Raw genomic sequence first — 144,179 nt, 5'->3', positions numbered from 1 at the left:
CAATACACACCTCTTTAATCTGTGCTTAACCCTCTCTCCACTCACATTGTCTGTACCTTTAAGACTTGATGACCTGTAAAAACTCGCATTCCAGCCATTATATTGTAAATTGAGTTTGTATCTTTATATGCCCTGTTTGTGAACTGAAATCCCACTCACCTGATGAAGGAGCAGTGCTCCGAAAGCTAGTGGCTTTTGCTACCAAATAAATCTGTTGGACTTTAACCTGATGTTGTGAGACTTCTTACTATGGGAGGAAACCAGAGCACCCAGAAAAAATCCACGCAGACACAGGGAGAACGTGCAAACTCCACACAGATAGTCACCTGAGGCCGGAATTGAACCCGGGTCCCTGCCGCTGTGAGGCAGCAGTGCTAACCACTGTGCCGCCCATCACTATATTTATTTTACAGTCTCTGTAATATAATCCATCTATTCACAAATGTACTACAAACCAAGAGCATCTTTCTATCACTGTTATTGTACAGCCTGCACGTTGATAGCTTTTGTTTTAATCCTTCTCAGACAAGGACCACTCCCTGTCTGTGATTGTGGTCAAGATGGATTATGGATTTTATTCAAAGATTTGACATATCAATAACTCAGTTGGAAAATGGTCACCTGATGTCTTGCACGTTCTCAGAAATGGCCCACAGCAAAACTTGCTTTCGGTGCAAAGAGAATGCTTTCCCATTTTAAAAGAATTGATTAGAATTAAACAATTGAATTGCACAAGCAAAACACTTCCAGAGAGAGTTTTGCTCTGGAATGAGCTCTGCTGTAGAAATTCAATCACACCCCGTTTATTCCTTCGTAAAATAAAGACAAGTATAGTCCAGCTCCTATGGCCCCTGCAAATGTCATCTAAGATTTCTCTATATCCTAGGATTTGGCTATTTAGAGGGATTAGGTTGAGTGTGCCTAAACGTTAAGTAGCTCCTGTCCTTCATCCGAAACAACTTTGTCAGATTTCCAGGAGATAGAATGATGATATCGAACGCGTGTGACATATCCAAAAAGATATGAATAAATAAAGAATTAACAATAGTGTAGAGTCTCATTCAAGGATAAATATGTTCATATCAATCTGCTTTATACGTTGAAAAATAGAGAATATATTTACTCATCCCATGTTCCCAGCAGGGAGCCATCTTCAAGAGGATCATGTGTCAAAATAGGCCCATACTTCTGTAGCACACATGATCTTTCAAGTGTGGGTCCACACTGTGAGCAGCACAGATCAATGAATTTTTCTTATATTTTCTTCAGGGAATAAATAGTATGCTTTCTTTAGGGATGCTCAAGTTAAATCATCTGTTTAAAATAAACTCTGCTGGAAAAGTGCAGATCTAACTTGTACAACAATGGCTGCAATTTTACCGTTGAGCTCATAAAAGTGTGTGTGTGTTGCGTGTGTGTTGCGTGTGTGTGTTGTGTGATGTGTTGTGTTGTGTGTGCGTTGTGTGTGTGTGCGTTGTGTGTGCGTGTTGTGTGTGTGTGTTGTGTTGTGTGTGTGTGTGCGTTGTGTGTGTGTGTGTTTTCTGGGGTGGCGGGGGGGTGTTTGTTCTGTAAGACTGCTTTGACTCTGTGACTTTAATCATAGAATCCTAAAGTGCAGAAAGATGCCATTCGGCCCATCAAGTCTGCACCAACCACAATCCCACCCAGGCCCTATCCACATATCCCTACATATTTACCCACTAACCCCTCTAACCTATGCATCCCGGGACACTAAGGGGCAATTTAGAATGGCCAATCAACCTAGCCTGCACATCTTTGGACTGTGGGAGGAAACCGGAGCACCCGGAGGAAACCCACGCAGACACGAGGAGAATGTGCAAACTCCACACAGACAGCGATCCGAGCCGGGATTTGAACCCAGGTCCCTGGAGCTGTGAAGCAGCAGTGCTAACCACTGTGCTACCGTGCCGCCCAATCTTAATCTTATGTTCTTAAGGTATTTTTTTCATTTTAATAATTTTTTTAATTTTTAAAACCATAAAGATATTACTGGAGTTCTATGTTTTTGGGGGTAGTCGCTTCCTTCTTGTTTTCAGAATACAAAAAAGGAGTTTATGATCAGTAATATCAACAGTAACAGTAACATATCACTCAACAGTAACATCAACTTCATAACAATCTCTAAGGTGTAATTGTTTGGTCTCCCTCCATCAGCGATAAACTATTCTTTCTTAAGGTTTTGTCCCCTTATAGCTACAAAGTCTGAACGTCGGTGAATTAAGAAACTGCTGTACATACAATTCAATGTCATATCACTTCTTATAAATCAATTCCAAAATTGACAGCAAGTCTGAAGATGTTCATGATTGAAGAATAAAGGAGAGAGTGGATTTGGTAGTAGGAATAGTGGGAAGGGAAGGTGTGGAAGTATTGGAGGTGAGAGCTCTTGGATTATGATAAATGAAGAAGAGTTCCAGAATCTTGGAAAGACTGGGGGTATTGTGAGTCCGGGAGTATGATAAGGTATGGAAGCATTGGTGAAGGGGATTGCTTGTTAATTCCAATTAATGTATGGTGAGGAAGAATGAGTCTGAAGCTAGCTGCATCTTAAAACAGATTTATTTCACAGGCAGCAAAGTACAAAGAACAAAAAAAAAATGAAGAAAACTACAGCACAGGAACAGGCCCTTCGGCCCTCCAAGCCTGTGCCAATCATGATGCCCTAACTAAACTAAAAAAACCTTCTGCCCTCACTCAGTCCATAAGACTCTATTCCATCCCTATTCATGTACCCATCTAGATGCCTCTTCAATGTTGCTAATATGTCTGCTTCCACCACCTCCTCAGGCAGCACGTTTAAGGCACCTGCCACTCTCTGTGTGAAAAACTTCTCCCGCACATCTCCCTTAAACTTTCCCCCTCTCATCTTGAATCTGTGCCCCCTTGTAATTGATAAGTAGTCACTGACCCTTCCAGTTCCTCCAAGACACCCAGAGCGAACTAGTTTATATACTCTTGCAATGATTCCCTAATCCTTCTGCAACTGTAAGCGTGCATTTTATTGCAGCATTATTCAGCAGTAACATTGCTGGTGTGGTTCGAATGGTTCTTGCAACATTGGCACTGGATGGGGAGTTGGGGAGTCCAGCGCTATATATCTCTGTGCAGGTGGTGATTCTAGAAATTACCATATACTGCTCAAAGTATTTATTAAGACGTTTGGCAGCAGGGATGAAAGTGCTACCTATGCTAGAGAATTAGCCGGGGGCAACTCAGTGGGAGGTAAGTATAATGATGGATACATTTAAGCTGATGGGGAATTTTGACAGAAAAGTATGTGAAACACAATTGACAGATCGTTAAAAATAGTGTTACAGAAAGTAAGTGAGACATTTATAAGAAATGTGAGTGAGGCACATGCACTTCATATGAGATGGATACTTAAATACAGTGGGATGCCAAAGGCCCGAACCATCATTGTAGCAAGCAAGTTATTGGTGTTAAATTATCTAACATTGCATTTCAAAGTCATTTACAGTAAACATCATAGAATCAAAGAATCATACAGCGCAGAAGAGACCATTCAACATATTGAGTCTGCACCAACACATTAGAAAAACCTGAACTTCCACCTATTCCCACTTGCCAGCACCTGGGCCATAGCCCTGAATGTTATGACATGCCAAGTGCTCATCCAGATACTTCTTAAAGGATGTGAGGCAACCCGCCTCTACCACCCTCCCAGGCAGTGCATTCCAGCCCATCACCACCCTCTGGATAAAAAAGCTTTTCCTCACATCCCCCCTGAACCTCCTGCCCCTCACCTTGAACCTATGTCTCCTCGTGACTGATCCTTCAACTTAGAGGAATAGCTGCTCCTTATCCACTCTGTCCATGTCCCTCATAATCTTGTACACTTTGATCAGGTCGTCCCTCAGTCTTCTCTACTCCAACGTTAGGTGTCCAGATCACCAACAACCTGTTCCAATCCCTCCATGATGACACTATGGTTAAGAAAGTCCACCAATGCCTCTACTTTCTCAGAAGACTAAGGAAATTTAGCATGTCCACTAACAACTCTCACCAACTTTTACAGATGCAGCATAGAAAGCATTCACAGCTTGGTATGGCTCCTGCTCTGTCCAAGACTGCAAGAAACTACAAACGGTCATGAACAAAGCCTAGTCTATCACTCAAACCAGCCTCCCACCCACTGATCCCATCTACACTTCCTGCTGCCTCGGAAAAACTGCCAGAATAATTAAGGAACCCAGGCACCTGTGGTGAACCATAGATGGTTACCACTATGGGTACTGAACCATAGATGGTTATCACTATGGGTACTGAACCATAGATGGTTATCACTATGGGTACTTGTACATATGTTACCCTTGTTACTGTTGGGGTTAGTGTTGGGGTGTTCCACCTGTTAGCATTGTTCTGTGGTACACTCCGGTTGGCTCCGCCTTCCTATAGGAGTATAAAGGTCACTGCACTTCCTAGTGACCCTTTAGTCTGGGATTGTATTGTTAAGCAGTATGCTCTATTCTTGTTGCGAATAAAAGCCTTTATTCCTGGGTACAATCTAGCCTCCCAACTGGATTAATCGCGCATCAATTTTATTCGCAACAAATTTTGTTCTGAAAAAAAAAATGGAGCAGATACTGAAACCCGATCGGCTAACCTTAGATCCGCGTGCCGCTGGAGCGCGAACACTTTCGACCATTGGTTGAAGTGTTTCCAGGATTATATCGACGCCTCAACAGCAGTCCAAAACGACACCGACAGATTGCGGGTCCTCCACGCAAGGGTAAGCGACACTGTGTATGCAACAATCCATGATTCCCAAGACTACAAAGAGGCCATCGAATTACTCAAGAAGCTGTACCATAAACCGCCAAACGAGATTCATGCTCGTCACCTACTAGCCACTCAACGGCAGCAGCCCGGTGAAACGACGGGACAGTACCTGCGCGAACTTCAGCAGAGAGCCAGAGCCTGCAATTGCAAGCCAGTGTCGGCTACTCAATACACTAACGATCTGATCTGAGATGCGTTCGTGGCGGGAATCGGCTCATCCTATATTCGCCTGCGGCTGCTAGAGAAAGGTAACTTGGACCTAGCTAAGACGGTAGAATTGGCTGATGCGATGGAAATGGCCTCCAGAAGTCTTGAAACTTACCCCACCGACCACGTGGGAACATCGTGACAAGTACAGCCACCGACTCAACTCTACACGGCGGCTCCTAGGAACTGCGCGATCGTGCTTTCAACCTCGGACCTGACGGCTGCGGCAGCTCCAGGAGGCCCACGGTGCTATTTCTGTGGATTGGCGAAGCACCCTCGCCAGAGATGTCCGGCCAGGACGGTATTTTGCTCCGCTTGTGGAAAGAAAGGGCACTATGCTAAAGTGTGCCGAGCGAAGCCCCCTTCGAAGTCAAGCAGTGCTGCGTGTGACTCCCCAGGATCTGTCTCCTTGTCTCCAGCTTCGTCGATGTCTTCAACCACGTGCGATTCACGGGCGCCGCCATTCCTGATGACGTCGACGCAAGACACGTGCGACCTGCGGGTGCCGCCACTTTCAACGCCATCGACCACGTGCGATCCATGAGCGCAGCCATTTTGGTCGACACCGGCCGCAGACGACCAGCAGGGGTCCTCATCGTCGACCATCTCAGCTGCCTGCAGTTGCACTCGGGATCCAACAGTGGCGTCAATCATCCTGGACCAGGCCAAGCCTCACAGACGTGACAAGTCCATGATGGACATAGAGGTAAACGGACGCCTGATACATTGTCTGTTTGACAGCGGGAGCATGGAGAGTTTCATTCATCCGGATACCGTGAAATGGTGCGCTCTCCGAGTACAAACTGTCAGGCAGACAATCTCTATGGCGTCGAGGTCCCGATCTGTTACCGTTCTTGGGAGCTGCATGGTAACTCGTTCATGAGAACTTCAGGCTCCTCGTGTTACCGCAACTTTGCGCTCCGGTACTCCTGGGGCTGGACTTTATGGTCCACCTGAGGAGTGTGACCCTGCAGTACGATGGGCCACTCCCTCCACTTTCAGTGGGAGAACAGCAGCCTCCAAATTGCCCAGCGCGCTCCACGTGCAGTCTCTCGACACTCAAAATTACCCCGCCTTCTTTATTTGAAAATCTCGTGCCAGGTTGCAAGCCCATCACAACTAAGAGCAGGCGTTACAGCGCTGAGGATCGGATCTTTATTCGATCTGAGGTTCAGCGGCTCCTCAGGGAAGGGATCATTCAACCTAGCACTAGCCCATGGAGAGCACAAGTCGTGGTGGTCAAGACTGGAGACAAGCCCCGGATGGTCATAGACTATAGTCAGACCATTAATAGGTACACGCAGCTGGACGCGTACCCTCTCCCGCGCATATCTGACATGGTCAACCAGATTGCGCAGTACCGGGTGTTCTCCACTATCGGCTTGAAGTCAGCCTACCACCAGCTCCCCATTCGCCCAGAGGACCGAAAATACACGGCCCTTGAGGCGGATGGCCGTCTCTACCACTTCTTAAGGGTCCCTTTTGGCGTCACTAATGGGGTCTCGGTCTTCCAGCGTGAGATGGACCGAATGGTGGACCAAAATGGGCTACGGGCTACCTTCCCGTACCTGGACAACGTCACTATCTGCGGCCATGACCAGCAGGACCACGACGCCAACCTCCTGAAGTTTTTACGCACTGCGTCTCGCCTGAATCTGACCTATAACAGGGAGAAGTGTGTATTCAGCAAGCACCGCCTAGCAATCCTCGGATACATGGTGGAAAACGGGGTCATCGGCCCCGATCCAGACCGTATGCGTCCCCTCCTTGAACTTCCCCTACCCACTAGCATCAAAGCACTGAGAAGATGCTTAGGCTTCTTCTCGTATTATGCACAGTGGGTTCCCAATTACGCGGACAAAGCCCGTCCGCTCATAAAATCTACCTCTTTTCCCCTGGCAGCAGAGGCTCGCTTAGCCTTTGAAGGGATAAAATCTGACATCGCGAAAGCCATGGTGCACGCTGTCGATGAGTCCATCCCCTTCCAGGTGGAGAGTGATGCATCTGATTTCGCCCTGGCCGCCACACTTAACCAGGCGGGCAGGCCCGTCGGCTTTTTCTCTCGCACCCTCCAAGGCCCTGAAATTCGACACTCCTCTGTGGAAAAAGAGGCTCAGGCCATTGTGGAGGCCGTACGGCATTGGCGCAATTATTTGGCTGGAAAACGATTTACCCTGCTCACGGACCAGCAGTCCGTGGCATTCATGTTCAACAACACGTTAAGGAGTAAAATCAAGAATGATAAAATCTTGAGGTGGAGAATCGAACTCTCCACCTACAACTATGATATCATGTACCGTCCGGGGAAGCTCAATGAGCCCTCAGATGCCCTGTCGCGTGGAACATGTGCCAGTGTGCAGGAGGACCGGCTACAGGCCCTCCACAATGATCCCTGCCATCCGGGGTTCACTCGGCTCTTCCATTTTGTAAAGGCCCGGAATCTGCCCTACTCCATAGAGGATGTCAGGTCGATGACTCGAAGCTGCCAGGTATGTGCTGAATGCAAGCCGCACTTCTACCGACCTGACAGGACACACCTCATTAAGGCCACTCGCCCTTTTGAACGACTGAGTGTTGATTTCAAGGGGGCCTTCCTTCGACAGATCGGAATGGGTATTTCCTCAACGTGGTTGACGAGAACTCCCGATTCCCTTTTGCCATTCCCTGTTCTGACATGTCCGCTGCCACGGTCATCAAAGGCCTGCAGAGTCTTTTTACCCTGTTCGGCTACCCCAGTTACATCCACAGTGATAGGGGTTCGTCGTTTATGAGCGACGACTTGAGGCAATACCTGCTCTCTAAAGGAATTGCCTCAAGTAGGACTACGAGTTACAACCCCAGGGGTAACGGGCAGGTCGAAAGAGAAAACACTACAGTCTGGAAGGCTGTCTTACTGGCGTTAAGGTCTAGGGGTCTTCCAGTCTCCCGTTGGCAAGAGGTACTTTCTGATGCGCTCCATTCAATCCGGTCCCTCCTGTGTACGGCAACCAACGCTACCCCACATGAGCGGATGTTTACCTTCCCTAGGAAGTCTTCCTCTGGGACCTCACTGCCGTCTTGGTTAACGTACTCAGGACCTGTCCTCCTGCGGCGGCATGTTAGGACCCGCAAGTCCGACCCTTTGGTTGAACAGGTCCATCTCCTCCATGCCAACCCTCAATATGCCTATGTAGCATATCCTGATGGGCGAGAGGACACGGTCTCTATCCGAGATCTGGCGCCTGCAGGGGACCTGGAAACCCCCATCGCTCCCGCACCCCTGGTTAGGGTTCCTTTGCCCATTCTCTCCCCTCCTGACACGGCGCGGGCAGTATCGGGACCTCCACTTCATCCTCTTTCTCCCGTGTACAGCTTGCCTGAGTCCAGGAGATTGTCGCCACCTCGAGGTCCACCCGTGCGTGAGGAACTGGAGGAGTCACTGGACACCACCTTGGAGAGAGGGACACCACGGTCACCAGAACCGGCACTACCGCCAGTGCTGCGGAGGTCGCAGAGACGGTGCGGACCTCCGATACGACTGAACTTGTGAATATATGGACAGTTCGTCCTGTTTCTTTTGCCCCACCGGCCTTTGTTTTTAAAGGAGGGGTGAATGTGGTGAACCATAGATGGTTACCACTATGGGTACTGAACCATAGATGGTTATCACTATGGGTACTTGTACATATGTTACTCATGTTACTGTTGGGGTTAGGGTTGGGGTGTTCCACCTGTTAGCATTGTTCTGTGGTACACTCCGGTTGGCTCTGCCTTCCAATAGGTGTATAAAGGTCACTGAACTTCCTAGTGACCCTTTAGTCTGGGATTGTATTGTTAAGCAGTATGCTCTATTCTTGTTGCGAATAAAAGCCTTTATTCCCGGGTACGATCCAGCCTCCCGAGTGGATTAATCGCACCACCATGGGCATTCTCTCATCCACCTTCTTCTGTTGGGAAAAAGATACAAAAGTCTGAGGACGAGTACCTCCAATGGCCAGAACATTCATAAAGATCAGAAATGTCAACAGCAATGACTAAAATGCATAATTTCAACTGACACACCACTGGGGAGCCTGTTATTACTGGGCCTCTACTATGCCAATAACAACTTTGTAGTCAATGCATGTTTCAGGTATATAGTTACTGTTAAAAGTCCTTTAAGTAAATCAAACAGAACAATTACTGCCATATAACAACAGAGTGTCAGATAGATAATGTATTATTCGGGAAATGTAATATCAACCAGTCATAAAAAGCTTTTTACAGCAATAAGGTTAAGTAACTCCTGAATTACAGAGACATCTTCAAACAGACTTTTAATATTGTATTTCCCCCCTCCCCGATAAAGTTATTGCTGGCAAAATGCCATTCAACACTTGTTTTATTTCTTTTTTGACTTTGAAGTGCACTTTGGCCATGTGGAAGTGGAGTGTTTATATGTCTACTCATCATACGATGTCAACAATGGATATTTTTAGAACTTTACATCAATTGAATTTGCATTGCAGTTAAATGGCTTCATTGACATTGTATTTAAATTCTAAAAATATCCCTACATGGCACAGCACAAAAGTATTTTGTTCATAAACCTCGCTGATGTTGCTCCAACAGAAACTTTGCCTTATGTTTTAAAAGTTATAAAGCTTATTTATCTTTGTCACAAGTAAGCTTACATTAACACTGCAGTGAAGTTACTATGAAAATCCCCTAGTTGCCACACTCTGGCGCCTGTTCGGGTTCACTGAGGGAGAATTTAGCATGGCCAATGCACCTAACCAGCATATCTTTTGGACAGTGGGAGGAAACTGGAGCACCCGGAGGAAACCTACGCAGACACGGGGAGAATGTGCAGACTCTGCACAGACAGTGACCCAAGCCAGGAATCGAACCCGGGTCCCTGACGCTGTGAGGCAGCAGTGCTAACCACTGTGCCACCGTGCCACCCATAATGTCTTGTCCAAAGTATCTTTTATTTGTACACAAATAAATATCCCCTCCTGATGGGAGTAAAATGGCCAGAAGTTGGAATCAGGAAAGGGCACATTAAGATGTGTTTCCCTGTGCTCTGTGAGATAGTGACCAAACTTATAATATTTTAGACATACTTTCATCATTTTTCTGTCTCTCAATGAACATCTTTTGTTTGTAAGTGTGAGGGCGTGTATTATTGCTTGCAAAAGTTTGAGAAATTCCTGGAGCCTGATCTCAGAAGGGCGCTGTGGCGGCAGGCCATTGTTATGGTGAAATTAAAGTGATGGACACAAAATGGTTACCTGGCACACAAAATGGACTCTGGGAAGGGACATTAAGAGGCACAGACAGTTACACAGAGTTAAAACCTGCAGTATCTGAATTCCTGCAGGAAACTGGTCAGAGCTTGAATCACTTTAGATAAGAGCAGACCCAGAACAATGAGTTTGATAATCAGGTCAGCCACTGATGGGGACATAAATGCATAAATGTAACAAGATCAGCCACTGAATGTATATATCGAAACCAGTCATTGATAGAGGACATAACTGCATAAATGTATCCATTCTACGTACAATGATATGTTAACTGTCCATGTCCGTACCTGTTTGCTTGTAACGATGTGTTAACTGTCGATGTCCGTATCTGCCTACTCAACTTGTGACGATGTGTCAACGGCTAATGTCCGTACTGCCTATTGTCTAAAAGGTATAAAGATGGTCAACTACCATTGTGTAGTTGAGAAGGTAGCTGCCAAGTACTGCGGAGTACCAGTGCTTTCTCCCAAAGCTTTGTCCGAAATAAAACTGTTTTGTTGAACCTCCAAGTCTGACTCCAAAGTGGTAAATTTCCCACAACACCGTGAAGCCCTGGGGTTACTCGTGCTAGCGGAGAAAGGATTCTCATGGATAAGGAGGCCTGTCGAAGCATGGAGCAGTTTATGGACGCAGTGGAATCGCTATGAAGTGATATTTGTGGAAAAACCGATGCGCCGGCCACAAGCCTCCGCTTGGAGATAGTCCCTATCATTTGAAGTCCTCCATAAAAACAATCTCAGGAAAACCACTTGAAGGATTTTTAGTGCTCAGCAATGCTCTGTGGTGACACCACGGAAGACCTGCACATTACAGTAAATCAGCTCTTGGCCAAAGTCAAATCATTGAAAGGGAAATGTGAAGATCTGGAGGGGCATCAGAGGCACGGTAACATTTGTCTACGTGGTGTGGATGAGGGGGTGGAGGGCCCTCGCCCTGTGGAGTTTGCTGGGCAGTTATTGCAGGAAATGCTAAAACTGGAGGGCAGTCCTCATTTGGACTGTCCACAAGTCACTGCGGGTGAGACTTCAGGATGGCAAGGATCCACAACCCTCCGTTATATGGGTTCACTACTATCATGTTCACAACCAGAATCATAGAATCATAGAACCCCTATATGGAGGAGGCCATTCGGCCCATCGAGTCTGCACCAACCACAATCCCACCCAGGCACTATTCCGTTAGCCCCAACTATTTACCCTGCTAATCCCTTGACACTTGGGTCAACTTAGCATGGCCAATCAACCTAACCCGCACACCTTTGGACTGTGGGAGAAAACCGGAGCACCTGGAGGAAATCCACGTAGACACGGGGAGAATGTGCAAACTCCACACAGACAGTGACCCGAGGCCGGAATTGAACTCGAGTCGCTGGCGCTGTGAGGCAGCAGTGCTAACCACTGTGTCACCGTGCCATGAATCTCCACCAGGCTGGGAAAGGTGCTTCCCTACTCTACTGGGACAAGATACTGTCCTTATTTCCTGACTTCACCCCCACTGTAGCGAAAAAAAGAGCTGCCTTTGACAGTGTGAAGCATCTGCTGAACTCCTGCCCGCAATCAAGTTTGACCTCCTGACTGACTGAGAAACACACCACCAACTGGAGCCAAGCACTGATTTGAAGACCCATCTGCCACTGCAACTTTCATCAACCGTGTAATAAAGTTGGATGTCATTTTGAAGATTTGAAGTAACAGGATGTTACCTGAAGAAAGATGCATTTATCTTCATTGTGTGCACTCGCTATGTAGGTTAGAATTTCATTAAGCTGTAGTAAGTGTTAGTATTCCTTTTTCTGTTTGACTTGTTATTGTCACTCAACCTCTGTTAACAAAGAGACTTAATACATCAACTATGTTTCATGAGGAGTGTTATTTAGAAGTTAAGAAGAGTTGGGACTATATGCAGCTTGTTTAGGGAGTTGCTCTGGGAGTTGGGGTCTGTTTTTACTGTTTCTGTTGTCTCTCTTTTTCGTTTTGTCATGTTTGGCCTTCTACTGTTTAATACAATTTGTTTGGGCATTATAACATTGCTTAGCATATGCCACATTATCTTTACAAAATCTACCCATGATAATGGCTAAAGTTATGTTGTTCTCTAAAAAAAATGACGCAATCTAAAAAGTCACAACAGCCTGGGGGATGTGCTCTTATGTTTGCCAGCTGGAATGTTAAGGCGTTGAATCAGTTTATTAAGCATAACAAATGCCAAAATCTTGCTGCTGTTTAAGCCGGCAGGATTTTATAGTCCCGCCAATGGTGCACCCCCACCGCGGGTTTGCTAGCGGCGACGAGTGCGTTCAATGGAAAACCCTGTTGACAACGGCGAGATGGCATGGGCGGCATGGTGGCACAGTGGTTAGCACTCCTGGCCAAAGTCCTACTGCATCTTTAACATCTGGGTGTACAAGTTGTTCTCCTCCAGGAAACCCACCTTAGAGTCTCGGATCACTTCAGACTTTGCAAAGGTGGGTGGCCCAAACTTCTTCATTCAACTTTTCACAGCAAAATAAAGGGCGCGTCAAGTCCTTACCTTTTGTAGCTTCAAATGTTATGACTGATTCGAATGGCTGATATGCTATTGCTCAGGGTAGGATATATAACACTCCCTTATTTCTGCTGGTGTACCTGCCCCTAATTGGGACAATGAAAATTTATTTTGCTCAGTTTTATCATCCCTGCCAGATATGGGCTCACATTTACTTACTTATTTTAGGGGGTGACTTTAATTGCTGGCTGAATTCCACACTTGACCGTTTCTCTACTAAAATCAGCACGCTTTTGAAATCTGGTGAGATGATTAAATCGTTCCTTCAGGAGTACACAGTCGCAGACGCATGGTGTTTCTTCAATCCAACTGGCAGGAGTACTCCATCTTCGCTGCTGTTCATCATACATACACACATATTGATTATTTTTTATTTGATAATAAACTTCTTCTGGCTGTCTGCTCCTGTTCATACAATGCCATAATTATTTCTGATCACACTCCTCTAAAAGCAGATTTACTCCTTTGTGACAGGGCTGAATCACATTCCCACTGGTGATTTAATAAATGTATGCTTTCAGATGAAGACTTAGTTAACTTTTTGTTGGCCCAGATAGGTGCTTTTATAGCTATTAACAGTACTCCTAATATCTCTGCCTCTGTTCTATGAGAGTCCTTGAAGGCTTACTTAAGAGGGCAGATCATACCCCAAGCTGCCTATGAAAGAAAACAAAGGAGTAAAAAAATTATCTGAACTATCAGAACGTATTATTCATTTGGACAACATATGTGCCACTAATCCATCTCCGGCCGTATACAAGGAGCAGCTCTTATCACGTGCTGACTTTGATACCTTGTCTATACATCAAGTGGAGGAGATGTTACTTAAATCATGACATGGACATTATGAATATGGTGACAAGGCAAGTAAATTATTGGCCCACCAATTCGTCCTTGACCCATCTAATTACACAGATCCAAACCCCTCCAGGCATATCAGTTGATCCTCAGCAGATAAACAATCATTTTAATGAATATTATGCTACCTTGCATAAATCCGAACATCTTACTGCCACAACAACCTTTGAGAATTATTTTTGAATATTGAATGTCTCCACCATTGATCCCGACTCAATGAGTTCATTTCACCATAGATTAAATTACTAAAGCAGCTAGGACCATGCAATGTGGAAAATGTCGAGATAGATATCCTATTGAGTTTTCTCAAAGAAATTTTCAGATAAGCTGAACACTCTACTATTTAATACATTTAATGAGTCATTTGAATCACAATGTCTCCCTCAAACCCTAAAACAGGCCTCAATTTTGTTGATCTTAAGACAGTAAAAAGATCCCCTTGCAAGTCCCTTGGGCAGCACGGTGGCATTGTGGTTAGCACTGCTGCCTCACAGCATCAGGGACCCGGCTTCGATTCCGGCCTTGGGCGACTGTCTGTGTGGAGTTTGCTCATCTCCCAGTGTCCGTGTGTGTTTCCTCCGGGTGCTCCTGTTTCCTCCCACAGTCCAAAGATGCACAGGTTAGGTTAATTGGCCATGCTAAATTGCTCCTTAGTATCCCAAGATGTGTTGGTTAGGAAGATTAGTGAGCAAAAAGTGGGAATTCGGCACTACTTAGTGTCAGGGGGACTAGCTAGGGTAAATGCATGGAGTTATGGGGGTGGGGTCTGGGTGGGATTGTGGTTGGTGCAGACTCGCTGAGCTGAATGGCCTCCTTCTGCACTGTAGGATTCTATGATTCTACTACGGGAATAGGGCCTGGGTGGGATGTTCTGTTGGAAAGTCAGTGCAGTCTCGATGAGCTGAGTTGCCTCCTTCTGCATTGTGTGGATTCTATAATAAGTAGTTCTTTTAAAGATCTAGATGTTGATGATGCATTTGCATCATTTCAACAGATTATGGACAAATTTTTTCTCCCCAAGACCCACTTTTGCAAGTATGCAACTTTGTGTGTAAAATGATCCCTCAATTCTCCACACGTTCCTCATACTCCCCTACTGATGCATTTTTGACTTTGGCCCCAACTATGAACACAAGGAATAGAAGCAGGAGTAGGCCTCCAGATCCTTCAAACCTGTCCCACCATTCAATACGATCATAGCCTCAGTTAATTTTCTGTATCATTTCCCCATAGCCCTCTATACCTCAATCTATCAGACATTTATCCACCTCCATTTTGAATACTTCTAATGATCAGACTGGGAATAGAGGGATACAAACGGATGGTCTAGTTAGGAACACATGATCGGTGCAGGCTTGGAGGGCCGGAGGGCCTGTTCGTGTGTTGTATTGCTCTTTGTCCTTGATTCAGCCTCCACCAGCCTTTGGGGCAGAGAGTTCCATAGATTCACTGCCCTCTCTGCGAGAAGAAATTTCTAAGCACCTTAGTTTTAAATGACCAGCCCTTTATCTTGTAGCCATGTCCCTTTGTTCAAGACTCTCCCACGAGTGAAAACATCTCACCATCTATCCTGTCAAGTCACCTCAGGATCTTATATGTTTGAATAAGGTCACCCCTCACTTTTCTAAACTCCAAGGAATATAGACCCAGGCTGCTTAGTCTCTCTTGATAGGACATCTTATCCCAGGAATTAGTCTGATGAATCTCCTTTGGACTGCCTCCGATGTTAATATATCCTTTTTAATGTAAGGGTAGCAAAACTGTATGCAGTATTCCAGTTGAGGCCTCACCAACACTGTGTATTGCAACAAAACCTCCCTATTTTTAAACTCCAACCGCTTTGCAATAAAGGCCAAGATGCTATTTTCCTTCTTAACTACTTGTTGGACCTGCCTGCTAGCTTTTTGTGATTCATGCTCTAAAACACCAAATCCCTTTGTATTTCACTCACATCTTTCCATTTAGATAATAATCTGCCTTCGATTACTTCTACCCGAGTGCATGACCTCACACTTCCCCACATTAAACTCCATTTTCCAAGATTTTGCCCAGTCACCCAAACTATCTACATCCCTTTGGAGAATCACAATATCTCCATCACAACACGCCTTTCCACCTACCTTCGTATCATCGGCAAATTTGGAAATCTTACATTCTGTTCCTTTGTTCAGGTTATTCATGATGTGGAGATGCCGGCGTTGGACTGAGGTAGGCACAGTAAAAAGTCTCACAATACCAACAGGTTTATTTGATTGCATCTTTCCACTCTGAAAAGGGTCCATTTATTCAAACTCTCTGTTTTCCATGTGACAGCCAGTTTTCAATCCATGCGAACACATTTCCTCCAGTTCCGTGGGCTTTTACTTAATGCACCAGCCTCTTATGTGGCACCTTGTCAAATGCCTTTTGGAAATCTAAATACACTACATCTAAAGATTCCCCTCTATCTACTCTCCTTGTTCCATCCTCAAAGAATTTGAGCAAATTTATCAAACGTGATTTACCTTTCATAAACCATGTTGACTAAGTTTGATTATATTCAGCTTTCCTAAATGATTAGCTATTTCCTCTTTGATTATTGACTCCAGCGTTTTGCCAATGATAGATGTTAAATTAACTGGCCTGTAGTTCCCTGCCCTCTGTCTTTCTCCCTTTTTGAACAAGGGAATCACATTGGCTGTTTTCCAACATTCTGGTACCCTCCAGGAATTTAGCAAGTTATAGAACAAAGAACAAAGAACAAAGAAAATTAACGCACAGCAACAGGCCCTTCAGCCCTCCAAGCCTGCACCGACCATGCTGCCCGACTTATCTAAAACCCCCTACCTTTCTGGGGACCATATCCCTCTATTCCCATCCTATTCATGTATTTGTCAAGACGCCCCTTAAAAGTCACTATCGTATCCGCTTCCACTACCTCCCCCGGCAGCGAATTCCAGGCACCCACCATCCTCTGTGTAAAAAATCTGCCTCGCACATCTTTAAACCTTGCCCCTCGTACCTTAAACCTGTGCCCCCTAGTAATTGACTCTTCCACCCTGGAAAAAAGCTTCTGACTATCCACTCTGTCCATGCCTCTCATAATCTTGTAGACTTCTATCAGGTCGCCCCTCAACCTCTGTTGTTCCAGTGAGAACAAATCAAGTTTCTCCAACCTCTCCTCATAACTAATGCCCTCCATACCAGGCAACATACTGGTAAATCTTTTCTGTAACCTCTCCAAAGTCTCCACATCCTTCTGTATGTTATGTTACGTTATGTTATGAAAAATTTCAACCAATTGGACCAATATCTCTGCAGCCACTTCCACTAAAAACCTAGCGTGCAGTTCATCGGGTCCTGGTGACATATCCACCTTTAGCCCCTTGAGATTCTCTAATACTTGTGATTGGGATTTTTGTAAGTTCTACCACATCATTTGAAATCAACCCATCTGATATCTTAGGTATATTTGCAATGTCTTCCACAGTGAAGACTGATGCAAAAGATTTATTTAGCATATCTGCCATTTCTTTGTTTGCTGTTATCAATTCACCAGCCTTGTTCAGTAGAGGTCCCACATTTTCCTTAGCTGCCCGCTTCCTATTTATATATTCATAAAAACCTTTACTGTTTGTTTTTATGCCACATGCAAGTTTTGTCTCAAAATTAATTTTCTCCCTTAGAACATAGAACATAGAAAAGCTACAGCACAAACAGGCCCTTCGGCCCACAAGTTGCGCCAAACATGTCCCTACCTACTAGGCTTACCTATAACCCTCTATCTTACTAACTTCCATGAACTTATCCAAAAGTCTCTTAAAAGACCCTATCGAATCCGCCTCCACCACCACTACCGGCAGCCGATTCCACGCACCCACCACCCTCTGAGTGAAAAACTTACCCCTAACATCTCCTCTGTACCTACTCCCCAGCACCCTAAACCTGTGACCTCTTGTGGCAACCATTTCAGCCCTGGGTAAAAGCCTCTGAGAATCCACTCTATCAATACCCATCAACATCTTCTACACCTCTATCAGGTCACCTCTCATCCTTCGCCTCTCCAAGGAGAAAAGACCTAGCTCTCTCAACCTATCCTCATAAGGCATGCCACCTAATCCAGCCAACATCCTTCTTCCGAGCTTCTTCGTATTTTGCTGCTGGATCCTAAAATCTTCCCGGTCCCTTGGTCTACCACTATCTCTTGCCACTTCGTATATCCTGCTTTTCAATTTAACATTATCAATGATTTCTTTAGTTAACAATGGATTTTCCTCTTCCTCGTGGAATCCCTCTTTTTGTTTGGGGTAAACTCCTTCTAAGCATTCTGAATATCTGCCACTGCTCATCTACTGACCTGTATCTCAGCTTGTTTACCAAGTTTACCTTAGCCAACTGCTCCCTCATACCATTATAATTGCCCTCATTTAAGTTGAAGAGACTGGTTATGGACCTATGGCTTTCACCCTCAGACTGCATCTGGAATTTTATCATATTGTGCTCACGAACCACCTAGGGAATCCTTATCAACAAGATCCCTTATTAATCCTTCTTCATTACACAAAACCAAAGCTAAAGTAGCCCATTCCCAGATTGGTTCCGTAATGTGCTGCTCCAAGAAGCAATCGCTGATACATTCCACAAACCCTTGCCGGTTTGGCTTGTCCAATCAATACGCAGATTAAAATCTTCCTTGGTAGCTGCAGTTCCCATCAAACATGCCCTTGATATTTCCCCATTTTATTGATATTCCCCGTGTCTGCCTGTGTTTTCTTCAGGTGCTCCAGTTTCTTCCCACAGTCCGAAAGACGTGCTGGTTAGGTGCATTGGCCATGCAAAATTTTCCCTCAGTGTACCCGAACAGGTGCTGGAGTGTGGTGACTAGGGGATTTTCACAGTAACTTCATTGCAGTATTAATATAAGCCTACTTGTGACACTAATAAATAAGCTTTAAAAAAAATTATGCTCTGACTTCTGAGCCACATGTTGTCTGTCAATCAACCTAATCAAGCCCTACTCTGAAAAGCCCCAGGGAAAAACACTAAAATAACAGAAAAGCAATGGCCCAGGTTTAAAGAAACATTTCAGCAATGAAGATCAATTATGCTTCTGCAGTATTAACATGTCAGCTGCCAGTTATAGACAAAGCAGTACAAATAATAGATCTGACTGCTAAAAAAATCCTGCACAAGAAACATGACACAAATACATTTCTTAAAGGCACAGTATCATCATAAAAGTTACATCCAGAAAGGAAAATGTCAGTATTTTGTCCATTTGATCAGAGCTGAAATGCTACAGCGATCGCTTCTAAGTGGGAGACTGCAGAAAGAAGGGTCAGCCTAGGCATAGTTGGATGTCACAGCTGGATGCAAGCAAGCCACAGTCAATGTGTGAGGATTGTGCAGACATACAAGCGTGATATACCATGATGACAGATCTCCTGGTAGGAGTAACTACAAGCAGCAGCGTCAGCAATTATGGGAAGGTCTGAAATTATTCCAATATATTTCTGGCTATCATAGTATAGTTTTTATGCATTCTGTGCATAGACACATAAGGACTAAAAGTCATGCAGGTTAAATTGTTCATTCCTTGATTCTGTACATCTGGCTTTATTGTATCCTTACTATTTATGTGTTTGCATGAAGGCTGCAGATCCCTAATGTAGGCAAGGTATATGATTAGAGAGCATTTTCAAAGCAACAGTGAAATATCGAATCCTGCAGTGGAAGGAGGCCATTTGGCCCATCGAGTCTGCACCGACCACAATCCCACCCAGGCCCCACCCCCATAACCCCATGCACCTACCCTAGCTAGTCCCCCTGACATTAAGGGGCAATTTAGCATGGCCAATCCACCTAACCCGCACACCTTTAGACCGTGGGAGGAAACCAGAGCACCCGGAGGAAACCCACACAGACACAGGGAGAATGTGCGAACTCCACATAGACAGTGACCCAAGCCGGGAATCGAACCCTGGCACCATGAGGCAGCAGTGCTAACCACTGTGCCACCGTATCTTGTTTCTAATTCAAGAATAATTACCAATATACCTTTGGTGAGCATTTTTCCAGATTTGGGGCAGGGCTGAAGGACAGTCCTAATTGGACGCTATGAGTGGCACGGTGGCACAGTCGTTAGCATTGCTGCCTCATACCAGGGACCCAGGTTCAATTCCAGCCTTGGGTGAATGTCTGTGTGGGGTTTTCACTTTCTCCCTGTGTCTGCGTGGGTTTCCTCTGGGTACTCTGGTTTCCTCCCACATTCCAAAGATGTGCAGGTTAGGTGGATTGGCCATGCTAATAGTGTCCCAAGGTGTGTAGGTTAGGTGGATCAGTTACAGTAAATGAGCGAGGTTACGGGGATAGGGTGGGGGCTGGGCCTGGCTAAGATGCTCTTTTGAAGAGCCAGTGCAGACTTGAAGGGACGAATGGCCTCCTTCTGCACTGTAAGGATTTTATGGTTCTATGCCAGCAATTGAAGGACTGAAATTCTCAGAGTTTCTACTTTGCTGAACAAAACGGATATATTTGACTATGTTAAGCAAGGTAATTTTGTTAAACCACTATTTTAAGGGTGCCACATTGCTGAGCAAGTAAATACGGCTGCAATTCTCCCATTGCGACCCGCAACTTTGCTGGCGGGACGTGGTGGGAGATGCGGATCTCCGGCCTTGTACCGGGATTTGCGCATGCGCCGGAAACACATCTCCCAGAGCCGGTGAACAGTTGCCAGTCAGACCACACTGGAAACCGGCGGTAAGGCAAGTAAGTCATTTGAATCTGTTTTAAATGTATTTTAAGTATGTTTTCATCCTATTTATCGGGAATTTCCTGTCCCGATCGAATCTCCCACCCCGCCAGGAGCACTTCATTCCATCGGGGTCTAGACTAGCTCTCCACGTTCGGGGAATTAGCAGGAGAGCCCGCCGGAATGAAGGGAGGGCACTCAGGGCCCCCCAGGGTGCTGGGTGGGGGGGGAGATGCTGCCCCCTGGGCATGGGCACCCTGGCAATGCCAGCCTGTGCCCCCGGCACTGCCCAAGGGGGCACCTTGGCACTGCCCATTGAGCATCCGGCAGTGCCAAGGGGGTGGGGCTTATTGTGGGCAGGGCCTAGGGACAATCGGTGGGAGGTGGGGGTCCCGCTGCCACTCTGCAGACAGGATCAGTCTGGGATGGAGGAAGGGCAGCGATTGGGGCGGGCTGGGGGGGGGGGGGGAGTGTGGTCTGCCGGGGAGGGCCTGCCTCCGGGGGGGATCTGACCCCGGGGGGGAATCAGCGGGGGGTGGGGTCTGCCGGGGTGAGCAGGTTGGGGGGACCACCATTGCTGGAGGGGGGGTGGGCTGTAGATCGGGACAGGGGGAGGGTCAAGGCTGGCCCGGAAATTGCTGTGGGGGCCGCGATCGAGCCATTGGGGGGGGTGGGGGAGGCTGGAGGGGCAGCACTGCGGGGGTCCTGGGCTGGCCAGCGATTGAGCCAGTGACTGATCTTAAATTCGAATATATATATATCTATATATTGGAGTCATTTTTTATGTTGTATCTCAGTCAACTATTTTACTGTCAGATACATAACCACAGACCCCACCCCCCAGAGGCAGGACCTCCCCGGCAGACCATCCACAACGCCCCCCCCCCACCCCCCCCCCAGCCCACCCCAATCGCTGCCCTCCCTCCATCCCAGACCGATCCCAATGCAGAGTGGCAGCGATTAAGCTGGCCAGCAAATGGGGGGTCTGACAGATCGGGACCACTGTGCATGCGCAGAGTTCCAGAACTGTCAGACTCCGACGTGAATAGCCCCCCTCCCCCCCCCCCCCCCCCCGCCCCCCGTGTTTTTAATGAGATTCATGACTGGTACCTCTGCAGTATATAGAGTGTGGAGATTCAGGTGAGAAACTGAACTGACAAAACAGTCGGACCTAGAACAGTTTTCCCGTCAATTCAGCGCTTTTGGGAGAATCACGGCCTACATTTCCAATGTGATACTTAATTCAAAGGACCAGAACGTCCAAGGTTCAATCCTTGATTTGTATTGAGTTTAGCTGTTCTTATGAGTTTTCAGTTTATGTATAACTGGAGACAATACATTGTTAAGTACCCTTGGTGAGCAAAAGTGGAACTTTTAACCTACCGTCCTCAAGCTCTCTTTTCTAAATTGAGCAGCTTTCTCATTCTAGTTGCAATGCTTTCCCTTCAGGCCAATAAGTTGTCACATTCTTTCTCTGCCATTTAGGTTCAAAATTTCTTAAAAGACAGTGCGGAAAATGCTCAACAGGTCCGGCAGCATCTGCGGAGAAACGTATTATCTTATATCCTGTCTGTTTTTTTTAATAAACTAATTGATAGCGATAGATTCCTATGGTTAGTCAACAACTCCATTGCACCTACCAGAATGGTAGAAGGCGAACTAGGTGAATGCTGGTCTTCTTTCATCTCGCAATTCCTATGAGGCATGTGCAGTGCACTATAATTAGTTGCGTTACAGGAGTCAAAAGTCTGTAGGATTCCCTCAAACTAATCACTAACCAGTGAGCCCTGCTGGAAAATTATGTGTATAAGTTTCAACTAAAGACAGGATTAGGTTCCACTGTAATTACCTATTAGTTGAAAACCTTGGCAATACTCATTGCCCAGGTTCATGAACAAAGAACAGTCACATGCACAAGAAAAGGTGGGAGAATTTAAATAAGAGATGTATCACGGCTAATTGAGCTTTGTTCTCTAATCACTATGCTGAGGGTTTTAGTGCTGGGGAGTTTATTTATCAAGGAAAGCGCACACAAAGTGATTTAACTGATCTTAAATTCGATTATATTATATTCCGCAACATGCCATAGTCAATTTTTTATGTTGTATCTCAGCCAACTATTTTACTTTCAGGTACGTAACCACATCACACCATTGAAATATTTCATAACTGACTCTGGTGTATTGGTATATTTGAACCTGGCCAGAAACTACAAGTTAAAGGGGTGAATTTTAACTTTCGGATGCACGTGGGTTTGGGAGTGTGTGGGAAGGTTTAAAAGCAAAAACTGGCTCCAACCTGCCAACTTTCACACTTAAATTCAGTGCATTGGGCTGTGTGCAAGCAAGCCCCCTGCGAGAAGCGAGTCATCAATTTCAATTTGTTAATTGCTTACTTAGAGTGATAGTCATGATGTGGAGATGCCGGCGTTGGACTGGGGTGGGCACAGTAAGAAGTCTCACAACACCAGGTTAAAGTCCAACAGGTTTATTTGGAATCACAAGCTTTCAGAGCGCTGCTCCTTCCTCAGGTGATGAAGGAGCAACGCTCGAAAGCTCGTGATTCCAAATAAACCTGTTGGACCTGGTGTTGTGAGACTTCTTAGAGTGATGTTAACGCGGCTTTTGGAATGTAACTGTAGGTCCATGAGCTTCTCCCTGGAACTCACCAGTCCCTTTCACCATTATCCCTCTCATGATCCACCCACACGTCTCTGCTTGCAATGAGTTGGAGAGCACATTTCTGTAGATCAGCAGGATTTCATGAATCTTATTTAAGCTGAGCTGGATTTAATGGCCTGGTCCATTGGCTGGAGAGCACTCTCTTCTCGTGAAGTATAAATTGTTGTTCCCCTACACCTTTGTGAATTGACCTGATGAGTACAAGACAAAAAGCTTTGACAACATGTCTTCTTTTTTTAACAATATTCAAGTTCTGCACTACCAATTGAGAGGGCCAAATACATGACAGTGAAATATGCCAATAAATACTGAAACCTCACAACTGATGTCTGGTCTATTTGAAAAGTTTTTTTTTCACAGTACTTTTGCAGAGAAGTTGTTTGCATGACTTCAGAGGTGGCTTTTGCAAAATTTGGATGTTTATATGTCTGATTTTCACTTGAGCTGTGATCTATCAGACCAGAATGCTGACTACTGCTGCTTTACTTTGGACCTCAGATAAAGACCAAGATGACCAACAGCATCAATAACACTAGCAGCACCAGCCTGCGCCTTGCAGTTTTTTACTTCACAGGAAAGAGGGGATGAACAGAGAGCTGCAGCTCACACGAGGCCATACACACAACATAAGGTCTGCACAAAGAAGATAAGCTTCTTCTACATGCTGAAGTGTCAGTGTCTCAGGAAGCTCAGGATCTCACATCAGGTGGGTGTAACAAGACCTGCTCCCAAGTAGGTTCGGCAGCCTCACTTTATCAGTGACTGCCAAAGTCAACTTCATTCTCTGCTTCTTTGGCTCTGGCTCCATCCAGGGCTCTGCTGGAGACCTTTGCAGGATTTTGCTGGTAGCAGGTCCACAAATATATCAGATAGGTGATGGTTTACTTGCTAGGGGAGGTAATTATGTCATATTTCCCACTGATGGTGCTAGTCAGGCTGATTCCCACACTTTGCAACGACCAATCTTTACTCTTCCTCTTTCTCGCACTTCCAGTGCTGCACCAGCTGGGGCTCCAGCAGATGTAGAAGCAGGTTGCTCAGTTATCCTGTTCTTACTGCTGAGATGCTCTTGACTAGTATTCTCTGGGTTTTGGAGGCTCTGAGACCTCTTGCAGAGATAGCTTCAGCTGCATCAATGCAGGGGCAGACTTTGTCATTGAGATACACGGCAACACGTCAAGCACCAACTGAGTTACGGGGCAATGGTTGAGAATCGGTTGGACATTGAGTCTCTGTCCCTTTCACCATTATCCCTCTCATGACCCACCCACACTTCCCTGCTAGCAATGAGTTGGAGAGCACATTTCTGTAGATCAACAGGGTTTCATGAATCTTATTTGAGGTGGGCTGGATTTAATGGTCTGGTCCACTGGCTGGAGAGCACTCTCTTCTCGTGAAGTATAAATTGTTGTTCCCCTACACCTTTGTGAATTGACCTGATGAGTACAAGACAAAAAGCTTCGACGACATGTCTTTTTTTTTTAGCAATACTCAAGTTCTGCACTACCAAACAAGCGTTTGGATATGGCTGTATTCGTACTGGAATTTTATAAAGTCCAACCCCATTCCAGCACTTAACTCAATCTAGGCCGAGGCCATTCCCAGGAACACCAGTTTAATTTAATCCCAGTCCCATACCCTCCTGCCATCCGGGTCCTCAGAACCTTCAGGACCAGGATCCTGCCCCCAAGAGCTGCCAGCAGCTAGCTCTTGAAGTACCAAGAATCTTCTGGAGCATTGTGTTATGGTTCAGGTCGGAAAGTCCAAAGTGTTTTATGGAGCCCGCCTGGATCATAAGTTTTGCACCTTGGATTTGGCTAGGATAAGCCTGATATGTTTCACCTCAGGTATGATTCAAATTACCCACGAGGGAGCTTTTATCAAACAAAGTTTATTTAAGAATATAGTTAACAAGTGTAGCAAGTATATCGGCAATAACTGTTATCAATTACAAACAAAACAACCACAATAATGTATAATCCTTAACAAATATACCAAAGATGTTCCAATCAAACCAATCCCATAAACAAAACCCTTCCACAGGTTTAACACAGCAAAGACTAATGCTCACGTGATACTAGAACTGAGTCCTTTGGATGAATGCTGCAGTTCTTTTGAAACACTCAGAACCGTTTGAAGTCAGAACAACTTCCCAGAACATCAGGAAGAGACTCCGGTCAAGCCACCAACAGCAGATTTTCTGATCCAGGAAGGCAAGAAGCCTTGCTTTCAGCTAACCAGCAGAGCTTCCAGAGGTAGTAGTAGAGGCGGGTACAATTTTGTCTCTTAAAAAGCATTTAGACAGTTACATGGGTAAAATGGGTATAAAGGGATATGGGCCAAATGCGGGCAATTGGGATTAGCTTAGGGGTTAAGGTGGCTTGGACAAGTTAGGCCGAAGGGTCTGTTTCCATGCTGTAAACCTCTATTACTTCCAAAACCCAGGGAGAGAGAGAGAGAGAGAGAGACTGCTTTCAGTCTGTTGTCCACTCCCCTCTAAGCTAAACACTGCTGCCAGCCAAAAACAGAAAATGAAAACTTGAATTCCCCAGGAAGGAAAAAAACCTGACCAGAACCCATGACCTTCCTCTTAACAATGCAGGGCCATAAACAACCCAAAGTAAAAATAAACAGACCCGATTTAAACGACTGAAGGAGCAATAAAGGACTCCGACAGATAGCCCGGCAAAAATGAGAGCTGAGAGCTACAGAGAACATGATTTTAAAACAAACTCTTAAAGGTACATTACCATCACAATTGGCACTGCTGGAATTACAATATGCCCAGAGAAAGAGCAGCCATTGAGGCCACAGAGGACAGGTAGGGTGGGGCTGCATCGCTGGAGCCAGTCAGGCAGGCTGAGTTTTGGTTTGGAGGGTAAGCGGGGTGGAAGGGAGTCGCTGCAGGCGCAGCCCTTGTTGCTGAAGGGCCCTCCAGTGGGCACAGCCACCCAAGCAGGGGACCCCACTGCCCCCACTGCAGTGTCCCCACACACCCACCAAGCCAACAGGAAGTTGGCCATGGTAGAATACCAGCAACCACTTAAGGGCCTCAGTTGGCCTCGGGGTGAGAAGGCCGACCTCAATCTTCCCTGCTCCAGACTTAATCAGGGGAAGTCAGGAAGGTGATAGACTATCCACCTCCTCACCCAATTAAGTGACACCTCCACTCCTGGGTTAAGGGGACATTAAATTTCACTCATTTTGTACAAGCCACTGGTCTGCATGCGTTGATTAATTGCCAGGCTTGAGGATCCATACTCTTTCCACGGATGAAGATTGCAAAGATATGCAAATTGACATCACTCATACTTAGAATGCCGCTTCAGAACTTTCCTCGGCACTTCCCGAGATTCAGTGTCCAAATACTGCTGCAGAGCTTTAAGTGTCATGCATCCTCTGACACAGGCTCTCCACTGTTGTTCCTGTCACCTCCATCTGCTCCAGCTATCTCACAATATTTAAGTCGTCAAATGAAAACTCAATTATCTTCCTTACCACTCTCACTGAACCGTGAATCCTTGGGTTGGGATAAGCCCTGTGTACTGTGATTGTGCACTCTCAGAATGACTGATCTCTGAGGAGTTATTGTCATCTTCCTCCTCCTCCTGTACCACCTCCTGGATGCTTGAACGCTCTGTGGGTGGTTAAAGACGTGAACGAGAATGTTCTAAGTGATCATTAAACACATGAATGCATTTCACTCACTGTTGACATGAATTCCACATGGGTGAGTGCTGCACACCATGTGGTTTTCTGTTCTTTCATTCTGCTATCAAGCAGCTGGGGGATCTCCCATCTCCCCATGGTAGCGGCCTGGTGGCATAGTGTTTTTTTTAATTCACCTATGGGACATGGGCATCGTTGGCTGGCCAACATTGACTGTCCATCCCTAATTGCCCTGGGAAAAACAGTTAAGATATTGCTGTGACTCTGGAATCACATGTAGACCAGACCAGGTAAGGACAGCCTCCCCTAAAGGACATTAGTGAACCTGATGGGTTTTTCTCACAATCGACAATGGTTTCATGATCATCATTAGATTCCTATTTCCAGATATATTTTATTGAATTCAAATTCCACCATCTACCATGGCAGGATTTGAACCCAGGTCCCCAAAAGATTAGCTGAGTTTCTGGATTAATAGTCCAGCAATAATATCACTAGGCCATCAGTTCCCCTAATGGTTAGCACTGCTGCCTCACAGCACCAGGGACCTGGGTTCGTTCCCAGCTTGGGTTACTGCCTGTGCGCGTTCTCCCCGTGACTGCGTGGGTTTCCTCCGGGTGCTCCAGTTTGCTCCCACAGTACGAAAGACGTGCTGGTTAGGTGCATTGGCCATGCTAAATTCTCCCTCAGTGTACCCAAACAGGTGCCAGAGTGTGGCAACTCTGGGATTTTCATAGTAACTTCATTGTAGTGTTAATGTAAGCCTACATGTGACAGTAATAAATAAACTTTAAACCATCTCCATTCGCCAAGCATGCTGAGATTTCACTGATGTTCAGCATCTCCTCCTCTTCAGCTATCTGTTACAGGATAACGGTAGAGTATCTGGTTCTCTGCCTTTCCCTCATGTTTTGTGCTCTCTTCTCCTGCAAGGAGGGAAAGAAGAAACCTTTGAACAAGAGTAAAGACATGTTGAATAACTGGAGTGTGGAAGTTGAGTGTGACTATGAGGTAGCGACATGAAATTGCATGAAGGTGAGAGTATTGGTGATGGATGGACAGGTGAGGATGTGAAGAAGTGCAGAGACAGAGAAGGATGGGTGTACCTGCAAGGTAGGTTTGCATGAGGAATGATGCCCTGGAATAGATTTGACAAGGTAGAGTGAGGGGGATGGGGATGATGCATACATCAGGATATAGTCACATTTGCCACAGTGCTCACCTTTCCTGCCCTGGTTAGTTCAGTGAAAGGGTCTGGCTAGCTCAGTTGGCTAGATGGATGGTGTGGTTCTGAATAATGTCAGCAGTGCAAGTGTTGATTCCTGTTCTGGCTGAACTTGGGACCTGCATCCTCATTCTATCCCTGTGACTGGAAGGCAAAGGCAAAGCACAAAAATGGCCAAGAAAATGGCTCAGGGTGAGGCATTAGCAGGCAATGAGCCAAGGATTCACCTTGGGTCACTAAACCATGGCCATAATTCTCTGGCCGTTCACGCCCCACCGCCGCTGCAAGCGAGGGTGGAGAATTTGGTGCTCAACCAAGTCTCCATTCACTGCAGCAGGGCCAGAAAATCCCACCGCTAAGAACGGCAGGAGAATTCAGCTCCATGTTTGCCATTGAATCCAGGCTCATGGCACTTCACTCCCACTGTTGACCTCCAGCCATGACTTCTTGGTTTCAATGACAGGCACCCCACCTCCCCCACCATTCATAGGGTGCAGCATCACCCTGCAGATCTTTACAGACCCCAGTAACACACCCAGGGAGGTGTAAGTAAAACAAGGTGCAACCTTAGGAGTGTGTGCACTCCACGCTATCAGTTCTTAGCTTTTTGCTCCCAACTCCAAAATCCATCAAATTTTACATTTGCAAATGAGTTGAAATCGATTCATATGAGTTGGAGTCATATCCGCTCAAGCTAGTTGGTCAGGAGATCTGGAAATTTGTAAATATACTGTTTGGATTAAAAGGTCAATTATTTAAGCAGTTTCCCATTTGTTATTGGATTCCCTGCTTCCAAAGTTTTGGCCATGTAAAATCCCATCCTGTTTGATCCCATGGATAGAGTAAGAAGCAACATAAAGACATAAAAAGATGTTTATAAAAAGCAAAGGTTTGCAGCGTAAATTTCCACTCAGTTCAATTTATGAATTATTGGCATGTCATGAAAATACCCGTACTTCAAGATTTGCAACTAGTGCACATTGTTTAAAATATAAGATTCCATATATTGGTGTAAAGAATTATCTGATGCAGTTTATGGTCAATTTGGAATCACTGCTGGACTAAAATATTCCAGCATGATTCCAGTCCTCAAACTGACTCCTAAAATCATTATTTTTTATTCTTCGATGGAATGTGAGTGTTGTTGGCTGGGTCAGCATTTGTTGCCCATCCATAATTGCCCTTCAACTGAATGGCTTGCTCAGCCATTTCAGAAGGCATTTAAGAGTCACATGTAGGCCAGACCAGTTAAGATCTGGAGTCACATGTAGGCCAGACCAGTTAAGGATGGCAGATTTCCTTCCTTAAAGGACATTAGTGAACCAGGTGGGTTCTTATAACAATCAACATTGGTTTCATGGTCATCATTAGACTTTTTGATCCCAAATTTCTATTGATTTCAAATTTTACCATCTGCCATGGTGGGATTCGAACCCTGAGTATTACCCTGGGTATCTGGATTACTAGTCCATCAGCAATACCACTATGCCACTGCCTACCCTTAGGAGGCGGACATTTTTTTAAATCAAAAAACTGCAGAATAATTATGTCGAAGAGATTATTCCAGGGCTGAAGAACTGGAAATCAGTATATTTGTTGATGCTTCTGTTAGTGACTGTGACACAATATCCCTTCCCCTTTTCTTCCCATGTCTGCAATATTCAACACAATTAACCATTGCACCTTCCTCCACCATTTCTCCTCCATGGTTCATTGCAGTAGGACTGTTCTGACCTTTATTACATCTTTAACTAGTCCCAACACGGCCAGTCTATCATCAACAATGGTTTCTATTATACGGAGATTCTATGGTCAAAGTATCACAATGCCATATGAAGAAGAGGAAAGGAGTTCCCATGGTTTACTGGCTTTAATTTATTTTTAGAATTATAGAACCCCAGCAGTGCAGAGGGAGGCCATTTGGCCCATCAAGCCTGCACCGACAACAATCCCACCTAGACCCTAGCCTTGTAACCCCACATATTTACCCTGCTTATCCCCCTGACGTTAAGGGGCAATTTTGCATGGCCAATCAATCTAACCTGCACATTTTTGGACTGTGGAAGGAAACCGGAACACCCGAAGGAAACTCACGCAGACACAGGGAGAATATGCAAACTCCACACAGACAGACAGTCACACAAGTCCGGAACTGAACCAGGTCCTTGCAGCTGTGAGGCAGCAGTGCTAACCACTGTGCCACCGTACTGCCCCAAATAAGAAAATGGCTAATAAGAATGGCTAATATTTACCCATCAAATAACACCTAAAGAAGATGATCTGGTAATTAATTTAATGGCTCTGTTATGATCCCAACTGATGCTACTACTGGACAAGTCAGATTCCAGAGTGGAACCTGGCTTGATAGAACAGAACTTTTTTTTTTGTTTTTAGATGTGGATGAACAGAGTCACAGGACTGCCAATGAACATTTAACCAAAGAAGAGATATTTATTGAACAAGATAAGATGAACAATAATACACTACTCCTTCACCCCAGCTACACCTTTATAGATATATACAGATTTGTAAGGATAACACAGGTGACAAAATATATTATACTCTAATGTTCTCAGTACACAGTCCATGTAAACCAATAGGCAAACTGTGGTCAGTCACACCACACTCTGAAACCAAGTGATAGATGCCACCCAAAACAACTGTTTGGATTTCTTGTCAGATCCCCCCCAGATGCTTGTCACACTGTGAGTCACCTGGTCTCACTGGAACTTTGTCTTTCATGCAAAGGTTTCCAAACTCCACTTTCGAAGAACACACTTTAGAACCTTCAACCACACAAGGGTTTCACCCGGATACCTTTACCAAGGATCCACATCCAGGATTTCGTCTCCTTTTGGCATTCCTTTGCCCTGGATGACTATGTGCATTCAAGCTTCCACACAATCTCTCACGTATCCAACCACACCAACAGAACATCACTACTTCACAGGCTGCATTATGGCGTTATCAACTTTTTGATCACACCAGATATCTAGCTTCTCACAAGGCCAACTTTAAATCTGGTTTTTGAAGTTGTCTCTCCAATTCAGAGTCCTTTCTCTGCAACTTGCTTTAACTTCACTGAATAGGACCTTGCTCCTTTGTCTTCACAGTCCACCTGGAACATTCCTCTGTCCTATTCCCTAGTTTCTGGAACTTCTTGTTCTTTAGCTTATTAATATCCTTCCTGTAATTAGGTGACCACGCAGACACGGAGAGAACATGCAAACTCCACACAGACAGTGACCCAAGCTGGGAATCAAACCCAGGTCCCTGGAGTTGTGAGGCAGCAGTGCTAACCACTGTGCCACTGTGACACCCAAATAAGTAAGGTGAATATTTGAAGCTCCAACACAGATACCTGCAGGACATCATTAGTCATATGCTGCCAATTGCAGTACCTGCCCATTACCCCTACTCTCTATCTGCTGTTACTCAACAATTTCCTATCCTGGTCAATAATTTGCTTTACATTTCAGGGGCGAGATTCTCCAACCTCCCAGCCACGTGATTCCCGCTGACGGGAGGTGGCACGTGGTTTGCAAGCGGCGGGATTCTCTGGTCCCAGATGTGTTGTATATATATTGTGACAAAGGTAAACATTCCTTCAAAGTCCTTCTCACTCTGTCTGCAGCCTTTGACACAAATGACCACTCCATCCTCCTCCAGAGCATCCCCACTGTCGTCCAACTGGATGGGACTCCTCTCACCTGGATCAGTTCTCATTTATCAAATAATATCCAGAGTATGACTTGCAATGACCTCTCTTCCTGCTCCCACACCAAAACCTCTGGTGTCACCCAAGGATTTATCCTTGGCCACTTCCTAGTTCTTATCCAGATGCTTAATCCCCAGCAACATCATCCAAAAGCACAGCACTAATTTTCACATCTACGCTGACAACAGCCAGCTCTATCCCATGACCACTTCTCTCAACTCCTCCACTGTTGAGAACTTGTCAAACTGATAATCTGGTATCCAATACTGGATTCACAAAATTTTCTTCCAATTAAGTATTGGGAAGACTGAAGCCATTGTTTATAGTTTTCACACCAAACTGCATTCCTTAGCTAGGGATGTGGAGATGCCGGCGTTGGACTGGGGTAAGCACAGTAAGAAGTCTCACAGCACCAGGTTAAAGTCCAATAGGTTTATTTGGTAGCATGAGTTTTCGGACCGCTGCTCCTTCATCAGGTGAGTGGAGAGTTGGGTTCACAAACAGGCATATATAGACACAGATTCAATTGCAATATAATGGTTGGAATGGTGTACCATTATCTTGCAATTGAGTCTGTGTCTATATATGCCCTGTTTGTGAACCCAACTCTCCACTCACCTGATGAAGGGGGAGCGCTGCGAAAGCTCATGCTAACAAATATACCTATTGGGCTTTAACCTGGTGTTGTGAGACTTCTTACTTAGCTACGGACTCCATCCTGCTCCCTCACAGCAGTGAGAATAAGCCAGTCTGTTTGGAAACTTCGTATCATACTCGACTCTGCGAAGAGCTTCCAACCTCAAATTTGTGTCATCATTAAGACGGCCACCTCCATTACACCGCCAGACCTCACCTCTGTTTCAATTCATTTGCTGATGAAACCCCCTGTTCATACCTTTGTTATCTTTAGACTAGCTTATTGAAATGCTTTATCAGCTGGTCTTCTCCATTCTACCCTCAATAAACTAGAGGTCACCCAAAACTGTTGCCCATGTCTTAAATTTCATCAAGTCCCATTCACCTGTTGCTTATATGCTCACTGCCCTGCATTAGCTCTCTGTCAAGTGATGTCTTGATTTTAAAATTCTCATCCTTGTTTCCAAATCCTTTTATGACCTTGCCATTCCCAACTCTGTAATTTCTTCCAGCCCCACAACCATCCAAGATATCCCTACTTATCTAATTCTGGCCTCTTGAGCATCCCTGATTTAAATCATTCCACAATTGGTGGCCATGCCATCAGTTGCCAAGACTCTAAGCTCTGGAATTCCTTCCCTACACCACTCTGTCCCGACCTCACTTTCTTCCTATATGATACTCCTTAAAACCAACTTCTTTGACCGAGCTTTTGGTTGGGGCGACATGGTGGCACAGTGGTTAGTACTGCTGCCTCACAATGCCAGGGACCCGGGTTCAATTCTGGCCTTGCGTGACTGCGCGGAGTTTGCACATTCTCCCCGTGTCTGTGTGGGTTTCCTCCGGGTGCTCCGGTTTCTTCCCACACTCCAAAGACGTGCTGGTTAGGTTGATTGGCCATGCTAAATTGTCCCTTAGTGTCCTAAGATGTGTAGCTTAAGGGGATTTGCGGGTTATAATACTTGAGGTTACGGGGAACAAGTCTGGGGAGGATTGCCCCTTAGGTGTCAGGGTGATTACGTGGGGCTACAAGGATAGGGCCTGGGTGGGATTGTTGTTGGTGCAGACTCGATGGGCCGAATAGCCTCCTTCTGCACTGTAGGGAGTCTATGATTCAATCTGATCTAATGAGGGGGATTTAGTGCATGCAACAGGAGTCTCACCCGCATCTGAAGCTCGCCAAATCTGACAATTTAGCACTCCCTCAGTGCTGCACTAGACTGAGAACCAAGTTTTATGTGCTTAAGTCTCTGGAATGGAACTTGAACACAACCTTCTAACTCAGAAGCAAAAGTACTACTAACTGAGCCACGCTGACACCAGCAAGACACAGAGTGGTTGCTGTAAAAGGAAGACTTACATTCCTATTGCACCTTTCCCAACCCCAGGCTGTCTGAGGACCAGAGGACTTTGCAGCCAAATAATGTACTGCAAAAGTACAGTTGTAAAGCTAAAGTTTATCTATTAGTCACATGAATGTCACATTAACACTGCAATGAAGTTACTGTGAAATTCCCCTAGTCGCCACATTCCGGCACCTGTTCAGGTCAATGTACTTAACCAGCACATCTTTCAGACTGTGGGAGGAAACTGCAGCACCCAAAGGAAACCCATGCAGACATGGGGAGAATGTACAAACTCCACGCAGACAGTGACCCAAACCAGGAATCGAACCCAGGTCCCTGATGCTGTGAGGCAACCGTGCTAATCACTGTGACGCCCACCAATTGTGGCACAAGAATGTGAGTCCTGTTAAAGTTTGGTTGATCTGGAAGTGAGAGAATAAAGAGAGGGAGTAACAGAAGAGAAAAGAAAAACAAAGGAAAAAACGAGGAGAAAAAAGAACGAGAAGTTAAAAGGGAGAAAGAGAGAAAGGAGAAAATTAGAAAAACAGAAAAAATGGAGAAAGAAAATGAGATGAAAAGAAAGAGAAAGGGGAAATGAGAAGGAAAAAGGAGAGGGAGAAAGGAGAAAACAAGAAAAAGAGAGAAAGAAAGAGAAAGGAGGCAATGAGAAGAAAAAGGGAGAAAAAGAAAAGGGGATAAAGGGGAAATTAGAAGAAAAAATGGAAAGAAAGGAGAAAATGAGTAGAAAAAGAAAAAAGGAGAAAGGAGACAATGAGAAAAAAACGGGAGAAAGACAGACAGAAGGACAAGGGATGTCTCTGTACAGCAATGAGGAAGGAGTGACTTGCTACCAGTGGAGTGGGTCCCTTTAAACGCAATAAAGGCTACTATAGCGCCCCAGTGACACCAGCGCCCGCCCCGCCGGCCGCAGTCAATGTTCTGCACTCCTGCTGACCGCCAGCAGCGGCGCTGGTCAGCACCACCCCTGGTTAACATCCGGGACCTGGCGCTCGGATCTCCCAGGCAGAGACAGAAACAATATGGCGGAGGTGAGGCGGCGCCAGAGCTGGTTTTACTCCGATGTGATTTAATGACTGCGCCGCGTTTTTTTTTCACTGGCTTCCCGAGCGGCCGGCGGTTGAGGCGCAGCGATCGAGGTCTTGAGGCGCCGGGGTTGGTGAATTTGGAGTCGGCGGGTAGCAGGCATTAACGGCGAGTGGTTTTGATTTTGTTTGGGGGGGGGGGGGGTTTCGCAGCGCCTGTCCCGGCCCCGGCTCACTGACAGCTCCCGGAGCGCAGTGCGCCTGCGCGCTCAGCCTACTCTCTGTTTGTAAACTTGCTGCCACATTGCCCCAGAGGAGCTCAGTGAGCAACTATAGGAATGAGCCTTCAGGCTGTCCATTCAACCTGCTGCATATCTGCACTCCATCATTGATATTGCAAAGCTGCACTCCATATCTCTAAGATATACATATATATGCATTTATAGATGTACATATACATGCGTACATATACACGTGTGTGTGTATATATATGTATACACATGCATATATGTATGAACACATACATATATGTACATGCATACATATACACGTGAATATACATGCTTATGTATGCACATATGTGCATGTATATATGCACATATATGCATATATGTACATGCATACATATACACATGTATATACATGCTTATGTATGCACATATATATGCACGTATATATGCACACATGCATATATGCACATGCATACATATACACGTGTATATACATGCTTATGTATGGATATATATGCACACGCATATATGCACATGTATATATGCACACATACACATATCTGTATGAATATACATGCACACATATGCTATGCATGCAGACATATGCATATAGACATGCACGCATGCATATATATGCATGCCTATATATGCGTGCGTTTATATCTGTGTGCCTGCATGTATATATGTATGTGCGTGTGGTATATATGCGTATATGTGAAAGAAATCTGCTGTACATTCACACCACATGTCTTAATTTGATTGCACATCCTTGTAAATTGAGAATTTCTTACTGAGGATCTTTCACCTAGTTTCTGATCAAATATACAGTATTATTTACCTTTCAATCCTTCCCCCTTGTGCAGATGCAGAATGTGACCCAATATGTGCTCTTGTTTGGTATTGCAATGTTGAGATTTCTGTTTTTTTGCAAAATCCGCTTGCGACAAGAGAATAATAGTTTTAGTTCTGAAATAGAACTGTTCAGCCTCTTTTCCCCCTCCCCTGGGCTCCCGATCCGTTTATGTGTAAACTGACAGTCTTATCCCGTACAATTCTCGCTCAGTCGGGTTGGCAGAAGTTGAAGGGTTGGGTCGCCTTTTTCAAATAAAATAGTATGTTGAACGTTTTCTCAGAACTTCAAAAAGAGTTCTTTCCAGTTTTTTTGAAAACCAGGCCAGAGTTGTGGGTTTGCGACTGGGCATGGTGATTTGGTGCTTTATTGCTGAGTTGCACTTACTTACCTGTGCTGTAACTCGCATGCAATGCCAGCCATGCCCTGCAGTATTGTGCGAGGCTGTTGCTTACTTACACAGGACATTATTCCATCACAATTGTGTGCAGTTTTAAAACTGTGATCGGCTAAATGACGTGCTGTGGGGAAGATGGCAAGGCTGGCTCAACCGAATGGAGGAGTGCGTCAAAACAGCTGAGATCCACCTCGATTGTTGTCGCGTTTAAAAAACTCCTTTTTTGAATAGGCGTTGGGACCGGGAGGCTCAGCAGAAGCTGGGAAGGTGCGACCGAAGGGCAAGCCTTAGTGTGAAGAGGGTAAATAGTTTTGCACTGCAAAGTAAGGATGGGGGATTCTCTCCACTAATCTTAATTCGCAAAGTAGTAACAAGCCGCCCCCTCACCCAATCTCGATTTGTTCTTCCCCAAAGGGCTAGACACATTCATATATTTCCAAAGAGAAAAGTTTCTTCTCTGGAATCATGGAATGGGATGTTGCCCACAAGCCCAACCAGTTTGTGTTAATAGGTAAAAGAAGCGCCAAAAACAATGTTGTGGCATAACCACTGTTAGAGTACCTTTTTTCAGTATACTGTCAACAATTCAATATGCTTTTCAAAAATACAAATTGCCCATACCTGCAAGGTGAATGATCCTTGAATAATAGATGCAAAAAAAACCCGAAACAAATTCTCAGCAATGAAGAGTGTGTACATCTATGCCAAAGAACAAAAAAGCTGCGAATTTCTTGAGAGAGACCTTTTTAGCCAGTTTCATACCAAATATTGGACAGCCATATATTTGGTATTCTCTTTCTCTCTCTCTCTCTTATTGTACATGTACAGAATGTAGCCCAGTGGCTAATCCATCTTACACTGATGTTCAGAGGAGAACTGGAGCTGCCCATATTCACAGGTGTCTTTGAAAAATATAGATTGGATTCAGAATGAAGGGAAACGTAATCAACACGATTGTTATCACGCATCAAATGCAAGAAAAATTCAGATAACGGTCTGGAATTCTGCTTAGTTGTTTGATGAAGTTGGCAGATCTTGATTGCAGAAACCGTTGTCCAAGTTTGGATGTCTGGAAAAGGTTGTGCAAATTTTGTTCAACCACAGGACTGTGATTGAGAGATTGTGTGTAGAAGGTGCCCTTTGCAAACCATTTAACATCTTCGAAAGATTAAACTTGGTTGTGTTCTTATGCAGAGCCTCTTTGGTCTTGGCAGCAATGTTTAGTGTCACAGCAATTGGAATATAGTCACACTCATCAAGTTTGATACATCTGGAAAACTCTTCAATTTGAACAGACGGTGTGGTTTGGCTACGGCCATGGTGTTGGCTGATAATTGGGCTTAAAGCATGTGTGGAGATGCCGGCGTTGGACTGGGGTAAACACAGTAAGAGTTTTAACAACACCAGGTTAAAGTCCAACAGGCTTATTTGGTAGCCAATGCCATTAGCTTTCGGAGCGCTGCTCTCGCTGCTCGGGAGCAGCGCTCTGAAAGCTAATGGCATTTGCTACCAAATAAACCTGTTGGACTTTAACCTGGTGTTGTTAAAACTCTTACTGTGTTTAAAGCATGTGCCCAGTAATACTGATTTTTCATACACAATTGTAACAGACGAAGAATAATGGCCATAACCATAAATCTAAAGAAAGGAACCTGCACCCATTAAACACTATGTTAAGCCATCAATATAATGATGGTGGACTGAATATGGAACCCTGGGAAGTTTTTCATTGAACACTGCTCTTACAGATCACAAAGCATTTTCAGCTCCTGGACTTTTTCTGGTTTGGCAGACTGAAAGGAGCGAGGCTGGGACCAGCTTTGTATATTATAACGCTGTTAAGCAGCTAGGATCTCAGCTTCTTTCTACCTGGTAATACTAAAGCTCCATCAAGTTCAGCCTTGCCACCTTGACCCATTGTGTATAGCAAATGAGATGACATTGCCAATTGTGCAGTGCTGAAATGTAGAAAATCACTAGCATAAAGCCCATTTTAGTAAAACCAAAGCTGTACTAGGCAAAGACATTTTGTTTGAATTAATTATCATAGACTTCCCAAGCATGTACGGTGCAGTTACTTGAAACAAGGCAAGTGTGCTTCCTCTACCAACTTCATGAAGCTGTGGTTCATGCTCCTGGGATGCCAACCAAGTTGGTGTTCAGCACGACATGCAAAATTAGCAACTTTTGAAATGGAACAAGGATAACCACGTCAACAACAATGTGAGCAATAATCAAATGACCAAAGTGAACCTTCTGTATGCATGTGCATTGGGAAGCTCTGTTGCTTCACAGATTGGATTAAGCAGTGTTAGAGAATGACTGACTCTTGACAGCCAGCTGTGAACTACCAACCACAGTTCCTGGAAGTAAGTGGAACTTATCTTGGGATTGTATCCCTTTATTAATTTTCACTCTGGGCCAGTTGGTACTGCAGCAGTCCTGAGTTCTGTACAGATTGCCAATCCATTTTTGATTGAGAGTATCATCTGAACTGATAGTGCAATACTTTTGGATCTGATGCTCTGTCTGTTAAGTAGACAATAATTCCAGGGACCATCTGAAGAGGACCAGGAAGTTCTCTATGTTTTAGCTAACATTTGTTTAAGAAAGCAACCAAACCGATCATCATGTACTGTGATGTTGCATGTGCAAATTGGCTTCCATTCTTAAGTGATTTCGCTGGAGAAACAATAATTTATTGGTTGTAAAACACCTTGGGATGTTTTGATGTGATGGATAGATAGATCTGCACAACCTTCCTTCCTCCTTCACCCACCACTTTTCACCTTTTGTTTCCTCGTTCTGTTTATTTGGTGTTCTATTTTCTTGTTATTGGTCCTGTTTTCCTTGATGATTGATTGCATTTTATAAAGAAATACTATTGAAAGGGAACAAAGATAAAACGAATCGGCCAGCATAAATTGTCACTCATCTAATAAATTCTGCTAATATTTGTTATTTTCAGTTGGATTCATTATCATACTTTCATTCAAGGTCCAAATGATGACTGATCATGTCTGCAATTTTTTATTTTCCATATACCTGATCACTAATGTAACAGAGCTCTGTTTGTGTGGGCATCAGACTGGTTAGCAGAGGACCACTCAAACTATCACTGCTGCAATATCTTCCTCACTTTGCCTGATTTTTAAGTTTTCTCCTCAACATTACTAGGTCTTCTGCCATAGTATGTGTATCTTTGATGACTTTTGATGCTCAGGATATAGTGCTCTTCTGATGGTAGTCTTCTGTGAGTTCTCCTTGCACTGAGGTAGAACAGAGTGAAGCACATTTTCCCTTTTTTTATATTTAATCGTGTGCACAGTTACATCCTTGTGTGCAAAACCAGTGTCTAAGAACATATTAAAGTAACAAATTGTATGGTGTTACTTGCTTGACATTAATTTTGCACAAGTAACGATGCATGCAACTAAATTACTATATGACTAATATGGTATTTATCATTAGTTCTGCACATCTTTCCAATATCCAGACTAGGGTGCCTGTGTTAATCGACTATTGCGTCCTCTATCAAGGCGTTGTATCATGAGATAGAATTAACAACCTATTCCAGGCAATGCTCTGCCATTGCATGTAAAAAGAAATCTTCAGTGACAACTGAGATACCTTGATTTGGTGCAAGCAAATAGGTTCTTGCATCAGCCTCTCTTCTTGCAGTCGTATGCTTGATGTATTTTTAGTAATCCACAGTTTTATTTCTAAAATTTAATTTGCTGTTTTTTTGTTTGTTTCACCTCCTTTGAAGTATAAAGATACTTGTTTCCCATTTATTAGGCTGTTGTAGCATGTTTTATTAAGGTTTCATTAATGATGGGCAATACCGTAATTGGAATTTCAAATTTCCTCAGTCAACCTTGGATTGGTGTCCTAATCATGCTTTACTTCTTTCTGGCAAATGATCTAAACAACACATTGAACCAGCGGCAGTCCTCCTACTCTCAGTAAAGATGATTGGGGAATCATAGAATTATAGAATCCCTACAGTGCAGAAGAAGGCCATTCGGCCCAACGAGCCTGCACCGACCACAATCCCACCCAGGGCCCAATTCCCTAACCCCACATATTTACCTTGCTAATCCCCCTGACACTAAGGGGCAATTTAGCATGGCCAGTCAACCTAACCCGCACATATTTGGACTGTGGGAGGAAACCTTGGCACCCAGAAGAAACACACGCAGACACGAGGAGAATGTGCAAACTCCACACAGACAGTCACCCGAGGCTGGAATTGAACCCGGGTCCCTGACGCTGTGAGGCAGCAGCGCTAGCCACTGTGCCACCGTGCCGCCCATCTTAACCGTGCCTAAGTACAGTAATGCAATCATCTGAAAGCAGAACCCGGAGAGGAAGGTGCTGTTGTGTGTGATGGGCAATGGAAGTCATTTGGAGAAGAATATTGCTTGGATGTGGGTGATCCTGGCTTGTTAATCCAACCCCAGTTAACCTGAGGAGGTTGTGGTGAGCCTTCTTGAACCACTGCCTTCCTTGTGTTCCTTTAATAGCATTAGGTAAGCAGCTCCAGGATTCTGATGCAGCAGCAATGAAGGAATGGCAGTACATTGCCAAAGAGCATGTGTGTGAATTGGAGTGGAACTTGTATTTTGTCTGATCATTGTAGAATTAGTTTGATCTATAAAATATACAAATGCAGACTGTCACACTTCGAAGCTAATTTAGCTGTGCATGTATTTTGATAACATTATATAATAAAAAGTGGTTCCTTATTTTCTGCCTGTTAAATATGGGATTATTTTAAGGTAATTTTTGCAATTAATTTGGAAACATGTCAGTCATGCTGAATTTGGTTTGTTAGGACTACTTTATCATACCCAGCCAACTTTATGGACCAGTGTGTTTGGACAGATGAACACAATGGCCACTTCCAATTAATTTATGTAAAACATGATTTTGTAATTGCTGAAATTTTCTCCTTGAAACTATCCTCCTTAATGGTGCACGGATCAGATTAGCACTTTGATTAAAGGCATGCTTCAGTCATTTTATAGTTTTTCCTCAAAAAAAAGCAAAGGGTCTGTTAATATGTTTAGATTCCTCTGCCATAGAGAAATGTTAGCTCACATCCAATGGCATGCTGCATTATTTGTAAAGATAGTGTTAAACTATCATGGAATCTAAGGCGGAATCTAAGCACCAAAGGAGGGCATTTGGCCCATTGTCAGCGTGCTAACTCTTCTTAACCGTGCAAATTTTTCCTTTTAAAATACATGTCCTGTTTTTTTTTTTGGGTTACTACTGAAAGAGGGGGTAGCCTGTGCTGTAGCAGCCTGTGCTCAAATATTCAAGCAAGTGGGTTGTATCCTTAGTAGGTTTTTTTATTGGGAAGACAAAATAAATTTTGGCTTGTTTCAGGAACTCATGAACATGGCGATAGCTTGCCTCATGTTGGATACCTAACTGACATTAAGACAAAAGGCGTACCTTGGCTCAACATTTGCCAATCATTTTAAACTTGAGGGGTTCTTGACCAGTTCTGTTTTCGGAACAAATCTCAACAGGAACCAATTTTCTGACTGAGAGTGGTGTTCCTAATTGTCTAATGACAGACCATAGAACTGAAAACTGCAGATCATATGCACCATAGGATCTTTTTGCTTGATGTCAGTGGATGTCTTTTCAGCCACAAAATGCTGGTTATTTGAGATCTATGTGGAACAATCACTCTGCAAAGGTAGAACCTATCCCTGCTGGACAGCTATGGGGTAAGTACTTCTCTTTACAGTTTCCTTCCCTCTAATTTGCTCTTTATGTGGCAGTATTTCATTCCCTGCCGATAGCTATACAAAGAAAACTCCAAAGTCACAGCATGCTGCACGCTCCAGCATTTGAACTTCATTTTGTACGATAATTGTGTATAAATTATTTCAATCTTGCTCAAATGAATCATGTTAATGATGAGTAACATGGGTAAATACACCACTTTTGAAAGTAGGTATGCAGTAAATACACCGCCAGATATGTGTTCATCTATGGGGTTGGTTACAGTTGTTTAAGATGCATGTTTAGCCCTACTTCATCAGACTTACAGTTACAGACATACCGACTTATTAGTCCTGATATTCCACGTGGACCTTTGGGCATCCAGGGAATGCGGAGTTTATCTTTAAGTCTTTACAAAATTGGAATAAAACACCACCAAACTCATTACTTCTCAATAGTTACTACAATACTTGATTTAAAGTTTACTTATTAGTCACAAGTAGTCTTACATTAACACTGCAATGAAGTTACTGTGAAAATCCCCTAGTCACCACACTCCGGTGCCTGTTCAGATGCACTGAGGAAGAATTTGGCATGGCCAGTTCACTTAACCTACGCATCTTTGGACTGTTCTCTAACATATTTAAAAACTTGTTATTTGCAGTTACTTTTGGCATGTGTAGTACAGTTATGTCTGTTGTAGTACAGGGATATTGAAGGGAGTTGTAAACAGGACCAATGGTGTGGCTTATTGAGCATCTCATAACCAGTTTATGTTATTTGATTGAAAGAAAATGATGGGCCACTGCAGATTTAAATAGCCTGTTCTCTGATTGAAATTAATTTGATATTAATGTTGGTTTGCACTTTCCTTTGTGCATGAACTGTCACAAATACAATCACATATGTATGATATGCAAGTTGTTGTTTATGAGTGGCATTAAGTGGCAAACTATTTCAATCCATTGAGATATGTAGGGCTCGCCTTCAGCAGCAGCTCATAGTCATCTTGCTGCATCCTGATGCACTGTGTAACCAAGTAACTAAATGCCGTTTTTCTCTCTCTGTGATTTCAAATATTAAAACAGAAACATTTTGTTTGCTCACTGTGAAAATGCGCTGGTATTTTAACAATGATTTGCATTTGTACAGCACCGTTAACATAGTTAAACATACCAAAATGCTTCATGGGTGTGCTATCAAACAAAATTTGATATTGAACCATGTGAGATTTAAGGCAAATGGTCAAAAGCTTGGTTATAAGTGGAGTCTTAAAGAAGATAGGAGAGGCATGGAGATTTCGGAAGAGAATTTCAGTGCTGAAGTCCATGTGGCTACCCATGTGAATCGAATAAAGTTGGGGTTGTGTAAGTGGCCAGGTTTGGATGATCACTAGATCTCTTGACAGTGGTAAGGCTGGGAAAGGATGGGACCATGGAGGGATCCGAAAACAAAGAAGAGTTTTAAAATCTGGCTCCCAATCTGCCAATGTCTGTGTAGATCAGCAAACACAGGGTGATTTAGTGAATGAGGCTTGGTGCGAGTTAGAATATGGGCAGCAGGGATTTGGATGAGCTCAGGTTTACTAAGGGTGGTAGATAGGAGGCTTGCTAGGAAAATGTTGGAGTAGCCAAGTCTAATGGTAACAAAGGCGTAGATGAGGGTTTCAGCACCATGAGTTAGGCAATGGGAAGTAAGTGCTTTTGATGATGGAGTGATTACATATTTGGAAGCTCATCTCAGAATCAAATCCAACACCAAGATTACGAATGGTGTGGTTCATCCTCAGATGGTTTCCAGAGAGAGGGACAGGCTTGGTGACTAGGGAATGGAATTTGTTCAAGGATCAAAGACAATGGCTCTTGTCTCTCTTATATTTAATTGGAGGAAATTTCAGCTCATCCAGCCCTGGTTGTTCTACAAGCAGTCTGAGAAATTGGAGGCAGTGGAGGTGTCGAGAAAGTTAGTGGTGGTGAGGCTGACTTGGGTGTCATCCGCAAACGTGTAGAACCTGGAATTGTGTTTTCGGATGATGTCGCCAAGACTAAGCATGTATTCGAGAAGTAAGAAGGGACCAAGGATTGAGAAAATAGAGCAGGAAGAGAAACCAATCACTAGATAAGAATAGAATAACTTTGAGAAATTGCTCGCAGACCAGACCAAATTAGTCATCTTTGGATGCGGTCAATTTAAATATAATCACACATGTTGCAAATCCAAGGATGGGACACTTTAAGGTTAGGAGTGTCTTGGCTCAATCAAGTTTTCTAGTTGGAGCAAATTCTCCCCATGTTGACGCGCATTTATTTCTCCCTTCCTACACCATTGAGCTGCTCAGCTGATTCAATTTCATTGTGTGCTACTTTGGCAATCTTGAAGATTACTCTTAAATGTGGAAGCTGTCTTCCTCAATGCAGATTTAGCCCTTAATATCTGTATTTAGTAACAATATTTTTGTGTCATATGCTGAACATTTTTGAGATATGAAATATCTCAAAAATATGGCCAGATTTTGTGTTGGTAATGACAGTGAAACAGTCGAAACTGACAGCAGTTTTGGAAGTCTGCATATGCCCAGAATAAGAGTTTTAACAACACCAGGTTAAAGTCCAACAGGTTTATTTGGTAGCAAATACCATTAGCTTTCGGAGCGCTGCTCCTTCGTCAGATGGAGTGGAAATCTGCTCTCAAACAGGGCACAGAGACACAAAATCAAGTTACAGAATACTGATTAGAATGCAAATCCCTACAGCCAACCAGGTCTTAAAGATACATACAATGTGAGTGGAGGGAGCATTAAGCACAGGTTAAAGGAGACAATACACATCTCTTTAACCTGTGCTTAATGCTCCCTCCCCTCACATTGTCTGTATCTTTAAGACCTGGTTGGCTGTAGGGATTCGCATTCTAATCAGTATGCTGTAACTTGATTTTGTGTCCCTGTGCCCTGTTTGAGAGCAGACTTCCACTCCATCTGACGAAGGAGCAGCACTCCGAAAGCTAATGGTATTTGCTACCAAATAAACCTGTTGGACTTTAACCTGGTGTTGTTAAAACTCTTACTGTGTTTACCCCAGTCCAATGCCGGCATCTCCACATTATGCCCAGAATACCATGGAAATTCATAAATCGCTGTCAGTGAATTTTGCGTTCCTCCAGAGGCTGTTGAGGCACCCACCAGACTGCAATCAATGGGAAATCATGTGAATTGATGAAATTTCCACTATTAACACTTTTAAACTTGTTAAAAACCCTTGAAGCAGTTACATCTTGTTGAATAAGGTGTAATTGGGTTTTTAATGCTGTATTTAACGATGTACTCCTGAACACCTTCACTGGCCCACAGAAACAAATTTTATTTGTGCAGTGCCAAATTTCCCCAGAATAAGTTCTATATTAATAAAATGTTTGTTTATCTTCGTTTCAGCATCTTTCTTAAACCAATCATTTATTTTGCTATCTGGAATTTGAAGATATCAAATGTTTTTAACTCCCTGCTCCGCTGTCCATGAAAACATTTCAGCGCTGCTTACCTACTTGCTGACATCACTGATGCTGAGACTTGTCTTGGTGCCAGATTTAAATTGCAGATGGGAATGGGAAAAGCCATGCCACAAATTGCCAAATCTTTGTGGGCACCTTCCTTTGAGGTCAGCACCTTGCGCACGTGTTTCAATGTTGGTTGCAAAATCTGACCCAGTCCCTCCTAAAGACTGTGGCTATCTTCTGTTTTGGACAAAGCTAATTGTTTTTCATCTTGTTCTTTTAGGCCTCTGTTGGTAGACAGAGTCCACGTGTGGTGTTATATCGAACACAGAATCTATGTTCCTTAGAAAACGGGCTTCAGTCTGGAGGAGGTAGGGTATATCAATCGTTTAAGAGCAGTTGTGCCTTAGTAAGAGTTGTTGAAATTGCCTTTTTCTTCACAGAATTCCCCTATGATATTTTAGCTAATTTAAAAAAATATAATAAGCACGTTTTGCTGACTTTTAAGAGACTCTTGAAGAGGGAACTTTTTTTCCTGCCAGACTCTCTTGGTGATGTCACTTCTGGGGAATGTCTCATTGTAATTATTGCATTTAAACCATTCAGAAGCCTGAGAATATTCTGCCTCCGAAATCTACACTAAAAAAACAAATGGAGGAGGGGTAATAATCATGCTTTTTATGGTATTCCACTGTCCATATTATTCGTGATCTGTATGAAGAAATATTATTTCGAACTTATAACTTTCTTAATAACATTAAGATGAATTTGCTAAGCCAAAATTTTCTGAAATTTCCCCAAATGCTGTCAAAATCTATGATTAATGGTGTTGCACTCACTGACGGAGTGCACCCTTTTGTTTCTGGACTAGTCCTGTTTTCCTGATTATCACAGAGCCATTTGACTCTAGTTCTTTTTTTTGTCCGTCACTCTGCACGTCCCTCGTTCAGCCCTAGTGCTCCAAAGCAAACTGACCCTGTTTGCCCTAAAGGGTGACAAAATTATGGATAGCAATCTCAGTAACAGAGAGTGAGTTGGTACTGTTGGTGTAGGATATGATTTGGGATTTAAGTTCTGCTTTTGGTTGACCTGGACTTGACACCTGTTTCAGTCTGAACAGTTGGTCGGGAACGGGAAGAAGTCAGTGACCAGGGAATGGTGGATGTTGAAAATCTTGGCTACAGCCTTCCATGTCTGATCTTTTTTGACTGATCCAGAACTTGATGAAGAGAAGGGAGATAGGCAACACAGAAATAGTTGTGGGTTCCTGAGCCTGCTCTGCCATTTGTGGAAATCTAAGTGCAGCACATCCACAAATTCCCCTCTATCCATATTGGTTGTACTTCCTCAAAGAACACCAATAAATTAATCAAACATGATTTCCCTTTCACAAAAATCATTTGCTCCACTTCAGCATGTTTATTCTTGCTGACATGTATCCTTTTAAAAGAATCTACCTTTGGCTTCAATGGCGCTATTGCAAATGCAACCCAATTTACCATTTTACATCGGATTACATAGCATAAAGGGCACAGAAATAGGCAATTTGGTCCAACCAGCCAATGTTTATGCTCCACTAAATCCATCATCATAACCCTCTATTCCTCCCTCGTATGTTTGTCTAACTTCCTCTTAAGTGCACCTATACTATTTGCCTCAACCACTCCCTGTGGTAGCAAGTTCCACATTCTCGCCATTCTTTGGGCAGTACTGGTTTCTTGGTGACTATCTTATATTGATGGCCTCTAGTTACGCTCTTCCCACAAATGAAAACATTGTCTCTGTATCCTCCCCAACAAAACCTTTCAATAATTTTTAAGACCTCTATTAGGTCACCTTTGAACGTCTATTTTAAGGGAAGAGAAACCCAACCTGTTCATCCTTTTCTGATGTGTATACAAAGTGCATTTCAGGTATCATTCTTGTAAATTTTCTCTGCACCCTCTCTAGTGCCTCTATCGGTGAACAGAACTGTACACAGTACTCCAGGCGGAGTCTAACCAAGGTTCGATATTTACTGAAATACGCTTTTAAAGCGAAACGTGTGATATTTTTCAGGGAATCCTGAAAAGTTCTATAGACATGTTTGCTTTAGCATGCAACACTTCAGCAGAACATTCACAGACCACAAGTGAATGCTTCTCATGGACAGGAGTTGAGCATTGTCCAATAATAATTAACTTATAATTTGCATCAACATTACTGAGTACCTGAGTGCTCGCCTTAGAGGACACACAAGGATAGTAGCTAAATGTTATGATGTGTTCCAGAAACTAAAATACCGTTGCACATTGTAATGAGTGATTGGTTATTATATTGGTATAAAGATAAAATTGTATTTTTATTTTTTCTTAGAACTACCAAAATGTATATACAAAGAAAATGTATTTTTAAAAAACTCTTGTTAACGATTTTTAAAGATTACTGCTTTTTTTTTCCATTAGTTCCCAATTCTTTCTGAATTGTATATTATTTCTTAGGCTGTACAAATGTGTGGAAGAGAATATGTAATTGTTATATTTCATTTTTGTCTTTTAAGCTGGCTCAATGGGCTCAGCAGATCACAGATTCAACTTGGCCGATATCCTGTCTCACAATTACCCACCTCAGGAAGAGGAAGAGACGCCTGAAGCTGATAAATCATTTGAGGATCTGGAAAGGGTAAATTCATGTTAAGAATTTTCAAACTTTGAAATTCTGAGTGCCATACAGGTGTCAGCTCTGTTGTAATTTTGTTCAGGAACTAGATGTGTAGCTGTGTTATCTGTATGACTCTCAAAATTGTTGTAGCATTTCATCCTTGTTTCCATTCTCCTGCCACTTCCTCCTTTAGAGAATCATTTGTGCATGGTTATGCACTGTAGCTACAAGATAAATTTGGGAAAGGTAGATGAACTGCAGAATTTGTTGAATGTTAAAACACTGTATTTCTTTGACAATTGAAGGCAGGTAGAAGAATCACCTAGATGTTCAGTGCTGCAGCCACTCAATCCAGTTGTTGGCGTATAACTACGGTTTACTCTGAATAATTGTCTATTTTGCACTAAAAAAAAGAACCATCCAATAAGCTGATGGTTTTGGTTTATTCATAGAATATGGGCTTGCTGGAAAGGTCAGTATTTATTATCCATTCCTAACTGCCTTTGAGATTAAGCTGAATGGCTTGCTAGGTCATTTCAAAAGGCAGTTAAGAATAAGTCACATTGTTGTGTGTCTGGAGTCACATGTAGGCCAGACTGGGTAAGGACAGCATTTGTTTCATCTAGCATATGAATATGTCAGGGTTTTGTGCTATTCTGGTAGCTTTATGATCACTATTACTGTTTTTATCTTTACAATTCCAGACTTATTTAATTAACTGAAAATAAATTGCCCAACTGCTGTAGATTTAAACTCATTCTCCAAATCATTAGTCTACGTCCTGCATTGCTCTTTCATTTACATAGCCACTCTGCTACTACGCTCAATAAATTTAGTAAGCTAATACCAAAGAAATTGGGATTCAAAAATTTGAATTAAGTGCAGGTTGTGTGTGATGATACTGTGCCTTTAAAAAATGTATTTTGATCATGTTTCTTGTGCAAGATCTGTTTTAGCAGTTTGTTTTATTATTGGTGCCATTTTGTCTGCATCTGCAGCCCTGTTGTTACTGCAGCAGCATAATTGATCTTAATTGCTGTAATGTTTGTTTTAATCTAGTCTAAAGCAGGGTTGTTATTTTAGTGTTTTGCCCTGGATTTTCAGAGTAGTGTTTGATTAGGTTGATAGACAGGTACAGTCACATAACTAGGCGGGACTAGGCTTACATAGAAAAATCAAGTCAGTTGCTGCTTAGACGCTGCAGAGAGAAGTAGCCTTTTTTCTTACTGAAGTCTGGATACTGGGATCTGCCAGAGGCTAAGTTTATTTATCTGAAGTTCTGCTATTTGCAGATCTATTCTTTGGAAATAGCTGTATGGGAGTCACGAGACAGATATCTCTCTGAATCTGTCCAGAGGGGTTAAAAGGCTGGAAATGTAATATCCACATGAGCATATCAGTTCTGTGCTGATCCTGAGGATACTGCTTACATTGGAACTGCAGAGATGGACAGCTGTTAAGAATTATGCTTAGTCATGTTTAAGTCATTTAATTGGTAAACGTTGTGCTAATTCTTTTGTTAAATTCTAACTGTGTTCTCAAATATAGTTTGTTTTAATAAAAGCTTCCTAGTGAGTCAATCAAATCATACCTGGAGCGAAACACCTTATGCTCACCCTGATGCCAAAAGTCAACAAAATTGGAGCCTAGGCTACCTTCGTAATATACCTTGGCGTTTCTGATCTGACAAATTGAGGGCTCTTTGCAGGATTAAAATTTATGATTCCTTGTTTGGTTTAGGAATATTGGACTCAAAGACAGTAAGTGGTGAGTAGTTGTGTTATCTCTTCAGGTGTTGCATTTGGTTGGTTTAAATAGGGAGTGTCTTGTGGACTCGTGGATCTTTCAGTGGCTAAAGTTTTCCTGGGGAGTGGAAGAAGTCACTTGGGGTGCTTCACAAAAAGTAGTTAAAGCAAAGCTTTTGGAAGCGGCAAATTGACATTACCTGAAGGGATGAGGAAGACGGAGATATCTTCAGTGCTAGCTCAGCATTTAAAATTGCCAGAAATATAGTCGGAAACATTGGAAATGGCTAGAATTCAATTACAAATGAAACAGTTTGAATTAGAAGCAAACAAAAAAGAGACAGTAGCAAAAGTGAGGCAACTGCAGCAGAAAAAGAGAGAGGGAAAAAAGTAACTGAAACAGCTTGAACATGAAAAAGAAATGAAACAGTTTGAATTGCAATTAAAAACAGAAGAAAAAGAGAGTTTTTGAACTTCGGAAATTGGAACTGAAAAGTGGACATAAACTTAAAATGATAGAGGTAATGGTATAAGTTGGGAGTAGTGATGAGGACAAATGAACCCATTGTAGTCAAAGGCCTGGTGGGGATTTGTGTAAATATGTCCAAGGTTTGAACAGGAGAATGTAGAAGCCTTTTTCATTTTATTTGAGAAAGTAGCTAAACAAACGAAATGGCCAGAGACCATGTGGGTATTGTTGATTCAACTAAAGTTAGTAGGTTGGTAGGTTGAGCTAGTTAGCTGTTTGTGTCTCTTATCAGAGGCGATATATAGGGATTATAATGAGGTGAAAAAAAACCTCTTGAGTGCATATGAACTAGTGCCAGAAGCCTACAGACAATGGTTTAGAAATCTAAGGAAGGAACCAGGTCAAGCATGCATAGAATTTGATAGGATCGAACAAAGTAATTTTGGCAGCTGGATAAGGACTTTGAAAAAAGACCAGACGTATGATACTCTTAGGGAAATGGCTATTTTGGAGGAGGAGTTTAAAAATTTACTTCCTGAAGTAGTGAGATCTCATGTGGAAGAGCAGAGGATTAAAACTGCGAGGTTGGCAGCTGAAATGGCAGATGATTGAGTTAGTTCATAAATAGAAGTTTAGTTTTTGACATCAGTTTCAGTCTGTGAGGGATAGAAACTGGAGAAAGGGAGATCCTCAGGTGGTAAAGGCAAAGGAGATCTTGGTGAAAATAGGAAAGATAGTTTACCACAGGTTTAAAAAAAGGAAACACATGAGAGTGGAAGAGAAATAAAAAGCCTCAGATGTTTTTACTGTAATAAGGTAGGACACACAAAGTTGCAGTGTTGGTGGTTTAACAAAGCACTGGAAAGACAGATGTTAAAGTTTATTTTTTTTATTTTATTTGTCACGAGTAAGGCTTACATTAACACTGCAATGAAGTTACTGTGAAATTCCCCTAGTCGCCACACTTTGGCACCTGTTCGGGTCAATAGCATGTCTTTCAGACTGTGGGAGGAAACTGGAGCACCCGGAGGAAACCCATGCAGAGACGGGGAGAACGTCCAAATTCCAGACAGACAGTGACCCAAGCCAGGAATCGAACCCAGATCCCTGGCGCTGTGAGGCAGCAGTGCTAACCACTGTGCCACCGTGCTGCCCACGGGATAAACCAGTGTGTGTTTTGTTACAGTGGTGCAAAAAGAATGCACAGCCTGGTCAGGAGTTGGTTGCTAAGAAAGTGCCAGATCTCTTTAAATAATTTTACTTGTGTGGGTAAAGTTTAGTCATGTATACCAGGAGGTATAAGTGAGAAAGTTAAGATTTTAAGAAATACAGGAGCAAGTCAATCTTTAATGGTGAGCACAGTAAGTAGTCTCACAACACCAGGTTAAAGTCCAACAGGTTTATTTGGTAGCACGATCTTTCGGAGCGTTGCCCCTTCATCAGGTGAATCAATGGTGAGAGATGAGGAGATATGTAGTTCAGAAGGAGTGTTGCCAGAAATGGTGGTAATATGTGCACTGATGGTGAGAAGAGGAGTGTTCCATTATATAAGGTGAAGCCTAAGAGTCCGATGTAAAGTGAAGTGGTGGTCGGAGTGATAGAGAAATTACCTTGTCCAGGACTACAGTTTATTCTCGGTAACGATATAGCTGGATCACAGGTGGGAGTGATGCCGACTGTGATTAAAAAGGCCAGTGGAAAATCAAACAAGTGAGATGTTAGAGGAAGCACATCCTGGATTTTTTCCTGACTGTGGTAACAAGGTCAGAGGAGAAATCAAAGAGTAAAGGTAAAGAAGTTGAAGTTCAATGATCAGAAACCATTTTTGATTAGATAGTTGAGAAAGAACAAGCACAGGTGCAGAATGAAGTAGATGTCATTAGTCAGGAAAGTTGGCAGAATTACAACAGAATACAACAGAGATAAAGTAGTTGTATCAGGAAACATACACAGAAGATGAATCTGAGTGTATATTGAAATGCTATTACGTTAAAAATGATGTCTTAATGAGGAAGTGGAGATTTTTACATATTCAGGCGGATGGAAAATGGGCAGAAGTTCATCAAGTTGTATTACCAGTGGACTATAGAAAGGAGGTGTTGCGAGTAGCACATGAGGTACCAGTCAGAGGTCATTTGAGAGAAAGGAAAAGTCGAGCTAAAATACAAAAACATTTTTGCAAGGGTCTTAATTGACTTTGTAGGACCCCTCCCTAAAACAAAAAGTAGGAATCAATATTTATTGACTATAATAGATGTGTCTACTAGATTTCTGGAGGCCAGTTCATTATGCAATATTACAGCTAAAAGAATTGTCGAGGAGTTACTTACAGACTACCCAAAGAAATGCAATCAGATCAGGGATCAAATTTTAAGTTATTCAAGGAAGTTATGGATAGCTTAGGAGTAAAAGAATTTAAATCACTACGTATCAACTACAATCGCAGGGAACGTTAAAACAGTAGCATTAAACTTTAATGACCTTGTTGAGGGTCTATAGTCAAGATTATCCGGAGGATTGGGATAAAGGAATTCCATTTGTATTTTTTGCAATTAGAGATACACCTAATGAATCAACTAAATTCAATCCATTTGAATGGATTTTTGGTCATAAGTGGACCACTTAAATTGATCAAAGAGAAATTGGTGAGTCAGCATTCTGAGACTACATTATTGGATTATGTATCAAATTTTAGGGTGACACGGTGGCACAGTGGTTAGCACTGCTGCCTTACAGCTCTAGGGACCCGTGTTCAATTCCAGCCTTGGGTGACTGTCTGTGTGGAGTTTATGTTCTCCCCATGTCTGCGGGGGTTTCCTCCAGGTGCTCCAGTTCCCTCCGACAGTCCAAAGATGTGTGGGTTAGGTTGATTGGCCATCCTAAATTGCCCCTTAGTGTCATTGGGACTGGCAGAATGAATACATGGGGTTATGGGGATAGGGCCTGAGTGGGATTGTTGTTGGTACAGGCTTGATGAGCCAAATGGCCACCTTCTGCTCTGTAGGGATTCTATGAGAGATTAAATACAGCTGGTGAGTTGGCTAGACAGCATTTACAAGTGGCACAGTGCGTGATGAAACAGGAAACGAATAATAAATCAAAAATTCATAGTTTTGGATTACTAGTAGAAGGTGAACCTTGTTAAAAGCAAGGTTTAGTGGGCCTTATCAAATTGAAGTGAGTGAGGGGAATTATTTGATGATAAGCCAGATAGAAGAAGTGTGTCATGTGAATATACTCAAACAGCACTTTATGGAGGGAAAGCAGAAGAGGGATGTGTTAGTGGTTACAACTCAGAGTGAAAAACTAAATCTAGATGATTCTGAATTTGGCAATCCTCAAATTAAATTGCATAATGATGAAGTTATCAGAAATTGGAATAAATTATTGAGTTACCTTGCAGAGGAAAATCAGAATGAGCTAAAGAGTTATTACAATCTCATGGAGATATATGTTGGAATAAATTGTGAAGTAACAAAATAATTGTAGTTGTGGAAAATGCTGTTCCAATTGAGCAATATCTTTTTTGACTTAACCCTCTCAAGTTGGCACAGGTTCATAAAGAGAAGCTGACATTTATTCGGTCTGAGATGCATCAGCCAAAAGTCTTGATCAACCATGTGAAACTGGTGAAGGCGGAGAAGGAGAATCAATTACTGGACAACGATAAAGTGAGCAGGTGCGGAGACAGATGCAAGACAAGTTGACTGATTTGAGACCTGTTCCTGAGTTGTTGAAACTACCTGAACATAAATTTCATGATTGTCTATGCGAAGAAAAATGTAGATGAATCAACAATCATCTGTGATCTCAAAAGAGAGATTAAAGAGCAGAAGAATGTTATGCTACAAAGGGAAAGGACAACAATGCGAAGTGGGACTGTTTGCTGAAACTGTACCTTCATTCAAACTAAGCTGCTGGAATAATAGGTCTGCAGTTTGCACAGACATGGATACCCAGGGGAACAGTATTGCTCACAGCTGAATTCAAGAAAATTACGATGGTTTTCACAGCAGCCTAACTGCCACGGTGATCTCTGGAATCATGCAATGGGTTCTGACACCAAGAAAGACCATCTGCTATGTGCTTTTGTCAAACAATATACAGAAATTGATGTTGAAGATCCAGAACAAAGGAGTTAGACTGCCTGATAGAGGAACGAAGGCCAGTTAATAAGAAAGGGAACAGAGATAAAGTGACCTTTCTGGATGGCCCTGACTCCACATGGTGTGAAGTTGAGAAAATATGCAAAGGGAGAGCCTCTCTTTGACAAAATCTGTGAGCAGTTCGTTCTTCAGAGAGAAGATTACTTTATTTTGACAACCCCAAAATTCAAAGGAACGGTTGGATTCAGCGAGGGAAATTAAAAAGCAAATCCGAAGTTGTTTATCCCAGTTTGCATCCATTGTAAATTTTTACCTTCCTGACGCTGCCTAGCTCCCTGAAGACATTATCAGAACTAATTTATACTTGTAAAGACAAAATTGAGCTCAGATTTGGAGTCATTGCAGGCTTAAGGACTGAAGGAGATTTTTGGAAAGGAAAGTGGCAGCAGCTGAACAATGGCTGCGTGTCGGGAAAGAAGGAAGAGAGAACATGATAGCCAATGCTTTATCACAACTTTGGTGCAAAAAGAAGAAATGCTGAATGGTGGGAGGAAAGGACTGCAATAGACTATACTACTGTTATGTTTGTATTTATATAAATGTGTATATATATATATATATTATATATATTGTAGAGTACCAATAGTGTGAAACTAGAGTATTTGAAAAATGAAGCCATCTTTGCATATTGATTGTTCATTTCTTTCTTAAGGGAGGAGCTGTGATGATACTGTGCCTTTACAAAATGTATTTGGGTCATGCTTCTTGTGCAGGATCTGTTTTTAGCATTTTATGTTATTATCGGTGGCATTTTGTCTGCATCTGGCAGCCCTGTTGTTACTTCAGCAGCATGATTGGTCTTAATTGCTACAATGTTTGTTTTAATATGGACTAATGCAAGGTTGTTATTTTAGTGTTTTCCCCTGGGGTTTTCAGAGTGGCACTTGATGAAGTTGATTGAGAGGTACGGTCATATGACTGGGTGGCACTAGGCTTATACAACAAAATCAAGTCAGTTGCTGCTTGGATGCTGCAGAGAGAGGTAGCCCTTTTTCTCTCTGAAGTTTGGAGACTGGGATCTGCCAGAGACTAGGTTTATTCCTCTGAAGTTCTGCTGTTTGAGGATATATCCTTCTCTGGAAATTCCTGTATGGGAGTCTGAAGACAGGTGTTTCTCTGTCCAGAAGGGTCAAACGTCTGGAAACGTAACACCCACATGAGCATATATATCTGTTTTGTGCTGGTTCTGAAAGTGTCTATGAGCATACTGCTTACATTGTAACTATAGAGATGGATAGCTGTTAAGAATTATACTTTTTCATGTTTAAGTAATTTAATTGGTAAAAGTTGTGCTTTTTTTTGGTTATATTCTAACTGTGTTCTTAAATAAAGTTTGTTTTTAATAAAACTTCCTAGTGGGTAAATTTAATCATACCTGGAGCAAAAAACTTTATGTTCACCCGAATGCCAAAAATAAAAAAATTGATGTCTAGGCTAACTTCACAATATACCTTGGAGTTTCTGATCTGGTCCCTAACATGTATATAACAAAATTGTCAATTAAGGCGAGTAATGTGATTTCATCTAGCCTTGCCTTTTGTAGCTTCATTCGTGCTATGCCATGTTCTTTTACAGTGATTCATGAATGCTTATTTTAATGTCTTTACACAGGAAAGTGATGTGCCTTTCGAAGAACTTCTAGCACTTTATGGTTATGAAGCATCCGACCCAATCTCGGAGCATGAAAGTGAGGGCAGCTCACCCAGTGAGCTTGCTGATAACTTGCCGGATATGACTCTGGATAAGGTACTCATTTCCGGAGATGTCGAGATCCTTTTGATTGTTTTTAAAGCTGTCAGCCAATTGAGGACAAGATTTGCTTACACCTTCATAGTAAGCTAGTGGACCTCCCTTGACGTGGCACATATTGATCAAAGGAAAATGTGGAAGTTTGTGGGAGAACTGATACAAAGTGATGATGAAAATGGATGCTGAAGTTTTTAGATTGGCTACTAAGAAAATGTGAGTCACTGATCAGAAAGAGTGGTTTTATGTTATGGGCACATTTAAAGTTCACGTGCTATGATCAAAACTCTTAAACGTAGGTAATCGATAGTAGATTTCATGCCTGATTAATGTGGAATGGCTTTTGCTGGTGAAGTTGCTGACTGCATCCAAAACCACACCTTTATCAAAGAAAACTTGTAGCTTCTCTGCCAATTTCTCGTGTCCAACATCTCTACTTTTTTGGCATCAACTTTTCGTGTAGTCACCGTAGTTTCCTTTTAAACCTGCAAAGGAAATGCAAAGCTTACTTGGCAGTTTTCACCATTTTCTACTTTTTTACAAACACGGTTTAACATGTTTCTTGAAGTCTGCCGAATTGCTGGATGTCAAAAACTGCAACCAGCTGGAAAAATTTAATGTGCAAGTAAAATGATTTTTTTAAAAAAGTAGAATTTGGTGTTGGGGAGGACTGCACAGTGAAGAAATGCTGAATATTAACAGTTCTGACGGTCTACACCTGAAAGATTAACCTGTCTTTCTAGTTCAGGCGTTGTAGTTTGGTAGCAGTTCAATATAGCATCTACCTTCTATCAAAGAAGGAAGGATTAAGTACGTCATACCTGGCAGCTGGTTTGATTAATTTTACGATTAACATCCTGTTAAACACTTCTACTTTATTCCTCTGACATATCTACCTCCTGCTTCCTTGTGTTGCTATCTTGTAGTTTGGTCCTGGTGATTCTTTGACTTATATGATTAAGGCATCAGCAGGAAGGACTGTCAGTTTATTGAACAACTGGTATCAAGTTCAACAAATTCCATTAAATTAAACTTTCCGATAGAGTATTTCAAATCATGCCCTATTTACAAAGGCTGTTTCTTTCCAAGTAATTAAGGAAAAATGTATGGTGATGATTTGTTTTCATCATTAGTCACAGTAAATTATAAAGTACATTTGTAACTTTTTTATTCATTCACAGAATGTGAACTTTCAAAGCCAATATTCATTGCCCATCCTTAATTATTCTTGAGAAGGTTGTGTTGAACTGCCTTCTTGAACTGTTGCAGTCTGAAGTTGCTACCCAATGTTGTTTGGGAGAGAGTGCCAGAATTTTGACCCAGTGATGAAGGAACGTTGATATATTTCCAAGTTAGGATGGTGTGTGGCTTGGAGGAGAACCCGCAGGTGTTGGTGTTCCACGTACCCCCAGTGTCCTTGTCCTGATAGATGGTAGAGGTTATGGGTTTGGAAAGTGCTGCTGAAGAAGCCTTGTTGAATTACTGCACTGCATCTTGTATACGATGCAAACCTGGTACTCCAATGGTGCAGGGGGTGAATGCTAAAGGTGGTGGATGGGCTGCCAATTGAGTAGGCTGCTTTGTGCTGTTTTATTTTTATTCAGTCGTGGGACATGGACGTCACTGGCAGGCCAGCATTTATTGCCCGTCCCTAGTTGCACTTGAGAAGGTAGTGGTGAGCTGCCTTCTTGAAACGCTACAGTCCACGTGCTTTGGGTTAATCCACAATGCCATTAGGGAGGGAATTCCAGGATTTTGACCCAGTGACTGCGAAGGAACGGCGATATATTTCCAAGTCAGGATAGTGAGTGGCTTGAAGGGGAATTTGCAGTCTTTCTAAATGGAAGTGGTTGTGGGTTTGGAAAGTGCTGCCTCAGGATCTTTGGTGAATTTCTGCAATGCATCTTGTAGATAGTACAGGTTGCTATTTAATTTCTTGAATGTTGGAACTGTATTCCATCACACTCCTAATTTGTGCCTTTTAAATGGTGGAAAAGCTTGGGGAATTGGGAGATGAGTCACTCACTGCAGAATACCCAAACTCTATTTGCTCTTCCAGTCACAGTATTTATGTGGCTGGTCCGGTTTAATTTCTGGCCTAGGTGATACTCAGGATTCTGGTAGAGGGGAATTCTATGATGTTAATGCATTGAATGTCACTGAAGGTGGTTAGACTTTCTCTTGTTGGAGATGGCTTTTGCCAGCTACTTGTGTGGTGCAAATGTTACTTGCCAGCTATCAGCCTAAGTCTTGAGTGTTGTCCAGGTCTTCTTGCAAAACTGCTCAAATAGGAATAATTAAGTTACCACAAATGATAAACCCCTGCTTTTTATTGACAGGAACAAATTGCTAAAGATCTTCTTTCTGGAGAAGAGGAAGAAGAAACCCAGTCTTCAGCAGATGATTTGACTCCGTCAGTCACTTCCCATGAGGCATCTGATCTATTCCCCCACCCTCTAAGATGTAAGTTCGATATGGTGATGGTTTACAAGGTTCTTATGGTTGGATAAGGGCATTTAACCTGTTTTAATTTACCCATGATGTGGAGATGCCGGCGTTGGACTGGGGTAAACACAGTAAGAGGTTTAACAACACCAGGTTAAAGTCCAACAGGTTTATTTGGGAGCAAAAGCCACACAAGCTTTCGGAGCTCCAAGCCCCTTCTTCAGGTGAGTGGGAATTCTGTTCACAAACAGGGCATATAAAGACACAAACTCAATTTACATGAATAATGGTTGGAATGCGAATACTTACAGCTAATCAAGTCTTTAAGAAACAAAACAATGTGAGTGGAGAGAGCATCAAGACAAAGAACAAAGAACAGTACAGCACAGGAAACAGGCCCTTCGGCCCTCCAAGCCTGTGCCGCTCCTTGGTCCAACTAGACCAATCGTTTGTATCCCTCCATTCCCAGGCTGCTCATGTGACTATCCAGGTAAGTCTTAAACGATGTCAGCGTGCCTGCCTCCACCACCCTACTTGGCAGCGCATTCCAGGCCCCCACCACCCTCCGTGTAAAAAACATCCCTCTAATATCTGAGTTATACTTCGCCCCTCTCACCTTGAGCCCGTGACCCCTCGTGAACGTCACTTCTGATCTGGGAAAAAGCTTCCCACCGTTCACCCTATCTATCCCCTTCATAATCTTGTACACCTCTATTAGATCTCCCCTCATTCTCCGTCTTTCCAGGGAGAACAACCCCAGTTTACCCAATCTCTCCTCATAGCTAAGACCCTCCATACCAGGCAACATCCTGGTAAACCTTCTCTGCACTCTCTCTAACACCTCCACGTCCTTCTGGTAGTGCGGCGACCAGAACTGGACGCAGTACTCCAAATGTGGCCTAACCAGCGTTCTATACAGCTGCATCATCAGACTCCAGTTTTTATACTCTATACCCGGTCCTATAAAGGCAAGCATACCATATGCCTTCTTCACCACCTTCTCCACCTGTGTTGCCACCTTCAAGGATTTGTGGACTTGCACACCTAGGTCCCTCTGTGTTTCTATACTCCTGATGACTCTGCCATTTATTGTATAACTCCTCCCTACATTATTTCTTCCAAAATGCATCACTTCGCATTTATCCGGATTAAACTCCATCTGCCACCTCTCCGCCCAATTTTCCAGCCTATCTATATCCTGCTGTATTGCCCGACAATGCTCTTCGCTATCTGCAAGTCCAGCCATCTTCGTGTCATCCGCAAACTTGCTGATTACACCAGTTACACCTTCTTCCAAATCATTTATATATATATCACAAATAGCAGAGATCCCAGTACAGAGCCCTGCGGAACACCACTGGTCACAGACCTCCAGCCGGAAAAAGACCCTTCGACCACTATCCTCTGTCTCCTATGGCCAAGCCAGTTCTCCACCCATCTAGCCACTTCTCCTTGTATCCCATGAGCCTTAACCTTCTTAACCAACCTGCCATGTGGGACGTTGTCAAATGCCTTACTGAAATCCATATAGACGACATCCACGGCCCTTCCTTCATCAACCGTTTTTGTCACTTCCTCAAAAAACTCCACCAAATTTGTAAGGCACGACCTCCCTCTTACAAAACCATGCTGTCTGTCACTAATGAGATTGTTCCGTTCTAAATGCACATACATCCTGTCTCTAAGAATCCTCTCCAACAACTTCCCTACCACGGACGTCAAGCTCACCGGCCTATAATTTCCTGGGTTATCCCTGCTACCCTTCTTAAACAACGGGACCACATTCGCTATCCTCCAATCCTCAGGGACCTCACCCGTGTCCAAAGAAGCGACAAAGATTTCCGTCAGAGGCCCAGCAATTTCATCTCTCGTCTCCCTGAGCAGTCGAGGATAGATGCCATCAGGCCCTGGGGCTTTGTCAGTTTTAATGTTCCCTAAAAAACCTAATACTTCCTCTCTTGTAATGGAGATTTTCTCTAACGGGTCAACACCTCCCTCCGAGACACTCCCGGTTAACACGCCCCTCTCCTTCGTGAATACCGATGCAACGTATTCATTTAGGATCTCCCCTATTCCCTTGGGTTCTAAGCATAATTCCCCTCCTTTGTCCCTGAGAGGTCCGATTTTCTCCCTGACAACTCTTTTGTTCCTAACGTATGAATAGAATGCCTTAGGATTCTCCTTAATCCTGCCTGCCAAGAACATCTCATGACCTCTTTTTGCCCTTCTAACTCCCCGTTTGAGTTCTTTCCTACTCTCTCTGTATTCCTCAGGCTAAAAAGATGTGTATTGTCTCCAGACAAGACAGCCAGTGAAACTCGGCAGGTCCAGGCAACTGTGGGGGTTACAGATAGTGTGACATGAACCCAATATCCCGGTTGAGGCCGTCCTCGTGTGTGCGGAACTTGGCTATCAGTTTCTGCTCAGCGACTCTGCGCCGTCATGTGTCGCGAAGGCCGCCTTGGAGAACGCTTACCCGAATATCAGAGGCTGAATGCCCGTGACCGCTGAAGTGCTCCCCAACAGGAAGAGAACAGTCTTGCCTGGTGATTGTCGAGCGGTGTTCATTCATCCATTGTCGCAGCGTCTGCATAGTTTCCCCAATGTACCATGCCTCGGGACATCCTTTCCTGCAGCGTATCAGGTAGACAACGTTGGCCGAGTTGCAAGAGTATGTACCGTGTACCTGGTGGATGGTGTTCTCACGTGAGATGATGGCATCTGTGTCGATGATCTGTCTCGTCTTGCAGAGGTTGCTGTGGCAGGGTTGTGTGGTGTCGTGGTCACTGTTCTCCTGAAGGCTGGGTAGTTTGCTGCGGACAATGGTCTGTTTGAGGTTGTGCGGTTGTTTGAAGGCAAGAAGTAGGGGTGTGGGGATGGCCTTGGCGAGATGTTCGTCTTCATCAATGACATGTTGAAGGCTCCGGAGGAGATGCCGTAGCTTCTCCGCTCCGGGGAAGTACTGGACGACGAAGGGTACTCTGTTCACTGTGTCCTGTGTTTGTCTTCTGAGGAGGTCGGTGCGGTTTTTCGCTGTGGCGCGTTGGAACTGTTGATCAATGAGTCGAGCACTATATCCTGTTCTTATGAGGGCATCTTTCAGCGTCTAGAGGTGTCTGTTGCGATCCTCCTCATCCAAACAGATCCTGTGTATACGGAGGGCTTGTCCGTAGGGGATGACTTCTTTAACGTGTTTAGGGTGGAAGGTGGAGAAGTGGAGCATCGTGAGGTTATCCGTGGGCTTGCGGTACAGTGAGGTGCTGAGGTGACCGTCCTTAATGTCCAAGAATGCAACCGATTGGGTTGTGCTTGGGTGATGTTCGGGGCTGTCTTGTGAGTGCGGCTGATGAATTTGGTGTTGACGCACCTCCTGACGGCTTGGGCATACATGTCAAGTCGAGGGCAGCGGCCTTCCGGAGGAGTCCAATTCGACTCTTTCCTCTTCGGATGCACTGCGGATCTCTCTGTCGGCTGTTCCGGTTCATTGGCTGTCTCATTGTGTTCGCTGTTGGCCTCTTGGGGTTTGTGGAAGAACTCCCTCAGCCTCATTCGCCTGATGAATTCCTCTGTGTCTGCTGCAAGACTGATGGGGTCTATTTTGGTGGTGGGGCAAAAATTAAGCCCTCGGCTGAGAACTTCGATTTCATCCATCCCACCATCAGACTCACCATAGACTACTCTCCGGAATTGGTTGCATTCTTGGACACACGCATCTCCATTAAGGACGGTCACCTCAGCACCTCACTGTACCGCAAGCCCACGGATAACCTCACGATGTTCCACTTCTCCAGCTTCCACCCTAAACACGTTAAAGAAGCCATCCCCTACGGACAAGCCCTCCGTATACACAGGATCTGTTTGGATGAGGAGGATCGCAACAGACACCTCCAGACGCTGAAAGATGCCCTCATAAGAACAGGATATAGCACTCGACTCATTGATCAACAGTTCCAACGCGCCACAGCGAAAAACCGCACCGACCTCCTCAGAAGACAAACACGGGACACAGTGGACAGAGTACCCTTCGTCGTCCAGTACTTCCCCGGAGCGGAGAAGCTACGGCATCTCCTCCGGAGCCTTCAACATGTCATTGATGAAGACGAACATCTCGCCAAGGCCATCCCCACACCCCTACTTCTTGCCTTCAAACAACCGCACAACCTCAAACAGACCATTGTCCGCAGCAAACTACCCAGCCTTCAGGAGAACAGTGACCACGACACCACACAACCCTGCCACAGCAACCTCTGCAAGACGTGCCGGATCATCGACACAGATGCCATCATCTCACGTGAGAACACCATCCACCAGGTACACGGTACATACTCTTACAACTCGGCCAACGTTGTCTACCTGATACGCTGCAGGAAAGGATGTCCCGAGGCATGGTACATTGGGGAAACTATGCAGACGCTGCGACAACGGATGAATGAACACCGCTCGACAATCACCAGGCAAGACTGTTCTCTTCCTGTTGGGGAGCACTTCAGCGGTCACGGGCATTCAGCCTCTGATATTCGGGTAAGCGTTCTCCAAGGCGGCCTTCGCGACACACGATGGCGCAGAGTCGCTGAGCAGAAACTGATAGCCAAGTTCCGCACACACGAGGACGGCCTCAACGGGGGTATTGGGTTCATGTCACACTATCTGTAACCCCCACAGTTGCCTGGACCTGCCGAGTTTCACTGGCTGTCTTGTCTGGAGACAATACACATCATTTTAGCCTGTCTTGATGCTCTCTCCACTCACATTGTTTTGTTTCTTAAAGACTTGATTAGCTGTAAGTATTCGCATTCCAACCATTATTCATGTAAATTGAGTCTCTGTCTTTATATGCCCTGTTTGTGAACAGAATTCCCACTCACCTGAAGAAGGGGCTTGGAGCTCCGAAAGCTTGTGTGGCTTTTGCTACCAAATAAACCTGTTGGACTTTAACCTGGTGTTGTTAAACGTCTTACTTAATTGACCCACCCAGAACAACACTCCACTCCTCTTGCTCTATCTGTTGTTTCTTAAATTATTCCACAATTTTTGTTTCTACCCCTCTGCCTCGAAGTCCATTCTAGATCACTTTGTTCTGGCCCTTGTGCCAGTCTTAAAGCTACCTTTAAACATATGTTGTCTTAATCATAACATTTCCATTACCTTCCTTTCGAGAAGGAATGAATTAAATTTTGCCCAGTGCAATTTGCAGACCGTGATGGAGAAAGGCAACATGATCTCACAGTACAAACAATTAGGGAAAATCTTGCAATCTGCATTATTCATCCTGATTGTTTATATTCCACGTATGACCTTTGACTCAAAAACCATATGGATAACATATCTCGGATAGAGTAGACCAACTTTTCATCTCATCCTAGTTTAATATGATAGAAAGGATATTATTAAACTAGAAAGAGTGCAGAAAAGATTTATTAGGATGCTACCGGGACTTGATGGTTTGAGTTATCAGGAGAGGCTGGATAGACTAGGACTTATTTCCCTGGAGCGTAGGAGGCTTAGGGGTGATCTTATTAGAGGTCTGTAAAATAATGAGGGGCATAGATCAGCTAGATAGTCAATATCTTTTCCCAAAGGTAGGGGAGTCTAAAACTAGAGGGCATAGGTTTAAGGTGAGAGGGAAGAGATACTAAATGGTCCAGAGGGGCAATTATTTCACACAGGTGGTGGTCTGGAACAAGCTGCCAGAGGTAGTAGTAGAAGTGGGTACAATTTTGTCTTTTAAAAAGCATTTAAACAGTTACATGGGTATAGAGGGATATGGACCAAACGTGGACAATTGGGACTAACTTAGGGGTTAAAAAAAGGGGCGGCATGGACAAGTTGGGCTGAAGGGCCTGTTTCCATGCTGTAATCCTCTGACTCCTGCCCATTCCGATTTTTCATTTCTTTCTAATGAAATATCCCTATCATTTTAATCATCGTGAATCCTTTACAGATCTCTCGAGTGAAATCTCATTTAAAATTGTCTGTTCAACAGCCTATGCTGATAGTTATTTTCAGACGCACATTATCCCTTTCTCTAAGAAAATTTAGCTTGAATTTACACAGCTTAGTACAGTTCTGCACAATGCAGACAAATGGGTCAATTTTTAACTTTTTAAATCTAATTTTGTTTTCAATTTCATTCTGGAGGAAGAAAAGTCACAGTTGACAACGACTTAACTCAGGTCTCTTAAGTTTTGGTATTGTTGCCCTTGTTGAGTGCCATCAGATTAGCTCAATGTCTGCCCTGAAGTAAGCGACCAAACCTGATCAGTGTATTCCAGATGTGCTTTTAATAATACCATGTCCAATTTTTATAACCACTCCTTTCCATTTATGGCATATCATTACAAATTTAAAAGAATTAAGTTGTTTAATGTCCGTCCAGTTTGAGAGATGTAATTGGTCTGTGGTTCCGACATGGCCATTAAAGATTTAGGACTAAAGATGAAAATCAAAAGAGGGATTTGACAAGATCAATGAAGTTTGTAGCAGATGCATGAAGGAAACAGGGCAACATTATTTGTGTGATTGATCCTGTGATGAAGGGTTTTTGTAGGAAGCAGACAATGTAGTGAAGAAGATAGTGGAAGGTTGGAGGAGAAAAAAGTGGTGACTGGGGTGAGAAGAAGGAAATCTTCAGAATATATTGTGACCCTGTAGGGCGCAGGTTCCCAAATGCACTCATCATTTTAGAAATAGGAACGAGCCAATGTGACCAATAAGCTCTCCTTTTTTATAGACGATTCGAGTCTATCCCACCATAATCCTCATTTATTATTTTCTCCAGAAGTTTGTGTGAGTAGGTTACTTGACTTCTGTATTGTCTTTTTTTCTCTGGTGTAAACCAGATTAGTTCTGCGAGTTTCCCTTCAAACTTAATTTGAATAGTCCTGAGATCCGATCTCTTTGAGTTATCTCATCTGGAGAGTTTATTATCTGAAGATTCTTAATACATTAATTTTCCCCTCCTGTTTCTGGCCTAATTCCATGATTAAAAATGTGCCTGGATGTGGAATTGAAACTTTATTTATTATTGAATTTTTTATACCCCAGTCCATCATATTGCTGGAATTCCAGCTAGTGGACTAGCAAGATGCTTCAGCCCATGAAAGAATCCCATTACTGATAGAAAAGTGTCCCAAAGGATGGAAATTTCAAATTGAGTGAGTGAGTGGCACTGCATTGGAAACAAAAAGCCATGATAGTTGTATTGAAAACAATGTTGCCCAGTAGAGGTTACTGACTACCCACATGTGTGACTGTGGTAACACCATTAGTGAAAAATGCCTGCCTCACAACACGGGTAAATGTTACCTCATGTGTATTTACATGACAATCTGCACCATTCAGAGGAATTCTTTGCAGTCTTTCTCTTTGGTCAAAATGCTGAATTCTGCCATGAACTTATTTGAAGCATCACATCTTAGTGCAGCTCCTAAGTTTTTAGCTTGAATGTAAGATTAAGGAGAACCCTAAGGCGTTCTATAAATATGTGAAGAGTAAAAGGATGAGATGTGAAGGAATAGGACCTATGGGATGGAGCAGCAGTATAAAATGAAGGGTACCATTCTTAGCAGTGTAGAGGATCAGAAGGACCTTGGGGTCCGGGTCCATAGGACTCTTAAATCGGCCTCGCAGGTGGAGGATGCGGTCAAGAAGGCGTATGGCGTACTAGCCTTCATTAATCGAGGGATTGAGTTTAGGAGTCGGGAGATAATGCTGCAGCTTTATAGGACCCTGGTTAGACCCCACTTGGAGTACTGCGCGCAGTTCTGGTCACCTCATTACAGGAAAGATGTTGAAGCCATTGAAAGGGTGCAGAGGAGATTTACAAGGATGTTGCCTGGATTGGGGGGCATGCCTTATGAGGATAGGTTGAGGGAGCTTGGTCTCTTCTCCCTGGAGAGACGAAGGATGAGAGGTGACCTGATAGAGGTTTACAAGATGTTGAGGGGTCTGGATAGGGTGGACTCTCAGAGGCTATTTCCAAGGGCTGAAATGGTTGCTACGAGAGGACACAGGTTTAAGGTGCTGCGGGGTAGGTACAGGGGGGATGTCAGGGGTAAGTTTTTCACTCAGAGGGTGGTGGGTGAGTGGAATCGGCTGACGTCGGTGGTGGTGGAGGCAAACTCGTTGGGGTCTTTTAAGAGACTTCTGGATGAGTACATGGGATTTAATGGGATTGAGGGCTATAGGTAGGCCTAGAGGTGGGGATGTGATCGGCGCAACTTGTGGGCCGAAGGGCCTGTTTGTGCTGTGGCTTTCTATGTTCTATGTTCTATAAAATGTGAAGGTGAGAAAGTCTGTACAGAACCAGAAGAAATAGCAGAGGTGCTTAATGAATATTTTACCTCGGTATTCACGGTGGAAAAAGACCTGGGTGGTTGTACTACAGGATTGAGGCAGACTGAAAAAATTGAGTATGTGGAGATTAAGAAAGAGGATGTGTTGGAAATTTTGAATAGCATCAAGATAGATAAGTCGCCGGGACCGGATGGGATGTTCCCCAGGTTACTGTGGGAGGTGAGGAAAGAGATTGCAGAGCCTCTGGCGATGATCTTTGCGTCGTCGATGGAGACGGGAGAGGTTCCGGAGGATTGGAGGATTGCAGATGTGGTTCCTATATTCAAGAAAGGGAATAGGGATAGCCCAGGAAATTACCAAACGGTGAGTCTAACCTCAGTCGTTGGTAAGTTGATGGAGAAGATCCTGAGGGACAGGATTTATGAACATTTAGAGAAGTTTAGTATGCTCAAAAGTAGTCAGCATGGATTTATCAAAGGCAAATCGTGCCTTACGAGCCTGGTGGAGTTCTTTGAAAATGTGACTAAACACATTGACGAAGGAAAAGCAGTAGACATGGTTTACATGGACTTCAGCAAGGCGTTCGATAAGGTCCCCCATGCAAGACTTCTCGAGAAAGTAAGAGGGCATGGGATCCAAGGGGCTGTTGCCTTGTGGATCCAGAACTGGCTTGCCTGCAGAAGGCAGAGAGTGGTTGTAGATGGGTCTTTTTCTGAATGGAGGTCGGTCACCAGTGGAGTGCCCCAGGGATCTGTTCTGGGACCCTTGCTGTTTGTCATTTTCATAAATGACCTGGATGAGGAAGTGGAGGGATGGGTTGGCAAGTTTGCCGACGACACGAAGGTTGGTGATGTTGCGGATAGGTTGGAGGGATGTCAGAAGCTGCAGCTTGACTTAGGATGCAAGACTGAGCGGAGAAGTGGCAGATGGACTTCAACCTGGATAAATGTGTAGTGGTCCATTTTGGCAGGTCAAATGGGATGAAGGAGTATAATATCAAGGGTAAGACGCTTAGCAGTGTAGAGGATCAGAAGGACCTTGGGGTCCGGGTCCATAGGACTCTTAAATCAGCCTCGCAGGTAGAGGAGGTGGTTAAGAAGGCGTATGGTGTGCTGGCCTTCATCAATCGAGGGATTGAGTTTAGGAGTCGGGAGATAACGATGCAGCTTTATAAGACCTCGTCAGACCCCACTTGGAGTACTGTGCTCAGTTCTGGTTGCCTCATTACAGGAGGGATGTGGAAATGATTGAAAGGGTGCAGAGAAGATTTACAAGGATGTTGCCTGGATTGGTTGGCATGCCTTATGAGGATAGGTTGAGGGAGCTCGGTCTTTTCTCCTTGGAGAGACAAAGGATGAGAGGTGATCTGATAGTGGTGTACAAGATGTTGAGAGGTATAGATCGGGTGGATTCTCGGAGGCTTTTTCCCAGGGCTGAAATGGCTGCTACGAGAGGACATAGGTTTAAGGTGCTGGGGAGTAGGTACAGAGGAGATGTCAGGGGTACGTTTTTCACTCAGAGGATGGTGGGTGAGTGGAATCGGCTGCCGTCAGTGGTGGTGGAGGCAAACTCAATAGGGTCTTTTAAGAGACTTCTGGATGGGTACATGGGTCTTAATAGGATTGAGGTTTATAGGTAAGCCTATATATAAGCCTAGGTAGGTTGGGACATGACCGGCGCAACTTGTGGGCCGAAGGGACTGTTTGTGCTGTATTTTTTCTATGTTCTAAATTCCAAGCAGTTCTTGTGGCTGAGAAGGTTGACTTGCACACACAATTCACACCAGCTTTCCATCCCGAACACCCGATGGTGCTTGATTTTTGGCACACACTGTACCCTGTTAAACAGGTTAAAGTAGACATGCATGCACTGTATGAATGAGTATCGAGGCTGTACATCCAAAGTGGGTGTGCAGCACATTCTAAATTTGAGCTCGTAGTTTTCATTGAGGCATTTATTTTTGTGTGAATAGAAGGGAATGACATGCTCAGTTCAATTTGTGCATCAATGAATTGTACATGCTGCTTTAACCGTAACACTCTAAAATGCTGTTTGTGTTCTTTAAGCAAATGCATGCCCATTCTCGGGATCAAAGCAATTCTTTTTAGATAACAATTGCCGTGTTTCCTGAAATTAGTTCGCTGGTCTGAGTTTTACACTAGAGAATTGCTCCAGCTGCTTGCAATAAAAATTTATAATTATTGCCTCTATTAATTATAATCAAATATTTAGTTCAACTATAAATTATCAGCTTTATTTTGTTTCCAGCTAATTCTATTGAGGATGATAAGGAACTGTCATTATCGGATGAGGACTCTGAAGAAGATGATTCTATTTTGTCTAATGACTGTAAAAAGGTTAGTGCCTTTTAGGCAAGGCGTAATTCATATTTCACTTTGTTCATCAGTATCTGAAAACTATACAGATGCTGTACTGTAACACTATCTGTTAACATCAGTGGAGGATAGCTGTCACAGTGTAACTTTGAGTATTGAATTATGCTTTTTCGTTAAAAAAAAACCTACTTCCTGCCACATTCATTCCATTTTAGCATTTTTTTGTTTTATTATTTCATCTTCTCCTTCCCACTTCTGCTGTCTCTTAACAACACTGGCAAGTTCGAGTTATCGCATTAAGGCAGTGTGTAGCTGAGTTGCACAAACTGGAAATTCTGGTTTAATTCCTAGTACTGGGATACCACAATTGCCAAAGTGCCTCTGACCTGAGTTGGGGAAAATCAGCCAACTTCCTTCCCTCTTCTTGAATGCTGTCAACTGATTCCAGCTGAAAAGAGCCTGAGAAAGATTGGCCTTGACTGTGGTGAGTCCTTCTCCCATGATCGGACAACCTGTCAAAACTAACTGTTGAGGCTCACATGAAATTTTTTTCCTTAGATATGGGAGGGTGCCCTTTGACTGCTGAAATACACCCCAGGCAAAGTCAACAAGGCTATTTGAGGGGATGTGAAAGTGACAATGAGGTGTTTTATAATCTAGACAGTCTATCCAATTTCCTGTTTAATCTGTGGGAAGAGAAGCTCCCATGTAGCAAACTAGCCATTTTTCTGTTGGCTTGACCTACTTTGACTCCCAGTTAAGCAGCATCTCTTTCTTTTAAAAAAATCTCATCCCTGTTTTCAAATAATTCCATAGTCTCACAACTTCTCTATCTTTCTAACATCCTCCAACTGCACAATTCACAGGGCTTTGCACTCCTCCAATCCTGACTTGCACATCCCCCCCCCCACCCCCTTTTTTTGTTGCTCCATCATTGGTGGCTGTCCTGCTCAGGCACTAAGCCCTGGATTTCCTTGACATAAGGCGCTCGACCTTTCTCTCCTCCCTTTGAAATGTTTCTTAAAAACGTCCCTCTTTTAGTCAAGCTGTAACCTGTCCTAACATCTCCTTATGTGGACAAATGGCCCAAGTATCCTGAAACATCATACCTGTTGTAAAATGTAGTCAGTTATTGAAGTAATGCCAATTGGCAATAATAACTCTTTTTATATATCATAGGATCCCTATAGTCCAGAAAGAGGCCATTCGGCCCATCGAGATGCACTGACAACAATCCCGCTCGGGCCCTATCCTCGTAACCCCACGTATTTACCCTGCTGGTCCCCCTGACACTATGGGACAATTTAGCATGACCAGTCCACCTAACCTGGACATCTTTGGACTGTTGGGGGGTAAACCGGAGCACCGGGAGGAAACCCACGCAGACATGAGGAGAATGGGCAAACTCCATACATGATGTGGAGATGCCGGCGTTGGACTGGGGCAAGCACAGTAAGAAGTCTCACAACACCAGGTTAAAGTCCAACAGGTTTATTTGGTAGCAAATACCATAAGCTTTCGGAGCAATGCTCCTTCGTCAGATGGAGTGGTCTCTGTTCTCAAACAGGGCACAGACACAGAAATCAGAATACTGATTAGAATGCAAATCTCTACAGCCAGCCAGGTCTTAAATGTACAGACAATGTGGGTGGAGGGAGCATTCAACACAGAGACAATACACATCTCTTTAACCTGGTGTTGTGAGACTTCTTACTGTGCAAACTCCATACAGACAGTCACCCCAAGGCAAGAATTGAACCCGGGTCTCTGGCACTGAGGTGGCAGTGCTAACCACTGTGCCACCATGCCGCCCTATTATAATTAACTTTTTCAAATGAGATTCGTTCAAAGCTTCATAGGATCCCTTCAGTGCAGAAGGAGGCCATTTGGCCCATCAAGTCTGCACCGACTCTTGCCAGAGCATCTCACCCGGGCCCACACACACCTCCCCCCATCCTATCCCCTTAATCCCATCCATTTACCTCGCTAATCCCCCTAACAAACGCATCTTGGGACATGAAGGGGCAACTTACCATGGCCAATCCACCTAACTTGCACATATTTGGACTGGGAGGAAACCAGAGCACCTGGAGGAAATTTGGTAAATGCAGAAGCTCTTATTTCTTCAGTACTCAGAGAAATTAAAATAGCAACCTTATTGAAATGATGTACTGATGTAATGTCTAGAGTGTTTATAAAATATATCATTGTACACAATTTAATTTGGCTGACTGCATTTTTAAAATATGAGCCCATTAGGATTAATTGTTGTTTTATTTATTATCTGGAGGTCAAGGTCATTGGAGTAGCTTATATTTTATATATATGTAAGTAGCTGGAACAAACTGTGGTTTGTTTCTTAAATTGTGTTATTTTTAAGTTTGTTCGGATATTTAAGAGTTTTAATTTCCTTTGTTTTGAATTCTACGTGTTTGCTGTACTAAGGGTGACACTAAGTCTGGCGGAGGTTGTGTCTTACCTCAGTTGTTCTAACACATTTCACAAAAGTGCAAAAACGTGCTCGGTTGCCAAATTCTTCTCAAAGCTTTTACACATATTAGTCAGTGATAATTTGCCAGTGCAACGAGGTGGCAAAATAACATGGTTGTTGGCAGGCTGAGAATGTGAAGCACACCTGACTGCCACAATACCTACCTGTAAACAAAGCTTATCTGTGTTTTCTTCAGCTAGTGATAGATGGAAGAAAGTAACAAAACTTTCAATCAGTGGCTTTAAAATAGTGGCACATGCTTACGTATGCAACAGAACATTTTTCTGTAAAAACAATACAACAATATAAAAGATGTGGTTTCTCCAGTAGGGTGGGCTTGAGTGATCTCAACTTATCCTTGTATACAAATTGTAATCTTGGGAATTTTTTTTAAAGTTTCATTTTATGGGATGTGAGCGATGCTGACTAAACCAACATTTATTGCCCTTTCCTCATTGCCCTTGAGAAGATGGTGGTCACCTGCCTTCTTGAACCACTCAGTCCCTGAGATGTAGGTACACCCACAGTGTTTTTAGGAAGGGAGTTCCAGGATTTTGACCCAGCGCCAGTGACGGAATAGTGATATATTTCCACGTCAGGATGGTGAGTGACTGTGGTGTTCCCAGGGTATCTGCTGCTCTTGCCCTTCTAGATGGTAGCGCTCATGAGTTTCGAAGGTACTGCCTAAAGAACCTTAGTGAGTTCCTGCAGTGCATCTTGTAGATGGTGCACATGGCTGCCACTTCATTGGTGGTGGAGGGATTGAATATTTGTGGAAGGGGTAGCAATCGAGTGGACTGCTTTGTCCTGGCTGGTGTCAAGCTTCTTGAGTGTTGTTGGAGCTGCACTCTTCCAGGCAATATGTGTGCCACCCTATATGTGTGCCTTGTAGATGCTGGGCAGGCTTTGGGGAAACAGGAGATCAGTTACTTGCTGCAGGATTCCTAGCCTTTGACCTGTTCTGGTAGCCACAGTATTTATATGGCTAGTTCAGTTCAGTTTCTGGTCAATGGTAATCCCATGGATGTGGATAATGGGGGATTCAGCGATGGTAATGCTTTTGGATGTTAAAAGACGATGGTTGGATCCTCTCTTGTTGGAGATGGTCATTGCCTGGCACTTGTGTGGCATGAATGTTACTTGTCACTTGTCAGTCCAAACCTGGACATTGTCCAGGCCTTGCTACATTTAGACAAGGACTACTTCAGTATCTGAGGAGTCGCGAATGATAATGAACACTGTGCAGTCATCAGCGAACATCCCCACTTCTGACGGTCATTGGTCATTGACGAAGCAGCTGAAGATGGTTGGGCCTAGGACACTACCCTGAGGAACTCCTGCAGTGATGCCCTGGAGCTGAGATCACCACAACCATCGCCACCACAACCATCGCCACAACCGTTCTTTGTGCCAGGTATGACTCCAACCAGCAGAGGTTTCCCCCCCCCCCTTATTCCCATTGACTCCAGTTTTGTTCGGGCTGCTTGATGTCACACTCAGTCAAATGCTGCCTTGATATCAAGGGCAGTCACTCTCATCTCTGGCATTCAGCTCTTTTGTCAATGTTTGAACTAAAGTTGTACTGAGATCAGGAGCTGAGTGACCCTAACAGAACCCAAATTGAGCATCCGTGAGCAGGTTATTGCACTGCTGCCTCACAGCGCCAGGGTCCCAGGTTTGATTCCAGCCTTGTGTGACTAAGTGGAGTCTCCATATCTGTGCAGGTTTCCTCCGAGTGCTCCGCCTTCCTCCCACAGTCCAAAGATGTGCAGGTTAGGTGGATTGGCCATGCTAATTTGCCCCTTAGCATCCAAAAGCTGTGTAGTTAGGCGGATTAGCCACGGTAAATGCACGGGGTTACAGGGATAAGACGGAGGGGAGGGCATGGGTGGGTGCTCTTTCAGAGAGTCAGTGCAGACTCGATGGGCTGAATGGCCTCTTTCTGCATTGTAGGGATTCTATGAGTAAGTGCTGCTTGATAGCTCTGTTGATGACCCCTTCCCTCCCTTTGCTGATGATCGAGAGTAGACTGATGGGGCGATAATTCGCCAGATTGGGTTTGTCCTGTTTCGTGTGTACAGGACATATATGGGCAATTTTCCACATTGCCAGGTAGATATCCATGTTGTAACTTTACTGGAACAGTTTGGCTGGGACATGGTAAGTTCTGGAGCACTGGTCTTCAGTACCATTACTGTAATATTGTCAGGTCCATAGTCTTTGCAATATCCAGTGCCTTCAGCCATTTCTTGATATCATGTGGAATGAACAAATTGGCTGAAGACTGCCATCTGCGACGCTGGGGACCTCTGGAGGAGGCCGAGATGGATCATCCACTTGGCACTTCTGGCTGAAGATTGTTGCGAATGCTTCAGTCTTATCTTTTGCATTGACATGTTGAGCTCCTCCATCATTCAGGATGCGATACTTGCGGGGCCACCTCCTCCAGTAAGTTGTTCGTTGTCCACCACCATTCACAGCTGGATGCGGCAGGACGACAAAGCTTAGATCTGATCCATTGGTTGTGGGATCGCTTGGCTCTATTACTTGCTGTTTGGCACACAAGTAGTCCTGTTTTGTAGCTTCACCAGGTGACACCTCATTATTAGGTATACCTAGTGTTGCTCCTGGCAGGCCATCCTGCACTCTTCATTGAACCAGGGTTAATCTCCTGGCATGGTGGTAATGGCAGAGTGCGGGATATGCTGGGCCATGAGATTACAGATTATGGTTTGGTACAGTTCTGCTGCCATAGCACCTCACGGATGCTCAATTTTGAGCTGCTAGATCTGTTCAAAGTCTACCTCATTTATCATGATGGTGCTGCCACACAACATGATGGCAGGTATCCTCAATGGGAAGACGGGACTTTGTCTCCATAAGAACTGTGGTGGTTACTCCTACTGATACTATCAAGTGGTTCCTTCACCACTTGCCGCATTCCAAACTAGCAACTATGTCCTTTAGGACCCTGCCAGCTGGGTCTGTGGTGGTATTACCAACATTCTTGGTGATGGACCCTGAAGTTCCCCAACCAGAGTACATTCTGCACCTTTGCTACTCTCAGTGCTTCCTCCAAGTGCAGTTCAACGTGGAGGAGTACAGATTCATCAGTTGAGGGGGGAACAGTACATGGTAATCAGCAGGAGGTTTCCTTGCCCATGTTTGACTGTAATGCTATGAGAATTCATAGAGTCCAGAGTCGTCTTTGAGGATTCCAGGGCAACTCCCTCTCTGTATATCTCTTCTGCTGGATCTGTCCTGCCAGTGAGACAGGACATACCCAGGAATGGCGATTGGGGGTGTCTGGGACATTATCTGCAAGGTATGATTCCGTGAGTATGTCTACACCGGACTGTTGCTTGACTATCCTGTGAGAGAGCTGTCCCAGTTTTGGCACAAGCCCCCAGATGTTAGTAAGGAGGACTTTGCAGGGTCGACAGGGCTGGTTTTGCTATTCTCATTTCCAGTGTCTGGGTCGACACCAGGTGGTCCATTCGGTTTTGTTCCTTTTTGTTCCATTTGTAGCAGTTGAATTCAACTGAGTGGCTTGCTAGGCCATTTCAGAGGACATTTAAGAGTCAACCACATTGCTGTGAGTCTAGAGTCACATTTAGGCCAGACCGGGTAAGGGGGGCAGGTTTCCATAAGACCATAAGACCATAAGACATAGGAGCGGAAGTAAGGCCATTCGGCCCATCGAGTCCACTCCACCATTCAATCATGGTTGATTTCAACTCCATTTACCCGCTCTCTCCCCATAGCCCTTAATTCCTTCCTTAAAGGACATTAGTGAACCAGAGGAGTTTGTATGACAAATGAAAATGGTTTCATGTTATCGTTAGACTTAATTCTATTTAGATTTTATTGAGTTTTTTAAAAATTCCACCACCTGCCATGGAAGGATTCAAACCCAGGTCCCCAGAGCATTATCCTGGATCTCCAGATTACAATACCACTGTGCCACCACCTCTCCAAGCGTAATCTTCTTTGTTCCGAGTTGTTGGAATTTAGATCTTTTGGTTGAAGCTTGAGAATGTATTTTACACCTTGGAGGATAATATGCCAAAAATTTACTTTGGTTTCTTTCAGGAAATTATGGTTGGACCTCAGTATCAAGCCCCTATTCCACCATTCATTGGCTGTTATAGGCAAAATGAAAAAGGTAAGGACAAGAGGGAATGTGGAATTTCATCTTCACTGGTATTTCCTCAAAATTCTTTCTTGGGCCTCTAAACATAAATCATCCCTTTATGGGAAGGAGTTTAGGTTTTTTTTAAGCGCGTGGGAGGTTTAAAAAGCAGGCCGCAGTATCCAGCGGGCAGCGTTGAGAGCGGGCAGCGGAGTGAGAAGGGAGCAGAGTGAGAGCTGAAGGGCTTTGGCTCAGCGGGCTTCGGCGTAAACAGGCAGAGGCAGGGTATGTTCCCCCCCCCCAACGTTTAAGTCTTATTTCTCCCCCTGCGGAATCTGAGGGAAAAGGGAAATATGAACGTGAAGCCAACTTGCTGTGCTCAGTGCCGGATGTGGGAGGTCGTGGAGTCGCCTAACCTCCCAGAGGTGCATATCTGCGCTAGGTGTATTGAGCTGCGGCTCCTAAGGGACCGAGTTAGGGAACTGGAGCTGCAGCTCGAGGACATTCGTCTGGTCAGGGAAAACGAGGAGGTGATAGATAGGAGTTATAGGCAGGTAGTAACACCGGGGCCACAAGGATCAGGCGAGTGGGTCACAGCTAGGAAATGGAAGAGTCAGGTGGTTCAGAGTACCCCAGTGGTTGTACCCCTTAAGAATAAGTACTCTTGTTTGAGTACTGTTGGGGGGGACAGCCTACTTGGGGGAAGCAGCAGTGGTTGTGCCTCCTGTGTGGAGTCCAGCCCTGTAGCAAAAAAAGGTAAGGAAAGAAGTAGGAAGGCAGTGGTGATTGAGGACTCCGGGTGAGGGGGTCAGACAGGCGTTTCTGTGGAAGAAATCGAGAAACGCGGATGGATCAGGGATGTTTCCGACAGGGTCCAAGAAATCCTTAAGTGGGAGGGAGAGGAGCCAGAGGTCGTGATGCATACTGGTACTGCCGACATAGGCAGGAAAGGGGAAGGGGTTATGAAAAGAGAATATAGGGAGTTAGGTAGGGAGTTAAGTAAAAGGAACGCTAAGGTGGTAATCTCAGGATTGCTACCTGTGCCACGAGACAGTGAGGGAAGGAACGGAATAAGGTGGAGGATGAATGAGTGGCTGAGGGATTGGAGCAGGGGGCAGGGATTCAGGTTCCTGGATCACTGGGATTTCTATAGGGGCAGGTGCGACCTGAACAAAAAGGACGGGTTTCACTTAAATCCCAGGGGGACCAATATTCTGGCGGGAAGGTTGGCTAAGGTTACTGGGGACCGTGTAAACTAGAATGGTTGGGGGGTGGGAATCAAAATGTGGTGACTGGAGGAGAGGAGGTTAGAGTAAAAAGAAGAGGGGCTGGTCGGCTGTGTGAGAGGGAGGGTAGGCAGGTGAAGGGGAAGGGGAGCTCTCAGACCGAAGGGTTGAGGTGTGTTTATTTTAATGCAAGGAGTATAGTGAACAAAATGGATGAGCTTAGAGCGTGGATCGCTGCTTGGAAGTGTGATGTGGTGGCCATTACAGAGACTTGGTTATCTCAGGGTCAGGACTGGGTACTTCAAGTGCCGGGTTTCAGATGTTTCAGGAGGGACAGGGAAGGAGGCAAAAGAGATGGGGGAGTGGCACTGTTGATCAGGGATAGTGTCACAGCTGTAGAAAAGATGGATGCCACGGAAGGATTGTCTACGGAATCTCTGTGGGTGGAGGTTAGGAACAGGAAGGGGTCGGTAACTTTACTGGGTGTTTTCTATAGGTCGCCCAATAGTAGCAGAGATGTGGAGGAGCAGATTGGGAAGCAGATTCTAGAGAGATGTGATAATAACAGAGTGGTCGTGATGGGAGATTTTAATTTCCCAAATATCGATTGGAATATCCCTAGGGTAAGGGGCTCAGATGGAGAGGAGTTTTGTTAGGTGTGTTCAGGAGTGCTTCCTGACACAGTATGTGGATAAGCCTACAAGATTTGATTTGATATTAGGGAATGAACCTGGGCAGGTGTCAGATCTATCAGTGGGAGAGCATTTTGGGGATAGTGATCATAACTCTATCTCCTTTACACTAGCATTGGAGAGAGATAGGATCAGCCGAGCTAGGAAAGTGTTTATCTGGAGTAAGGGCAACTATGATGCTATTAGGCAGGAAATTAGAGGCATAAATTGGAAGGAGGTTTTCTCAGGGAAATGTATGGAAGAAATGTGGCAAATTTTCAAGGAAAATTTGTCTGGAGCTCTGCACGGCAATGTTCCGGTGCGACAGGGGAGTTATGGTAGGTTACAGGAACCGTGGTGCACGAAAGCTGTAACGGATTTAGTCAGGAAGAAAAGAAAAGCCTACAAAAGGTTCAGGGAGCTGGGTAATGTTAGAAATCTAGAAGAGTATACGACTAGTAGGAAGGAACTAAAGAGGGAAATTGGAAGAGCCAGGAGGGGACATAAGAAGGCCTTGGCAGACAGGATAAAGGAAAACCCCAAGGCATTCTACAAGTATGTTAAGAGCAAGAGGATAAGATGTGAAGGAGTAGGACCTATCAAATGTGACGGTGGGAAAGTCTGTATAGAACCGGTAGAAATAGCAGAGGTACTCAATGAATACTTTACTTCAGTATTCACAGTGGAAAAGGATCTTGGTAGTTGCAGTGAAGACTTGCAGTGGACTGAGAAGATTGAACATGTGGGCATTAGGAAAGAGGATGTTTTGGAGCTTTTGAAAAGCATCAAGTTAAATAAATCACCGGGACCGGATGGGATGTACCCCAGGTTACTGTGAGAGGTGAGGGAAAAGATTGCTGGTCCTCTGGCGATGATCTTTGTGTCGTCAGTGGAGACGGGAGAGGTTCCGGAGGATTGGAGGATGGCGGATGTGGTTCTGTTATTCAAGAAAGGTAGAAGAGATAGCCCAGGAAATTATAGACCGGTGAGTCTAACCTCAGTGGTAGGTAAGTTGATGGAGAAGATCCTGAGAGGCAGGATTTATGAACATTTGGAAAGGAATAGTATGATCAGAAGTAGCCAGCATGGCTTTGTCCAAGGCAGATCATGCCTTACAAGTCTGATTGAGATTTTTGAAGATGTGACTAGACACTTAGACGGAGGAAGAGCGGTAGATGTGGTTTATATGGATTTCAGTAAGGCTTTTGATAAGGTGCCCCATGCAAGGCTTATGGAGAAAGTGAAGGGGCATGGGATACAAGGGGACGTTGCTTTGTGGATTCAAAACTGGCTTGCCCACTGAAGGCCAAGAGTGGTTGTAGATGGGTCTTTTTCAGAGTGGAGGTCGGTCACCAGTGGGGTGCCCCAGGAATCTGTTCTGGGACACTTGCTCTTTGTGATTTTTATAAATGACCTGGATGAGGAAGTGGAAGGATGGGTTGGCAAGTTTGCTGATGACACAAAGGTTGGAGGTGTTGTGGATAGTGTAGAGGGATGTCAGCAGTTGCAACGAGACATAGATAAGATGCAAGACTGGGTGGAGAAGTGGCAGATGGACTTCAACCCAGATAAGTGTGTGGTGGTTCATTTTGGCAGATCGAATAGGATGGAAGAATATAATATTAAGGGTAAGACGCTTGGAAGTGTGGAAGAACAGAGGGATCTTGGGGTCCGGGTTCATAGGATGCTCAAAGCGGCGTCACAGGTAGAGGCTGTGGTTAAGAAGGCGTATGGAATACTGGCCTTCATCAATGGAGGAATTGAGTTTACAAATCGGGAGATAATGCTGCAGCTGTATAGGACCCTGGTCAGGCCCTACCTGGAGTACTGTGTCCAGTTCTGGTCGCCTCATTACAGAAAGGATGTGGAAGCCATAGAATGGATGCAAAGGAGATTTAAGAGGATGTTGCCGGGATTAAGTGGTATGCCTTATGAGGATAGGTTGAGAGACCTAGGCCTATTCTCCTTGGAGAGGTGAAGGATGAGAGGTGACCTGATAGAGGTGTATAAGATGTTGAGAGGTATTGATAGAGTGGATTCTCGGAGACTTTTACCCAGGGCTGAAATGGTTGTCACGAGAGACCACAGGTTTAGGGTGGTGGAGAGTACGTATAGAGGAGATGTATGGGGTAAGTTTTTCACTCAGAGGGTGGTGGGTGCGTGGAATCGGCTGCCGGTAGTGGTGGAAGCGGATTCGATTGAGTCTTTTAAGAGACTTTTGGATAGGTTCATGGAGGTTAGTAAGATAAAGGGTTATAGATGAGCCTAGAAGGTAAGGAAATTGTTCGGCGCAACTTATGGGCCGAAGGGCCTGTTTGTGCTGTAGCTTTTCTATGTTCTATGTTCCATGTAAAGCATTATTTGGAATATATTCATCCACATAGATCTGCAGTAGTTTAGTCAAATTTTTTATCAATTATTGAAAGGTTTGAACCAATATAGATCTACTTTTATAAATTGCAGAGCTGTGTTTTCAATAGCGCGCAGAGTAATTTTGGATCATACTGAATAATCATTGTACAGTTTGATATTTTAATGTTGATTTGTAATGTGCACTTTGTTAGTGCATTTATTGATATAATACAGTAGCAATGCTTGACAGGCTTCAGTACTCACCAGTTATCTTTCTGATATGAAGGTTTGCATGAATCAAAATTTCTTTCAACTCAATGTAGAGAAAACTGAAAACTACTCTCAATTTTATCAACTCCCCACCTTGATAGTTCAGGCTACATTCAGTGATACAGAAGCTTGGCACATTGTCCACATGACGAGCTGAGTTTTCTTGCCCACTCACCGTCCTGACTTGGAAATATACCACTGTTCCTTCACTGTCACTGGGTTAAAGTCCTGGAACTCCCTCCTTAACAGCACTGTGGGAGTACCTACATCACATGGACTGCAGCGGTTCAAGAAGGCAGCCACCACTTTCTGAAGGGCAATTAAGGATGAGCAATGAATGCTGGTCTAGCTAGTGAAGTCCATATCCCTTGAATGAATAAAAAAAAACATCAATTTTGTTACCAGCGATGTCTGCACCCACCTGCATAATGGCACTGATCTCTGCCACTGCCTCTTTAAGTACCTTTAAGACTTGATTACCTCGCATTCCAATCGTTATCTTGTAAATTGAGTTTGTGTCTGTATATGCCCTGTTTGTGAACACAACTCCCACTCACCTGATGAAGGAGCAAGATTCCGAAAGCTTGTGCTGCCAAATAAACCTGTTGGACTTTAACCTGGTGTTGTGAGACTTCTTACTGTGCTTACCCGAGTCCAACGCCGGTATTTCCACATCGTGACTGCCTCTTCCCACAGTGTTGTTGAGTCTCTGATCATCATTAGGTGATGCTCACCCAGCTGGCCCCAGAATTTCCACCTTCCAATCCTCCACAAATTGTTACAAGTTCCGAATGCCTGCTTGCCAACTCTGAACCTTTCTGTAGGTTGATTCTTGCCACCCTCCACTTGCTCGCAGTATCCCTCCATTGAAAAAAATCTTTTAACCTTTTCTCCAAGTATCTTCACAGCCTCGCCCACCCTACCTCCTGTTATCTCCTTCAGACTTATGTCGTTGCTCGCACAGTGACAAAGGTCTGTAATTGTTCTCCATCTTCGACAATTCACTTCACCATCGGCAACCACGCCCTACTTCTGTGTTCTAGAATTTTATCCTTAACTTGCACTGTCTTGCATCCTTCCTGCTTTCAGAAATCTTTTCAAAATATTCTTCTTCAGCTAATCTTTTTTCAGTTACAATATTAGTTCCATCCAGTGGTTCTTCCTGCTCGTTCAGTATCCATTTTTTTTTCTTCACACTGTAAAGCATTCTAAAAACCTGTTTCCAATGCATAAAATGTTTCATAAATGTATGTTTCTGTTGTTCACTGCTTAGAATTGCCACACCAACTAGTTTGATGGATGATTTATTATTTTTCTGTTGAAAATATCTGGGTTTAGTTTGTGAATAATCAGGTGATACTTGAAAGAATTTTGACTTGTGATCAAAAGATGCTTGTTCATAAATTTGTTCAGGCAACAGTCCATATAGTTGAATGAGCCAGAGATTTAACCTAGACCGTTATTTTGAAGTGGAGTACAAGTTATTTACAAGTGTTCCAAGATCTAAGAAGCCAAACAGACATGTACTTATCCATTGCATAAACATTTTTCAGCCATTAAATTTAATTTGTCTTGGCTCAATAGTTGCAATACCTCTAAGTGCCAGTTAGTGGTGATGGTAGGCTTTTGGATCCAGCTGTTGTTACACACTGACGTGGTGCTGATTCAAAAGCACTTATACCCATTTTGTTTTGTGAATGTTTACCTAACTTCAGCACTACAAAAAATTGTTATATGAATGATATTTACAAAGAATAATGCATTATTCAAAACAATTGGTGTTCTGTGGCTTCTTGCAACCATTTATAACAACAAGTTGCATCCTTCATATAATAAAACATCCCACGTTGTTTCACAGGTGTATAATAAAATTAAATATGACACCAAGCCCATCAGGAGATAATATTGCAGATGACAAAAATGTGGTCAAAGGAGTAGGTTTTAAAGAATGTCTTAAAAGAGAAAAGCGACCTCAAATGGCAGAGAAGTTTAGGGAGGGAATTCCAAAGCTTGGGGCTTAGGTAGTTGAAGACACGGCCATCAATAGTGTAGTGATTAAAATCGGAGATGCTGAAGAAGCCAGAATTAGAGAAGTGTGAATATTTTGAAGGGTGGTGGAAGGCGGACTGCTGTGAGCTCTGGAAAAGATTTGTATCTGGATCTTCTCTCAAACTTGGCTTCCAATTTCTGGGACTTCTGTGTCATCAAAACCACACTTCTCTGCTGGACCACATTGGACTACACTGTCAGACTTGATTTCTGCTCCAGTCTTAACTCTATTGCTATAATTTACTGGGATCAGTTTATAGCCCTTCCCCACTGCTGCTGTAACTGGGGGAGCTCAATCCCCTGCTGAACCCATGACTGGCCACTTGTTAGCTTCAGCTATAGTCTGTGCCTGGCCAGAAACTTGGGGCCAAAATACAAACCAGTTCTGGATTTTATTGTGACCTTGAACTTCATCATCATCTTTTTGTCTTGCAAATGATTTCGTACATTCCCTGGATCTTCAATAACGCTGAAATATCTTCCAGGGCATTCAGCGATACTCTGCTCTCAAATACCTTCTTGTCTTCACTCTTTACACCTGTCTCCAAACTTGAACAACATTTCATTGATGCTTCATGCTGCTTCCACCTTACTTTATCATCCTACCGTGGGACCTTTCTAGACTCCCTCCTATTATCTTGTAGCTACTTCCTGTTTACTGTCATCTTTTTATATATCTGAATAATTACTATGTAACCAGAGATGTGTAATTTGTGCATCTCCCTAGAGATATCTCCTCTACTTTAATTCTTCAGTCTCAGCACCGATTGACTTCTCATCATTAGTGATTTCTGCCTCCATTTCAACTCATCATGCTCTCTCTCCTCTGAGTTCACTGCCCTTTTTTCCTCCATTAACCTCACACTCCATGAAAACTCCCCAATCCATATTTACAATCACCCGATTGACTTTGCCATTTCACGTGACCTCACTACTACCATCATGTCAAACACACATAATTTCCTTTGTATTAGTCTCCCCTGCATCCTCCTTCCATACACCAACCCTACTTCCTTCTATATCTGCCCCTGGAGAAAACAAGCCCCCAATTCACTTACAACGGCACTTTCAAAATTCCACTTGACTAGTATTTGCCCCTCTGTTCACTACAACATTTTTGCAGCTACTGATTTGCTCAACCATGTCCTCACCACCTTTTTATGCCCTAACCCCAACAAAATTATTTTCTTTCTCACTCAGCTCAAAGTTTTTGGATCACCCTGCAATGCAAAGATATTCCATGGCTTCTCTACTGCAAGCCATCTTCTGAAACCTCTTTTCCCATGTGTCCTTCACCATCCCCTCCAACAATAAGTGCAAGGAGCTCATTTTCAGTAAGGTTATGATCATCCAGTTTAGATACCTCCTGCTTCCTTCCCTTCCACCTAGGCAAGGTTTCCTCCCTGTCCTAGTCCTGAACTCACATCTTCGTCTAGTTTCTCTCCATTCTCTCCTCATAACCTTTCCTTGCTGATCTTGTTTTTAAGGCCACCTCCTGACCCCTCAATTTTATTCCCATGAAACTGCTGACCATCTAACTTCCTCTCCTGGTCCCTATGTTAGCTGATTTTGTTAAAGATTTTCACCCTTCAGATACTATTCCTTTGTCTTTCAGAACTGCCACAACCCTCCAAGATGTCTGTATTCTTTTAATTCTGGCCTCTTGATTTCAATTATTCCCATCATGGTGGCACACAACCATGTGGGCCCTAACCTCTCTACCTCTCTTTTCACCTTTAAGATGCTCCTGGGCAACATGGTGGCACAGTGATTAGCATGGCTGCCTCACAGCATCAGGGACCAGTTGCGATTCTGGCCTTGGGTGACTGTATGGAGTTTGCACATTCTCCCCGTGTCTGCGTGGGTTTCCTCCCAGTGCTCCAGCTTCCTCCCACAGACCAAAGAAGCATAGGTTAGGTGGATTAGCCTTAGCAAATGCACGGGACTATGGAGATTGGGGAGGGGGGTGCTGGGCGCAGCTAAGATGCTCTTTTGGAGCGTCAGTGCACACTTGATGGGTCCAATGGCCCCTTTCTGCACTGTAGGAATTCTATGGATTAAGGCTACCTTTTCATAGAATCATAGAATCCCTACAGTACAGAAAGAGGCCATTCGGCCCGTCGAGTCTGCACCGACCACAATCCCACCCAGGCCCTACCCGCATATCCCTACATATTTACCCACTAATCCCTCTAACGTACGCACCTCAGGACACTAAGGGCAATTTTTTTTAGCATGGCCAATCAACCTAACCCGCACATCTTTGGACTGTGGGAGGAAACCGGAGCACCCAGAGGAAACCCACACAGACACTAAGCTTTGATCCATCTATCGTAATTTGCTTTGTGTCTCTGTCAGATTTTGATTTAGAATGCTCCTGGGAGCACCTTTGCATATTTTGTTATGTTAAAGGTGCTATATAATTTCAACTTGTTATTGGTTGTGAGGCTGGTGGAGATTTGGGATGGGTAGGGGTGAGACGCTGAAGGGAATTGAAAACAAGTGGATCGTGGGTGATGGGTGAATAGAAATTTATATTTTAGACTTTTAAACTTTTTTATTCCGATTTTGTTTCAGTTCATGTAAATGTATTTAGAAATTTGTTAGCTTAAATTCATTTTTAATTCTGTTGTGATAATTTGATGCAGTTTCACTTACTCAACTTAGCAGAATGCTTAATGTATCAAAAAGATACAGGCACAAGTGGTCAAAATGGCCACCTTCAGTGCTATAAAGCTGTGTGGTTCCAGCACCAATCCTGTGTGCAGAAAGTTAACAGTCTTGCCAAAATTGTTTATTTTTCCAGCGGATGAGGTCATGCATGGCTGAGGTTTAATCTATGACATCAGTTGAGCTTGTATGGTCATTTTTGCAATGCTGTATGTTGCCTTCCACCTTTCATCCATTGGGTGATAGCACTTGGTCAATTTCCCTCCAAATTGTAAATCATTCTGCAGAAAGGTAATTTCTTCAATGTCCAGTGAGTAGGTTTGCAATTTTTATGTGGTTGTGAACATTTACTTTGACCAGAAGGGGTTCCAGAGAGCAGTATCATTGGGCTGAATTTTGCCATTGGCTTCAGGATTCCAGAGTAGACAGGAAAGCAGGTTCCAAGCCTGTGCCTGCCAGCAGCTGGACCAGCTCTGCAGTTTTACTGCAGGTGGCCTCCTTATTAGCTGCCTGTGGGCCAACTGTCAAATTAAGGTAAGTGGGTGGGCTCTTGATGCTTTCGCTCAATCAGTGAACCAGCAACTCTGAAGCTTCAGCAGAGCCACCAGGAGAGGTGGGCACTGCTGAGGTAGGTGGGTACCTTGGGGGCGCCTCAATGTGGAGGCAGTCTTGTAGAGGTAAGTACCAATTAAAATTCAGGATGGCTGAGGGAGAAGGGCCTGCCAATAACAGGACAGTTCTCTCTGGGTGGGGAGATTGTTGGGGTAAAAGGGCTCTCTTTCTAGCCCAGGCCCCATCTGTGTGGCATGAAGCCCCCGACTCTGATGGCATCTTCAGACCGGCTTTCATGAAGCTAGTGGCTGTTGATATCAAATGTTAGTATATGATGGAGGAACAACACAGCAACTTGCCTTTTATCTTCAACAAGTTTATTCTGTTCACAGCTCAGCAGAGACACAAACTCCTTATTGCGTTCCCTCACACCAACTGTTCCAGTTGTGTCCATTTATAATGTTTCAGAGATTGAGCCAATAACCAGCACCTGTCTTTAATAAGGCAATTAGCTTAACAGTGTAATTGCCAAAGCATGGTGCACCCGCTGATACATTGACATCGCCTCCCCTTGTACCTGGGATTTCTCTATTGCCGGCAACTCTATGAAATGACTCTTAAATGGTTGTTTAAATGTACAGATTGGCTGCCCGCCTCTCTGGAGCAGTCAACTGATTGGCCTCCCTTGCAACCCTCTGCTAGAATACCTCCCTGGCAGCAGGACAGTGACAAGGAGCCATCTCTACACAGCTTCCCTCTGTTTTACCCTCTCCCTCAACCTCCTTTTCCTGCCAGCTGGGGTATGTAAGATTCAGCAAATCGTTTTTTTGCAGTAGGATGCTGCTTTGTTGTGCACAATAGACACCCAACACTGACTCTATATTTCCCTTCTACATTTTTCATCCTTGTGTCCTGCTCAGTGGGTGAGTCTGGCCCCTCCCTAGGCCTCTCAATAAAACCAAATTATTTTTGAGTCTCAATCCAGCTATTCATCACCTTTTTAGTTGGTGATGGTTTGCCATTGCCTTCCAGTCTCGGGGCAGGGTAAGGAGGCAGTTCCCAGGTCGAATCGGAATTGAGCCCATGCTGTTGGTGTTATTCTAGACTATACACTAGCCACCTGTGTTAACTGGGCACCCTTCCTCATTTGTACAATTTGAGAATCGGCAATATGCGTTTTCTTTTTCTGTTAATTTGCCCATAATCTTCCGGATGTGGCATAGGGTAGGTATATTGGTCTGACACTGTACAGAATCCGTGGGAGGCTGCTTTCACATGTTATAATAAATTAGCAAACTTTTTTTTCCCTGACAAATTGAATGTAAACAAACTGATAACATTTTGCAATCAGTACACTGACCCAATTGAATCACTTCAGATGCTGACTCACTTGCGTATCTTCACTGTTTTCTGCATGACTCATACTTATCTGCAGAAACATTAGTACCCTGAGCTTTGCAGGAAACTATAATTTCAGCTGTACAGCAGCAATAGCATTGGCTATGCTACATTGGAGGAAAAAAACAGGTTTTGCTGTAACCAGGCATCTGACGACATGTGGCGTTAGTTAAACTTGCTCCTATGCTCTTCAGATCAAAGAGTAAACCAAAATCATCAAAGATGATGAACTTATCATTCATTGCATATTTATTGGGTCCTGCTGTGTAAATTGGCTGCCATGCTGCCGTACAAATAATAATGACCCCATTTCAAAAGATGTTCATTGGCTGTAAAATCCTTTGGAATGTATTGAGAATGTGAAAGGCACATTATAAGTGCAAGTTCTCTCAGTTAAGTCTACATTTTTGAAATATCAAACTCTGCTTCATTTTGTTAAGTGAGCTACTCTTTATTTAGACTACGAATAATATTGATTCAGTGTTGAATGACTCTCATTGCATCTGCCCTTTTTCCACACTTGTAGTTTATGACAATGAGGACCAGTTGCTTTGGGATCCCTACGTTCTTCCAGAAAGACAAGTTGAAGAGTTCCTGTACAAAGCGGTAAAGCGAGCAAGAGACGAGAAAATGAATGAGGGTTTACCTGAAGGAATACTCATTAAAGATAGTGAACAGGTGACAAATCAATCTTTACAGATTAACTTGGCTGGAAAACTGTTCTCCACCTGGTCCTTTAGATTAACAGTCTACGTTTTATGCAGATCTAAAGCTAATTTAAATCCAATCGTTGATCCCAGATCACACACCACCGAATTAATCCTGGAATACATTTCACGCTAGCATCAATTCAGTAGTGATATTTTGCAGAAAAGTTCTTGCTTGCCATAATTTACCATTACGTTTCATTTGATGTATCAGAGGAGGGGCAGAAAAAGACTTATGGACATGGATCAGCAACACATGTTTCCAAACTTTACACACAAGAAAGGGTTGTGCAAGTATCAAAGTTTAGCTGGCACTGTTAAAAGGACATTTCTATTCAAGTCATCATTTCAAATATGAGCCCTGAACTTGCAGTAAAATAAATTTTGGACAATTACGTCAAACTGAACTGTAGGGAAACAGGGAGCTTGTTGAAACCAGCACAAGGCAAATCTTTGACTAGTATCATCAGGAAGTTCTTCACCCAGAATGATTGACATATGGAATGAACATCTGGATATAATGGTAGACTGAAATAGACGCTATGATGGGTGGTCTTTCTGTGCAGATGTTAAGAAAAATCAGGTGGCCTTCCTCATCTCTATTTTGTGTGATTGTTCACTAAATGCACATTGGTACTTTTAACAGCAAACCGAAGATCTTGGGGGAAAAAAAACAGAAATTGCTGGAAACACACAGCTGGTCAGGTACCATTTGTGAAAAAAAGAGATATAGTCATATATCTGAAATGGAGCCTGAACATGCCTGAGGGAAGAGAATAAATGTTCTATGTTAAAGCAAACACTTGAATTATCAACTGCTCCTGATCCCTTTCTTCTCACCCCAGATGATACCTATCCTCACATCTCCAGCAATTTCTGTTTTTGTTTTAGAAATGTTTAAATTACTTAATGCTTCAAGACTCCATTAGAGTCATTTCAGTGATAAATTAGTCTTCATTTTTTTATAGAGCTATTTTCAGGTGAGGTAGAGTTTCAATCCCTTTGATATTTTTCAATCTCTGTTTAACTCAATAGGCTTTGTATGAACTTGTAAAATGTAACTTCAATGCAGAGGAAGCCCTCAGAAGACTAAGATTTAATGTCAAAGTAGTGCAAGGTATGCAAACATTTTTTATTTCTTTCTACCTCTAATCAGAAGTTAGTCAAGTTAAGATTGAGGCCTCTTTCTGTTGCCAGTACTTCCCAAATGACCCAATCCTCTTGAGTGCTAGATGCTTTATAGAGATGTGAAAAATGGTTGACTTATCATGCACTCATTCTGCAGTTTCTTGCTTACCTTAAACATAATAGAAAGGCTTTGTGGAATTTCCTTTACTCTGTTGTAACTTGTTATAGTCAAACAGCAAGTTATTAGAAAATAACTAGTTTGTGTAGCAAGTTGTTACTCAGCTTTCGGTTGTGATAAACCTTTCTTCTGGAATTTAGAAATTCTTTTGTCCACATCTTGAAAAATCACAGGCAAAATTTTCCCCCCAAAATTCTAAGAGTCATAACAGCGAGAAAACATGAGTGATCCGCACCAGTCTCTCAGGTGTGCTCCACATTGCAATCTTTCGATACTCAGTCACTTGTTTGGAGAGTTGGGAGTTTGGTGCCAGTATGAGAGGGATGGAGCCTAAACACTGAAACTGGCTTCAGAGCGCTTGGCTGCCATTTTGCAAGAGCGCACCAATCTCTCGGTGCATCGGGAGACACCCTCCCACCCCCATGGATATCTGACCCCACCCCACCCCGTCATCAGTGGCATGTTCTCCCCTCACCCCGACACAGGTCGCCCGCATCAGGGCCTGGGTCCTCTGGCTGACCCCCTTTGCGATCCACCCTGGATGACCCCACTGCATAACCTCATTGCACAATTAGCACCCCCCCCCCCAAGTCATTGCCCCCCCCACCAAGGCCCTACCCCCCCCAGCACTGCCCAGGCACACCAGCGGTGCCTGATATCCACAGCTGAGATATCTCATGGGTACCACCGGATGAACATTTTCCAACAGACATTGCCCGGCCATGCCCCCGACTACTCAGGGGCTTCGATGGCTTCTGAGCTCTCCTGGCATGACCAGCTCGCCAAGTCTGCACTAGTGCAGACCAGTAATAGTGATTCATGCCTGCAAGACATCTCGCCGGAGAGGTAGGAAGCAACTGGGAAGGGGGAAGCATACATGCTGAACTGCCTAGTGATATTGAAACCCAGTCAATCTCATAGAATCATAGAGGTTTACTGCATGGAAACAGGCCCTTCGGCCCAACTTGTCCATGCCGCCCTTTTTTTTTAAAACCCCTAAGCTAATCCCAATTGCCCGCATTTGGCCAATATCCCTCTATACCCATCGTACCCATGTAACTATCTAAATGCTTTTTAAAAGACAAAATTGTACCCGCCTCTACTACTACCTCTGGCAGCTTGTTCCAGACACTCACTACCCTCTGTGAAAAAATTGCCCCTCTGGACACTTTTTTGTATCCTTCTCCTCTCACCTTAAACCTATGCCCTCTAGTTTTAGACTCCCCTACCTTTGGGAAAATATATTGACTATCTAGCTGATCTGTGTCCCTCATTATTTTATAGGCCTCTATAAGATCATCCCTCAGCCTCCTACGCTCCAGAGAAAAAAGTCCCAGTCTATCCAGCCTCTCCTTATAACTCAATCCATCAAGTCATGGTAGCATCCTAGTAAATCTTTTCTGCACTCTTTCTAGTTTAATAATATCCTTTCTATAATAGGGTGACCAGAATTGCACACAGTATTCCAAGTGTGGCCTTACCAATGTCTTGTACAACTTCAACAAGACATTCCAACTCCTGTATTCAGTGTTCTGACCGATGAAACCAAGCATGCCGAATGCCTTCTTCACCACTCTGTCCACCTGTGACTCCACTTTCAAGGAGCTATGAACATGTATCCCTAGATCTCTTTGTTCTGTAACTCTCCCCAACGCCCTACCATTAACTGAATAAGTCCTGCCCTGGTTCAATCTACCAAAATGCATCACCTTGCATTTGTCTAAATTAAACTCCATCTGCCATTTGTCAGCCCACTGGCCCAATTGATTAAGATCCAATTGCAATTGGAGATAACTTTCTTCACTGTCCACTATGCCACCAATCTTAGTGTCATCTGCAAACTTACTAACCATGCCTCCTATTTTCTCATCCAAATCATTAATATAAATGACAAATAACAGTGGACCCAGCACTGATCCCTGAGGCACACCGCTGGTCACAGGCCTCCAGTTTGAAAAACAATTCTCTACAACCACCCTCTGGCTTCTGTCAGAGGGTGGTTGCTTATTAGCTCATGCTAATAAGCTTTGCACCATTAAAAAGGGGCCAGGAAGTTAGCAAACCACCAGGTGTGAATCAGATTTTTGGCATCACACACTATTACCCCAGCTCACCACGCTGATCTCCGGGCACGGCGAGGTGGTAAAATCACGCCCCACGTGTCTCTGTTCTTTAGAGATAACATCCCATAATTTCGTATTTGCAGATGAATTGTGTGCCTGGAGTGAAGAGGAATGCAGGAATTTTGAACATGGACTTCGGGTTCATGGCAAAAACTTTCATCTCATACAAGCAAATAAGGTAAAATGAAACAAAAGCACATTGTTATTGCTGGAAATCTGAAATTAAGATCAGAAACTGCTGGAAATACTGCAGTTCAGGCAGTATCTCTGGCGAGAAGCAGAGTTAATGTTTTAGATCTGATGAAGGAACATCAAACTGAAACATTAACTCTTGTTTCTCTCTCTACAGATGTTGCCTGGACTGTTGAAATTTCTGTTGAGTATATTCTGGTTTTATGTTAGATAAAATGGAATGTATTATTCAAATTAAATATATAAATTGAAAATATGTTTTTACTCCTCAACCTCCCATGGTGTTGGACATAGACCAAGTTTAGTCTTTGGGTGAAGATGGGTTAAATAATGGGGATAATTGGATCAGGATGTGCCAACTCAATTTAGCCCTCAGTTTATTTCCTTTACAAATTCATGTGTCCACATTTATTGTGAAAAGTTGATCGGAAATGCCTGTAGATGCAAAAGTTTTATTACCTTGCTACATTACTTCCCGAGTCACTTAGCTCTACACATGCTAGCCATTATTCCAAGTTTGTCTTTAGAACTCCTGTCTGTTTGCCAGATGAACTTTGCTCAAACAGGTCCACTGGGTGAGACAGGAAAATGATTTAACCTCAGTTGCAATAGCTTGGTTAATAGTGGAAGTTACTTTGCTTGTTTATGGGGATGGGCATTGTTCATATTCATCCCATGTACACAAAGGTGAAAAATGAATACTGTTATGTGCAGAAATAATTGCTATCCTGGCCTTTATCGGCCAGTTCAGGTGTTAAGCATTCAATGTCCCTGGTTCTGAATGGATAAAGAATCCAGATCATCAGTCTCTACTCAGGGGTGGCTGTAGAGGTTGTCACTTTAGCTCTGGTCTTCAAATAACCAGACTACACAAAAGACACTTGAGTCATGTAACTATATAATAATTATATACAGGAGGCAATGGCTTAGTGGTACTATCGCTAGACTATTAATCCAGAAACTCAGCTTATGTTCTGGGGACCCAGGTTCAAATCATGCCATGGCAAATGGTGGAATTTGAATTGAATAAAAAACATCTGGAATTAAGAATCTACTGATGACCATGAAACCATTGTCGATTGTTGAAAAAACCCATCAGGTTCACTAGTAGGGAAGGAAATCTGCTGTCCTTACCTGGCCTCCAGCCTACATGTTACTCTGGGGCCACAGCAATGTGGTTGAGTCAACTGCCCTCAGTTAAAGGGTGACTAGGGATAGGCAATAAATACTAGCCAGCCAGCAATACCCATGTCCCAAGAATGAATATAAAAAAAAATTCTCAGCGCGATTTCATTCACACATGTAAATTCTCAAACTTATGCTTGTGAAATAGCACTACTCTCATGTTCCGGAATTGAATTGAGTAGATGCCAACAAGCAACCAATTAAAATAAGGGCTAAGACCAAATCAACCATTTAGTAAGACCATGATTAATTTGGTCTTAGCCTGAACTCTACTTTCCTGCTTATCTCTTGCAACCCTTGACTCTCTTATAGTTCAAAACTCTGTCTGTCTCTACCTTGTATTTATGTATTAAATGACTCTGCCTTCACAGCTCTCTGGGATAGAAAATTCCAAAGATTTCCGAACCTTTGAGAGAAATTCCTCCTCGTCTCTGCCTTAAATAGGTGACTCTTTGATTAAGCTCCCCTCCTGTTCTAGATTCCCCACAAGGAGAAGCACCTTCTCAGCACCCAATTTGTGAAGCCCTCTCAGAATCATATGTCATTCTTCTTAACTCCAGTCATTGTAGGCTGAACTTATACTCAAGACAATCTAGTGAACCTCCTCTGAACTGCCTCCAATGCAAGTATATCCCTCCTTAAATAAGAAGACCAAAACCGTGTGTAGTACTCTCGGTGAAGTCTCATCAATATCTTGTACAGTTGTAACATGAGTTCTCTACTTTTATACTTCATCTACCTTGCAATAAAAACACATTCCATTTGCCTTCTTAATTACTTACTGTACCTACATGCTAACATTTTTTGTTTCATCTGCAATCATACCTGATCCCTCTTCACCATAGCATTTTGTAGTGTCTCTCCATTTGAATAACATAAAATGTAAAATGTAAAGTGGCTTGGCAAGATCCAAATGACATTATCTCTCAGCAACAGAGGCATGCATGCAGATGGACTGACGAAAATGGATAACCTATCCTGTAAATAAGGACTGATTTTAAAAAGAAACATTAACTTTGCAGAAAAGAAGTTGCAGGATAGTCAAAGGAAAGATGGGGCAGATTAAGCTCCAATCCTGTGGAGACAAAAGGCCTAGTTAAGTTACTGAATGAGTACTTTACGTCTGTCTTCACTAGCAAAGAGGATGCTGCCGATGTAGCCATAAAGGAGGATACCTAATAATACCTATTAGCAATCTTGGATTGAATAAAAATAAAAAGAGGGGACACTTAAAAGGCTGGCTGTCCTCAAAGTAGAAAGGGGTTTAAAGGGGCAGTGGCATTGTGAATGTGAAGTTGGCTAATGGACAGAAGCTGAGAGTAGTGGTGAACAATTATTTTTCGCACTGTTGGGGAAGTATATTGTGATGTTGCCTCAGGATTGGTATTGAGACGTTGCCCTATTTGATGTATTTTAATTACTTGGTCTTGGTATACAATTTTTAAAGTTTTCAGTGACATAATAATGAACATTGAGGAGGACGTAGCGTAACTGGTGAAATAGGCAGACACATGCCTGATTACATTTACTGCACAGAAGAGTTAAGTGATTAATTTTGGCAGGGAGAAAGAATTAAGAGAGGCGATCCAACCAATTTTAAAAAGGGTGCAGGGACAGATAAACAAAAATCTCCGAAGGTTACAGAGCAAGTTGAGAAGACTGTTAAAAATGCGCATTGGATTTATTAACCAATAGGCAAAGAGTACAAAAGTAAAAGAGTTGTGCTGAGCTTTTATAAAACACTGGCTTCATCTGGTGTGTCAAGTTAGTTCTGGGCAACACACTTCTGAAAGGATATTAGGCCTTAAAGAAGGTACAGGAAATATTTACTAGAATAATAACAGAAAGTTGAGGAGATTTGATATTGTGTTCAAAATCACAAAGGACTTTGAGAGAGTGCTTAAGAACATAGGAAATAAGAGTAGGCCATTCGGCCCTTCGCACCTGCTCTGCCATTCAACTAGATCGTGGCTGATCTGCCTCAATGCCATTTTCTCGTCCTTTCCTTATATCTTTAATATCTAGAAATCTATCAATCTCTGCCTTGCATATTTTCAAAGACAGAACCTCCACAGTCATCTGGGGTAGAGAATTCCAAAGATTCTGAGTTTAAGACATTCTTCCTCCTCTCGGTCCTAAATGGCCTACCTTTTATTCTAAGTGTCCTCTGGTTCTAGACCTCTCTCGACTCACATTGTTTGTATCTTAAAGACTTGATTAGCTGTAAGTATTCGCATTCCAACCATTCTTCATGTAAATTGAATTTGTGTCTTTATATGCCCTGTTTGTGAACAGAATTCCCACTCACCTGAAGAAGGGGCTTGGAGCTCCGAAAGCTTGTGTGGCTTTTGCTACCAAATAAACCTGTTGGACTTTAACCTGGTGTTGTTAAACTTCTTACTGTGTAGACCCCCACAACCAGGAGAACCACCCTTCCTGCATCTTACCCTGTAAGAAATGTATATGTTTCAGTTAGATCATCTTTCATTCTTCGAAACTCTGGAGACTCCAGGCCAGTCCCCTCAATCTCTCTTTATTGGACAATCCCACCATCCCAGGGATCTGTCTGGTGACCTTTATCGCACTTCTTCTTTGGCAAGTATGTCTATCCTTAAGTAAAGAGATCAAAACTGGACACTGTATTTCAGGTGTGGTCTCACCAAGGCTCTATACAATTGCAGCAAGACCTCTTTACTCCTGTAATCAAATTGTCTTGCAGTAAAGCACAAAGTAGCATTTTTCTTCCTAATTGCTTGCTGCACCGACATGGTAGCAGTCAGTGTCTTCTGCACAAGGACAACCAGGTACCTTTGGACACCAGTACTTTCTAATCTCTCATCTTTTAAGAAAAACTCTGCATTCCTGTTTTTCCCACCAATGTAGATAACTTCACATTTCTCCTCTTAAAATTTCATCTGCCACATTCTTGCCCACTGACATCACATGCCTAAACTCCCTTGAAACTTCTTTGCATCCTCCTCTCAACTCCCATTCCCATTTTGATTTGTGTAATCAGCAAACTTGGAAATATTACATTTGGCCTCCACATTTAAATCATTGATATAGATTGAGAATAGCTGGAGCCCAAGCACTGAGTGGTACGCCAGTAGTCACAACCTGCCAACTTGAAAAAGTTTGCTGATGACACAAAACTAGGTGGAATTGTGAATGGTGAGGCGGAAGTAAAGAGACTTCAAGGTGATTTAGACAAGTTGAATGAGTGGACAAATACATGGCAGATGTATTATAACGTGGATAAGTGTGAAGTTATCCACTTTGGAAGGAAAAATAAAATGGCAGAGCATTTAAATGGTGATAGATTGGGAAATTCTGGAGTACAAAGGGACCTTGGTGTCCTTGTACACCAGTCATTACAGGCAAACTTGTTAGAAAGGCAAAAGGTTTGTTGGCCTTCATTGCAAGAGGACTTGAGTAGAGGAGCAAGGATGTCTTAATGTAGCTGTACAGGGTCTTGGTGAGACCATACCTAAAGTATTGTGTGTAGTTTTGGTCTCCTTACATAAGAAAAGATACACTTGCCATGGAGAGAGTATAGCAAAGATTCACCAGACTGATTTCCTGGGATGGCAGAATTGTCATATGAAGAGAGATTGGGTCGACTAGGCCTGTATTCACTGGAGTTTAGTAGAATAAGAGGGACCTCACTGAAATATATAAAATATCTGACAGGGCTGGACAGACTGGATACCGGGATGATGTTTTCTGTGGAAGAGGGGGACAAGGGGTCATGGTCTCAGGATACGGGGTTGGCAATTCAGGTCTGAGATGAGGAGAAATTTCTTCACTCAGGATGATGAACCTGTGGAGTTCTCTCTCACCATAAGTCTTGGAGTCCAAGTCACCAAGTGTATTTAAGAAAGAAATAGAGCGGGAGTATGGTGTTGAGATACAGGATCAGTCATAATCATTTTGAATGGTGGAGCAGGCTTGATGGGTTGAATGGCCTACTCCTGCTCAGATTTTCTATATTTCTATGCCCTGCTTATTGCTGCTCTCTTTCATTCTGTTTACCAATTCACAATCCATGCCAGTATATTACTCCCAATTCCATGTGCTCTAATTTTACTCACTGACCTTTTGTGAGAGACCTTATTGAAAGTCTTCTGAAATTTCAAATACATCACATCCACCGATTCTCCCTCCCCCTTATCTAATCTGCTAGTAATTCCAACAGGTTTGTCAAACATGATTTCCCTTTCCTAGATCCAAGTTGACAGCAAAACCCTATCATTATTTTCTAAGTGCTCTGTTATCACACCCTTTATAATAGATTTGAGCATTTTTCCTACTATGATGTAAGGCTATCAGGTCCGTAGGTCCCTGTTTTCTCTCTCCCTTTTTTCTTAAGTAGCACGGTGCATTTTGTACCTTCCGATCTACAGGAATCATTCCAAAATGTATTGAATTTTTTTTTTGGTTCCTCATTTTCACTGGTCCCTTGGTTCTCTGATATTCCTAGGATGTTTTCTGTTTCTTCCTCCCTGAAGATAGACACAAAGCAGCACGGTGGCACAGTGGTTAGCACTGCTGCCTCATAGCGCCAGGGACCTGGGTTCAATTCCCGGCTTGGGTTACTGTCTGTGTGGAGTCTGCATGTTCTCCCCGTGTCTGCGTAAGTTTCCCCCGGGTGCTCCGGTTTCCTCCCACAGTCCAAAAGACGTGCTGGTTAGATGGATTGGCCATGCTAAATTCTCCCTTAGTGTACCCGAACAGTCGCCGGAGTGTGGCGACGAGGGGATTTTCACAGTAATTTCATTGCAGTGTTGATGTAAGCCTACTTGTGATTAATAAATGAACTTTACAAAGGGCAGAATTTTACCGTCCCGCCCGCTACAATTCCTGTGGCGGACCATGCAAAGGTCCATTGACTTCGGGCAAGATTTTCTGGTCTTGGGGCGTGCACAGCTGGAAAATCCTGCCCTAAGTATTTGTAAATAAGGAAAATTGCTTTCCGGTGGTTGAAGGACCAGTAACCATGTTCTCTCTAATTTCCCTCTGCTGTCACAGTTCCTTTCAAGATTGCTATATGGCTGCACATGGGCATATCTGAAAGGGGTAGCTTCTTGTGCATGGCCGCCTTGTCCTCTGTGTGGTAAGATCTGGGTGAACGGGTCTGCACCCAAGCAGATAGAGATAATTTTTGCCATAATCGGAGGAAGGTGATGAGCAAAACAACCAGAGGAAACCTGGAAGATTTTATTACAGTGCAAGTAGTTGTAATGTGAAATTCATTGCCTGAATGCGTGCTAGAAACTGATTCAGTTGTAACTTTCAGAAGGGAATTGGAAAAGTATTTGTGGGCAAACACCCACAGACATTATGGACCCAATAGCAGTCTATGATTCTATGGCCTAAATATTACTGATCACAAAATTTATATGTAAAAATAAATGTTTTAAAATAAATTCCATTGGTAATTTAAAATTGGATGGGAGTGCTGATTATTAAGATTCACTCCATGACATTGCAGCCTTCTTGAACCCATGTTATGTGCCTAGGTAAGAACACGTTCTGTTGGCGAGTGCGTTGCATATTATTATATGTGGAAGAAATCCGAACGTTATGACTATTTTGCTCAGCAAACCAAATTTGGAAAGAAGAAGTACAGCCTTCATCCAGGTGTCCTGTAAGTATTATTCTGCATATTTAGCCTATGGGCTGTTATTAATATTATAGTAAAATCAAATGGTCTATTATTTGAATAAAATACTGGGTAGCAGGAACACATTTTTGTACTCATTCTTGTTTCCATTTGCTCTCATGCTCAGCTCTCCTTTAACAATAGAAAACTAATTGAGGGCTATTTCTGGTGTGCAAGTTTGCCTTATGGATAGTATTTCCACAGTAAAATGTTAACAATCTTCCACTGTTTCAACTGATGTAGGCATCTAATACAGAACTTCTCGAAATAAAATTGAAATCCTTTCCAGAATAGAGCATAACTAGTGGTATTATTTACCAACAATTTCATTTAATTACAAAGAGCTTTGTTTTCCCAAACTTAACTCGTTTTAAGTGATTTACAAATAAGCAAGACAATTTGACTCATCTTAGCTTAACCATTTACAAAGGACCTAAAATTCCTCCATTGCAGCATTTAATTGTTTCTTAGCTGATTCCAGGGTTTTCACTTACAGTGCACTATTGATGTTTATTCCAAGTGACGAGCTCCCTAATGCTTAAATTTGCCATTTATTAATTTGAATCTGTAGCCTTTTGTCCTGTTCAAAGATTTAATTGGGGTGGTACGGAGGTCGAGGACAGAATCTATTTAGTTAGATCTAAGAAACAATAGAATACATAATATACTGTATGGAACAGATTTCTAAGGAAATTGCTGAGAGGTGCAAAAGCCAGATTGGTTAAAATGTAGGACTTTAATTGTCCAAATATAGACTGGAATAGTAATAGTGTAAAGGACACAAAGGGGGAAGAATTTCTAGAATATGTTGAGAATTTTCCCTATTGGTATACCTCTGGCCCAATGAGGATTTGGTTCTGGGAAATGAGATAGATCAAGTGTCAGAAGGAGATTATTTAAGAGAGAGTGATGATAGTATCATAATGTTTAGGTTAGCTATAGAAAAGGACAAGGGCTAATCCAAAGTAAAAATAATTAATTGAGGTGAGAATGGATCTGACTCTGGCAAATTGGAATTAAAGGTTGACAGTCAAAACATACTAAAACAAGGGCTGCCTTCAAAGAGGAGATGGTTCAGATACAGTCGAGGCACATTCCCAGAATAGGGAAGGTAAGACAAACAAAGCCAAAACATTCCCTGGGAAGCAAGCAAATTGGAGGGTTAATCTGAAATGAAAGAAATTGCCGGGAAAAGGCAGGGGAGCGCAATGGCCTCTTACAGAAAGCGGGCATCGGCACAATGGGCCAAGTGCCCATCTATTACATCTCGATTGTCCAGTCATCTAATTCTATAATTTTTGAGCTGTCTTCTTCACTCTCACTACCCCTTTTAGTTTGCTATCGTATGCAAAGTTCTCCAGTTTGCATTAGGGTTTCTGAGGCCAATTCTTTGAAATAAATTGGGCGCAGGGATCCAAACTGATATTTGAGGTAGCAAGTTTATTAGATTGCCCCTACCACCGCCATCAGCACCTTCCATTACTTCCAAAATATGGACAATTCTAGGATATAAGTCACTAATGTTGTCATATATTAGCACTGAAAATTCCTCAATGCTAATATTGGGGATCTTGTAGCTCAACAGAACAATGGGGGTGATTTTCTCACTGGTTTTTTGGGAACGTTTAGTCAGGTGAATTCACGCCGGTGAGTGGGGGGGCCCTAATCCTGCCTGAGAGGCTGGCATCAGTGCATTGATCTTCACTGCGCACGTGGCAGCATCTTAGTACGGAGAGTGCCCCCCCTCAAAATAACTGGTCTCCTGATCGCTTCTTCGACTTGCACCCCTGCCCCCTAACTCTCGATGGCCAAGCTGGCACTGCCAGAGGGGCAACCCCTACACCCGACCTCTCGGGCAGGCCCTCAATGGACCCCCCCCCCCGCAACCACCAGCGAGGCCATCACACCTTGTCCCCAGTGATGGGGATCAGCTTTAGTCCCCACTGGTGGGAACCAATATTCAGTCAAAAATTGTTAATCTGCAAGTAGAGATTTTGTACACTTTTTAAAAGCGGTATGTTTTCTGAATTGTGTATTTAGAAAGTTTATTGGCTGCAGAACTATGAAACTGAAAATAAATATTGCATAAGTAATGCAGACCATGCTTGCCTGTCGCATAGAAACTATTTCCTTTATTGTAATGCAAATGTGTGACTTCTGGTATTGATAGTGATCTTCATACACTCTGTCCTGGTGTTAGGAGATCGAACTGTTCTCTTAATGAGAGTACTGATTTGTGTTTTGTTTTTAAACTGGCAATATATGCTGAGAAATATAACATAGAGGCATGTTATTATGCTGCGTTAACAACATAAAATATAATCAAGTTAAAATAGCGGAATTTCCAAATAGTTTACAATCCATGCTGGTAGGAATTACTGGGCTAGACCTGTGGTTGAAATTAAAAGGAAGGGAAAGAGATCTTCAACCAGCTGCACCTGGTAAAGAGGTCTCTTACAATTTTCCTGTGATTACTAATTCATCTGTACAACACAAAATGTTGTGTGTCGAGCACTGGTTATTTGAACATCTCTGTTCTGTGATACACAGTAAGAGTTTTAACAACACCAGGTTAAAGTCCAACAGGTTTATTTGGTAGCAAATGCCATTAGCTTTCAGAGTCCAGCTCATCTGTGATACACAATCATACCTGCAACTGTACAATTCTAATAAAAAGAGCTCCCACACCTATAACTACACTATCACTCATGTACACTGAGAGAAATAAGCTTTCTCCCGACTTTCTATGGTAAAGCAATGCAAAATGCACTGGTATATGGAATGTATACAATGTACATCATCCTTTTTATCTGGAAGCTATAAACCACTGTGAATCGTTGTTTTTGGACCATGCAGGGTATTTTACTGTATCCCACCTTGTTTCCCCCCCCCCCTCCCCCTGCCCCCCTTTCCATATACACACACATTATGGCAGTTGCTGCATTTGTGCATGACGTTCGTGTTTAGTGATCTGCTGTCAGATGGAAAATCATCTGCCGTCAGATTTTGTCAGGGCTGAATTTTGGAGGAAACATTTTGTATATCCCTTGCCAAAAGGAAGGTAATATAATGAGTTAGACACGGGGTTACATGACAGCTTGTCATGCTGCCCAAGTGAACTGAAGGCCATGTGTGTCTATGAATTATTCATGACCATTGTATGTCTCCTTGCTAAATTTTGGCTGATTAATTGTGGTTTCATGTGGCCACATTTTAATGTGTGGAAGTTGTTGTGACTTTTCAGATCTGGGTTTATATGATTTTTATCTGTGTAAAATTTTAAAATGAGGGCTGATTTTCCTCTTAAATTGCGACGTAAACAATTGTTAGGGTGGAACACGTGGTGGATATATGAGCAGGAAGGACTGTAATGGGGCCTGTGATTTCCCACTGTGCGCTCAGCCCCATTCAGGTACAAGAGAAATGTCTGCAGTTCGTATGTTTGAAAACTGAAGAGCTGAATTTCACAAGTTGTGATTAATTTCTCCATATATTTGTTCTCCTCTTGCTTGGAAGTTGCTTTTAAGCAACACTAACATTTTTTTTTTCTTCTCCCTTTTTAAGAGATTACATGGATCAGGAATTGGACGGTATCGAAGGTGAGAGTTGTAGTCGAGCTCCAAACTCTCCACCCATCTCTTCCACTACCAGTAGACTGGACTCTGAGCAGGATCCACTCATCCTTCAGAACTCAGGTAATCGCGTCTCTGTGCCCAGAGATGTCATAAATACTTGTAGATAAAACTTATCACCCTGAAACTCCAGAGCCATTCAGAAAAAATCTACATTTTTTAAAGTGTATTGACTTTTAATTTTTTTTTAAAAATTTCCTCTTGAACTAAACGTCATGGCTTGGATTTCCTTCTTGCCACTCTATACTTGCAACCTGTGATTTGCTGTTCATGTGCAAAATTCTGACCAGGAACTTGTAACCCAATTGGATTGGTCTTTCAATCCAATGGAACTTCTGTGATTTACGTTGGGTCCCTGAGCAGGAGTAGTACTGTACTGTGTGATTTTCCTACCAGAACATTAGGCATTGAGTCATACAGTGCAGGAAAGGCCCTTTGGCCCATCAAATCTGCACCGACAATAACTACCACTAAAGTCACACTAATCCCATCTTCTAGCACTTGTCGCATATTCTTGAATATTATGATGTTTCAAGTGCTCATTCAATTACTTTTTAAGGGTTGTAAGATTTACAACCTCCATTACTTTCCCAGGCAGCGCATTCCAAATCCCCACTGCCCTCTTGAGTGAATTCTTTTTCTCAAATCCCCTCTGAATCTCCTGATCCTTACCCTAAAACTATGCCTTCTCGTGATTGACCCCTCAACCAAGGGGAACAGCTGCTTCCTATTCACCCTGTCCATACCTCTCATCATCTTATACATCTCAATCCTGTCCCCCCTCAGCCTTCTCTGCTCTAGAGAAAACAATCCAGGCTATCCAATCTCTCCTTAAAACTCCAATGCGCCATCCTAGGCAACATCCTGATGAATCTCCTCTGTATCCCCTGAGTGTAATCACATTTTTCCGATAGTGAGGTGTCCATAACGCACACAGTACTCCAGCTGCGCCCTAACCAACGTTCTGTACAGTTTCAACATTAGCTCCTTGCTTTTGTACTCTATCCCATGACAGATAAAAGCAAGTGTCCCATATGCCTTCTTAACTATCCTATTTACCTGCTCTGCCGCCTTCAGGAATAAGTACCCCAAGATCCATCTGTTCCCCTGAGGTTCCTATTGTCCTGCCATTCATTAAATTAATTGGATGGAGCACTGAGGTTATTCTATTTTTACACTATTTTTGTGTTCCTCACCTAGGTCGATATCTCAGAGTTAAATTTGCACCTGCTCTTAATGTAATTCAGTTTTCCAAATGGCTCCATGGCCTCAACTTTTCTTGAGATACTAATAGTATAATTTCTGGAACACGAGAGATAGGAGCAGACTAATATGGGTTGTCGGGCCTGCTCTGCCGTTAATGCACCACGGCTGATCCTGGCCTTGGACTCAATTTTTCCATCTGCTCCACTTATCCCTTGATTCCATTAGAGACTAACAATCCGTCTATCCCAGATTTAAATATTGTCAATGATGGAGCATCCACAGCATTCCAGATTGAGAATTCGAAAGATTCACAACCTTTTGAGTTAAGAAATTTCCCCCCATCTCTGTCCCTTATCCTGAGACACTGGCCACAAATTCCCAGTTCCTGCCAGCAATAACCAACACTCAGTGTCTACCGGGTCAATGCCATTCAGAATCTTGTATGTTTCAATACTGCCTCACATTCTTCTAAACTCCAGAAAATATAGGACCAATATACTCAGCCTCTCCTTTATAGGACAGCCCTCTCATCCATTCCAGGGACCAATCTCTTGAATCTTTGCTGTACCGCCTCTAATGCAAACATATCCATCCTTAAATACAGAGATCTGGTACTCGAGATGTGGCCTCATCAAAGCCACATATAATTGTAGCAAGACTGCTTTATTCCTGTACTCCAATTTCCTTACAATAAAGGCCAACGTGCCATTTGCCTTCCAAATGATTTGCTGTAGCTGCACGCTAAGTTACTGTGATCCTTGAGTGAGCAATCTAAGTCTGTCCATCATCAGCATTTATAACTTTCTCATCTTTTAAAAAAAAACTCTGCTTTCCTATTTTTAAGATCAAAGTGGAAAAACTTCATACTTCCCCACAATATACTCCACCTGCCACCTTTTTGCCCACTCACTTAACCTGGCTATATATCTCTGCGTCCTCCTTGCAACTTACTTTTCCGCCCAGCTTTGTAGCATCAGAAAACTTACCCACATAACTCTGTCTCTTTTTCTAAGTCATTAATATAGATTGTAAAAAGCTGAGACCCTAGCACTGATACTGTTGGCACTCTACTAGTTATGTCCTGCCAACTTGAGAATGCCCCAATTATGCCTTCCTTGTTTCCTGTCTGTTCATCAATCCTCTGTCCACGCTAATATATAACCCCCGACTCCTTTGCCTATTAACCTTTTGTGTGGCACTTTATCGAATGATTTTTGGAAATTCGGATATATTACACTTACTGGTTCCCTATTATCTTAAGAATAAATTCCTCTGTGTAGATGATTAAATGTATGCCATGTCTAATTATTGAATTTTGTTTTAATGCTTATTCCCAAACCTTCCCCCGACACAAACATTTTTTTTACAGAACAGCAAGATGTCGAAATTGGCGTTTGCACCATGAGTGGTAATAGCCAGATGTTTGAGTACTGCGGTCCTCCGGTGAACCGATCTGAGTCAAATTGTTCGTTGGATCCCATCTGCGGCCAAGGAGGAGTGACACCCACGCACGACTGTGATACTGTAACCTTAAGTCAAGCAGAATCTGGGTTTTTCCAGCTGGAACTGGATCAAGTCATTCTGGACAGACCAGCGTTGGAGATGTCCACAAAAAAATTGAAGATGGATTTCTCTCTGCCCAAAACATTCAGTGCCGGACTGCCTGATAATCCTGGCAGTGTGGATTTTGAAAACCACACCTCACACATTGCTCAGGCAAAAATGTCTGTTGCTGTGACGGATTTTGGAAGTATTGATGTTGGAGATGTGAACAGCTTGCTCAGTGCTCACACATTGCACCACCCTGCAACCCTTCATTCGGAATCGTTATCTCAGTGAGAGCTAGGCATCTTACAGAATATTTTATTTATATTTTACTTTAAAAGTTACTGGAAATCTAATTTTTGGCATGACATCAGTGATGTCTTCTATTTATTTACAGTGTGTATTTGTTTCTTGAGAGGAAAGAACCATTTATTTTTGAGCCCAGATACATGGATAGGATCTAACCCTCTTTGGATGTTACATGGAGAGGAGACTTTCCCCACACTTTACAGAGCAACCCTTTCACCTGTTCAGTTTTTGTATTCGTCTTGTCTGAAATTGGATTCATAATGATGTCACCAACAAGTCTCATTCATGGCATTTATTCTAGTCATAGACATGATCATTTTTTTATTGTGAACGGTGTTTAAAGCCCAACGCCAGCCATTTCCTGCAACTCTACGAAGCTGATCAGTGTTCCTTTTGGATAAGGGTATGTGTGCATTTTGTGTGTGTGTCAGATTTCTAGTTGTCTCTTCGATTTAACCAAACCATCTTAATGATGGAAGAAGCTATTTTCATGGCTAATTAAGAGAAACATGGAGTAGCGGAGCCGAAGAATGGTTTGGGAAAATATGAACTATTCAATTCAAGGAAATCCCATTTCGTACCGACTGTTTATCTGTCCCCCTTTTTGGACCCAGCCACCAGAGGTGAGCCAACCTTGAATCATTTTGAACTGGTACAAAACAATAATCTGGGTGCTAGGAGAGGGCACATATTATCCAATCACTAGAACCAGGATAGTACTAGGGATTGCTGAAACTGGGTCCCAGGGACTCCTTATACCAAAATGTGAGCCAGTTGCTGTGTTGAATTTATGCCACTAGATGATGGTTTGTGGTAAATATTTTGTTGTACATCTAGTGTTAATAAAAGGGTACTGCATGGACCAGAAAGGATTTGTATTTCCATGAACATTAGGGTTGTAGAAGTTTGGGATTTCTTTTACGTTAAAGCCTTGCATAAGAGAAAACTTGCCTCCCCCCCTCCCCATCACCCCCCAATAAAAATACAATTCTTTTTTTAATAGCTGCTAACTCTCTTCAGGAGGGGTAAACTAGGTATCCAAACCATGGTCCAGTTGAAATTCATTCACTGAAATATCACCTTGCTGCCGGCTAATTAACTGGCCGTTAAGTTAAACATTTAGAATTTCATCCTTTAGAGAAACACGTTTAGTTTGTCACGGATGCTAATCCTGCATTTCTGAAGGACTAGGCTATCAGTGGTTAAAATTTATGTTCATCTTTGCGAAATGATGATGAAACTAACATGCTTTGTGATTGAAATCCTCTCCCATGAAGTAACGTTGAAGGAGGTTTTTAAATTGTTTAGCTGCACTATCCTTTGGAGAACACTGCAGTGTAGTGAAGCAATTTTCCATGTGCTACAGTTCAGTTGCAGTTTAATTTGGACAGTAACGCAACATTGTTTGAGTGACTGGGGGCTGCAGTAACTTTTGACTTCCCGCATGTATATTTAATAAAACATAACTAGTAATCTTGGACTGCAAAGAATTTGCGCACTCAAACATTACCAACTTTCTCTCGTCCACATCACTGCGTTACTTCACAAACTATCCCAGTATGTTGAGAAAACATTGCTAGCTGTAAAACTGCAATGGACTAACACAAACTTAAAATTGCAGTTTGCACCATAAGTGGTAACAGCCAGATATTTGAATGCTGCAGTCCTCCAGTAAACCGATAATACTTGAAGCCATTTGTGTTACACTATTTTTTTAAATGTTGCTAAAAATCTTAAATCATCAGATCATTAGGCCCTCCTCCCCCAACCAAGGGAATGACTTGTTATCTTAACCTACTGCACACTTTTCGTTCTGTATGTTGATCCAATGGTCCCATTTAATGTTAAAATAATTCTTTAGAAATACGTTGTATTATTATTCTGTATTTTCAATCTCTGTAGGAGTCTTACACTGTTCTCAAACTGAAAATTTCTCTCGACATGCAGTACTCTTAATCTTTATGGTAGCTTTCCGATTGAAAAGTACTTTCCCAATTCAAATTGTTTCCCTTTTTTAAAATGCTCCACATCCCTTAATATTGACTCTTTTTCAGGGCTATCCATTTTTCAAGATTGCTTAGTTTGAACCTCAGTAGCCTTTAGTCCTTTGTCACAGCAATATGGCTGGCTACCTGAGGGCTGTAATGATGAATGCATTCAGTAAAGCTTAATTCCTTGGTAATTAACCTCGTCAGTGAAGGAAATTGTGAAGCTTTCTTTCTCTTTCATCTAATGATGCCAGCCTTGGCTGTGTGGTAGCAATGAAGCTTTGCAGTCAGTATTCACATTCCATTCTGGGCCTAGAGCTCAAAACTGTGTTGACACTTCAGTGAGGTACACTGAGGGTGTGCTGCATTGCCGAAATTGCCATCTTTCCCCTGAAATATTAAATCTTTCAGGTGGACATAACAGATCTCATGGAACTACTCCAAAAGAGCAGTTGAGTTCTTCCTGTGTCCCGGCCAATATTTATCCCAGAACAAACATCACTAAAACAGATTATCATGTTGTTAGTTCTTTTTGATAAGTAGCGATGGTATGATTCGTTAGTAGGGGACAGAATGAAAATTACACTTTATCTGAAGTACCAATGAGAGCTTCTACCTTAGTTAATCTCTGTCTTCATGTGTAAAGATAGAGACAATGTTTGCAGCTGTATCAAACACCAAGTTCACTGCCTTTAAGTTATGATTGAATCCTGAAGTACTCCAAGTTGTACAGCCTGTCATTTGCACCGTAATGAACAATTGAGTTACTTAGCTCCTCTGGAACATAAGAGCCATTTAGTTCTTAAAATTTAGATTTTGCAATGAAGTAAAAATTGTATATTTATGCTGCTATTTTACAGTAGCCTTTTTAGTTTTACTTTTTTATATGGATCATCTATTGAAATTCTGGTTTAATACTGAGGAGGCACAAACTTGCATGAAACTCTGTATCATGTCCATGCCAGAGTACTTCACAAACCTTCTACAATGTTATTGTTCTTGTTCTTAATTGTGTTCCAGAGAACACAATATAATTCCAGGGCAACTGTTCCCACCTGCAAGCTATGCATTTTGCCATTAAATCTCCGAGCATAATAAAAACAGATATAAAATCTGAGAGGATGAATTTGTTGCAATTATTGCGTTTAAAAAAATATATAATTTCATGACTTTCTATGAATGAGTATTCAAAGTCTTTTTAACGAGAGCCTCGGTTTCCCCTCGTGAGTCCCACTCTATTTATTGGCAGGAGGTCCATTAATTTCTAAGAGCGCAAATCAAATTAAACCAAAGCTCTGCAGCCATGTTGAACATGTCCTTTGATCAAATTATCCTGTAGCAGTGATAAAATCGAGGTTTCCCATAATGATAAGCAATGTTTGTAGGAAAGTTCTTCAAATGCAGTTATGCTGCAATTTAATAACATATCTCTTACAGTCACTTCTGTGGCCAATGTAATAATCATTGATGCCATGTTTAAAATACAGAAAATGTAGTATTGGTATGCTCTCAGGGTCATTTTTTTTTTGTATCAGACAAGTCTTGTGTGACTGTTGGAAATGTCCATATTCTAACAACCACCTTATTTCAAACGGTTCTCTGATGAATTGAAACTTGCAGGGTTACTACATAGGTGAGTAGTGACGTCCGCTAAACTATGCTGTGGGAATATGGATGTGGCAAACCAAAAATTCTGGAACCATGTTGAACATCATGCGTGTTGTGTATCACCAGTGTCCAAATGGCTGGCAAATATACATGTTAAATGTGCCCCAGAGCTATTGGAGAGCAGCTTGTGTTTCATGTCATTTAGGAAGTCTATTCTCTGCCCTGATGAGCAGCACTCACTGTTGGGGTGAAACTTGATGCTCTCTGTTTGACCTGATTTCTTGGGGGGAAAGAAAGCTCCCTCCCTTGCCAGCATCTGAATAATGTTGTTTTAATACCTGTAGACTTGAGTCTCCTTAAAGAGTGGATCTGGTTTTTCACTTTTTTTTTGTGAAGAACTAAGTACCATTAGTTAGAACTGCAGAGTTTCTTGTGTGCAGCCATTGTATTTTATCACTTGCACAGTATCTCCATAATCTCTTGGCGTGAACTACTTCTTAGCCGGAAGCTGCAGAATGCCTGCTCTCTATATTTATCTCCTCGGGAGAGGTGCAGTGTTGAAATGTGTAATTTCATTAACGGATCATTCGTTACATAGACTACCTTTTCTTTTTTGTCCCTTTGCTCAGGGAGTATTTTGTTTTTTTTGCTACAGAAGGAGGGAGGAGGAATTTTGTTTAGGCACCCAGAAAGGACCATTGAGCACACAAACCCAACCATTCTTTAGATTAATGCTTAAAACTACCAACTGGGTAAAATTATGAACTTAATAAATAGTCCCGTTATGCATTTCTAATTCACAAAATAGACTGAAAACATTGATCTGACTCTTGCTTACTTTCCCCATTCATTATTTTAGACCTGCATTAAATTTGATTTTAAGAAAGTTAAATTTGATTTTTTTTAAATTAAATTTGATTGAGGTTGGTACGGCTCTAAGGAAAATGATTGTATTAAAGACTTACCTCAGTCAAGACTGACTGGCTGTACTTATTGATAGATGATGGTTGTTTTATGTTTCTTACCATTTGCATTATTTATTCATACACTCTATGTATGCATTCCTTCTTGAAACCTTTCACCATTGCTTTGTTGCTTCCTCTTAGTTTCTACTTGTGGCACGGACTTCCCCGTCTGCATCTATTTAACCCTCTCGTTGGTTATGATGACTTCTGGTTTCCCCAAAATTTTAATGAGGTTATGATTTTTTTTTAAAGTAAAACTTGCTGCAAGATGGCCAAATTGCAGATGTTATTTTGCCCAAACTTAATTTATTTTTGGAGGTTGTGGCGTGAAAAACAAGGGAGCAAACATGCTCACACCCTACCACGATAGGCCCAACACAAAGGCGGTTTCATTTGTTAGATGTGATCATAACCACATCACTAAGTCCATAACAGCAGTTAAATAGCAACAAATCTGATTAATGTTTGGGGAACCTTACTACAACTCACAGAAGTCAGCTCCATCAGGTCAGCTGAGGTGCTGATCTGAATGGGGGAGGAAATGTGTGTTCTTGAGCAATGATGGGCGATCACAAAATGCTGTATGTACGCGTTACTACCCAGGGAATTGACCAGGCTTGCAAAATATAAAAAAAGTTAATACTATTGAGTTAGATTGGCTTAATTGTCTGCAATCCTTGCCAAGTTTGTATTTCTGAAATCATAATGGACGTTTACAGTCTCCACATACTTCAAATACTCTATGTAAAAAAAGAAAAATCAACAAATCTATGAATAAAGCTGTAGGTGTTCATGCATTGGTTAGAAGCAGCAATAAGTCACAGTCCATGGTGTATTATAGTGAGAGAAAATGGAAACTTTATTCTTGTTCTGTGTAGTATAATCTGAACTAATAACATATGTATTTTTGTGAGAATATCCTACAGGAATGTAGAGTTCCGTTGCAATATGACCCTATAATATTGTGGCATTGAAATCATTTCTAATGGCACAACAACTACGTATTTGGGTGGTTGCTACATCATATATGCCTTGAGTTTCTGACACGATCTTCCTTGTCATTGATGGACTGAATTATAGGATTAGAAGTAAGTGTATATTTGTACATTTTCAGTCATGTATTTTACTCTGCGCAAGTCATTAATTATTTGTGACTGACATTTAACCCCTTCACTGGCCTGATGAATATTAATAGACATAACACCAGCCTAAGTGTATCTTGTTCAAACCAAAATTAATTTTAAGTCAATGAAGGGGTTGAGTTACGTAAATGTATGTGTTTATATCAGTTACACTTCAGATGTATTTAAACAAAAGCTGCACTTCAATTCAGTAGACAGAAACAAGGAAGTTCACACAGTTACAACGGGCATTATGAAGAGTAACCTGTGAGGTTAGTTGCAAAGATCCTACCCTCAGGTGTTGAATACTAGTGGCTGATGATTCAATTCTGCACAATTGTTTTGCTTAGGACCTCAAGGTAGAATCAGCCACGGAGGGCAACCAGGAATTTGGAGACAGGTGTGTGCTGTTCAAGGTGTTAGAAGGGGACGTGCTCAGAAAAACATGAGGTGTTAGTGATTTTTCCTTTCCAAAGCACCTTGGGCTGTTCTTGGATACTGTAGCCAGGAAACCATAGAGAAGTCATGTACGTTACAAAAGGTGTGGTGCATTGTAAAATGTTGCACTTACTCTATATTTGTACTAATTGAAACAAAAAGTGCTGTCTTATAGAAGAAACTGTAATAAGTGTGTATGTTTTGAAAAAAAAACTGTCCTACTGCTGCTAATGTTTATCAACCTCTATCATTTTGTCTTGCTGTGCAATCCCTTTGCTATCTTTCCTTAATGTTTCATGACTGGGTGTCATAGAAACTTGACCTCGCAAGATGAACAAAAACTGAATCCAAAATCTACTTAATCTTGTGATTTTTGTTTCTTTTACAAAGGAGAACTCAATTGTATTTGGAAGTTTTGCCAATGTTTCCGTTGTACTTCTGCTTTTATATATATATTTGTATGTAGAAATTTTCATTATTTTAAATTTCAGGTGTTGATATCAATCTTTTGACATTTGATCCAACTCAACATAGTTAAATGAACCAAAGACCAGGCTTGAAGTGCAGTTTTTGGGTAGCAATGTATTTAAAATTATCAGTATGGAAACCCATAATGTCCCTGTCCCTCATGTCATGTCCTCCACATGCAATTTGATTTAGGATTCATTTTGTGCCATAATCATATAGACAAAAGCATATAAAGCGTTCAAATGTGCTCTTAGCAGAAGGAGAATGAGTTTGGAATTTGACTTTATTGTCCATTTTAAAAATTGATCCATGACTCCCTTGCGACATACCAAATTGATTCAATAAGTAACCCAAACGGATTAGGAGGCTACCGGGCTCCATACTCCACACTTACCCAGCTGACTGTAAGCGTAGCAGCAGTTGAAGACTAAGTGCCCCTGGGTTAGGAGACCAAAATCAATCGTGGTTTCCACTTCTGATTGCTACACATTGATCCCGTGAGGTACCCAATGGCAATTGGTGACTGTGACCCCTTTTTGCAAAAGGGTCAAGACTTCTCACTCGGGATGGAGGAAATACAGCTCCCACAGATTTCTAATTTTTAAAAAAATGCACATTTTTCTGAGACGTTTAAACCATATGTGTATACTTTAAAAATAGCATTAATTGCTTATAGCTCCTAGTCACATTCTTGAATAAGATCAACTTTTATAAAAACGTGCAGATTTTCTTTCTGGTATTTTAAAGAACAAAATTTGTACATTGAGGAGGACAAATGATATGTATGCATTCTCGAACCCATGCTCCGAGGCAAAGTGTGACTGGGTTAAATGTGTTCGATCTACAATAGGTATATTTTTTACTTTGGAGTTGAAAATAAGCATAACTTCTAATTGCGCAGATCTGTTGTCTTGTATGAATCTAAATGTGCTTTTTTTAAATATATAAACTAGACTGGAGTGTATATGGATTAGACATCGCTTTCATGCATGTTACATGTATGTGACTTCACTATGAAATAGAATAAGGACACCAGTATTTGGACAGCCAATTGCACATTTGTAAATTGCAACATTCCTTGTATGTGACTGCCCTCTATTACCCCCGGACTGTGGCTTCACCTACAGCTTGGCACTAAAAGTCCGAATTGCGTAAGAAATTCCTGTTGTAAAGAAGAAAAATAGTGGTACAATATTTTTGATGTTTCTTTGTAAATATAAGTTATAAGACTGACGCTGTAATAATGTTAAGACTCCTGTAGTTCGTATGTTGTAGATTTCCTGGACTGACTAGATTGTCAGAAAGAAACACTCTGCCGCAACCTAGGAAGTAACCACTAGATGGTGAAATATATTTATTTTTGTGGTCATTTAGCTGGCGAAGTCTACACTACACTTTATAAGATGGTATGGATAACAACATTCTGTGCCTGTGAGATTTTATATTCAGGACTTATCGAGGACATTCACTTTTGCAAATCTGCATAGGCTGATTTCTAGAACTCAGTTTTATATTGCACAGTATTTTATACTTCCATTGGGAGTAATTTGTTCATCAGCCACTCTCAAAACCAAGAGAAATGCCTCTTTGTTGCATATACATTTTGTCAGGATCAGTATTAGTGGCACTTCTCTGTTTTGTGTGAGTGGGTACAGTAACATCCATGTTTCATTACAGTTTATCTCCAATTTGATATTTTTCAATACTTCATATTGAGTTAATTGAGATGAGTGATTTTGCTGTATAATGTATTCATTGCATTTGAGCCACCGACTTTTAAGAAGACTCCAAAACATTTATTTATAATGAGCTATTAGTCCACTTCATTCAGAAAATCATTCTACTGCACATTCCAACAGACATTTTCCCCGTCATTTAACACACGCCTCACTGTGCTGTAACTATCATTTTGATCTGTTGTAGTGTTTTAATACATTGTAGACTATTTTGAAAATAAGATGGTTATCAATGTAGTTAATGTTTTGCACATATTATCAGTTGACCCAACATATTTGGATTACTGTGTAACATATTAATGCCCTTTTGAAACCTTCAAAATAGTTGGAAGTGTTGAAAATTTTGTTCAAATGCAGAAAAATATATGATTATGACTTGTCAATTCCAGCCTGCACAAGTCTGTAATAATGTGCCTACAATAATTGTGCTCAAAGTCCAAGAAGTGAAAGTCCAGTACAGTGATGAAAGCAGACACTTTACATGTATTTAATATCTTCATTATTGCCTTATGGTGAATTTTATCAATGGTTTTGGCAAAGTGCTGCCCATTGCCATTCCAAATGGCGTTCTATGAAAGTGCAAGTTGTGTCATACTAACTATAACTAGAAGTATTTGGAATTCAGTAACTTATTTAAAATCATTGCAATGTTGGTTGTGCAAGAGACCGTCTTGTTTTTCAGATGTAGCTATTTTTTAAAACGGTGGTACTCCTGCAATGGTTAGAGTAGAAATGTTGCTTTCATAGGGGGATTTAAATTTCAAATTGTGTGCATGAATCCGGGGGGGGGGGGGGGGGAGGGGGGTGGGAGAGAACACTGCCATCTAAAAGAAGGGTAACTTATTAGCCGGGTTACATAAATTCATGAATATGTCATGCTCAACTATTCCTTTCATTCATTGCAAATAATGCCTTTCGCTTTTGAATGAGTAGCAGAGCTGATAGAGGGAATGTGTGCGCAGCTTCTTGAACACAGGTCAATCAAAGGAAAATCTTATTTGTCTAATATCTCAAATTGTTTTTGAGTAAAAGTGGTAAATGTGAAGATAACGGAAGAAATGTTTCGTGTGTGTGCATTGGGAACTGTGAGCGGCAGGCTGTGAAAGCTTTAACATGGAATAATGCATTTTTGAAAAATGCCACAAGTAGCATTATTTTCAGTACTTGCTGAAATTATTCACTACAGACTACCCAACAAACAGAACATGAGGGTGCAGAAATGAACATGACATTTTTGTATGCCATCTCATAACTGGTTGTAAGTGGCTGCAGTCTGGATGAATGTAGTTAGTTTAGGGAGGGCAAAGAGAATGTTTTTTTTTAACAAAAACTTAACTGAGTGCAAAATGACTACTTCAGTTATGAGAAAATATTTCAATAATTCCGTACCACCTATGGTGGTCAGTGCTTTCTGAAGTAAACGGCCTCAGTTGAGTTATGGTGATTCTTCATTTTCAAAGATTTCTTTTCTTAACCTGTTTACTTATGTTTTCTGTCATCTGCCAAAGTAACATGAATGAAGGCCTGTTGGAAGTGTGGAAAAAGATGCGTTGAGAAATGACTGGGATCTTTGTTGTTAACTTTGACTTCTGAAAAGGTGCACTATTATAAAGTGCTTCTCCTCCCCACAAAAGTTTCTGAAAAACCCTTCAAATTCCAGAATTTAACATGTCTGCATATAAGTATTAAATCTGGTCTGCATACCAAGGGATAAACAAATTGTGACATTGTAATATTTTGATATACCCAGCCAAAGCAAGAGTCTTCTATTTCTAATTTAGCCCCGAAGTATTTCTACGTGATTGCTGTGCATGCACTGTAATTGCATCCTTGGGTTTCACATGCAGGTTGGAGAAGACTAGCTCCACAGTAACTGGCTACATATATGTATAAAGTGTGGGCTCGTCCTGGACGTTAGATGTGGGCTGCACCTTGTGATGCGAAATTACAGTACATGGCCAATCTGATTTGATACTTAACACAGTACCTCAGTAATCTTGCTTCATTTTCCAGTTTCTCTACCGTTTTTCTTTATAGGAATATTTGTATCTAACATTTCTTAATGTACTTTTGAAATTGTTCTTGATTCAGTTGAAATAATTGAAAGTAATGTAGACTTCCCTCTCAAACTGTGACCAGTTTAGTATTGTTTGTCCAGTGTGAAAAGCCTATGTTTGTCATTTTGTACTAAATAATAAAACCTTGATAAATAAAAATGCGTTCCTAGCTTGTTTGGCCTGATGATGAATGGTTTGAGTAGATTTATCCCTTTTCAATTCCTTGTCGCCCTTTTTTTTAAAATTGAGGCACTGAAGCAGACCTGGAGAAGATAAATACAGTTAACTGTCTCCACTAGTGCAATATTTAATACATTACTGAACCAATTAACTCCAAGAAGAGCTGTTTTCATTAAACTGTCATTATCTTTTCACTTTGAAAACCCCTGATGCACAAAGTTTCATTACAGTACTATAATTATCTCTAACTTTCTTTGTACAATTAGATGCCTTGTCTCTTTATATCCTGTTTGAACATTTTTTTAATTCTTATTTCTAGTTGGTAGACCTTTTCGTCACTTTTTCTAATCTCACAATCCAGTGTGTCAGGCTTCCAACCCTATGGTCCAAACCTTTATTTAAATTGTATAATTGATGTTTTCCAGATATATTCGCAATGTTTCCATTCCAAAAACCATTCCTTACAGAACATTGGCATCAGTCTCTCCATCATCATTGACAAGGCAGAAACCCATTCTTTCCACTTGAGCAGCCAGGATTCTTGTAACACTCGGTAACATTAGGCAAAGGAGTTTTGCCCCTATATTTGCTAGTTGCAAGGTTAGTGCATTAATGAAGCCACCAAAGTTCACAAGAGCACCAGGGAACTGCAGAAATATCTAATGTTAAAAAAGTTACCATGAAAGTTCATTGACCAAAAACATTAACTCTTGTTTTTCTCTTCATGGATGTTACTTGCTGAGTCTTTCCAAAATGTTCTGCTTTAATTGTTGAAGTACTTAAGTTGAACAACAGAATATCAGATATGAGAGACCCAGATACAGCCAAAGTATTTCGCTTTGGGGGGAAAGAAAGCATTTCTAATAGAGGATGATCTGAGTCTTTAACCTCATGGAGTAAGAACATGACACATAACCTCATTGCAAAATGTTATGTTTTAATGAGTCTGTATTCATTTGGAACTAATAGTCTTCCAATTACACAAACTACATATTGTTCCAATATATTACAGAATGGATCCAAATATGTATTACTGCTGTGTACACAATATAAACTCAAAGGGACAGGTCCATTTTTGAGTGTAGTGAGTCACCTTAGAGATCCAAAAAAGGGTCCAGAGCATTCTAGCCTATTTTGTGTGAGGCATGCCAGGTGCCATATTGGTGAGGGTATTGGTGTTTGTGTATTGAGTGTCAAACAAGCATGAAGCATAGGCAGATAATAGTGTCCATCAGCATGTAACACTGCTTTGATGCCATTCTGGTCAGTTTGGAATTTGCTTTGGAGAGGCAGTGGAACAGCCTCTCCAAAGCAACTGTAGTCTCTGGACTAGCAACTAGTCACTGGATTAGTACTCTAGAGGTCCAGGTTCATACACTTGGGACATGGGTTCAAATCCCACCATGGCAGCTGGTAGAATTTAAATTCAATGAATGAAAAATATTGATAATTGAAAACTAGTCCAATAATGGTGGCATGAAATTATCATTGAATGCCATAAAAACCCATCTGGTTCAAAGATGTCCTTGGAGAAATCTGCTGTCCTTACACAGTCTTGCCTACTTCCTGCTCCAGACCCACAGAAATTTGGTTGACTCTTCACTGCCCTCTGAAATGGCCTAGTAAGCTGCTCAGTTCAAAAGGCAACAACAGATGGGCCATCTATGCTGGCCTTGCTAGCAATGCCCACGTCCCATCAAAGGATGGAAAAGATGGCTTCAGCTAGTATCTGCTCTTAATCACACATGGCTGAACATGTGACCAGCAGCAAGAACACCACCTCACCCGCCTCCTCTACCAATGCAATTTAAGGGGATTTTTTGGGTTAGTTGCTGATTAACTTCTACTCGCTGTTGCCACTATTACAAATGTCGATGGCTACTATTACATACAGTGTTTGCTGCTTACTAGAGATCTTGAAAGTTGTTGAAGTTTACAGAGAGGTCGCAGTTCCAAGGCTGCCAACCAAATTAGCTACTCCTAGGATTTGGTAGAATTGCCTCTTAGAACACAGCATAACCGGGGTACTGAGCAGAGGGCATGCAGGGCAAGATATTAGAAGTTGGAGCAGGAGCCAGCTGTGGGAGAAGGGATTTGTGTAGGAGCAATTCCCTGTGTAGAACAGTGCGTCAGATGTCTGTACCTGTAGGGATGTCTTTGCTGAAATCTGTAGTCGTAAGTATGACATCAGAGCAGGATGAGGGCCAATGGCTGTGATTGTGACTGTGTCCATGAACTTTATGCATCGGGCTCCTTCCAGTCTGGAAGAGTGATATTTTTTGCTATCCACTGTTGCACAACAGAGGGCAATGACCATCTCTATTTCAAGGGAATTGACTGATTCATTCTCTCGTGCCAGAGAACAGCAGAGTAAGCAGACAGCCTCAGTAGGACTGCAGGTTTCCTTATAGTACAGGGTGCCAATGATTGCATATGGATTGCGGGCATCTGTTGACTCTAAGATGCGCGTCAACCAAAAGGAATTCCACTTTCCCAAGGTAAAGCTGTGTATGCAGGGTCTACATATGGTCATACGCCTGGTATCCTGGCAGCAGTCACAATGCCTTTATTCTACTACATCAGTTTGCATTTATCGTCTGCATTTTAACCGCTGCAACAAAAAGGAATACTGCGGCGAGTAACTCACCTCCTGACTCCTCAAAGCTTGTCCATCATCTACAAGGCACCGAGTCAGGAGTGTAATGGAATGCTCCCCACTTGCCTGGATGCGTGCAGCTCCAATAACACACAAGAAGCTTGACACCACCAGGACAAAGCAACCCACTTGATTGGCATCACATCCACAAACATCCACTCCCTCCATCACCAACACTCAGTAGCAGCAGTGTGTATTATCTACTAGATGTACTGCAACAATTCACCAAAGATCCTTAAACAGCACCTTCCAAACCCACAACCACTTCCATCTAGAAGGACAAGGGCAGCAGATACATGGGAACACCACCACCTGAAAGTTCTCCTCCAAGTCACTCACCATCCTGACTTGGGGCCGAATGGCCTATTCCTGTTTCTAGTTTCTATGTACCTACATCACCGATCCTTGACAGTCTCCAGGTCCTGGAATTCCCTCCCTAATGGTCTCGTGGGTCAACCCACAGCATGTGGATGCAGCGTTTCACCACCACCTTCTCAAGGGCAACTACGGATGGGCAATAAATGCTGGGGACACCCATGTCCCCTGAATGAATAAAAAAAAAGCTGCTACAAGACAACAAGACCTATCAGTTGATGATGTGACTCTATGCACATGTGGGCAGTTTGAATACAGTGGAAGTCATGCCACCACATGAAATGCAGAGTTCAGAATCTTCTGAAAGGAAATTATGGCCGTCTGGCTCTGGGGCAGCGCTGCAGAGTAGGTGTCAAGATTCACAATGGTCTCCAGTAACCTGTACAACCTCACCATCATGAAGGCATAGCCCTTACCACCAATTATGCGGCGAGCAGTTGGAGGAGGAAGAAGTGAGGATGTAATCTGGATAGCCCGTCCAGGCTTACGTGAACAACTCGCATGACTATGATGCCAATAAATGCAGCCACAATTCCCTATTCCCCAAAGATCCCACACCTGAGGTTCCCTAGTCACTGACCATCACAGCATTCACTTGGCCACAATGCAAAAATCAAAGCCAACACACACTAAATCTCCCAAAGTAAATATGTAAAGTGAGCTTTGCCAAATGTCAACTATTCATCCTCGTGCACTCCTTAGTGTCTATTTTGCCTGTCCTAGTGCTCCAGTTTAATGCGGTCACAGTACCCATAGCCTGGCTGGTGGAAGGCTGCTGACTTTTAATGGGAGAGACTACATCTGGCTCAGCAGCATGAGCTCAAACATCCTGAAACATCTCAACATGGGCAGCCTGGGCTGGCTGGCTGACAGTAATAGCAAAACGGTGGTAGTTTTGGGAGGACAAACGGGTTTCTGATTGCACCACATCATTCTCTTAAGACGATACCTCAGTCCTATTAATTTGTTGGAGCACGGACTGCAGGACTGCTGTGACACCTTGAAAGCCCCTGTGAACACTGGTATCCGCAACAATCTTGGCAGCGGCCTGAGCTTCCTTCAGGGCAAGCTGACCTTGCATGACTTCAGTCTGAGCTATCACTGCAGCTTTCAGATAGCGGGTGGTTCCTACCTGCGCTGCAGTGGAAGCTGAAACATTGACCATCATCATGGTTGCATCCATGTGTGTGCTAATAGAATTGGCCATCACTTGCATGCTTGTAAAGATGGGCAAACGATCCTTCTGCAAAGGACGCAAAGGCCTGTGCAATGTTTATGCCAAATTTCTTCATGCTCCTTGCCACAGCTGACAGGTTTTCCAGTAGACTTGCCGATGCACCAAACGTGCACAACCATCAGCCCTCTTCTGTAGGCTGCCTGACAGAGTTTCCCCTCTGAGTCCTGTGTGGCTCTGCAAGTTGGCACCTAAACTAACTTTGAACACCTGCCGTAGCTGCAGGCTGCCTGTGCTCAAGTGCCTTGCCAAGTATCCGAGTTGGTGGCTGAGAATGTGAGACCAAGTAACTGTACTTTCTCATTCTCACTGTCGCCTTGCTTTTTCCGCCTGTTGCTCTCACGGCACTACCTGGCCAGATTGCAGTTTCTTGCATGTCCTAAAGGAAAAGGTACAAGGGCAGTGGCGAGCTGGAGGAGGGGAAGGGTGGGATTTGAACCTGGGCCCCCAGAACACTAGCTGAGTTTCTGGGTTAATAGTTTAACAATAATAGTACTAGGCCATCACCTCCCCAGCTGCTGCACCTTGGCTGGCTTCAACTATAGCTCGCATCCTGTGATTCCAGGCACCTGACTGAGGAACGTAGCCACTGAAGAGCACGGTTAGCATTAGTGAATCTCTGGAACTCTTTGCTGCAGAAGGCTGTGGAGGCCAGATCATTGAGTGTCTTTAAGACAGAGATAGATAGGTCCTTGATTGATAAGGGGATCAGGGGTTGTGAGGAAAAGGCAGGAGAATGGGGATGAGAAGAAAAAAACAGCCATGATTGAATGGCGGAGCAGACTCGATGGGCCGAGTGGCCTAATTCTGCTCCTATGTCTTATGGTCTTATAGTCTTATGGCTGCATGCTACAAGCATGTCAATTATCAGGCAGGGGTCTGAAACAACTCCTCAGAGGTTGGTATCCTTTCACCAGATTCCCTTAATTACAAACTCTATCTCACTCCTAGAGTGCTTCAGATACAAAGTCAGAATCCAGAGTCCCAGTGGACCTGACACTCCCAGATTTATATACAGGTGAGGCTCCCTGATTGGGCAGGCAATTATGACCTCGATCAAGGAGCTCATACTCCAAGACCCCAACTCCATGAGTCTCGCTGAAGCCATTACAGGGTCATATTACAAATTAAGGACAATAAGAGGAAATAGGAAATTCAGGGGAAACTTTTTGCTGAAAAAAAGCCCTGGGACAGAATACCGGTATGGATGGTGAAATAAGAAACTTTTAAGGGTTTCAGAAAGGAACTAAACAAATTCTTGTCAATGTATGAATTCAGCATTATTCAAAATATACCAAGAATATACCGTGGAGAAGGGAATGGGATAGATATAATCCCTTTTGCATGAAACTGTTATCGTGTATGTATCCTAATCAAGTCAAATTCAGTGTAAAGCTTGAATTCCAAATAGAGGGGTAATTTGGAATTACTAATTTGAAACAATTCTTCCAGTAGATACATGTTCGAATGAATTATTCATTTTTCAGGCACATGATATAAACAACTGACAGAACTTCTAAAGTAGGGCGGCACGGTAGCACAGTGGTTAGCACTGCTGCTTCACAGCTCCAGGGACCTGGGTTCGATTCCTGGCTTGGGTCACTGTGTGGAGTTTGCACATTCTCCTTGTGTCTGCGTGGGTTTCCTCCGAGGGCGGCACGGTAGCACAGTGGTTAGCACTGCTGCTTCACAGCTCCAGGGACCTGGGTTCGATTCCCGGCTTGGGTCACTGTCTGTGTGGAGTTTGCACATTCTCCTCGTGTCTGCGTGGGTTTCCTCCGGGTGCTCCGGTTTCCTCCCACAGTCCAAAGATGTGCGGGTTAGGTTGATTGGCCATGCTAAAAATTGCCCTTAGTTTCCTGAGATGCATAGATTAGAGGGATTAGTAGGTAAATATGTAGGGATATGGGAGTAGGGCCTGGGTGGGATTGTGGTCGGTGCAGACTCGATGGGCCGAATGGCCTCTTTCTGTACTGTAGGGTTTCTATGATTCTATGATTCTATGTACCGCCCATGTACAAGATGGTGCCTCAATGTTTCTGAAAATTATGAGGTAACCTGAATGTGAGCATGAGGGGAAGTGGAGATGGGCAAAGTGACAAGCAGAGTAACAAGTGGGCGGCTAAGTGGTTAGCACTGCTGCCTCACAGCACCAGGGACCCGGGTTCAATTCTGGTCTGTGTGGAGTTTGCACATTCTCCCTATGTCTGCATGAGTTTAATCCGGGTGCTCCAGTTTCCTCCCACACTCCAAAGATGTGCAGGTTAGTTTGACTGGCCATGCTAAATTGCCCCTTAGTGTCAGGGGGATTAGCAAGATAAATGTGTGGGGTTACAGGGATAGGGCCTGGGTCGGATTGTTGTCAATGCAGGCTTGATGCGTCAAATGGCTTCCTTCTGCGCTGTAGTGATTTCTATGTTGAAAGGCATGATTGCAAAGCTTTCTTAAACTAGAGAGCAAAGCAATAAGACAGAAAAATCTCAGTTGGGATCTCTGGTGGTAGAGGAAGTGGAGATGTGGGCACAGGCTGGGGCCTCAAACTATTTTACAATCTACAACGATGATGTGGATGAAGGGACTGGGTGTATGCTTGCTAAGTTTGCCGATGACACCGATGAGGCAGGAAAGTAAGTTGTCAAGAGGAGATAGAGAGTCTGCAAAGGAATATGGACAGGTTAAGTGAGTGAACCTAAGATTGGCAGATGGACTATAAGGTGGGAAAATGGGAACTTGTCCACTTTGCCGGGAAGAATAGAAAAGCAGTATATTATTTCAATGGAAAGAGATTGCAGGACTCAGTTGTACAGTGGGATCTGGGTGGCTTGGTACATGAATTACAAATATTAGTATGCAGGTGCAACAAGTGATTAGGAAGGCAATTGGAATGCTGGTGTTTATTGCAAAGGAAATGGAATATAAAAGTAGAGAAGTTTTACTGCAGCTGTACAGGGTCTTGGTGAGACCACATCTGGAATACAACTGTACAGACTTAGAATTATAGAATCCCAACAGTGCAGAAGGAGGCCATTCAGCCCACCGAGTCTGCACTGACTCTCCGATAGAGAATCCCATCCATATCCTATCCCTATAACCGACAGCAAGGGGCAATTTAGCATGGGCCCATTAACCTAACCTGCATGGACGAAACCAGAGCACCCAGAGGAAATTGAAGCAGGCACGGGGAGAACATGCAAACTCCAGTCACCGAAGGCCGAAATCGAACCTGGGTCCCTGGCCCTGTGAGGCAGCAGTGCTAACCACTGTGCCACAGTGCCACCCTTAAAATTGTGTAAATGGACAAAAAAATGTCAGAACTTGAAACCTATCATCAGTGCCTAGGCTCTAAGCTCTGGAATCCTCCGCCCCCTGCCAAACCCCTCCACAAACCTTCCACTTCACGATTCCTCCTTCCACACCAAAATGCACTTTAAAACTCACCTCTTTCCAGTTCTAATATTTCAGATAAATTTTGTTTAATCGCATTTCTGTGAAATGCTTCTCAACATTTTAAAGGCGCTTTATAAAAGTAATGTTTTGGTTAGGTTAGTTCACTTAATGAGGGTAAGAATAGGCACACAAGCAAAGTTTCACTTATTCAAAGTTTAACCCTTCGAAACCCTTCGGGCAGCACGGCAGCGCAGTGGTTAGCACTGCTGCTTCACAGCTCCAGGGACCCGGGTTCGATTCCCGGCTTGGGTCACTGTGTGTGCGGAGTTTGCACATTCTCTTCGTGTCTGCGTGGGTTTCCTCCGGGTGCTCCAGTTTCCTCCCACAGTCCAAAGATGTGCGGGTTAGATTGATTGGCCGTGCTAAAATTGCCCCTTAGTGTCCTGTGATGCGTAGGTTAGAGGGATTAGCAGGTAAATATGTAGGGATATGGGGTTAGGGCCTGGATGGGATTGTGGTCGTTGCAGACTCGATGGGCCAAATGGCCTCTTTCTGCACTGTAGGGTTTCTATGATTTCTATGAAAACAGGTGAGTGAGATTCACAGAGATGAGTCTTAACAAGACTTCTGAAAGTCAGCTTATACACATGTGCACAGTTAGTTCTGCCCACGTTTGCTAATAGGTTCATGAAAAGAATCCAAGTTAAATCTCTTGTTCCAGATCAGTATTGTTCAAACTCACCTGTTAGTATACACTGGACAGGATGTTCCCTCGTGGGATGGGTGGGAGGGAAGAAACAAAAGTCATGACAGTTTCCAGTTCCTAAATTAGTATCCCCGAGGGAGAAGTTTTTTTAAAGTTTATTTTATTAGTGCCACAAGTAGGCTTACATTAACACTGTAATGAAGTTACTGTGAAAATCCCCTAGTCGCAATACTCCGGCACCTGTTCAGGTACACTGAGGGAGAATTTAACATGGCCAATGCACCTAACCAGCACGTCTTTTTGAACTGTGGGAGGAAACTGGAGTACCTGGAGGAAACCCACGCAAACACGGGGAGAATGTGCAAACTCCACACAGACAGTGACCCAAGCCGGTAATCGAACCTGGGTCCCCGACGCTGCGAGGCAGCAGTGCTAACCACCGTGCTGCCCAATTGTTGTTACATGAGGTATGTATTGACTATGAATATCATGGAGGCTCCAGCTTTCACATAACCATTTCAGAGGAGGCAGGAGAAGATGGTGAAATGCAGTTCATCCTCAAAGTTGCCTACAATAAGGACACAATCCCATACAACTAACGGCATTCGGAACAATCTCCTTGAGAATGCAATGAAGGTGGCCTTTAGACTTGCTCGTGCTGACGAATTGCTTGCATATGTCAAATGTACGTTTGGCAATACAGTGATGACTACATTACTGGTGGAAAACAGTCGTTTACCGCATTCTGTTAATTATTAATGTGAAACAAAACCGACCTGGGCTAAATGATGACTAACAGCTGGGGGGAGGTAGAGAAGTTTCAGAGTGCCCATTTCTCCTCCCACCAGTCAATATTTCAAATACTTCCAGAAACGTGAGAGATGTATCTGGGGAATGCAGGTTAGTAACTGACGTTCTGGAATTGTCCACGCTTGATTTGGGGTCATGTAATAGAAATGGCAATTTCAATTTTAGCTGAAAATACCCCCAGTGCTGTTTTGTATTGAATTGCTGGAATGAACTTGCAAGATAGTTTGAGTATTGTTAAGCCAAAATGTATGACATTTAATTAGCAGGCAGTAGGTAAAATTTGAAAAGCATGTCAGACAGGAACCTGAAAGTTGTAAATGATTTAAGCAATTATCTCAAAATGCCTCACATCAGTATGTGCGACATTGGCAATGTTCAGCTAAGGAGAACAGGGGTTAGGGATTTGTGCTTTGTTAATCTACTATGATTCTTTGAGGTGCTAATTAAATCAGTCAATAAGGAATGTCTTTTCCTTGGATTTTCAGATTGTATTTGATTCATGTGTGAGATTTTTAAAGAATTTAATTAGGTCGAGGATTTGATGTCAAATTAGCCAGAATGAAAAAAGATACTACATGGTGAAGATCTGAAATAAAATCCTAAATCCTTGGCTATTTGGGGAGTGAAGCGGCAAGTTAATGTATCAGGATAGCATGGTGGCACAGTGGTTAAGGCACTGTACCTCATGACGCAAGGGACCTGGGTTCAATTCTGGCCTCGGGTCACTGTCTGTGCGGAATTTGCAAGTTCTCCCTGTGTCTGTGTGGGTTTCCTCTGAGTGCTCCAGTTTCCCCCCACAGTCCAAAGATGCGTGGGTTAGGTGGATTAGCCATGGTAAATATGTGGGGCTACGGGGATAGGATGGGGGGGGAAGGGCCTGGATAAGTATTTTTTATGTTTATTTATTAGTGTCACAAGTAGACACTGCACCCTTAGACTTAACACAGTAGATTAACACTGCAGTGAAGTTATTGTGAAAATCCCCTAGTCGCCCCACTCCGGCGCCTGTTCGTGTATACTGAGGGAGAATTTAGCATGGCCAATGCACCTAACCAGCACGTCTTTTGGACTGTGGGAGAAAACCGGAGCATCCGGAGGAAACCCACGCAGACAAGGGGAGAACCTGCAAACTCTACACAGACAATGACCCAAGCTGGGAATCGAATCCGGGTCCCTGGCACTGTGAAGCAGCAGTGCTAACCACTGTACTACCTTGCGTACAACCAGTGTTGGATCAATGAAAAACCTTATCACAGGCACTAACGGATCCTCATGACTGTTGTTTCTGCTTCATAATAGACTGAATAGTTGGAATTCTATGCATGAAATGTGTAACGGTAAAGTCCTAGATGTCTTAGGCTGCTTTCTCCTTTGAAGGGGAAGAGCTGACTGGTGGAGATTATTTATTTATTTATTTATTTGTGAATGTCACAAGTAGGCTTAGATTAACACTGCAATGAAGTTACTGTGAAAATCCCCTAGTTGCCACACTCCGGCACCTGTTCGGTTACACTGAGAGAGAATTCAGTATGGCCAATGCACATAATCAACATGTCTTTCAGACTGTGGGAGGAAACCGGAGCACCCAGAGGAAACCCACGCAGACATGGGGAGAATGTGAAAACTCTATACCAACAGTGACCCAAGGCCGGAATCAAACCCGGGTCCCTGGCGCTGTGAGGCAGCAGTGCTAACCACTGTGCCACTGTACTGTCCCTGGTCATCTATGTGTGCGGATCCACAAGGGATGGGTGAGATCCGAAATGAATATTTCTCGCCTGTATTTTACTGTTGAGAAAGGCATGAATATTAAGGAACTTGGGGAAATAAATAGTGATGTCTTGAAGAGTGTACATATTACAGAGAAGGAGGTGCTGGAAGTCTTAAAGCACGCCAAGGTGGATAAATCCCCAGGACCTGATTAAATGTATCCCCGGACGTTATGGGAGGCTAGGGAGGAAATTGTGGGTCCCCTCATCGACAGCCGCAGGTAAGATGCCTGAAGATTGAGGGTGGCAAATGTTGTGCTTTTGTTTAAGAAGGGCTGCAGGGAAAAGCCTAGGAACTACAGACCAGTGAGCCTAACGTCTGCAGTGGGTAAGTTATCGAAAACTATTCTGAGAGATGGGATCTACAAGCTTTTAGAGACGCAAGGACTGATTAGGGACAGTCAGCATGGCTTTGTGAGTGGAAGATCATGTCTCATGAATTTGATTGAGTTTTTTGAGGGGGTAACCAAGAAGGTAGGTGAGGGCAGTGCAGTTGATGTTGTCTACATGGACTTTAGCAAGGCCTTTGACAAGGTACCGCATGGTAGGTTGTTGCAGAAGATTAACTCTCACGGGATTGTCTTGATGACAGAAGACAAAGGGTGGTTGTAGAGGATTGTTTTTCAAACTGGAGGCCTGTGACCAGCGATGTGCTTCAGGGATCAGTGCTGGGTCCACTGTTATTTGTTATTTCTATTAATGATTTGGATGAGAATTTATGGGGCATGTTTGCAGATGACACCAAGATTGGTGGCATAGTGGACAGTGAAGAATCTAGGATTGCAATGGGATCTTGATCAATTGGGCCAGTGCACCGATAAATGGCAGATGGAGTTTAATTTAGATAAATGTGAGATGATGCATTTTGGTAGGTCGAATTGTGGACAGGACCTACTCAGTTAATGGTAGGGCGTTGGGGAGAGTTGCAGAACAAAGAATCTAGGAGTACAGTCTCATAGCTCCTTGAAAGTGGAGTCACAGGTGGACAGAGTGGTGAAGAAGGCATTCAGCATGCTTGGTTTCATTGGTCAGAACATTGAATACAGGAATTGGGACGTCCTGTTGAAGTTGTACAAGACATTAGTAAGGCCACACTTGAAATACTGTGTATAGTTCTGGTCATCCTATAATAAAGGATATTATTAAACGAGAAAGAGTGCAGAAAAGATTTACTAGGATGCCACCCGGACTTGATGGTTTGAGTTATAAGGAGAAGGTAGATATAACGCCGAGTGGGCCTTTGCGCATGCGCCAGTCTGTTAGAACACAGATCGCTGCATGTGCAGTGGCCCCGCATTGCTGGCCTCCAGGTCGCTTGGCCAGCCCTGCAACCCCAATCCCCCCATCACTTCTGACCCCCTCACCCCATGATTGCTAGCCTCCTGGACCTCCCCCAGCCACCCCTTTGTGCCCCCCCCCCCCCCCCCCCCCAGACAGCCCCGATCTCTGATTTTCCACTCGCAGCCCCCCCCCCACCCCAATGACCAGGCCCGATCCTCATCCTCCCTCCCTCTCCAAGTCATCCCTATTGCAGAGTGGCAGCAGGTCTCACCCACTGATCGCCTCCAATAGGCCCTGTCTCCAATACGCCATGCCCTCTGGCCCCACTCGCTTTGCACTGCCCAATGCTCGGTGGGCAGTGCCAAGGTGCCCAGTGGGCAGTGCCAATTTTCCCCTTGGGCAATGCCATAGTGCCTCCTGGGAGGACCTTAATGGCCTCTCTTCCCTCCAGCAGGATTGAATTGCCTGTTTCCTGTTAGTGGGGAGTGGGAGTAAATCCTGCTAGAGTGAACCACTCCTGGGAGGGGTGGGGGTCTCCGGTGGGTGGGTGCGGTGACGCTAGCAAGCCTGGAGAATTCAATCCTAGGCCCACTAATGAAGTTTAAATGGGCAGTGCAGCGGGCTGGGAGAATTGCCCCCAAGGTTTCAAAATCCTCCGTAGGACACCCTTGTGGTCCATTACTTAGAACGACATGATGTAGTTTCACCAACGTAGGGTCCTTTTGGGTCGATACCTGGATTTGCTTGGGGGATACTGACAGAATCACGACAACTTCATCCATCTTCGGAGAAGATGGTAGGCTGGTGGGAGCGGCGGGCAGCTCAAGATATCTGCGTTACCTATACATCTCCCTGGATGATGTTCTAAGATATATTCATAGGCACCTAATAGCAGTGCCCAGTGTCGGATCCGGCCTAATAGGGGGTGACAATGCCATCGATGTTGGGGGGGTGGAGGAAGTCCGATGTCCGTGGAGGAGGTCCGATGTCCGTGATGGGGATGAAAGGAGCTCTCCCGGTTCAGTAGGACATCGGGGCACCCTGTGCAATGGCTCCTGAGTGCTCGGTAGCCGGCTTCCCCAGCATACCTAGGCTCTCGAGGGCAATTAGGTCCCAAATATTTTTTAAATGTCAGTGGAGTGTGGTGACTTCTTGTGAGCTCTGATTTGATCTTTTACTCACATTCTGTGCTCTTAAAATTGAACTCCAACTCTTCTAAACTTTCTAATACTGCTCTGTAACTGCAACACTATATTCTGCACCCTATCCTTTCCTTCTGCCCTATGTACTCCATGAATTGTGTGCTTTATCTGCACAGTGCGCAAGAAACGATACTTTTCACTGTATCCTGATAAATGCGATAATAATAAAACATATCATAAATGCTTTGCCAGTGATGCTTCCATCCTGTGAATGGCACCAACCATGCCATTCTGCAAACACTGGTGCATGCCACTGATCCTGATCACACCCCTCAACCTTGCTGTGTCCCCATCAAGCTCTCCCCTATTTCCATGCTTTATTACGATAACAATGACAACGTGGTTTTGAGACATTACGATGATATGGTGGTAGATGAGTGTGGTTGTAGATAAGATGAACTGATAAGAAGAAGATAAGATGCCTGAGTGAAGTTGCTTTTAACTTTTACTAAGTACTGGTCTCTCTTGTTTGGAAATGTTTGTCATCCTTTCCACCCGCCCTCCCCACAATAAATGTTTGCTTTCGAAAAAAAAGAATAAAGAAAAAAATCTACACCCAAAACACCGGCATGACAGGGGCCAGTTTCTCCCCCATAATCGAGCCGCCCCATTACTGTGGTTGCAATGATGCAGAGTTGGCTCATTTTCCCAGTGTCTCTCACTTTACAATCCCTGTCACCACGAAGGAACAAAGTAGTAGGATTATCGAAACACATCTGCCCATTTCCTTGTTGTAATCTGAGGCAGTCACCTCTCAGATCCTGCAAATAACCCCCATGGTTATAGAGTCTGTCAGATGGATTTATTTTTTTTTAAACTCCTAGCGACTCTCGAATGAGTTTTTGCAGTTGTAAAGTTCGAAAGGATTGTGCCATACAGATAATCCTTTCGAAAAATCCATAGTCATTTTATAGTAACCTTCATTCATTTCACTTAGTCAAAATTAAGCCATTGTCATGACTGATACTTGCTTCAGGAGCTTATCTTTGAGTCATCACCGAGTTTTCCAATTAATCTTCAATTACAATTTGACTTTAATCAGACAATGCGATGATTTATTCAGCGTTCTCTCACTATTTTTGGAACTGGCCTAAGAAAGAAAAGAAGGTTTTATCATTGTCCCTTCGAAAACAATGGATCCGGTGGTAATAATTTGCCACGCAACCAAGGAGACACAAAATAGAATATATTTCTGTTATTACCAAGTTAAATAACAGCCTGAAAAGGACAGATACAATGCTGCATCACTCAGATAAAGGATTAATTAAAGCAACTGTTCAATTCTACCCTTGAACTATACGCTAATTGCATGGTTTAACTCAGAATCTAAAGCACTTAAAGACAGCTAGCCGCCTTGTGTGACGCCTTTCTTTCATCAAACATTTTAGTACGACACAAAAAGCCTAATATCGCATGGTAAGGATCAAGTTTAGGACAGAATGAGCAACGCTTTCATCCTCGTGTCTAAATCCCTCCACGGTTTAACCCGTTATCCCAACCCCCCCCCCCCCCAGTGCCTGGAATATAAAAGCAAAATACTGCGAATCTGAAACGCAAACAGAAAATGCTGGGGGGATCATCCAGACTCGAAACATTTGGTGGAATTTTATTGGCACGTCCGCCCGAGGTTCGTATGACCCTGCCCGAGGCCCACGGACAAGGCTGCTCTCCAAACCCCGCCCGCTCCTGGGATCGGGACAGGCGTGCCGGTAAAATTCCGGCTGTTGGCTCCATTCTCTCTCCACAGATGCTGTCAGACCTGCTGACATTTTCCAGCATTTTCTCTTTTATTTCCCCCCCCCCCGCCCCCAGTGTCTGTAATCTCCTCAAATCCTCCAAGTGTTCTGCATTCCTGCAATTCTGGCCTTTTGTGCACTCCCCCCTCTCTTCACCCTGCTGTTGGTAGACATGCAAATCTGAGCTCTGGGAATCTCTCCTCCCCCACCCCACCACCACAGCCCCACAAACCTTAATGCCTTTCCATTTCTCCTCCTTTAAGATACTCTTCAAAATTTACTTTCTTGACCAAACATTTGGTCAGCTGTCCTAACATCTCCTTCTATGGTTTGGTATCATTTTTTTGTCTCGTAACATGCCTATGAAGCATCTTGATTTTTTTAAAAAGAAAGACATGCATTTGTGTAACCACGTGTCATAGCCTCCAGACATCTCAAAGTGCTTTACAGCCTGTAATAACTCAGGAAAGGCAAGGTTATCCAAAACTTTTCTTGTTCCTCATCGCCAATGTAATAACCCAGGATGCCCGGCTGGAAAGGAATGGTATTTATTGTCAAACACAAAATAAAGCCACTGCTCTATGGCATACATACACAGTCCCAGTTGGGACAAGAGTTCTACAGACCCTTCCCAATGTCTACCTTATAATGGGATGGAGATCCGCCTGAGCAGGCCATTGTCTGTTACCAAGGGAACTCATATTCAATGAGTCCCACAGAGAGATCAATTAATGATTCCCCATGGAACTCACAATGGTTATCACACACCCCCATCCTGAATCCAAGAGTTCCCAATCGCTCCTATGGAGGTGGGGCTGTCTTGGTCATTTGTCCTGTGGCCTCATTTCTGTTGTTTTTAGAGTCTGGTCGGGGGCGTATACAGAGTGGGCAAACATCTCTTCCTTGTGGACTGTCATAGAGTCTTAGAGGTTTACAGCATGGAAACAGGCCCTTTGGCCAAACTTGACCATGTTGCCCCTTTGTTTTTAACCACTAAGCTAATCCCAATTGCCCGCATTTGGCCCATATCCCTCTATAACCATCTTACCCATGTAACTGTCTAAATGCTTTTTAAAAGACAAAATTGTACCCGCCTCTACTACTACCTCTGGCAGCTTGTTCCAGACACTCATCGTCCTCTGTGTGAAACAATTGCTCCTCTGGACCCTTTTGTATCTTTCCCCTCTCACCTTAAACCTATGCCCTCTAGTTTTAGACTCCCCTACCTTTGGGAAAAGATATTGACTATCTTGCTGATCCATGCCCCTCATTATTTTATAGACCTCTATAATATTCACCCCTAAGCCTCCTACGCACCAGAGAAAAAAGTCCCAGTCTATCCAACCTCTCCTTATAACTCAAACCATCAAGTCTTGGTAGCATCCTAGTAAATCTCTTCTGCACTCTTTCTAGTTTAATAATATCCTTTCTATAATAGGGTGACCAGATTGTACGCAGTATTCAAAGTGTGGCCTTACCAATGTCTTGTACAACTTCAACAAGCCGCCCCAAGTTCCGAATTCAATCATCTGACTAATGAAACCAAGCCTGCTGAATGCCTTCTTCACTACTCTGTCCACCTGTGACTCCACTTTCAAGGAGCTATGAACCTGTACCCCTAGATCTCTTTGTTCTATAACACTCCCCAACGCCCTAGCATTAATTAAGTCTGCCCTGGTTCGATCTACCAAAATGCATCACCTCGCATTTATCTAAATTAAACTGCATCTGCCATTCGTCAGCCCACTGGCCCGACTGATCAAGATCCCATTCCAATCCTCGATAACCCCCCTCACTGTCCACTATGCCACCAATCTCCACAAACTTACTAACCATGCCTCCTAAATTCTCATCCAAATCATTAATATAAATGACAAATAACAGTGACCCAGCACCAATCCCTGAGGCACACCGCTGGTCACAGGTCTCCAGTTTGAAAAACAACTCTACAACCACCCTCTGTCTTCTGTCATCAAGCCAAGTTTGTATCCATTTGGCTGCCTCACCCTGGATTCCGTGAGAATTAACCTTATGCAACAACCTACCACGCAGTACCTTGTCAAAGGCCTTACTAAAGTCCATGTAGACAACATCAACTGCACTGCCCTCATCTACCTTCTTGGTTATCCCTTCAAAAAACTCAATCAAATTTGTGAGACATGATTTTCCACTCACAAAGCCATGCTGACTGTCCCTAATCAGTCCTTGCCTCTCTAAATGCCTAAATGTCAAAGAGCTATTTCAGGGGGCTCACCCTCGGTGGCGATCTTGGACTGCAATCCCACCACTTCTGTCTCCATTTCTGAGGCTGAGTTTCCATGGACCTCTCTTGGATCTTTTGTGGGAGGAGCTTCCAGTCCACAGGCCAGTGTGTAAGGTGCTAATGGTGGTGTTTCCGGTGAAACAGTCACCCCTGTGGAGGGCTCCCAATGGCAGAGGTGATCGAGATGTATTTTAATGGTCTCCTCTACCCCCCGCTGCCCGCCCCCAGATCCATGGGGAGCCGTCTCTGAAGTTCCGTACATGGACAGTGTTTCCTGGTTTGAAAGACCTGTCAGGCTTATTTCCCGTGTGGCCCCTTTTCTGGGGTTCTTGTTTTTCTTTGATTTTGGTGCCTCATCTCAGTTCTAAAGGGTCATCTCTTTACTCTGTGCCCTCGGACCCTAGTCTCGCCTACTAATGGAAACATCTTTCCCATGTCCATTCTATCCAGGCCTTTCAGTAGTAGTTTCAATGAGATCCTCCCCCCTCATCCTTCTAAACTCTCTCGAGTAAAGACCAAAGTCCTCAAATGTTCCTCAAACATCAAACCTTCCATCCCTGGGATGACCAAAGGCTATTCTCCCCTTTGAGGGGGAGAGTTGACTGGTGGTGATTTAACCTGAGGATCACCACACGTCAGGCGAGGGGCAAGGTTGAGAAGACGGGCCTTCATGGATAACCTCAGCCAGTACAGGAATTGAATCCGTGTCGTTGGTTTTGCTCTGCATCACTAACCAGCCATCCAGCCAACTGACCTAACTGGCCAACCAAGCACTCAAGAAGGCAGTAGCGAGCCTTCCCTGGGATCAAGGACCCTGGGGGTGGAGGTTCTGCCTAACCACAGCTGATCTCCAATCAGAGGCCAGCATCTCTTCAGCACCACGAGGGAGGCAGTGACTGTTGCTGGTGCTACACCTTCCCTAAGGTTAAGGGTTGCCAATGGACCCAGTGATAGGTGAGTGATGGCAGGAGCAAGATTGTAGAATGAAGGCCGCATGGGATGGGGGAGGGGAGACAGCAGCAAGGACATACTGGTGGGTCTCAGTGAACCTCCACCTTCCTTCCCAGTGCCGGGTCCTCAAAGAGACACTGAGGATGGGATTTTCCAGCCATGCTTGCCCAGGACCAGAAAACCCCATCCAAGGTCAACTTTGCATCATCCATGTTCCATCTGCTACAATTCCCGTGGTGAGTGGGATGGGAAAATTCCACCCTGAGTACCTGACAATGAGGGACCCATCCTGGAATCCCACAGCAAACACACCATGCTTTGTTTTCAGGCTTCCCACATGTCAAGTCCCTCAACTGCCATTGGGTGAATACTTTAAGGCCTCGATTGGTAGTAGGGCAGGAGGGCCAATCAACAGGCCTCCCTCCCTGCAAGGTCCTAACTGCCACCCTCCCACTTCACCACCACCAAATGCACCACGGAAGAAGGCATTAAATTCTGTGAGTCTGTTTTACCGACTGAAATGTTTATTGTTATGTGATATTCCATTTAAAAAATGATGCAGAAACTCACAATGAGTTAGTGGATTGTTAAGTATGCCTTTAGTCAGGAGTTCCAGGCAACAAGGACTCATTCTTTAATCACATGAATATATTATTGTTCAATTATGACTGTTGGCAGATTTCAGCCCACCTCAGTGAATACTATTCCAAGGTTTATATGTTTATATGTAATCCAAATTGTGAATTCAAATGGCACAGGAGAAAATGTATCATTTTCAGCCTTCTCCTCAAAGGATGTTTTCTGGTCCCTGAATTTCAGCTCAATAAGTTCAAAATTACTTTCTTAATTTTGTTTAATGTTGAAAATTCCTAACTCACGGCAAGCAACAGTGCTTATGAGTAACTCAAATAGACTGAATGGAAAAGTCCCTGAATGTTTATTGCCTATTTGCATTTATTCATTTGTGTGAAGAGACATGAGGAAAAATTTGCTGTAGTAACTTTTACTGTCTATCTTGACCAAGTATGTGATTAATTTACTCTATTGGAGATATATTTGACGTTCTTTCTCAAACTTTCTGCCATTCACGCATAACAAATCTTTGTTCTGACGTTGTATTGGATCCCATGCCAAACGCATTAGCAAAATCCTGACTTAGGAACATGCCCCACTCTCTGCTATGAGTATCATTGGATTAAACACAATTCCAAAACCAAATATTTTATAGAATAAAACATGGAGCTGTTGATTGAGACCCATCTACCTTAGGCAGCTTAGGCTGTCTACATCAACGGGGATGAAGTGGAAATGGTCTTGAGCTTCACGTTTCTAGTTGTCCAGATCAACAGCAACCTGTCCTGGTCCCTCCACTCCAACACTATAGTTAAGAAAGCCCACCAGCGCCTCTACTTTCTCAGAAGGCTAAGAAAATTCAGCATGTCTGCTATGACTCTCACCAACTTTTACAGATGCACGATAGAAAGCATCCTTTCTGGATGTGGTATGGCTCCTGCTCTGTTCAAGACCGCAAGACAGTACAAAGGGTCATGAATGAAGCCCAGTCCATCACACAAACCAGCCTCCCACCCATTGACTCTGTCTACACTTCCCGCTGTAGCCCACGCGCCCTGGGCATATTCTATTCCACCTTCTTCCGTCAGGAAAAAGGTACAAAAGTCTGATGTCATACACCTACCGACTCAAGAACAGCTCCTTCCCTGCTGCTGACAGACTTTTGAATGGACCTACATTATATTAAGTTGATTTTTCTCCACACCCTAGCTATGGCTGTAACACTACATTCTGCACCCCCTATCCTGACTAAATGAGTTGTTGTCTTCGTTGATCACAGCTCAAAGTAAATATTTGGCAAAGTGAGCCTGTGGACATTGGGCAGAAACATCTTCTGCCAGAATCTCCTGCCTGATAAAGATTGATTTAATCCGTTAAGCACCATTAACGTAATGAAAACAGCGAGGAAATTCTTCCCCTCCATGTTGGTATGTGGACGGAAAACCAATATGTATAATTTGGTTGATCCAAAGCAGAAGATCTCTGAAGCAGGTTGGACTAAAATATCAGTGGCTGAGGTCTACCCCCCACAGAGATTAGTAGTAACAACTGGCTATAGGAGAGGTAGTGGCATTGTCGCTAGACTAGACCAGTAATCCAGAGACCCAGGTTCAAATCCCACCATGGCAAATGGTGAAAATCTGGATTTGAAAATCTACTGATGACCATGAAACCATTGTCGATTGCCGTAAAAACTCATCCAGTTCACTAATGTCCTTTAGGGATGGAAATCTGCCGTCCTTACCTGATCTGGCTGACATGTGACTCCAGAGCCACAGCAATGTAGTTGACTCTTCAATGCCCTCGCGAAGGCAATTAGGGATGGGCAATAAACGCTGGCCAGCCAATGATGCCATGAAAAATAGTGTCCTCAAACACAGCCCCCTTCATGCAATCACATGTCAAATACAATCAGGGGTCCTCACGCGCAGGTAGCTTGAAGAACTGGTCATCGGTGTAATGCAGCAATGTGTACAGAGAGATAGTTGTAAGCAGCATGTGCATCCTTAGGCTGTGACGAGTCAATTCCTGAATTGGAGGTGTTGATTTCTAACAGTAACTTAGTCCAATCGCAATCCTCAAACTTTGGTCTGATTGATTCCCAAACTTCTAACACTGTGTGAAATACACCTAATTGTTTCTCTGAACATTGTGAATGGATAGAGTAGCTGGTCAACCGTTAGAAAAAGAATGTAGTTGTGACGATCCTTTAATAAATGTATTTTAGTCATGTTACTGTGCTGAATGTGTCTACTAGTCCTTTCCATTTTATCGGAGCTGTTTTGTCTGGATCTAGTGGCACTGTATTGTTACTGCAGCAACATAATTGATCCTAACTGCTTGTTTTGATCTGAATTATTGCAGGGTTGTGTTGTTTTGTGTTTTCCCCTGGGATATTATAGAATCGGGCTTTATTAGGTTGATTGACAGGTAAAGTCATATGACTGGGTACAGCTAGGCTTTCACAGAGAACTCAAAGCGGTATGATTTGGGGATCTTTAGAGAGAGGTTGCTTTCCCTATATCTCTTGCTCTGTCTGAAGTGGAGACTGGAATCTGCAGGAAATAAGCCCTTTTCTCTGAAGGTAGAAGTTCCTGTTCCCCTATGACTGTGGCTGCCGCCCTTGGAGAACTTTAGCAAAATGATCTCTATTGGGGGCATTTTGCTTAGCTGCCGCACAGATACAATCGTACCCGTTTTTTAAAATTTGGATCTGAGATGTAAGGAAAGGAACAATTTAACTTGACCAGATGTAGAATTTTGATGTGATAAGAAAAATGGACCTGGTTTAGGGTGAATGACTCAGATCCCCTGCCAGGACCTCATCCACATTGTTTAAGGGAGTTACGCTAATGGTCGCTGTCTTTTGTTTTACTGACTGTACTGGTTGCTTCACTCTGCAACATGTTCATAAGTTTCTTGTTACAATTGAAGCACGCATAATTCTTGCATCGACAAACTTCTTGGGAGTATTCTCCCCCACATCGAAAACACATTTCAGCCCCTCATTGTTGCACTTCTATTGGGCCCTGTTGCGCCCGCTCCTGAGCTGTTTTGCACCACACCCACTTCCCACCACAAACAATTTACCCTGTTTGGCATGCCTTGCAAACCTTGCAATTCTGTTCTTTGCACTCAGTCACCTGAGCCAGCTCTCCAGCTTTTTCTAAGATTGTGGTGTCCATCAGTAACTTTCTTTGTATTATTTAGCTGTTTATACCACAGACTATTCTGTCCCTTGACATTTCTGTTAATGCTGGGCCGAACTCGCGGTGTTCTGCCAATCCCCTAAGTCTTAACAAAGAACAATACAGCACAGGAACAGGCCCTTCGGCCCTCCAAGCCCGCGCCGCTCCCTGGTCCAAACTAGACCATTCTTTTGTATCCCTCCATTCCCACTCCGTTCATATGGCTATCTAGATAAGTCTTAAATGTTCCCAGTCCACCACCTTGCCCGGCAGCGCATTCCAGGCCCCCACCACCCTCTGTGTAAAATACGTCCTTCTGATATCCGTGTTAAACCTCCCCCCCCCTCACCTTGAACCTATGACCCATTGTGAACGTCACCACCGATCTGGGAAAAAGCTTCCCACCGTTCACCCTATCTATGCCTTTCATAATTTTATACACCTCTATTAGGTCACCCCTCATCCTCCGTCTTTCCAGTGAGAACAACCCCAGTTTACCCAATCTCTCCTCATAACTAAGCCCTTCCATACCAGGCAACATCCTGGTAAACCTCCTCTGCACTCTCTCTAAAGCCTCCACGTCCTTCTGGTAGTGCGGCGACCAGAACTGGGCGCAGTACCTCTTGCCACAAAGCCTGAGACTGTCTCCCCATGGATTGTCGTATGAAATTTGTATCTCAGCATTACGATGGAGGGACAGCGGTTAAAATGATTTCTACCTCTCCAATCTGGTCAGAAGACTTTGGGAGTGATCTTATGAAAAAAATTCTAAGTCCAGAACGAGTGTGAAAATGGGAGAGTTTCAGATCCATTTTTTTGGTGAGTCCAAATATCAAATTTTATGCACTCTGTGCATCAAAAATACAGAAATCCATTGGGCGGGGCTTAAATTGCCCGAGAGGGGCTGATAGCAGCAGAGGGTGCAATTGCGCATGTGCAGGTCTCTGCTCTGAGCAGCAGCAGAAACCTGTCACAGTTTTTGCTACATATAGCTGGCCTCCATGGCCTAAGCCCGCCCCTGCCCCGCTACCGCAGGACCACACAGCTGAGCGCAAGCCCCTCACCCCTACCCCCGGACCAGAATTATCACCTCCCCCCACTCCCCCCAACTGAGCAGATCACCCCCCCCCCCCCCCCCCCGGACCCCCATCACACCCCTCCAGCCAGACCGATCCCCCACCTCTTGCTAACCACACCAGCTGGACCAATTGCCACCCTCCCTCCCTCCTACTGATCGCTATGCAGAGTGGCAGTGGCCCCTCCGTCCCCCTGATTAGTCTGCCCCCAGTAGACACTGCCCCCCCCTGGCCCCACTCAGTTGGCACGGCCCAGTGGGCAGTGCCAGGATGCCAGGCTGGCACTGCCCAAGGGGCACCCTTCCTTGCCCCCAACCTCCCAGGGGGATTTGAATGGCCTCTGGTTCTACCGCTGAGGCTATCACATCTGGTCCCCGCTGATGGGGAACCGTACATTATCCTCGCCAGAGTGAACAACCCTGGTGTGCCCACATAGGCAAGTGAACATGGATGATTCTGTCTTGAGTTCGATAATTCAATTTAAATTATATTGAATTAAAATAATTTATTCAGCCTCATGCCAGAAATGGGCGTGAGGCTGATTGGGTCGGATATCCAGTGCCGGTAAGATTGCGAGAGGCGAGAAATCAGACGCAAACCTGATTTCTCAACCTCTCCCGCAATCCTACTGACTCGTCCCGTCCATCGGCCGGCGGGGTGCAATGTTAAAATTCGTCCCCTTTGTGTCTGGAGTGCCTGCCGATGTTAAAGTTCTCACTAAACTGCAAGTCTGTGAGCCACAGACTGTGAGCAAAATAACCTTTGCTTTTCTATGACGGTTATTTCATTCGCTACCAAGAAATAACGGAACCTTTTCGATGTATTGTCCCCAGTTGTTTACTCCGGGGTCAAATGGGATCAATTTTGTTTCGATCATTGGCATTGCTCAGTGAATGTATTTCTCCTTACTCTCAACGCTCAAGTCTCCTCCCCCTCTAGCTGGACACTCTGAGCCCCGGTGACCTTGACGGTCTCTCTTGTCGTCAGTGCAATAGATCGAGGGGCGACTCGATCTGGCTTGAATCAACAGTTGGCTTTGTTGCCAAATAAAGCTCACATAGACAACAAGGTCAGACTAAATTTACAATGCAACTGCTCTACTCGACTCCCTGGCTCCAACTGTGAGACCGTCCTCGACCTGTGGTACACACCCTCCTGTCCATTGGCTCAGCTTCCTGCCGGGAGGATCCAGAGGAGCCTCTCTGATACTGTGGCCCTTGGGAAGGGCCTTAAAGGGCCATGCCAGTACGAGGAGCAACTTAACAGCCTTAAGAAGCTGGATTTATTTTCCGTCCTTGGCTAATTATAACATTTGTTTCCGCTAACTCCAATTTAAATCGGCTTTTAATTCTCTGCAATAATTTTGAAATCCATATTATTTTAAGTGTTCAACTTAATCATTCATTCTTTCAGACTGATGGTTTCCAAGCATTGCTGTATACTTTCACTGTGGTTCCACGTCTAGTGCCTAGTCAAATATTATTGTACTAATTTATTCTTTCTTTTTTTTTGAAGATTTATAATTTTGGGCTCATTATTATCTTCTCTGGTGTTACTTCCAATGTCACCATTAAATTAAATATTCATACCTGGATCAGCCACAGTGCTTCTGCTGAAGTCATTCCATACAACTGGATTCATGCACTCATTAGCACAGGAGAATTGTTCCAAGTTTTCTTTTCCTGTGCTTGCATTTACCCGTTTAAGTCATTTCTCATTCATTTTTTTTTTGCTGCCATTTCCCACGTTGCCTTTTAGTGACTGTAGTGTTTATTTGCTTTTCTCCAAGTGCAGTATTCTGCGGGTCTGACTGCCAACGCTGTAAAGACAGTCCTTGTTCCAAATTCACTGCCAAAAAACATGTTTTCTTATGGGTGCCAGATGACAGCAGCATTTTCTGACTGGAAGTATTTGCTGGAGGTGGTTGCACCAGGAAGACAATTGTAATTTTGCAATAACTTGTTCTTTATAGGGCTTTAAACACTCACAGAAATAATTTATGAGCGCCAAGTTCATTTCCTCACTTCCCTGAATCATTTAGGGGCACCAAAATGGATTTCAGGTTGAATTTTGCCATCCAGTTTTGGATTGGATCTGACATTTTGCTACACTAGTTTTCAAAGTCTTTATGGTTTTTAAACCTCATTTCTTAAAAGTTAATTCTCAACTATTCTCAAAAGTTCTCCAAAGATGTACGGGTTAGGTTGATTGGCCATGCTAAATTGACCTGTAGCGTCAGGGGAATTAGCAGGGTAAATACCTTCCCTGCTGCCATCAGGCTTTTGAATGGACCTACCTCGCATTAAGTTGATCTTTCTCTACACCCTAGCTATAACTGTAACCCTACATTCTGCACTCTCTCCTTTCCTTCTCTATGAACAGCATGCTTTGTCTGTATAGCGTGCAAGAAACAATACTTTTCACTGTATACTAATACATGTGACAATAATAAATCAAATCAAATCAAATACGTGGGGTTACGAGGATAGGGTCTTGGGGGGGATTGTTGTCAGTGCAGTCTCAATGGGCTGAATGGCCACCTTCTGCACTGGAGGGATTCTATGATTCTAATTATGGTTATGCAATGTTAAACTGCCCAGGAAAAGGAGATCTTACTTGAGTCTAATTGACTTTAAATCCTTTACATAATTTCTTCTTTCTACTTTTCCTCCCCCTTTTTCTGCCAGTTTCTTTTTCCTTCTCCTTTAACTCCACAGTGTGCGAGTGGCAACACTGACGATCTCACTGCCCTGGCAACATGCTTGGCTTCCAGTTGGACAGAAGTAGTTGCAGGTCCAGGTCGATCTGCCCTTTAGCTGGTGAGCGGTGGGGGGTGGGCAGACAGGGTCAGACCTTGTGCTTCCCATTCCAAGGGGGGGGGAGTACTGGTCTGGAAGGTTGATCACAGGGTGGTTTGGGGATGTGGATGTGGAGTGTTACTGGCTAGTAGCCTGAGAAATTGGAAGCCTGGTGGAGATGGGCGATTGGAGACATCAAGAGAGGATGGGGGGGAAACATAGGAAATGGAGGAGGCCATTCAGCCCTCCAAAACAGCTCCGACATTCATTTTGTTCGTGGCTGATCATCCAACTCAATAGCCTGATTCCACCTTCCCCCTCATACCCTTTGATCCCCTTCACCTCAAATGCTATATCTAACTGCCTTTTGAAATCGTTCAATATTTTTATAGAATCATAGAATCCCTACAATGCAGAAGAAGGCCATTCAGCCCATCGAGTCTGCACTGACAACAATCCCACCCAGGCCCTAGCCCCAAAGCCCCATGCATTTACCCTAGCTAGTCCCCCTGACACTTAGGAGCAATTTAGCATGGCCAACCCGCCTAACCGGCACATCTTGTGTGTAGCACGCACTTCCTTTAAATGTGATACTTACTTCCGGTACCACTATCTTGTCCAGTCTTCTGCACCATTTGTCAAATTTGAAGAAGAAAATAGATTTATTATCGTTGATTCATAGAATCCCCACAGTGCAGTAGGAGGCCAGTTGATCTATCAAGGCCCTATCCCCATAACTCCACATATTTACTCTGCTAATCCTCCTGACAAAAAGGAGCAATTTAGCATGGCCAATCAACTTAACCTGCACATCTTTGGACTATGGGAGGAAACCGGAGCACCCTGAGGAAGCCGACACAGACACAGGGAGAATGTGCAAACTCCACACAGACAGTGACCCAAGTCAGGAATTGAACCCAGGTCCCTGGCGCTGTGAGGCAGATGTGCTAACCACTGTGCCACCGTGCCACCTATTTTGGCCTCAATCACTTCCTGTGGTAACGAATTCCAAGGCTGACCACTCTCTGGGTGAAGAAATTTCTCCTCATCTCTGTTCTAAACTCTCTACCCTGTATCCTCAGACTGTGACCCCTGGTTCTGAACACCCCAGCCACTGGGAACATCCTTCTTGTATCTATCCTATCTAGTCTAATTAGAATTTTATAGGAAGATCGGAACGCTGAAAGACTGGAGGCTGGTTGGTGCACGGGGTTGGGTGGAATTAATGGCCTGACGATCAATGGGAATATTGGAAAGAGTCAGGGGTGGGGTATGGTGATGCCCATTCATGAGCCCAGTCCCCACCCCCTTTATCCAGCAGTCCCACATGTCGGGTAGTTTGGGGTTAACCCAGCTCCAGGGAGCAGGTTGACCAACTGCCCCCAGCCCCGCCGCACTAGAGGTAGATGAGTTGGGGTCAGAAATCAAATGTTATCAGTTTAACCCCTGCCCATTGCAAACAGGCCTGTTTCACTGGATTCAAATTCTCCTCATACAGTGTAAATCAGTATAATGTTCCTAAATATTGAGCTACACTGGGCCTGATATTAATCCATTCAAAACCCACTTGCACAGAGTTAAAATCAGGCCCTTGTATATCTTTTCACGACTGAGGGATCATTGCTGAGGGTCATAATTTCCAAATCTCCATGTCTGCCAAACAGGACAAACTAGCAGCGTATAAAAAAATACAAAATGGAAACAGATTCACGGAAGCAGGAGTGCCATGCGTTACAGTTTGGACACTCCAAAGGTATAAGCAGCTTTGTGGAATATATTAGTCAACTCCCTATTATTTACTGCTTAATATTTCTCCTGTGAGATTGACTAGCAGTCAACATTGCCTTGAAGAACAGTTTGACGGCACGGTGTCACAGTGGTTAGCACTGTTGCCTCACAGCACCAGGGACCCGGGTTCGATTCCTGCCTCGGATGACTGTTTGTGTGGAGTTTGCACATTCTCCCCGTGTCTGCATGGGTTTCCTCCGGGTGCTCTGGTTTCCTCCCACACTCCAAAGATGTGCGGGTTAGGTTGATTGACCATGCTAAATTGCCCCTTTGTGTCAGGGAGATTAGCAGGGTAAATACATGGGATTACGGGGATAGGACCTAGGTGGGATTGTTGTTGATGCAGGCCTGATGGGCTGAATGGCCTCTTTCTGTGCTTTAGTGATTCTATGGGCGGGACATTCCGGCTGCACTCACTCCAAAACTGGAAAATCCCACCCGAAGGCAACAGACTTTTCCACGGTCCGCCCCTCGCCTGCTACGATTCACATAAAAAGTAAAGTAAAGTTTATTTATTAGTCACAAGTAGGCTTGCATTGACACTGCAATGAAGTTAAATCCCCTAGTCACCACACTCCGGCGTCTGTTCACACTGAGGGAGAATTTAGCACGGCCAATCCACCTAACCAGCACATCCTTCAGACTGGAGGTGGAAACTGGAGCACCCAGAGGAATCCCACGCAGACACAGGGAGAGCGTGCAGACTCTGCACAGACAGTGACCCAAGGCCGGAATTGAACCCGGGTCCCTGACGCTGTGAGGCAGCAGTGCTAACCACTGTGCCATGGGTGGAATGGGAAAATTCGCCTGCACGATTCTAGTGTTTTGAAAGGAGAAATGGGAAACACGGTA

The 144,179-nt window shown here is 43.3% G+C and overlaps 1 protein-coding gene across 4 annotated transcripts; it reads left to right on the top strand.

Annotated features, from left to right (window-relative positions):
- The first annotated feature begins 34,726 nt into the window (after positions 1-34,726).
- On the top strand, positions 34,727-115,498 carry LOC144479510 (mesoderm induction early response protein 2-like). Of its 4 annotated transcripts, none has more exons than XM_078198255.1 (14): positions 34,782-34,917; positions 45,737-45,824; positions 47,404-47,458; positions 47,993-48,114; positions 56,085-56,219; positions 58,559-58,682; positions 69,228-69,316; positions 75,879-75,951; positions 87,633-87,784; positions 88,849-88,930; positions 91,326-91,420; positions 98,139-98,266; positions 101,846-101,976; positions 104,489-115,498. In XM_078198255.1, the coding sequence occupies exons 4-14, from the start codon at positions 48,001-48,003 to the stop codon at positions 104,956-104,958; spliced, it is 1,593 nt and encodes a 530-aa protein (XP_078054381.1). In that variant the 5' UTR covers positions 34,782-34,917; positions 45,737-45,824; positions 47,404-47,458; positions 47,993-48,000; the 3' UTR covers positions 104,959-115,498. The 4 variants fall into 4 exon arrangements, with proteins under 4 accessions (XP_078054380.1, XP_078054381.1, XP_078054379.1 ...); XM_078198256.1 differs by lacking the exon at positions 34,782-34,917 and adding an exon at positions 45,430-45,617; XM_078198254.1 differs by lacking the exon at positions 47,404-47,458 and having other exon boundaries at positions 34,727-34,917.
- Positions 115,499-144,179: the final 28,681 nt, after the last annotated feature.

Source organism: Mustelus asterias, chromosome 26 (genome assembly GCF_964213995.1).
Source record: "Mustelus asterias chromosome 26, sMusAst1.hap1.1, whole genome shotgun sequence".
In the NCBI taxonomy this organism is placed as follows: Eukaryota; Metazoa; Chordata; class Chondrichthyes; order Carcharhiniformes; family Triakidae; genus Mustelus; species Mustelus asterias.
The sequence above is the reverse complement of the archived record's forward strand: the minus strand, read 5'-3'. Positions and strand labels throughout refer to the sequence as shown.

What these genes read in the sequence shown, in the direction of transcription:
- LOC144479510 (XM_078198253.1), top strand. Translation starts at nt 45,558, where the DNA reads ATGGGAATGGGAAAAGCCATGCCACAAATTGCCAAATCTTTGTGGGCA. An exon ending in TCATTAAAGATAGTGAACAG is followed by an intron (nt 87,785 to 88,848) that starts GTGACAAATCAA and finishes TTAACTCAATAG; the next exon opens with GCTTTGTATGAACTTGTAAA. An exon ending in AGCCTTCATCCAGGTGTCCT is followed by an intron (nt 98,267 to 101,845) that starts GTAAGTATTATT and finishes TCCCTTTTTAAG; the next exon opens with AGATTACATGGATCAGGAAT.